Source organism: Peromyscus leucopus, chromosome 19, assembly GCF_004664715.2.
Source record: "Peromyscus leucopus breed LL Stock chromosome 19, UCI_PerLeu_2.1, whole genome shotgun sequence".
NCBI classification, from domain to species: domain Eukaryota; kingdom Metazoa; phylum Chordata; class Mammalia; order Rodentia; family Cricetidae; genus Peromyscus; species Peromyscus leucopus.
Genome location: NC_051079.1, coordinates 78635645 through 78777132, shown reverse-complemented (window position 1 = coordinate 78777132; position 141488 = coordinate 78635645). Strand labels below are relative to the sequence as shown.

General features: G+C 50.5%; 3 protein-coding genes across 7 annotated transcripts; 1 reads left to right on the top strand and 2 right to left on the bottom strand.

The window, feature by feature from the left end:
- Positions 1 to 7636: 7636 nt before the first annotated feature.
- Positions 7637 to 12522, bottom strand: LOC119086238 (40S ribosomal protein S2-like). Its single transcript, XM_037196949.1, has 3 exons — positions 12327 to 12522; positions 8134 to 8150; positions 7637 to 8103 (listed from the first exon to the last, which is right to left on the bottom strand). The coding sequence occupies exons 1-3, from the start codon at positions 12484 to 12486 to the stop codon at positions 7759 to 7761; spliced, it is 522 nt and encodes a 173-aa protein (XP_037052844.1). The 5' UTR covers positions 12487 to 12522; the 3' UTR covers positions 7637 to 7758.
- A 13030-nt stretch (positions 12523 to 25552) lies between these two features.
- Positions 25553 to 104747, top strand: Slc12a7 (solute carrier family 12 member 7). 5 transcript variants are annotated; one of them, XM_028873653.1, is made up of 25 exons: positions 25553 to 25826; positions 73502 to 73596; positions 74011 to 74133; positions 77397 to 77543; positions 78795 to 78849; positions 79501 to 79631; positions 81221 to 81462; positions 82589 to 82800; positions 83525 to 83692; positions 83994 to 84092; positions 84743 to 84800; positions 85509 to 85683; positions 86427 to 86545; positions 86942 to 87040; positions 87625 to 87744; positions 88494 to 88598; positions 89013 to 89181; positions 93086 to 93281; positions 93695 to 93864; positions 93971 to 94102; positions 95931 to 96038; positions 98310 to 98488; positions 99120 to 99134; positions 101906 to 102039; positions 102975 to 104747. In XM_028873653.1, the coding sequence occupies exons 1-25, from the start codon at positions 25619 to 25621 to the stop codon at positions 103064 to 103066; spliced, it is 3351 nt and encodes a 1116-aa protein (XP_028729486.1). In that variant the 5' UTR covers positions 25553 to 25618; the 3' UTR covers positions 103067 to 104747. The 5 variants fall into 5 exon arrangements, with proteins under 5 accessions (XP_028729486.1, XP_028729487.1, XP_037053146.1 ...); XM_037197251.1 differs by lacking the exon at positions 25553 to 25826 and adding an exon at positions 34330 to 34408; XM_028873655.2 differs by lacking the exon at positions 25553 to 25826 and adding an exon at positions 53445 to 53643.
- Positions 104748 to 107055: 2308 nt separating this feature from the next.
- Nkd2 (NKD inhibitor of WNT signaling pathway 2) lies at positions 107056 to 135615 on the bottom strand. Its single transcript, XM_028873657.2, has 10 exons — positions 135391 to 135615; positions 135228 to 135263; positions 134870 to 134973; positions 113672 to 113732; positions 112476 to 112603; positions 111831 to 111926; positions 111037 to 111184; positions 110373 to 110457; positions 109784 to 109911; positions 107056 to 108557 (listed from the first exon to the last, which is right to left on the bottom strand). The coding sequence occupies exons 1-10, from the start codon at positions 135413 to 135415 to the stop codon at positions 107980 to 107982; spliced, it is 1389 nt and encodes a 462-aa protein (XP_028729490.1). The 5' UTR covers positions 135416 to 135615; the 3' UTR covers positions 107056 to 107979.
- Positions 135616 to 141488: the final 5873 nt, after the last annotated feature.

The following is a 141488-nucleotide window of genomic DNA, read 5'->3' as shown; positions in this document are numbered from 1 at the left end:
AGAGCCTTCATCCAGTAACTGATGGAAACAGATGCAGAGATCCACAGCCAGTCACCAGGCTGAGCTCCAGGAGTCCAGTTGAAGAGAGGGAAGAGGGATTCTATGAACAAGGGGCATCAAGATTATCATGGGGAAACCTACAGAGACAATCAAACCAAGCTAGTAGGAACTCATGAACTTTAGAACACCAGCCCTGGAGCCTCCATAGGACTGGACGAGGTCCCCTGCATACATGAGACAGTTGTGTAGCCTGATCTGTTTAAGCGGCCCCCTGGCAGTAGGATCAGGATCCATCCCTGGTGCATGAGCTGGGTTTTTTGTTTGTTTGTTTGTTTGTTTGTTTGTTTTGTTTTGTTTTTGTTTTGAGCCCATTAGCTATGGTATTACCTTGCACAGCCTTGATGCAGAGGGAGGGGCTTGGACCTGCCAAAACTGAATGTACCAGGCTCTGCTGACTTCCCATGGAAGGCCTTACCTTTTTGGAAGAGGGAATGGAGGATGGGTTGCAGGGGGATGCTGGAGGGGCGGGAGGAGGGAAGAGAGGGGATCTGTCATCAGTATATAAAATGAATTTTAAATTTTCTTAGTTAATTTATTAAATAAAAAAGAAAAGAACCAGAAAGAGAATAGGAAATACATATAGCAATACCAGAGGCAGAGAACTTGGAATCTGAGTTCTCACAAGGCAGGATGGTATGGAAAGAACACCATGGAAAGAAGGGGGCCTAGAAGACGTCCCTGCACTACCTATACTCCCTAGAAACCTTGAAAGCATAAGAAAGGGCTTCTTGCTGATCACCAGCAGTGAGCTCTGGGGAATCTCAATTCTGGGTACCATCTCCCATGTGTCAGTGTAGTCTGCTCCTGGCCTCTGGACATAGAGAAGTCCCACTAGATGACTAAATGATTAGATAGAAGGATGAGGGATGGATGGATGGATGGATGGATGGATGATGGATGGATGGATGTGTGGGTAGATGGATGAATGGTAGATAGATGGAAGATGATGGTTGGATGGTAGTGGGTAAATAATGTAATAAATAGATGGTGTATGAATGGTAGATAAGTGGATTTGGACTGTCTGAATGGTGGTTATATAGATGGTAAATGGATAGACATGATGGGTAGATGGTTTGTGGAACTACAGATGGTGGTGAGTGGATAGATGATAGATGGATGAGTGGGTGAATGGTGGCCACTCAGGGTCATTCAGGCATGAGGAGTCTGCAATACTAAAACACCGCAGAGCATATGCACTTAACAGAATTCAAGGAAGCTGGTGGCAGGTCTTGGCACAAGCAGGTTTGTGAAATCATCACTCAGTTGCTGGAAGTGTAGCATTCTCTTACTGATTCTAACTGCACATACACAGAAACATTCGTCTTTAAAAACAACTCCCTTTCGACATGTAAAACAACAAAGTTCAATTTTAGACATTTGAATAAAAGCAACAAGAGGGGTGTATAGAATCTTCAGATATTTTAGAAATAGAAGAAACAATCACATGTACTGAGTATCTTCACTTCCTTGTATTTCACATCTGATGCAGGGCTTGAGGATGCCAGTGTAAACCCTCATGGAATTCCAGCCAGGCATGCAGGTTCTCAGAGCCAGAGTACCTGGAAGTGTACGACCAGGGCCTGGCTGGTAGGAGTCACCAACACAAGTGCCAGGCCCTTCTCCTGAGTCCTGAATGAGGGGGAAGCCCTTGAGAACTGTGGTGTAGACTCTTTTGCCGCACACAGGACACTACACAAACATCTTCAGAGAAGACCAGGGTCATCTTGCCTGTCTTTCCACCTATCCTGTGTCCTGGAAAGTCCCAGGACTGCACACAAAGAGAGAAATAGTAGGGGAGGTACCCTAGCTAGAAATGCGAGTGTGGATGTTATCAGGGTTCTGACAGGCAAGTGTGATGCACTTGAGCCCACCTTAGGAGTAATGCAGGCCTCTATAAGTGACACAGTGGTCCTGTGAACCCGTGTGTGATTTAGGGGCCCTGTGGGAAGATCAGGAGATGAAATATCACCAAAATCCAACCTTATATGCAAGTTGAAGAACATGATCCACAAATACAAACTCTTGTCAAGCTCTGTGGGAGCACAGCCTATGAACAAGGCATCACCCCAGCCCACATAGCTATGCCCAACCTCAGGCACCTCAGAAACACAGGGTTGTTAGTTGTGTGGCCTTTGAATATAGCACTGGGTCCCAGAAAGTCCTGGAAGGCTAGTGAATCCTTTCTGGAACTGTCTCTGTCCTTAAACTCCGGTGAGTGGTTCTAGAGAGAGGGGAAAGTCAAGGGGCTAAGCATTGTGGCCCAAGCCATCAGCCCATGAGACACGTTAGCCCAAGAAGAACATCAAGTGGTCTTCTAGCTTGAGTGTTTTTAGTCTAAGACTCTTTAGGCACCAGAGGTAGGAGGGTTGGAGCAAAGAAATGATGAAGGGGTGTACATGCAATGGCCAGATCTCAAACCACTTGAAGCAAAGTGGGCACTTAAGGCTCAGGTCACTTCCGCAGGTCAAGGGGTGGGAATTTGTCTTCCACAAGGTTTGCTTGCCCCAGGGGACAATGTACCAATGTGTACATAGGAGGATCTGAGAAACAGGTTTCTCCAGGCCCCACTCACTCCTCCACATTGTGAGTTTGATTGACGAGAGACATTTCTCCTAGACTCCAGGGGCTCCAGCTCAGAACGCTGTCAGGAAGGCCACTCTTGAAAGACAGATAATGAAAAGCAGGAGTTGGCTTTCAGCATCTTCATCTGATCTCATTCCCCTACCTTCCCCGAAAAAATGAGGCCCTGGTCTCTGGGGCCATTATAGTTTTCTAAATTTCTTGTTTGAGTTTCCAAACTTTCTAGTACCCCATTGTAATTGTCTTACAATCCCCAGGCCTGTAATGACTCCCCTGATTAGGTCCTCCTGCTACCATGAGGGGCTGCAGCTATAAGGGACCCCACCATTTCTTTTACATTTGGAATAATTACCAGAGAAATTGCATCTATGTTGGAGGATTATGAGTTGAGTGTAATTGGGGTAAAGGTGATGGATCTAGAATCTGGAAATCTCCAAATGAAGGGTGAGAGCAGTTGGGACTATTCCAAGGTAGGTCACGGTAGCTAAAGCTGCCTCAGCAGGAGGATAGATGAACTTGCCAGTGAGAGTGAAATGGGTAAAAGGCAAATGCTTCTTCTTTTACATCCTTTTATGTGGGCTGCCACCAGAAGGCAGACTTAGAATGCCTTCTAGTCTCAAGTGATCCAATCAAGAAACTCCTCCACAGGTATGCCTGGGTTTTAATTGATGTGGTCAAGTTGACAACCAAGATGAACCATCATAGGGAGGAAAGGGTTTATTTGGCTATAGGTTACAATATCTCATCAGGGGAAGCCAAGGCAGGGACTTGGGGGCAGGAATTGAAGCAGAGGTCATTGCGGAACACTACTTACTGGCTTTTTCTTCATGGCCTGCTAAGTCTGCTTTCTTATATAGCCCATGGGTAGCACTACCCACAACGAAATGGGCTCTTCCATATCAACCATTAATCAAGAAAACGCTCTACAGACTTGCTTGTAGGCCAATCTGATGGAGGCATTTTTCAATTAAAATTGCTTCTTCCTAAATAACTTAGTTTGTGTCAAGTTGGTTATGTGTGTGTGTGTGTGTCTTAGTTAGGGTTTCTATTGCTATGAAGAGACACCATGGCCATGGAAACTCTTATAGAGGAAAACATTTAAATGAGGTAGCTTACAGTTTTAGAGGTTTAGTCTATTATATTATCATGTTGGGACATGTTGGCATGCACACAGACATGGTGCTGGAGAAGGAGCTAAGAGTTCTACATCTTGATCTGCAGGCAACAGGAAGTGAACTGAGCATAGCTTGAGCAAAGGAGACCTCAAAGCTCAAACCCACAGTGACACACTTCCTCCAACAAGACCACACCTACTCCAACAAAGCCACACCTCCCAATAGTACCCCTCCCTGTGAGCTTATGGGGGCCAATTACATTCAAAGTACCACAATTACCATATATATTATATATCATATTACACACACACACACACACACACACACACACACACACACACGCACACACACATCAGGATAGTGAATTGTAGTCAGTTGAATGAATAGATGGGCTGCATCCAGAAACCTAAGGATTTTTTGGAATGCTTTATAGAGGTCCCAGATGTAGTCAGGAGGCCTTTCTTTCCAAATGACTATGTTGGCATAAAGATGAGGTAGGCACATTTATAGTCTATGAATATTGACTCTGTTCCCTTGGGACAGTCCCAGAGCTCCAGCGAGATCTATTAGCTTTATAAGCTAAGCACTTGAGTTCCTAGATATCAGTCCTGATGAGTACATCCAAGCCAGAATTTTCGAATAACTGGGATATCAGATCCCTTCTTTCACAAAGGAACTTCTGTCTGGATAGGCTCAAGCTGGGGTGTTTTAATGGTTGATCTGAGTGGTTAAGATGAGCTGCATGGCTATCCATGAGGAGTTCCTCACAAGAGTGGACAGGCTCCTCCTTCTCCTCTGGGAGATAGGTGGCTGGGTTTAGTTTTTGTCAAGCCTTAAATTTCAGGTTCCTCCCACATCAAGAATTGATATTTAAGGAATCTGTTGAAGGTTTCCCTTGGACATTACAATAGCCCTATATCATAAAGCTTATAGACCATGAAGGGGTACACAAGGATACATTTGGGAGTTTCAGGAGTCAGGATTCTAATAGCAGCAACTATTCATAAGCATCCAGGCCAGACCTTTGCCATCTGATCTAATTCCTTACTTAGGTATCTTACAGGCTGAGAAGAGAGCCCTATGAGCTGGGTAATCATCCTCAAAGCTACAACTCATCTCCCAGTCGCATGCACAAGAAACTTCGACTCAGTAGGCAATCCTAGGGCAGAGTCCTTGGTTAATGATGCCTTAAATTCTAAAAAGCCTCCTAGAACTCAGGAATCCATTCAAGTCTGGTTAGTCCCTGAGACTAGGTTTCCTTGAGGGCCTGGTATAGAGGTTTAGCTATTTCTGAATAACCAGGGACCCAAATTCTAGAATATCCTGTCATATTTAGAAATGCTCTCACCAGTTTAATGGTTGGCTGTTTTGAATGGACGATTAAGATGCAGATTCCAAGGCTCTGATTTGGTTGAACAAAACAAGCCCCTACCCCCAAACAAAAGCAAATCCAAATTAAGTCACATTGGTTTTACACAGCTGGGCCTTTCCTTGAAACAGTCCCTGTCAGCCAAGACATTAAGAATGGATTTTGTTCCTCAGGAAATGAGTTCTTCAGTCAGCTTGCATAGAAAGAGGTTATCTGTACATTGGATGAGGGTGGTCTCTGTACTAAAGTATTCCTTCAAGTCTTGGGAAAATGCTAAGCCAAATAAATGAGGGCTGTCTGGGAACCCCTGTGGGAGGACAATACAAGGGGCTTGTCCTGCTTTCTGAGTGGCTTCCTTACAAGCAATTAAAGTGACTGGCTGGATGGGGCAACATACAAAAGAAAGCATCCTTAATATGTAGCAGTGAATAATGGATCACAGGAAAGGGACTATGGGTGAGGAGAGCACAAGAGTTAGGGACTACTGTGTGGAATGGACTCACAACCTCATGGATCAGATGGAGAATGTGGAGTAGCATCCATTTGTTGGGTCCTTTCTTAACAAGGATGAGAGTATGATATGGGTTAGAACTTTTTAGGAATCCTTGTTTCTTTAGTCTTCCTGTTACGGGAATCAATATCACTTTGCCTTCAGACTTGAGATGTTGTTTTTGATAGAGGAAATAGATAAGGCCCTTAAGATGTATGCCCACAGGAATGGCCATTTTAATCCCTCCTATTATATTCCCATCTGTCCATACTGAAATCTTGACATTGCTCTCTAATAGAGGAAAACAATAATGCTGCCCCAGAGGGAGAAACAGTTTAACCTTGAGTTTAAACAAGAGGTATCTTTCCAGTAGAAAAGACGGGGTATGAGTGACAATCAAAAAGGAATGGTGGAAATGGAGGTCCATCTCCGGGGCTAACCCAGTACATCCTGAATAGTTGTCGACTTTCGAGATTGGAGAGTAGGGGAGGAGGACAAGGAAAAGAATCTCCCTCTAGAGTCTCATAAATCTAAGTTCACAATCATCCACACTCAAACTTATCCAGGGCTCCTCTAGATTGATGGGCATAATGGAGCCAGCCCATTTCATTTTCCTTTAGAGGTGTGATAAGCACAAAGGTTCAGACAAAGTCCTGTGGCTAATCAAAGAAAACTATGCTTAACAAAACTCAATCTCATCCAAGGTAAAACTCATGACGTCTCCCTAGAGCCAGCTATCAGTGATTAACTCTAAGATATCTCTGATCCCTGTCCCAAGAGATAGTTGCCAGCTGGAGATTTTGGCCAGAACTATCTAAAAAAATCTTTTGCTCTCCCATACAGGCATTGAACCTACAGACTAAGGGGAAATCCTTCCCTGTCAGAAAGAAAGAAGATATTAAATTCCCAGCCTAGGACAACCACATGCCTAGATTGTGGTGAAGGGTCTCTTCCATCCCAGGATGGGGGAAGGGTATTGGGACGTCAGTGGTCACACACTTTGATCCTTTCTCTATTTGGCTTGGTTTGTAGTGACCTTGATGAATCAGTGGTCCTCAGAAGAAATCCTGAAACAAGGTTCCCAAAATAGTACAAATGTATTCTTGCTTAAATGATGTTCCCCCTTCTGGCTTTGAAAAACCCAAGCTCAAGTTTAAGAAAAACCTTGAGGACCAAATACTTCTCAGGAGCAGAATATATTACTAAAGTACAAATGCTCAGATATGGCATCCTTCAAGTTGTCACTCTCCAGCTTGGAGCACTTTATTTATGGCAGAACAAGAAGCAGCACAAATTCCTATCATCGAATGAGAGGAAAGGGAAGGAAGAGGTCATCCATCTCAGAATAAATGGAAAGCTCAATTCTCTACTCTGTAAAGAAGAGAACTGATTCCAGCGAGCTGTCCTCCGACCTCAACACTTGAGCTGTGGCACATGCCCATGCTCATGCCTACACACACACACACACACACACACACACACACACACACACACACACTAAATAAATAAATAATTTAAACTTCACTTTTTATTACATATATTCTCTCCTCCCGCCTTGTGCACCCTGGGGATTGCTCTGTGGTGCAGGCTGGGATATCTGGCATCCACTTGTAGTTAAGGTGCATGGCGTGGTTACCACATCTGTGACTTGGCTTCAATCTCCCACCAGACCTCCGTCCTACTCCTTTCTAGTTGACTTAAGTGAGTCTTCCAATCTTGGACACAAGATGGCAGCATGGCTACACTCTTGTTTCCTAAGAGCTGCCTGGACCTGAGCAAATCAGACAGGCTGTTAGAACTAAGGAAGAGTCGAAAAGAAAGTGAGCAGATTGATTCCCCCTCCCATTAGGTCATAGATCAGAGGTAAGTTAGAAACGTTTGCAGTTGGAACTGGAAGACCCTTTAGAGAAATGCTTGACAAATGTGCTTGCAGACTGCCCAAGTTACTATTTTTTTTTTTAAAAAAAAATTTTTTTTAACAGATTTAATTCACTTTATTTTTCTTGTATAAAAACCCTTATGTGGTGGCCACAGCTGGAGCCTGGGTCCTCTGAACAGATACTCTGGTGTGGGTTTTCACAAGATGGTCAGTGAATTCCTGATAAGGAGATTTGGTGAACACGTCTCTTTCCAGAGGTCAGGGGTCAGGTAGCTGTAGCTCTTGGAGATGGCATCAAAGGTGGCCTTGGCTTGAACCTGGTCCACTGGCCAGCCCAAGTCTGATTCTGCACTGGCATGATCTTTAGAACCTCATCCTTTAGGGATGCGCCCAGGAAAAAGTGAATGATCTCGGATTCCTTAATGGGAAGGGAGAAAAGGTAGATCTCCTCCAGGGACTTGATCTTCATGTCCTTAACCAGGCGGCCCAGCTTGGTGATGGGGATCCACTCCTTGTCTTCAGCTTTACCTCCACGAGCCCCGCTGAGGCCACCACAGCCTCCTAATCCTGGGCCCCTGGGTCCTCCAGGCCCTCCCGCTGCACTGGCGGCGGCGGCGGCAGCGGCGGCGGCGGCGGCAGCTGCCATTTGGTGTTTTCCTGGAGAAGAAGTAGGAGGAGGAGGAGAAGAAGAAGCTTTTTAAATTTTTTTTTTTTTTTTTTTTTTTTTTGGTTTTTCGAGACAGGGTTTCTCTGTGTAGCTTTTCGCCTTTCCTGGAACTCACTTGGTAACCCAGGCTGGCCTCGAACTCACAGAGATCCATCTGGCTCTGCCTCCCGAGTGCTGGGATTAAAGGCGTGCGCCACCACCGCCCGGCCAAATTTTTTTAAAGATGTATTATTACTACTTTTTAAAATTGTGTCTGTGTGTGTGTCTGCGTGTTTGTGTATCTGTGTGTGTCTGTGTGGTAATTTGTTTTTCTGAAAATACCTTTTTCCTTTGAGGAGACTAAACATTTTTCAGACCTTGCAACCAAGCTGATAATAGGCCTTGAGATAATTTAATATTGTGCATCTATCTGCTGTCCTACTGTGTACTCAGTCAGTTTAAACTTAACATGTCTTCAGGAAAACAATGTAACCAACTTTACTACGCCTTAGATTGCCCATGTAATCAGCTTTTACAATCAAAACTGAATGCATAACTTTACTCTTTTTTTTTCCACCACCAGTTTAAATTTATTAAAGTATTAGCATCAATAAAGGAGTTACAACATAAACATGGCCTTGAAATCTTAGAACCTATTCTTTAAATGACTAGATAGCACTTGTCAGATTTTATGTCACTTTGAGAAAAATTCCTGACACCTGCCATAGCTTTACTCCTAAATAATGTACTCTTCCATGCATGGACTCAGAATGTGAATGCGCGCACGCGCACATGCGCATGTGCGTGTGCGTGCGTGCGTGCGTGCGTGCGTGCGTGCGTGTGTGTTGGTGGTGGTGGTGGTGGTGGTGGTGGTGGTGGTCATTTGCTAAAAGCAGCCAACAGGTTGAAATCAACCTTAAAGGCAACAAATATCACATAAGTGTTGAAAACAACGTGTGGATATAGGTTATAACATCTGTGTGAGGTTTTGAGTGCTATTCTGGGTCAGTAAAGAAATTTCTCTTGTAAAACTCTGTTACAGATTTCTATTTTTTTTTTAAGTGCTCCTCATTCATTTCCCACATCAGGTTTCTGTGACGTTCAATAAATATAGATAAAAGGCATATTTTAGGGTCAAACACGGACAAAAGACAGACTAGGGACAGACAGACCACAGACAACACAGACTGTGAACAGACAGAAGATACAGGGAGGAAAGTGGAGAATTCAAATCTGGGCTCGATCTTGGTCTAAACTACCCCAGAGGAAGTCTCTGTTCTCTTTCCTTGGTGTAATATCAACACAGATGCTCATGTGCCGGAGGTGTTATGCCTTCCTGGAGCTGGCATTACAGGCAGTTGAAAGATGCCTGAGGTGAGTCCTGGGAATCAAACTCCGATCTTCTGCAGGAGCAGTAAATGGCCTAAAACCCTGAGCCATCATTCCAGCCCCCACCTTTATTATTTAATCATAGTTTCTGATTCTTCTGGTAGAGCCTGAGGGCCTCCTTTCCTCTAAGTTACCACTACCCACAGGAGAGGCATCAACATCCTGGGTCTCCTAAGGCACTGGACTGAGGAGACTCGTCACTCTGTGCACACGTCACTCTGTGCACATCACTCTGTGCACACATCGCTCTGTGCACACGTCACTCTGTGTACACAGGTCACCTCTGTGTACACATCACTTCTGTAGCATCTGGTAAAAAACACAGATCTTGAGCTTTGTCATGAACATATTAGATAAATTAGATAAATTTAGATTGAGGCCTATTTTAAAATGTAACTAATACTCCCCAAAAATGTTAAAGTAATCCAAGTATTGTGTTAGTATCTGTCATTCCAGCAATTGGGAGCCTTAGGCTCATAAATTCCAGTCAACATCAGCTACCTAATAAAACCCTTTTTGTTATTGCAACAACAACAACAAAACAAAACACTAACTGGGTACAGTATCACAAACATGGGATTCTACCACTAGGAAGGTGGAGGTGGAAGTCTCAAGAGTTCAAGGCCAGGCTCCACCATGCAACAAATTCAAGAAGAAGCTGGCCTACAAGATAGGATTTTTTTTTTCTTTTTTGGTTTTTCGAGACAGGGTTTCTCTGTGTAGCTTTGCGCCTTTCCTGGATCTCGCTCTGTAGACCAGGCTGGCCTCGAACTCACAAAGATCCACCTGGCTCTGCTTCCCGAGTGCTGGGATTAAAGGCGTGCGCGGCCACCACCGCCCGGCAAGATAGGATTTTTAAAAAGCCAAAAAAGATGAAGCTTGGGGAGATGGCACAGGCCCTTAAAGCGAGTACTCCCAGGACGCAGAAGCAGGTGGATGTCTGTGAGTTCAGGGCCTCATGATCTACATAGCTAGTTCCAAGCAAGCTAGGCCTACATAGTAAGACTATGTCTGGAAAACAACCAAACAAACAAGCAAAAAACCAATGAACATGCAGGCAAACACACACACACACACACACACACACACACACACACACACACACCAAAAAACAACCCACCCTCAACCAACACAAACTACCCAACCAATTAAAGAAAACAAACACTGCACAAAATCCACAAACGTTAGCCCAAGTCCAGCTTGAACTACATAGTGAATACCAGGCCAGCCTGCCCGTTGGCCCCGATGATGCCCTGTGTAAAGGTTCTGGTCAAAGGGGCACTCCTTAGCAATGTCTACTCTTTCTGCTTATCAGAAGGCACCTACTGTCCTGGAAGCTTGCCTAGCCTATTACTGGGTTTGATGGAATGTCTAGCTTTTGTGTCAGCTTCTAGACAGGAAGAATTAAAATGGTTTGGAAAACTTCAAGTAGTTCTAAACAGAGCAAACGCGTAATGAATCTACATTTACTCTGTCTTAGTTTCTCTCCCTGTGATAACTACTGAGAAAGCAACTGAGTTACAAAAATTGTTTATTCTGGCTCAAGGATACAGTCCCTCATGGTGGGCAAGTCAAAATGCCATCTGGTCACATCCGGTTCACAGTCAGGAAGCAGAGAGGCACTCAGCACACTTTCCCCATCTTACACGTTCTCTTGCCCACAAAGCTGAGTCTTGCCATGTCAATTAACATAATGAAGATAACCCCTTGCAGATAGTCTCAGAAGCTAACATTATTTACAGAAGCCTTCAAAGGTGTGCCTAGAGGTTCATCTCCTGGATGATTCTAGATTCTCTCAAATCAGCAGGATTCAAACCACAACTACCATTAACAGCATCTGAAGTTCAAAAATTACCAATGCTTGAATTCCCTTTAGACAAATTAAACTAGAACTTGTGAATGGGACAAGCATAATTTCTTTTCATAAATTTCTTGATTCCAAGGTATAGCCATATTTTCTATTATCCATCAGATTTTTCTGTGTCTCACTCACCAAAAGGAGGCTCTTGCCTATGTGGTGACTTGAGCTTTTAATCCAAGCACTAGGGAGGCAGAGGCAGGCAGACCTCTGTGAGACCTGCCTGGTCTTCATAGCAAGTTCCAGGCCAGTCAGGAGCACACAGTGATATCCTGTCTCCACAGCTTCCTGGACAAGGGATGGAGAAGAGAACGAGAAAAAGCCATGCCTTCTGAGTTAGGCGCAGAGGCCAGCAAGCAGCCACATGGCAGACAAGCAGCCCCATAAGGGAAGGATGAGAGAGAGCAAGTAAGCCCGGAATACCAGTGAGTGAAAGAAAGCATGCCCAGCCTCTTTCCAGTATCTGAAGAGAAGAGGTTAAAAACAAGAAAAGGAGCCAGGCATGGTGGCACCCGCCTTTAATCCCAGCACTTAAGAAGAAGAGGCAGGCAGAGCTCTGCGAGTTCAAGGCCAGCCTGGTCTACACAGTGAGTGCCAGGAATACTGAGAGACCCTGTCTCAAAAAACAAAACAACAATAAAAATGAAAAGTTAACTTTAGGTCCCTAAACGAAGAAGGAAGCTTCAGGCTGCCCCCCTGCTGCTGGCATCCTCAGGCCAGTGGAACTCTGGGCAGAGCCTGGCAGAAATGAGAGAGCGGGCGGCCCTGTTGCCGTACAGTAAAGGGGGGGGGGTCTGGGGAGCGCGCGTGGAGGCCGGGAGGCCTGTTTACCAGAACCTCTAACCTTGAGTCACCCAGGAGCCAGGTCAGAGGACAGCAACAACTTAGGCCAACCACAAGGGAGTATGCAGGAAAGTAACAACTTGGCAGGCAGTCTGACCTCCAGCAGTGTTCCTCCTCTCTGAGGGGCTCCTTCCTGTTGGTGAGAGCCTGAGCAGCCGCCTTCGGCCATAGGGACAGTGCTTACTTGCTGGTGAACAGCCCGTGTTCCTGGCCCGAGAGAACACTGTTCCAGCTCTGACCCTCCTTGGCTTGGGCATGCATGGTTCATAGAGCTGAGCAGGGAATGAGGAAGAGTAGAGTCTTGTGACTTTGGGATGAACATGCTAACTCGGGAAACCGCTAGCCGCACCACAGGACTGGACCAGCAGAGGGCGCCAGCACAGAGCAAATTCACACAAAGTGTGTGCTAAGGATCAGTTTGTACAACTGGGGATGGGGAGGGAGGTGTAGGGGGAGTGACTGGGGGGGACGACTGAGGATTGGGGAGATTGGTGCTGCCTTAGCACGGGAATGGAGACAGGACTGCCCCACACTCATCAGACTGAGTACCCCTGTACATCAGAGGAACAATCTAATTTACATGGAGAAACACTCTCAGGGAGGGGTGGAGCCCAAGTTGGGATCCCCAGACTAACCAGATCCCTGGACCTGACACCTGCATACTAGTCCGTGGAAACCCTGCTGAGCAATGTCACCCCAGCCAACTCAAGTCCCCCAAGATCGTCCTCACAGATCATGAGGACTCTACGCTTGGGACTCCCAGGTCTCTCCTGTAGTTGGTTGTTTTGACTCTTATTCTTTTGGCTCTTTGGATCTTTGGGGGCCTGTTGCCTAGGTCCCAAGTAAACCATACAGAGGCTTATTATTACTTATGAATGGCTGGCCTTAGCTTGGCTTGTTTCTTGCCAGCTTTTCTTAACTTTAAATTATCCCATCTATCTTTTGCCTGCTGTGGGATGTTCTGTATGTCCTGTGGGAGCCCTTCTTGGGTTCTTTGTGGCGTTACCCAGCAGGTCCACATAGAGGATGATTAGGACCATGGGCCTGAGTGCAGGTGTCTGAGATGGTCTGCACTTGGCTGTGCTGGGGGATGGTCTGTATGTCAAGTTGCTCTGATTGGTCAATAAATAAAACCTGATTGGTCGTGGCTAGGCAGGATGTATAGGCGGGACTAACAGAGAGGAGAAATAAAAGAACAGGAAGGCAAGAGACACTGCAGCCGCCGCCATGACCAGCAGCATGTGAAGATGCCGGTAAGCCACCAGCCACGTGGCAAGGTATAGATTTATGGAAATAGACTAATTTAAGCTATAAGCACAGTTAGCAAGAAGCCTGCCACGGCCATACAGTTTGTAAGCAATATAAGTCTCTGTGTTTACTTGGTTGGGTCTGAGCGGCTGTGGGACTGGTGGGTGACAAAGATTTGTCCTGACTGTGGGCAAGGCGGAAAACTCTAGCAACATTTGCCTCTGGGCTTTTTTCCTTTTCTTACTTCTGTATAACTTACTTTCACTCTTACTCCATGACTGGCTGGGTGGCTGGGTGGCTGTGAGGCTGGGTGGCTGGGTGGCTGGGTGGCTGTGTGGCTGGGTGGCTGGCCCCTAGCATCCTCCTCTCCTTGTTCTCTTGCTCACTCTTCTTTTCCTCCCAGAGTTCTCCTATTTATTCTCTCTGCCTACCAACCCCACCTATCCTTTCTCCTGCCTTGCTTTTGGCCATTCATCTCTTTATCAGACCAAGCAGGTGTTTTAGACAGGGAAAGTAACACAGCTTTACAGAGTTAACAAATGCAACAAAGAATGGAACACAGCTTTGCATCATTAAACAAATGTTCCCCAGAGTAAACAAATGTAACACATCTTAAAGTAATATCCTACATCACTCTCCTGCTGCTCTGGCTGCCCCATGTTCCCACCTCACCACTCCAGTCAGTGCTGCTCCGGTCACAGGGCCTTTTCATTCACTCACCTAGGAAACTCTGGCCTAGGTTTGGAAATCCGGGGAACTGGTAGACCATCGTGAAGATGCCTCGTGGATTTTCCCCAAGCATCCTTGAATTGATTGGCATGCCATGGTTAGCTTCAAGTGTCAACTTGACACACCTGGAAAGAATGAACCCCAGCTGAGCAATGGCTTCCATGGGATTAGCCTGTGGGCATGTCTGTGGGGCCGTTTTCTTAATTGCTAACTGATGTAGGTAGGAGAGCCCAATCCACTCGGGGCAGTGCCACCCACGGGTCCTCAGCTATAGAAGGAAGGCAGCCGAGCGAGCCAGAGGGAACAAGCCACTAAGCAGCATTTCTTGGTGGTCTCTTCAGATCTCGTCTTCAGGTTCCTGACTTGAGTGCCTGCTTTGTCCCCCCTCAGTGATGGACTGTAATGTGTAAACCAAATAAACCCTTTCCATCCCCAAGTTGGTTTGATCAATGTTTATCACAGCAACAGAGAAATAAACCAAGGCAGGTATAACGACCCTGGGTGTGATGCTAGCCACGGAGGTCAGCCTGTGAATCATATCTCAGATTCCTGAGATAGCGTCCTAGCTTGGCTTGATGGCTGAATATCTACCTGATATCCTGATTCCTACACTCAGGGCCCAGGGACAGGAGAAAAAAGGAGATGACACTTACCTGGGTGGGCCATCTCTTCCCTGTCCCAGGCCATCACAGACACAATAGACCATGGGAGGAATGTCAAGGCAGAAAGGGTACCGTACCTCAGTTCAGGCCTGACTTCCTGTTCTAAGTCACGGGTCCTGAGAACTAAGTCCTGGATGCCGGTGAGCACCCTTTACACATGCCCAGACCCATTCTGGGATGCTGAAACTTCTGTCCTTGCCACACTGTGCTTTGTCCATGCCTGCCCTCCCGAGGACCCCTGGTCTTGACGAGACCCTGCCTCACTGTATCAAGTCTCAGCTTTTCACATGCCCTCCTTCCATTCTGTAGTCTCCATTCTGCCAAAACCAATGCCATGAGGGGAGAGTCTTACACATATCAAGTGGGTAAATAACTTACACAAGGTACAGCCTCAGCCCTCTTGAACTATAACTTCCATATGCTGACCTCCACAGGAATATTTCCCAGTAGATTTCACCTCAATGATGCTTTCTTCTTCTTCTTCTTCTTCTTCTTCTTCTTCTTCTTCTTCTTCTTCTTCTTCTTCTCTCTTCCTTCTTCCTCTTCCTCTTCCTCTTCCTCTTCCTCTTCCTCTTCTTCCTCCTCCTCCTCCTCTTCTTCCTCCTCCTCCTCCTCTTCCTCCTCCTCTTCCTCCTCCTCTTCCTCCTCTTCCTCCTCCTCATCTTTTCAAGACAGGGCTTCTCTGTGTAGCTTTGGAGCCTATCCTGGAACCCACTCTATAGACCAGGCTGGCCTTGAACTCACAGAGATCCACCTGTCGCTGCCTCTCAAGTGCTGGGACTAAAGGCGTGCACCACCAATGCCCTGCTGTTCATTTCTTCTTAATCAGCTGATTTTGCAGGCCCAGCTAAGCAACATCCATTGTCCCAGCAAAGGTTTCACATCGGTGGTAATGGTGCCTTATTAATTGAAGCTGATTCTCTAGCCCCAGTTGATCAGAAACCAGAGATTTTCAATTCAACTCTATTATACAAACTGCCTTGATAGAGTCTCTGAGGGACTTTCAAGTGTTCCTCTGAAACTTTAGAAGCCAGGCCTCCATTGTCTGCGTTTCTTTCAATACCCTAACCTCCTAGCTCCCACAGAACAACCCACATCAAGCTCTGAACGCTCAGTGGCTTTTCTAGCTCAAAGTTCCACACACTTTCACACTCCTTCCACAAACATGGTCAAGTCTGTGAGCGCACCCTCTGGGACCAGTTTCTGGCTTTGTTTGCTTTTCAGTGCTCTGAAAAAAAAAATACCACGACTAAAATCAACTTGAGAAAGAAAGGTTTATTTCGCTTACACATCCCATCGCAGGAATTCAGTGTGGGAACTTGGAGTCGGTAGCTGAAGCGGAAGCCATGGAGGAATGCTGCTTACTGGGTCCTCCCACAGCAATCATTAATCAAGAAAATGCCTCCAAAGTCTTGCCCATAGGCCAATCTGATGAAGGCAGTTTCTCAATCGAGATCCCCTCTTACCAGATGACCTAAGCTTGTGTCAAGTTTACGAACTACTATTCAGCATATCAACCAAAAGCCACAAGCTCTGATCCATTGTATGCTCTCAAGCCTTGGAGGGAGACCTCAAGGAGGCACAGAGCCACAGACACCTCAGGGTCCTTGCTCCAGAAGGTTGAGACATCTGAGAAACTAGATTTTGTCAAGGAAGGAGGGACCTAAGAAACACAAGAGACCCATCCGATTGTTGTGCCAAGACAGACAGTCAAGTGGTCCAAGTTTCTGTTTACATATTCAACGTGGGGCAGGCCTCCTTCAGGGAGACCATGGCCAAGGGCTGACCAGGTGACCTAAGAGTTGTGCAGCCAGAGAGTGTTGTGTGATATTTTGTTTGCATTCTGGTAAATAAGGTTTGCTTGGAGTCAGAGGGTGGAGCTAGCCACTAGTTAACCATAGAGGTTTGGAGGACTGTAGAGCGGGGGACAGGAAGTGGTAAGGTGGGCCTCAAACAGGATCTCGGCCTTTTGGTTAGAGGAAACAGAAGAGGTGGGAAGTCACTGGTGGCTGCTCCCTTGCTTCTCTGATCTTTCGGGTTTTTACCCCAATATCAGACTCCTGGTTTTTATTGATAAGACTAATTAGATTTATCAAGAGAGGTAGGATGGATCTCTCTTGAGAACTTCTGGGCATCACAGCATTGGGATTCTCCAAGACTGATACTGAGTTCTCAAACACCTGTAATGTCCCTACTGACTGCCAAGTCCTAGTCACCACTGCTCAGAAAGCCCAGGCAAGGACCTGGCCACTTCCACTGCCTGCACAGGGTTGCCCACAAGTGGACCCCATCCTGAGCAGACCTTGCCTGGTCCCACAGGGAGCATTCCTATGAGTGATTCACCCCACTATCACCAAGTCCCTTTCCCAGTTACTGGGAAGATGCCACTCACATCACATAAGTGCTGAGCGAGGGCAGAGAGAAGCTGCTGAGACACTCCAGAGCACCTCATGGGAATTAAAGTGTTCATAGTCAGGACTGTGATACATCAAGAAAACATTTGGGATGTTTTGACTGACCCTGGGCCAGGCAGAGCTTCATCCAGGGGCCCCATCACTTTCGAAGGTCATAGCTCCAGCCAGTCTCAACATGGAGTCTCAAGAATTAATAATACATAACACATACACACATACAAATATACATACATATATACAGGAGAGAATACTAAGAGAAAAACTACCTCCCAGGCTCCTGTGGAGCCCAGACACCCACTGAGGTCTCTGTTTGAACAGAGCCTGTCTCTGCTCCAGCCCCCAGGAAAGTTCAGGAGCCCCTTGCCCACGCACTGTGGCCCCTGTGGCTGGAAAGCATCTCCCAGAAGCAGTAGGGAAGGGAAAGGGTCGTTCTCTGGCCATCCTCCAGCAGCTGAGCCCAACTCCGGCACCTTCTGTGAACTGGCACTGTCCACGTCGCCCACCAAACTCCAGCCTCGCACTTCCGCCCGCCAGAGTGGCCCTCCTTTGGTGTCCTGCTCTCTATCATCTGAAAGCTAAGCTCGCCAGCATAGACCCTCATAGATAGGGTGGTTGTAGGCAGGAGACGGTAGAGTAAGTCTGTCCTCTCCTTCTCCGGTCTGCTACAGACTCTGTCTGCCCTGTCTCAAGGGTGTGTCTACACGGGCTGAGAAAAGAGGAGACAGCTAGGGGTCAGTAGATGTGCAGCTGGCAGCTTGGGCTGAGCCTGTGGCTAGGTCCTGTGATGTTTCCTGAGGACATCGCCAGTACTACAGGATACTTGACTCTGGGTCCACCAGTTCCTAACAATATCACAAACCTCTGACAACAGGTGAGCGGTGACCACATCGCACCGGGGCAGGGCCTGAGTAGATGCTTTGTCTTTACCATATCGAGACTGGTAGGTCTTGCCAACAGGGCACAGAACAGGTTAGGGAAACTTTGGAGTGCCTGGCCGGAAGGACAGGAGACAGCCAGGTAAATGTGGGTGTGTGTTGGCAGCTGGAGTCACAAAGGACATCTGTTGTCTTCCCAGATCTAGCGTGTTACCTAAAGGGATGGACCCTGTCAAACTACCAGGAGAGACCAGGTTCCCTGCAGCCATGTGTGACACCCAGCAATATACCCATGCCCAGGGTATTTGGCTTACAACACATGGCGAAGCCTGTACCAGGGGAGTGTGGGGGTAAATGCAGACTGGGGAAAGTGAGTCCCAAGCAGAATCATAGGGAGGCCAGTCCTCCGAGACAGGAAGAGCAACAACTTCCAGTGCCATCAGGGGTGTCTTGTTCAAAGCAAGCTTACCAGTGCCCTGAGGAGCAGGGCAGGCACTGCTGTCCCTCACCACATCCAGGCTGGGCTACTCTGACTCTGCGACCTTATGTCCCTAGCAAGAGGCAATCCCTCATGCATGCTGCCCAGCCTGGGTCTACACTGGGCAAGACCAGTCCTCCTCAGAGAGGACACGGGTAGTAGGTATGGCAGGGGCCTTCAGTTGTGACTTAGAGGACCATGTTTGTGGCCCAAGGCAGGCCTGGTGATTGGGCCTTCCCTGGGATGGGCCAAGATGCATGTCTGGCTGTGTCCTCACCTCCTCAGCCACAGTCATTGCACCCCCTGACGGCCAAGTATCAGATACAACCAAGATACTAGCTGACTCCTTCCAGTGTCTCGGGAATTAATGCGTCCCATTTAGACCTCATTTCTAAGAGCAGCTTAGAGTTACAGAATTTAGTGGAGAGAACAGGGCAGGTCCCACATGTCTGCCTCCCCCTTTTCCCCTATTGTTCCTGTGAACTCAAGTTCACAGAAAAGAGCCACACCTTTGATAAGCATTCAAAAAGCTGATTGGCTGGCTAAAGTTTCTGTGATTTTGGAGATTTGGAATGTTGTGGGTCTGGAGTCAAATTATCCTGGACTATCTTTAATCCCCTTAATAATTAGCTACTCATTGACCACCTCTGTGTCAGACATATTATCCTTATGACTGTTTAGATAAAGTCTTGCAATGTATTAATTTAGCAGACCACTAGCTTTCACCAACCTAAAAGCTAAGACTGTCATCAGGATAGCAACTGAAACTTCTGGCAGAGATTTCCCCACTTGGCTATTAGCAGTTGATCTATTGTTCCTATGAATGTATTTGGAAAATGCCTTGATTTATGACCTTATTTGTAACTAAACAAACAAACAAACAAACAAAAAAACAAAAAAAAACCTCATAAAACATTTTCTCATTGGTGCATGGTTTTTGGGGCAATCCTGGATCTGTGTTCTGGGGCCATGGTTGCTCATATTTGACTCAAGCATTAATTCTGCTTCCCTTTGAGACAAGAGCTCTGTTTTACACTCTACCTTCTTGCAATGCAGAGCCACATGGACATACCAGTATCAGCCCAGCCATCTGGCTTTGACTTACTCTGTAATCTCTCCCATACACATGGAGCAGGGAGTAGTGACCATGAGGTGAACAGGGAGGGCTCCTCTGCACTCCCGGGGTCTGACAAGGCGCCCTCAACCAGCACAGACTTGGAGCAAGGAAATGAGGTTCAAGACTTCTGGAGGGATGTCTCAGTGTGGGCACCTCCCACAAGCCTTGGAGGCTACAGATCTTAGAGAGACAATACTGTCTCCAGGAGAGGAGGCCAAAATAGAAGGAAACCCCTTTGGAGCACAGGCAAGAGTGAACAGTACCATTTTAAGTGGAATTTCCTTTTCTGCACAGGCCTCAGGCCGGTCCACAACAAATCTCTCTTTCCTTTCTCCTCTGCTCAGGAAGGGCCACTTGTTTTTCTGGGAATTCAGGGTTGGCAGCAGGGTGTCCTCCTAAAACCCTTAACTGGCTGGATCTGGTTACTGTGGGAACGGAGCCTTGGGGAAAGGCTGACCTCCTGCTGGGTGAGAACATCCAGGAATTGTTATAATGGGTGGCAGGTTCCAAAACTGAAAAGGATCTGTGAATATTTACACATAAATCCTCTGCTGACTGGGATATGGTCCACCTTAATACCTAGGGTGCAGGGTGGGGGTGGGTCGATGAACAAGGGAGTTGGAAGGACCTTCCCGTCTGCCCTGTATCAGTGTAAAGCTCTAAAACGAGGAACCCAGAAGAAACGGCTCCTGCCCTCACCAGCCCACAAAGGCAAGAGCTCCAGCTAACCAGACAGGCTCCCCTGGGACCCTGGCTCACACCAGACCTGCAGCCTCTGGCTCCCAGCTCTGGCTGATTATGCCTCGTGGAGAAGAACATGCCTGGCTCCAGGCCCTGGTATGTGGTAGACTAGGTTATGGCACCCTTCTAGCTGCTTCTGCCTGGAGAGGAATGAGCACCCCCCCCCCCTTGGTTAATCCTGGGGTCCTGGGTGGAAGGAAATGCTGCAGGACCTGGGACAGTTGACAGCATCTCCCAGGCTGCTCCCTGGTCAGGTGGATGGTGATGAGGGTCCCTGACCAGGCATGGTCCTTCTGTCCTGGATGACCTGGGGCAAGCAGCTTCAGATTATCTGTGACTGGCATCTAGGGTCTCCTTGTTCGGGGTCAGGCTTCTTATCAGCACTTGCTTGTGTGCGGACATGACACAAATCTCCATTCAGGACAGTGAATGGGGAGCTAAAGATGGAAAAGGATCATCTAAGCTTCCAGACTCCACTGTCCTCATCTGAACAGAGCTTCCAACCTTTGTCACCCACTGGAGCTGCAGCCAAACACACAGACCCCTCCCAAATGGGCACCGACGAGACTGACTTCCAAGAAGCACATGGGGTCCGGGGAAACCAACATTTCAACCCACAGGCCACGTCTGTGGTCTATGCAGTGGCACCTGTTCTCATTATCTCACTCCACGCCGGAAGGCCCATCCCATGAAGTCCCTGAGACACACACAGCCCCAGAGCCCACAAGGACCTGTACTGTGTGGTGGGCAGGGCACTTGTCATCCATTGAGAGGTGTCTGGTCACAGCCCCATCCTCCCACCCACACTCTCTGTCTCTGTATCTTTGTTTCTCTGCCGTCTCTCTCTGTGTCTGACCCTCCTGCCCTCTGCTCACTCAGGCTTCCCTGGAAACCCACTCCTGGCAGGAGGAGACACACCCTGGGACACTCCCCACCTCCAGAGATCGGACTACATGTGCTAGCTGAGTGAGGTCAGAGGAGCCCGGTTCTGATTCTGGTGATCTTAGGAGTACCTTCCCAGGCCGGTGTTGCAGCCCTGCTCTGCCAAGGTCTCTCTGACACAGTTGTTAAAATAAGTTCATTCTGTACCTGCCCCTCTGGGATGGTGTCTGGAACAGCCTAGTTCAAGATTCTTCATAACCCTCTCCAAAATGAGGACTTGCAGGCCTCTCTCCCTCCAGGCACTGCCACCGAGGATGCCATCTTCCCTCATGGACCCAGAGACCCTTGATGCCTTTTCAAAAAGTGCCTGAAGTCTCTGTCAGCTCTCATAGTGCCCTGGGCTCTGATTGGACCTGCCTCAGTGTCCCTTCTGGAGGCCTTGGTTCAGGCCTCAGTGGTGGTATGAGCAGTAGCGGGACCACTACCCAATATGGTAGGTAACATGCTCTAGGGGCGCCTGAGGACATGCAGATGGGAACAGGCTGGGTTTCCGTGGTCAGGGCCTGTGACTGACTGGGGGATGGAGATGCCTCCTGCCTGTGCCGTCCCATGACAGAAGTGCTCCAGCTCTGCTATTCACCTTCATGGGTCACTGTCACGACCTCTGCCTAGGAGACATACAAGGTCCATCCAAGACCCATGTGTTGGAAGGCCTCGAGGGTCCCAACCTGACTAAAAGGGTACCATCCCATGACCAGGGAAGTGTCTTCCAGATCAAGGCTCAAAATGCTCTGTGCAGTGGGAGGGCACTCCTGCAGAAAAGACACATAGTAGGGACAGAGTGTGGACATGAGGGCACCTGGAGAGCATGGGGCCAAGGGTATGACCTATGGGACTCTGAGAAAAGTATGGCACCTGCAGAGTTAAGTCAGATCTCAAGTAACAGTCAAAAATTGCAGAGGCTATAAATAGTTTGCTAGCCATCAAGATTGGGATTACAATTATAGACCAGGGAGGGACATGTGGCCCTGAGGCCATGTCTGTGTTGGGAGGACAATGTATTATCACCAATGTTTCCTTTGTTTACTGAGACAGCAGAGACAGCTTGGTACGAGCTGGATGTGGTAGTGCATGCTTGTCCTCCCAGTACCTGAGGACTGCCAAGGGTCCGAGGCTATCCTGAGTTATAAACTACATTGTAGACCAGCCTGGGCTATAGCATGAGACCACACTTGCAATTCAGATGAAAAAAGGGAACAAGCTAAAAAAGCAATAACTATAGAAGTCCAGTGATGACTCAGAGAAGAAGCTGGAGAAGCTCTCCTGTTTCCTCAGCACTGATGTGCTCCATCCTGGGCCCTGCCTCCCACGAGATGTAGTGTCCTCCACCTGTCTCCTGTGGCCTGAGCCTCCTCCTCACTCAGTGTCACCTAGCTTTTTGAATTCCATCCTCACCCCGTCCCCATTTACTGCTCAAAACTGGGGTCTTATGTGAAGCAAGCGCCATCTCCCTGTTTGTCACTGTACAAAGTCACCAAACTTGGATGGTTTTTCTCTTGTGCAGACACACAGCAGTGAGCAGATCAACTGGACTTCCCATGGGTCAGTCCTGCTGGCCCAGCCTGCATGAGTTCAAGGCCCATGGGGACATTCCCAGTACCCTGGACTCTGGCTGCAGAACCCTCCCCAGGGGAAACCCCTTAGCTGCTTGTGAACAGTTTGGCTAACACTTCAGGGTGGCTAAAGATTCCTGGGATACTTGCAAGCAAAGGGACAAGGTGAATAGAAGCTGTGTCCAGAAAGGATAGATCTGAGCGTTTTTAAAAATTTAACAGTGAAAGGGTAAGCTCTTGTGAGGGGCTTCCTGGGGAGCTCTCAACCTCCTGGGCTCCAAAAGAAAAGAGGACCCCCTCCCCCACCATATCCATCGAGGGCCTTCTCTGAGCCAGAAGGGTGTGTCTAGGGCACAAGCCACTCTGGCCCAGCCAATGCCTGTCTTGGGCAGATCACAGCATGAGTCTCACCTAAGTCCACAGTAAAGAAGCTCCATGAGCAGCGATGGTGAGGGTTGCCCTAAAATTTCTTTAAAAATCCAAAATAAAAGCAAAGGGATAAAAAGAAAACAGTAGAGGTTTAAGGGGATGGAAGGAGAAAGTTATCATTATTTATGACCTAAAAAACAATCCTTGCAAAATGCTGTGACTGAAGTAGATGAGCATTTAAATAATACAATTTAGAATTACATGAAGTGGCAGGTTATAAAAGAAATACACAAAGTTAGCAGTGTTGTCCCATGCCCCCCCCCCATCCCTGCCCCCCCCCCTCATCAGAGTATGACTAAGTTTGATGGAAAATGCAGGACCTGGGTGAGAGATTTGACAACGTAAAGACATATGTGTTCAGCAAGTTTATAAATGCATTTCAGCATAAATGGATTTGGATTTTGAATCACCATGGAAACACACCTCTGGGTGTGTCTGTCAAGGTGTTTCCAGAGAGGTTTAAGTGTAGAAGGAAGCATCTACTTTTTGTTTTGTTTTGTTTTGAGACAGGATCTCGCTGTGAATCCTTGGTTGGCCTGGAACTCACTATGTAAACCAGGCTGGCCTTGAACTCCACCTGCCTGGGTTTCACAAGTGCTGGGGTGAAAAGCATATGCCATCACACCTGGTAGCAAGACTCATCTTGAATATGGGTGGTACCACCATCCCACGGGCTGAGATTCCCCACTACATAAAGCAGTGGAAGTCAGCCAAGCACCAGCATTCATTTCTCTGGAGTGGTCAACATGACCAGCTGCCTCATGTTTCCATCATCAGGACTTACCCACCGTGACGGACTGTGTCCCTTCTTAAACCATGAACCAAAATAAGCCTCCCCTTTCTTAAATGCTTTGTCAGACATTAAATGAGCCAAGTAACTAATACAGGGAAACTTTAAAATATGACCCAGAAGTTCATCTTGGGGAAAAGGGCCAAGAATGGCCTTAGAAATATTGAAAGAGATTGACTGGAGGAGAGGCAAGACTCCACGGAGCACCTCTTGCTGCAGGGACAGGGTCCTGAGAGGCTGTATGTGTAGGTGCGAGAACTCCCATCTGGTTGGTTTTCCCCTCTTGCTGCCAGGCAAACGGAGGTGGGTGGTGAAACTGACTTCCTAAGAAAGAGACCCAAGTCTTCAAAAGAGAAACTCTATCTTCCTCCTGAGCTGAATACACCCTGGAGGGGCTTCACACGTAACTAATGGTACTGTACGCAACATGCAGGTTACGCTACAGGCAGAGGCAGCTAACTGACTTTCTCCTGTCGGAGGGACAGATGTGATAGCAGGACCAAGAGAGCCATCGTGGGGCACGATGTCTGCTCCCTTTACTCAAATTTTGCTCTCTCTACTCCACTCTGCAAGATATGCTTCAGAGGGGCAGGGGCTTCTGCCTCCTGTCACTTCCAGAGCCTGGCATCAGAAGGTACTAATAAACGTTTGAGTGAACAAATATGAAAACCATGATACAGGTAGTGAAGAACCATGAGCACAGTGGTGGGCGTCCCCACTTCCAGTGCCCACTGGCTCCAGGCCTCCTGAGCGGCGCGCTTCTCAGGTGGGTTGGGGGTGTGGGGTAGGAGTCTCCTAGTCACTTAGCACAACCCGAAGCTACACTGAAGTGACCGGCCTGGAAACAGTCTCTTGAGCAGGCAGCGGCTGCTCAAGATCGGTCCTGCCATCGTCAGGCAGACCATCAGATGCCCTTCCCAGGCCAACTGCCCAACACCTTTCTGCCCAAGCATCGCCTATCTATCTCGGTCCAGGGCAGGTCCTTCTCACAGGTCCCAGTTCTCCCCTGGCTCAGCTCTCACCCAAGTACCCACTGCCCTTCCCAGCCCTCTCATGTCTATCCCTGCCCTCTTCTAGTTCTTTTCCCCCTCCTCCCCAGCCCCCTTCCTCATCCTTGCTCCTTCATCTCCTGCCTCGGTCCCGTCCGGGCCCTGCCCCTACTCCAACTTTCTACCCCTCATGCCCACCCCAGCCCTCTCTTACCCCCTCCCAGACCCACGCACTTCTATCCTGACACCCCGGCCCCGACCTCGCCTTGTCCCGCCCCTCCCCGCCCCTGCCTGGTCGCCCTCCTGCCCCGCCCACACCTCGTGCCCCGCCCCTGCCACGCCCCGCTCCCCGAGACCCACGGTCCGCACCGGCAGGCTTCGCATCCAGCAGTCATCGCGGCGCCCGGCGTTCCGACGCCAGCATGTCCCAGCGCTTCGTGGTGACCCCAGCACAGAGCGGGATGGGGGACGCGGGGCCCAGGGCAGAGGGCGGCGGCAGCCAGAGCCTGTGCTTGGACCCCGACCCCGACCCCGATCCCGACCCGGATCCCAGCCTGGTGGCCGCGCTGAAAGCGCAAGAAGTAGACGCGCTGCCCATTCTGCGCTACTGTCGAGAGCCCAGCCGCTATGGTAGGTGCAGCTAAGCCTTCCTCCTAGAGGGTCACTGCTGCCTCTGTGTGGGAACAGCGAGTGACAGACTCCCCGCCTGCTGCCCAGGTGTCAGGAGGTGGCCATTGCCTGCTGGCTGTAGGAATGGCTGCAGGTCACCAAGTGTTAGAGCGCCGGCTCTGGAATCAGCTGGTGTCCTTTGTCCCACACTTTAGTCCTGCTAATCCCTGGCCCTGCCTGATGTCCTGTGGACCTTGTAGGTGGTAACGTTCTGTAAGAGCCAGTGGGATATTGGTGGTTGTTGGAGGATAGCTTTCTGGGGTTGCCTTCTGATCACGGTGGCCCCCCGCACTTAGAACCACTGAGAAAAGGAGCTGTCTCCTCTGTCTCTGGTGAGGGATTCGAAGGTGCAGACGAGGCAACCAGCCTTCAGTGAGAGCCGTGAGTGTAACTTCACAGCTGTGGCAGCCAGCCTTGGCTTTCTGTTCTTTATAACGACTTGTGGCCTCTGCCTGAATGTGGGGATCCTGGAACAGTGCAATTTATGGTTGGCCACACACCTTCTAAGCCAGGTTTTCTGGGGAGCATGCAACAGGAGCAGGCTCTCACACTGAACTCTCCAGATTGTTCTAGAGCTCTACTTTGGGTCACAGAGTGAAGATGAAACCAGATCTGGCATATGGGTTGGTCTTTGCCCCACACCCCTGGAAGACACATGGCACTTGCCAGGCATTCACTGAGAGACCTCTGCCTTCTGAGTACCTGTCTGCCTTCCTAGGTAGGGTCTCCAAAGCTGGACTGGTACTGGTCTAAACAGCCTGTCCAGTGCTCAGATGCCCTGCCCTGGTCAGCTGGGGAGACACCATCATGGGTACCCATGACAGGTGTGTTCATGTTGCACATATGCAGTCTTTTAGAGATCTGGGTGAGGGTATGCTGGAACACTGTGACAAAGAGGAACTTAGAACTGTCACTTTTCTGGTGAGTTAATTTTTGTAACAAAATTTGAGGAGTTGCTTCCCCATGTGAACTTGGGCATTGCATAGCTTTGGTGTTAGTGCGTGCATGCGTGCATGGTGTGTGTGTGTGTGTATGTGTGTGTGTGTAAGTATGTGTACACATGCATGCTACAGATAGCCATTCCCGAGAATGGGCATGCTGAACTATGTCTCCACCTGTCTCTGTTCTGAGCTCTGGATCAGGATTTGTTTCATGCTTTAGCAGATGGGGTTGCCAGGATGCTTGTCCTGCTGGGTAGTGGTTGACTTTCCTTAATCTTGGCAGGGCAGCAAGGTTGCATGTGGCTGTCGGCCTACTTGCCAAGGGACACGTTTCTTTTTGGAACCCAAGAAGCAAATAGATGATCTGTTAGGTCACCAAATACAGTGACAGAGCAATTATGGTGTCTGCAGACCCTGCTTATAGGGTGCCTGCTTGACCATGAGGGCTAGCCAGAGGGTGTGGGTGGGAGAAAGCAGGACAGCCCCAGGTACTGGGGTCCTTTTGGGTTGCTGAGGCAAGGAGCCCCGCCATACTCATAGAAAGTATGCTCCACCCTTTTAGGCAGAAAATCTGCTGCTGGATGGTGTGACAAGGCTGGGGGGTCTATGCCTGCCCTTGACCTGGGCTTTCTGGCTCCCTCATGCTCCCGAGGAACTCAGGCCTCTAGGACTTAGTCTCACTTTTGGGGTAGGAGATTGATGCCCAAGAATATTGAACACCTACAACACCTTGAGCCAAGAGCTTGGGTCAGGCCAACACTGCTCAAAGTCCTTCGTGCTGAACTATAAGTCCCATCAGAGGCCCTTGGAGACAGGATGCCAGGGACAAGTGTGGGTGGAGACTTCCCCATGCCCCCTCCACCATTTCCCGAAGTCCTGGATGTAGCAGGTGAGGCAGGATTAGATGGACCCCACCAGGAGACCTCCCAACCCTGAAATCTCCACCCTCCTCTCCTCTCTTGTAGATGGGTCTTTGACTTCAGTCTAGAATGCCCTGAGGGTCTGATGTCCAGGGGTCAGACCCCACTGGAGGCTGGAGGTGGGGTTGGGCCAGTCCTGTCACCTCCATGTGGGTTCTAGGGCTTTGGGACTCAGTGCTGTCCTGGGGCCCCAGCGGTGCTGTCCCCCTGTCTGGCTGACTGAATCTGTCCGTGGACAGCTGGCTCCAGTTGTGTAGGATTTCGTGTGACAGTTCCAGACAACGGTCAATCCAGTGGTTTCGTGTCGTGCATCTACGTGGGAACAGAAGACCTATTATTTGGTGTTTCATTAACACAGTGTAAACTAAGTTTGAAAAACAAACACAGATTTTATTGGTCCGACTCGGCACAGTGCCAGGAGCCAAGCCCTGGGTGGGGTGTTGTCCTGAGTCAACCTTTGGTTACAGATGTGTGGCAGGTGATGGGAATAAACTTTCTAAGTCCCCAGAGACATCAGGTCTCCTGGCTTGCAGCCTCTTTCAGGACCAGCTCCCAAAGCTTTCCACTTTCCATATTTACCATGATACATGGATGCTGGTCCAGTTGATCCTTTGCCTCTGACATCTGACCAGCACCCTTCACATGAGTATTTTGGTCTCATCTCATTGGGTGGAGTGTGGCATGGTCTCCCTTTGCTGTGTGTTGGGATATGAGTGTGATGTTGTATCTCTTATCTGCAGAGCTTTCCAGCCTCTGTCCCATAAGACACAGGTCTCAACACTGAGCTTTCGAACTGTGTTCTGTTTGCTTTGGTGCAGATGGCACCCATAGAAGGGCAGAAGTGAGCCTGTCACTTGCTAGGTGTGACTGCCTGCTCCCCGATGGTTACTGCATCTTCTGTGAACACAGGGGCGGAAGGAAGGGCACGTGGACCAAGGGGAATGACTCAGCACAAAAGGCCCACAGGGAAGACCTGGCCCCATGGCGAGGGTCCAGAGAGAGGTCCCTTTCTGCCCTCCAGTTGAAGGGGTTCTGGTTGAGAATCCCCATGACAACGACTTGGTGAAATAGTCCCAAGGTGTTCTCAGAACCGTTTCCTAACACAAGATGGACAGTCACCCAGAGTGCCCCCAAGACAGGGACAATGAAAGGAGAAGGAGAAGTCTCCAGAGGGCAAGAAGAACCATAGCACCAGGCTTCCCAAGGAGGGCTCTCTGTCTCCCCTTCCCCCTCTGCTGCCTGGCACTTGAGCTCCAGACTCCTGTGGTTTCACCCCTGTCCAGGACAAAGGCCAGCGTTGAGCCCCTGATTGGAGGTTGGCATCTTGCTTCCCGTCACTGTTGTGGCTGGTAGGTCCACATGTCTGCCAGACCTTGATAATTACACTTTGAGGGGTGGAGGTACAAGGCTTGGCCACAGAGATCGAGTGAAGCGACCTGCAGCTATTCCTGCCCCCTGGAGACCCGGATCCAAGAGAACATCCCACTTTCCATGACAACAGCCTCTCCAGTCAGGTCCAGGCTGAAGTATCCTGATGTGTACAATATCCACATGTGTGTGGCTGTGAGTCTGTGTGTCCCTGTGTGTCCCCCTTGTTACCTGCAATGTTTCCATGCTTTGTGTCTTTCTGCTGTCTTTGGGTCTCTGTGTACCTTCATGTTTTCTTTGTATGACTCTATGAGTCTTACGGTGTCCTATGGTGTATATGTCTGTTGTCTCTGTGTGTCTCTCTCTGTATTACCTGTGTGTTTCCATGTCGTCTCTGTGTGTACATCTCTATGTACCTCTGCACTGTCTTTTTGTTGTCTTTAATGTCTCCATGTGAGTTGGTGTGGCCGTGGTATGCCTGTCTCCATGTTACCTGTGTGTCCCTGTGTCTCTGTGTTCACCACATGGGTCTCTATGGACTCAGCTCTGTGGTTTGTTGCTTAGCATATTTTCTGTGGCCTCCGCGGCAGTTTCTGTGAGAACACTTCTGAGTTAGGCCTGCACGGAGGAGTGCCAGCCAGCTCCGTGATGTATTCACACACTGGGCAGTGTCTCTCACTGCAGGTCCTGCTGATGGAGAGTCTTGGTAAATTTTATCCCAAGCCATACCTGGGTTCCCTGGACAGAAATACTGTCAGGCTGCCTCTCCTCAGGCTGCTGAGGCTGGAGAGCTGATCCCGAGTTATGGCTAGACTCTGGTGCTTGAAAACCTGCTGCCCGCTGGGCAGGCTGTTTGCTTTTTGCTTAAATATTTCATGGGGTGTGGCCCTCCTGGTAATCGGTAAGATGCCTCTAGCTCTCGGTGAGCAGTGCCAGCTCAAGTTCTGTCACTTCGCTGTGAAAGAAGTCTTGCGTTGGTGATGGTTAGCTTGGCTTCACAAGAAAATGCTCCGTGCACGTCCTGTTCTCTTCTCTGCTACATAATATTTAACTTGGCTTCTTTTTCCCACGGGGTAGGCTAGACTTTGAGACATCACATCTCTTTATGAAAAGAAATTTTCTTTAAATAAAGCAACAACATCCAAAAGAGACTCACAACTAGGTCAGGAAGAGAGGGAGGTGGAGGCCTCAGGACGGCTTGGCCCTGGGCTGGGCTCCTTGGTTCTCTTGCAAACCCCGGCAGCAAAGCAGGGGACCTTGACCCCAGGGCAGTCGAGATGACAACGGCCCTGGTGTCTCCTGCTCAGCGGAGAAACAAATGAAAACATCCATGTCTGGGTGACACCCACCCTCCCCAACCTACTAGAGAAACAAACTCACAGCAACATTTGTGTTCAGGTGGACTGACAGCCTTCCCCGGCCTGATGGAGAAATAACACATGAGTGTATCTGTGTCTGGGGTAACCCAGCCTGAGTCAAAGCCGCCCTGGTTGCAGAAGTTGGTGCTGTCACATGCAGATAGGGGTCTGCAGGGATCCAGGTGTGTGTGTGTGTGTATGATGCCAGTTGCTGTATCGATGTATAAGTAGAAGACAGTTCCTAAACCACAGGGTGAGGGCACAGCTGCAGGGCCAGAGGAATCTGTTAATGTGAATGGGAGGGACACTGGCAAATTATCTACCTGGTAATGGGTTAATTCCCAGAATAGAAGGTCCTTCTGTAACTCGGCCACTAACACACACAAATAAACCAATTTAAAAAATGGACAAAGGGGCTGGGGATGTAGCTCAGTGACAAGGTGCTTGCCTAGAAAAGGCCCTGGGTTCGATCCTTCACACCTCATGACGAGCAAAAGGACTAGGCAGTTGGAAAACAAATACATACACCACATGTATACAGGTGCTTTTGGAAGCCAGAGAGGGTGTCAGATCCCCTGAGGCTGGAGTTACAGACACTTGTGAACTGCCTGATGTGGGTGCAAGCAGTAAGTGCTCTTAACCACTGAGCCATCTTCCCAGCCCTAAAATATATATTTTATCACACACACACACACACACACACACACACACACACACACACGAACCAGGAAAGAAGATACAAACAGGAAGTAGAGGCCCGGGAAAACTACATCCTCTCTGCTCTCCCTTCCTGGAGGTAAGAGCATTCTCAGGGAGATAGGAGGAATATCAGTCTGATTAAATCAATTTACACCAAGGCAGTTGTTCTCAGAGGAGTCCTTTATCATCTAAATTACTCACAGCAAGACATTCTTTAAACAGTTATTTTTGTCTAGGGATCTTCCTGCTGCAAATTACATCCTATTACCTGTAACTGTGGTCCTGTAGGGGCCAAGGGTGGAGTTGGGGGTATGCATATGTCATGTACATCATGTACACACACACACACACACACACACACACACACACACACACACACCTTTGTGCACAGGCAGGAAAGCTATCTTTGCTGTATTGGAAGCCCTATACAGTGTATCAGAAGTTATTTTCTGCTCAGAAATCCTTTTATTTGCTTTGTGTTTTCCATCTAATTTTAAAGGCAGATCATTATACTTAGTACACCCTCCCATACCTGTAATATCTGCACTCAGGAGGCCGAGGCAGAAGGATTTTCAAGAATTTGTAGTCAACTTAGGCGGCATAGTGTGTTCCAAGATGGCCTAGGCCACAGAATGAGACCCTGTCTAATATAAACAATAAAGACAAAACAACAACAAAAACTAATTATAAGCCCAACCAGATAGAATTTACGAAAGCAAGTGGCTGGGCATAGTGGTACATGCCTGCAATCTCATTACCAAGGGGCAGAGACAGAAGGATGGTAAGTTCCAGCCTGGCTTGGAGTGAATCTGTCTCAAACCACAACAAAAAGAAGGAAAACAACACAGTTGATACCCACTATCCTTTGTGACCCACAGTGAGGCTAAGCCTTGGTTTCTCCCGTCCTTCTGAACTGCCATGACTCAGCATTCTCTGCACAGAATTCTCTGGTACAGGTGAAACCAGCTTTCCATGGTGTGAGTCTCGAAGTGAAGGGGCAAACTCCATGTCCCCAGCAGGCTGTCAGGTGGCCTGTGGCCCTGTGGCCAGCACAGCACATTGCCTGGGAAGGGGCCTGGTGCTGTAAAGTGGTGAGCCTGGGGTTCCAGCCTCATCATGGGAGGTGACAGAGTTGAGAGCAAGCTTGTCTCCAAGGGTATTCCTAACCAGTCACACCTCCGTGCTCTGTATTGCGTAGTCGGTGTTAAGTGATTGAACAAACTGGTCTGCCATAGTGATGTGATGAAATTAGGATAAAGGGCTGTGACCAGGACATTGCATGCTGGCTGTTTGGTCCTTGGTTGCTTTGCATACATGGCTATCTCCTCTGTGCTTGGAAGTCACACCTGGAGGCCTGTGAATCTGCAAGCAAGGACCAGATGATGAACGTACACTCAGTAAACCATACAGCGCTGCTGTGTCTGCTCCTTCCGACAGATAGTGCCCAGCTTTAGCATCTCATTTTCATTCAGGTGTGTAGGCCTCTGTACCGTGAGAACAGAGGGTGCCTCTTTTTCCACTCAGAGCTTGTGCTAATCAAGAATGATGGATGAGGAAGGCTTGGCTACTCAGAATTTTGTCTATGGGATGCCAGCAGAGAGGCTTTCCTCATTGAAGTCTCTTCTGTGTCAGGGGCCCCAGTGGTGGGCTGAGGTAGACTCAGGCACTCTCTACTCACTAGTGGATGCTGGGTGTTTCTAGGTGCCTTTCTAGAAACTCGACTTTTAAGTTCTTCCTGGCTCTGAGCTTCAGCTTAAGACCATGTTAGGTGAGCCTGCACAAGGAAGTATACAGGTCCTTCTTGCCTTGGGGAGAGGTGGAGCAGGTGAAGGAGCACCTGAGGAAGGTGTGCAGACTGTGTGAGGCCAGGAACTGGGCTGGGCCTAGGTGCCCCTTGGGTCATTCTGAGCTGGGATTTTGCTAGTGCTAAGACTCTACTGTAGTGCTGGGTTTGCTGGGTAGACTGAGGAAAGTCTATGACAGGCGTCCAAGGGTGTATGCATGGGTGTCTGAGGCTGCCACACCGCCTGGAGCTCAGGGGCCAACAAAGAGCCCTGGGTGGGGCAACAAGACTAACAGTGTTGGGGGGGACACCTTAGAAAATTGGTGTAAGTTCTTAAATAACACATCCTGCTGTGGATCGATGCGTAGGTTAAAGCCTTTGCCTCCAAGGAAATGTCCAGAAGAGAGCCTTTAAGGAGGAAATCGGAGCTAAAGGAGGCTGTAAGGAGGCCCTGGTCTGATAGAACTGTGACCTTACCAGAAGAGAGATCCCAGGGGCTTCCAGAGGGAATAAGTGAGGATATAGAGTTTTAGGGCCATCAGCAAACCAAAGAGAAAGGCCTCAGGGACACCAGCCCTTCTCAGCCTCTCAGAGCCTGCAGACTCATGGCTCTTGTACCTGTGTCCCCCATTTAGCTCCCTATCATCAGCCTTCCCATTGTGGTCCACTAGGAGGTCACCGTAAGCCCACATGGCCAGCACCCTGACTGTCCCTCTCAGGCCAGGTGTTTGTCATTGCTTACCAGGGAGTCCCCTGAAGCCATCTCTGCCAGACTCTGCTGCACCCCCTCTGCTGGCCACCTGCGCCCTCCCTGGGGCCCTACACTCCTCTGATGCCTCCATCTCGTTGCTTGGCAACTACAGCTTTCTTGTCCCTCTGGACTAGATAGCCCAGGGCTGGGACAGCCCATGTTCCTGGGCAAACCAATGCCCCTGGTACTGCAGGGCCTTCATCTCCCTGTTTACAGAGCAGTGCTCCCTAAAGGGAATCGGGAAAGCAGTGTAAAGTGAACAGCAAGTACCAGCGGCTCGAAGTTAAAGCACTGTCTGCCGTCTCCTGCAGTTCACCTGGGTCCGTCCTTCAGGCCTGGGAGTTAGTGGGCACCAGGACTCAGACACTACTGGTGTGCCGACAGCCTGGCACCCTAGAGACTTGATGTCCTCCTTTACCTGGGATAGGCTAGCTAAGGGTTGGACCTGCACTGGTGTGGGCAGGAATTACGGATCCTGTAGGCTTGGGTCTCCTCCAGCTTCGAGCACAAGAGAGACCTATGTCTTCCCAGGAACAGTCCCCTACCACACTGACTTACAGACAGACACGCCCAAGACATGTTCTTTGTACCTCCCACTACTTGTGCATGCAGCCTGGACTGTGAGACACTGATCCTCAGCCAGCTGCCACTAAACATAGCATTTCACAAGGGACTCCTGAGAACAGGATGGGCTCCTGTGGGAGACTCTTAACAGATGCAGAGGTAATGTGGATCCATGGTCAACATGGGCTGGAGTATTCTGGGCAATAGCAGGGCTCAACTGGTATAGTCTCAGTTCCATGCCTCCCATGGGCTGTGTTTTGGGGATGCTCTAGATGCAGGGGTACAGGCAGGATGCATGCTGAGCATTCTAGCATATTCTAGTATCTGTGACCACAGAGGTCTTCTTGGGCAAGTAGGCTCCCCAACAGGCCTAACTTACAATGACTCATTTTCTGAGACACCCGGGTCCTCCATGGAAGGATACAGGGTGTAGAAGTGGAGTATAACCACCCAGTGGGTCAAGCAAGACTCCCGTGGGCAGGAAATACAACTGAGTCAACTTCTGACAGCTAGCACTGAGGTCACTCTGACCCTTTCCTTATGGGCACATGTTCCCAGAGACCCTTGGTCAGCCAGTTGTCGAGGGGACCTGTGTGGCACTGTTACTGCATTGTGGTTCCAGCCTCAGAGGAAACAAATCTTACGAGGCTTCCCAAGGCCGAGGTGGTAAATGCTGTCTTCCTAGTCCTGGTCTCTGCCAGCTATGCCTTTTTGAGGACATACTTAGCCACATGGCATTGACTGAGAGTGTTCCATGCCGCTTGGGAACTGCCTTTCCATTCAGGCATGGTGTGGCCACTGTGTCAATAGCCAGTGTCCCTCCTAGGGAAGCCCTGCCAGGCACCAGCAAAGGCTAAGGGATGCCGTCCCCAGAGGTGGGAGTAGCCTGGTTATAGGACCAGAGGGGCTCCCACAGGGGACCTGGGGCTGCTCCAGGTCTCCTCATGTTTGGAGAGACCCTGAGCCAGGCTGCAGCTCTAGTGGTCAGAACTACGAGAGGGTCACCTCTATGTGAAGCCATCCAATTGTGCTTGTAGAAGACCTGGTGTTATCAGGGTAAAGTTCCAGGCTGCCGACTGCTCAAATGCCAAGTCCCAGGGATGCTGAACATTAGTAGGAAGGAGTCTTATTTAAGGAAGGGCAGCAGTCCTGAGAAGGCAGTGGCTTCCTCAAGGCTCAGTCTTGGGCAACTCAGAGCCACAAAGGGCTTTTGCAGGGAGGGAAAGAGTTCCAGGGAGAGAGTGGGTGGGGAGACTGCTGCTGCTGAGCGGTTGTCAAGGTGTGTCTGATTCTGCTCAGGAATGCACACTGGACTTGGACCTCCTGGGGACAGATTGGCCTCTGTCTTTTTAGACCGATCCCTTCAAGAACTGAATATTGAATGGGAGGGGGCTTACTGAGTTCATGAGAGGTCCTGGAATCTGAATCTAAAGAAAGCCAACGTGCTGCAAAAGATTGGGGATATAAAGGGTAAAGGAGGCATGGCAGCCTTGTAGAAAGTTGCCAGGGACAACTGCCCAGAGAGTTGCCTGTCTTGCAGCAGGGTGCCCATGTTGTGGGAAGGTCTGAGATATGTTTCTGGGGTGTGCCTGCTCTGGGGAATGTGCGTACTGCTGTCCTTGCCTTGAAGGGCCATCATGGCACCCCCATTTTTTATCGATTCTGTCGCTGTATCCTCCACACTCTCCCATGTACGGCTGCTCTGCATGCCTAGCTCAGGCTGAAAAACACATCCTGTCTCCACAGAGACTGAGTATCTAAGCCCTGGCCCACTGAGGTAGTGCCCTTATTCTCTGGGACTTCTCGGAGGCCCTGTATGAAGCATTCCCAGGAGAGATGAGCATGGTAACCTAGCAGGAGTGGACAGCAGTGTGGGATGGAGAGGCCTTCGGAGACTGGACCTAAGCCAGAAATTCAGTGACCAGAACTGAGCAGCTAAGGGAGTACTCAATGGCCAGGACATTTGCTCAGAGGGGGGTAGAGGTGGGTACCCAGGTGGGTCACTCTTTCCATTGGTCCATCAAAGCCTCTCTCTCGATTCACCTTCAACCATGCAGTCCTAATTAGCCCCCTCTTAGACCTTACCTCAGGGATGTCACCAATATTTGCAAATCCAGATTTCCTGAAGGAGGTGAGGGTAGCCCTCAGTGGAACCTTGGGTAGGTGAAATGTTCCCTTCATGACCCTGCCTGAATTCTATATTCAGAGGTGACATCCTGCACTTTGCTCATGTTTGGTAAGAGCTTAACTTGAAAGCTTAGCCGTGGCTTTAAACTCAGTTCAGGTAAAGGTTTTGCAGGACGGCTGCTCTGAAGCACCCTGATTTCCTGATGGTGACATCAGGTAACCGTCATGAAACAGGAGCAGAGAGCTGCAGAAGCACTTGGAATTGGGCCAGTAAACCAGAGGGGACAACAGCTGGGTGCCCAGCAGAGATACAGATGTGATATGGACAGGAGTCCTGGCCTTGCCCTAGCAGAGGGGACCTTAGTCAGTGTCTGTGTCAGCCCCCCATCCGTATGCCGTCCCTAACCCCTAAAGCTGCAGTCTTAAGAGGTGGGACCTGGGGAGGTCAACAGAGAGTAGGCTGTTGGACCTTCCCAGGACGGGTGACATGCTTTGACATGGCCTCTGTGAGCCAGGAGGCTGGCCATCAGCACACCTTCCAGGGCTGCAAGAAATGTCTGCCCTTCATGAGTTAGACAGTCTAGGGTGTCTTGTAGCATAAAGAGGCTAAGGCAGATGACTATGCTCTTCTCTCAAAGTTTACTTGAAGACTATGGTGATTATTCTTGGTTGTCAATTTGACTACACCTGGAGTTAACTAAAACCCGAAGCAGCTGAGTACACCTGTGAGGGATTTTTTTTCTTTTTCTTTTTTTTGGTTTTTCGAGACAGGGTTTCTCTGTGTAGCTTTGCGCTTTCTGGACTCACTTGTAGTCCAGCTGCTTGAACTCACAGAGATCCACCTGGCTCTGCTTCCCGAGTGCTGGGATTAAAGGCGTGCGCCACCACCGCCCGGCCGGGATTTTTTTCTTAATTAAATCATTTGAATCGGGAAGACCCACCCTAAATCCAGATATTTTGAGGTGGGAAAATCCATCTTAAATCTGGACCACACTGGTGGCAGCCTATATCAGGACATGGAAGAAGGAAATGCTCCCTCTTTGCCTGTTTGCTCTCACTCTTGAAAGTTCATTCCTTCACTGGAATAGAGCCTACTTCTTTGGATCCCAGCATATATTGAAGACAATCTGAGATATCCAGCCTTGTGGACTTAACCACTACTGGATTCTAGGATTTTTCTGTTGGTAGACAGCCATTGTTGGACTAGCTGGACCACTGCCTATAAGCTACTCTAGTAAATCCATAAATAAACATTAGATGATAGGTAGATAGATAGATAGATAGATAGATAGATAGATAGATAGGGAACCATGACTAATACAGAGGCAAAGCATGTTTATGAGTTCAGTTCAGTATGCAGCTTCACTATATGCAGGCTGATTGGGTAGCTGGATGTTCCCCTTTCTTATTGGAGCAGGGGATGTTGTGGTGGAGGAGCTAATGCCAGTGAAGCCTCTGGTGGGCAACTCCTGGTTGTGGACGTGGAGTTCACTTGGCTGGAAAGGGGCTTTTTGGCCAGCAGGTTTGCCATATGTCCATGTATCTTGTGCATAGGGATCTCCAGTGGATTTAAACCCAGCTCAGATAAATGTTTTGCTGGACGGCTGCTTCAGAAGCACCCAGATTTCCTGATGGTGACATCAGGTAACTGTCATGAAACAGGAGCACAGAGCTGCAAAAGCACTCAGGATCTGGCCAGTAACCCAGAGGGGACACAGCTGGGTGTCCCATTCCATCAGGATGGTCCTGCAGCCTCTAGTCTTCAGGGAAACAGCCACCGGTCTGCTAGTGGAACTCCTCCCCTAGCCACTGGGATAGGAGGGGCTGCTGAGGAAGGAGGTCACTGGGTAGGGGCAACAGGTGCTCTGAGGAGGGTAGACATTGGGCAAGGACAGCTGTGGGCCATGGAAGTGTGTCTGAAGCTCAGAGTGGCCCGAGCCCCAGGGAGCTTCCTCCATTTGTTTGCTTTGCAAATCCTAAAAAGGAGTCCCTCCCTGAGGATCTAGCTCTCCTGGTTTTCCCTGGAGCTCCTGCAGGGTCTCCTTGCATCTGGGGAAGCCAGAGCCCCTCCTCCACCTTCCACCAGCCCTAACCAAGCAGAAGAGGAAATAAAGCCCAGTCCTTTCCTCCAGTGTCAGGCTCCAGGGGGTCAATCTGCTCCTCCTACAGCTCAGAAGCTGCTGCCCAGGTGCTGAGGCAGGAAGTGGGAGGGGGAATCTTCCAGGTAGGGTTCCATGAGTCATAGGCACAAGCATGTGCCGTGGTTTCTGGGAGATACCGGAGGGTTCTGGGTTACCATCTCAATGGAATAGCAGGAAAGTCACTCATAGGTCAACTAAACAAGAGCAGTTTTAGGATTTGTCTCACATAGCCTAGGCTGGCTTTTTAAACTCATTAGGCTAGCCTTGGACTTCTGATCCTCTTATATCCACCTCGAAAGGGTGTGCACCACCACACCCAGGGTCAGTGTGAGTTCTGACCCACATCTAGAAATAAAGCCAAGGCAGTAACATCCATGCCTGTGTGAGAGCTTACACTCTCTTGCTTAGGGGGAAATACAGAAAGGGTCTCTGCAGCCCTGCTGGTGCTGACGTGCTTTGTGCCTGACCCCAAACCCAGGCGAGACAATGGCAGAGCCTAGCCCGGCCTCTGACAACAGCAGGTGTGGTTAATCACTAGTTCTAGTAGTGGGCGATGTAGAGCCTGGAGAGCTAGGCTCCACGGTGCTCCTGAATGTAATCTCGGCCAGAGTCTTTTATTTCCTTCCTGTTTAATCATGTCCAGAAATTATATCCAGCAGAGTGGAGCGGCAGCCTCCTTCCTGAAACAGTGGGTGGCTCCTGAGATTTCTTGGGTTTATTTGTGTGACTAAAGCCCTGCCTAGAGCTGCCAGTCATATTCTGGGCAGAATTTGGCTGATGCCAGCCAGGCAACTGGCCCATGTTTTCCCATCCCCCTAGGGATCCCATGGGGAGGATGGAAAGAGCAAAAAGGTGACCTTGTATCAGGGGAGCACTGAAAGTATTTCTGGCCCCCTTGAGACTGAGTCCCAGCAGATTTCTCGTGGTCCCCTGTGCCCTGGGTCTGTGACGCTCCATAAGACTCTCTGCCCTAGAAAGAGGGGGAGACATGCCACCAGCTCATCCTGGGCTTCGCTCAGAATGTGAGGTAGCTTCCTGCACTCAGGCCAGCCTACAGGGATGGATAAGGAGCCAGCCTCAGTGGCAGTTGTGACTAGGAGAGACACTTTGGGGGAAGACACAAAACCATGCTCCAGGAACAGCAAACTCTGGGTGCCAGGTGTTACCATGACTTTGCAAGGGTACTGCCTTCACTGAAAAGTGCTGTGTGTGGCCATCAGATCTGGCACCTCAGGATCCTGCCCAAGCCCTGCCAGAGTGACAGGAGTGTGCGGGCTGTGGGGAGAGTAAAAGCAGAGCTAGAGCAGGTATTGGGGGTCAGCCAGGGTGACTCTGGGGCTCCTTGTGTGTCTGTGGAAGCCGGCGTGCGGGTGTGCCCAGTCTCGGACAGGCCCGAGGGGGGAGGCAGGCGGTGCTGTCCGTGCAGCCGATTCTGCTACCGTGGGAAGAGCGTAGGCTGCTCTGGGTAGATTTCAGTCAGGGTGTCTGCGCCCCCTTTCCAGAGATATTTTATGAGGCTTCATTATAAGACATTTAAATAAGGGTCAGTGTATAGTTCTGCAGGGGCTGTAGAACCTGGTTTCAGTAGGACTTGGACTCCTCAGGGCCACAGCTCAGCCTGTTTCCCCAAGGACTCTAGTTACAGAAGATGTCCACCTCCAGCTCTTCCTGATAGTGCTTCAGGAGCAGGTGGGCACTAAAAGCAGCACATGTGCACACACATGATGGCACAAACAGTGTGCACACTTCACAGGCACTAGCCAATGGTCATACAAATGTGCTGCACCTCACTGGAGTTCTCTTAGCCTGTCAGTTTCTTGATGATAGATGAAGTTCTTAAATTTTTTTTTTAAAAAAAATAGTTTTAAGAACTAATGTTCTTTGAAAAAATGATCTGGATGTAGTGAGTGTGGTTGTGTTGTGACTGGAGTTGTGCGAGTCAGAGCCTGGGTCACTCTAGCCTCAGTCACCTGTCCTCAATGGGCCAATTAAATAAACAAGTAATAGTGAGAAGCAGAAAAAGTTTTATTCAGTAAGGCTACATTTGGAAGAGGAACAAAGAGAAGCAGTGATTTGTGGTGATATATTTTGTACCCCAATAAAGCTTTCCTGGGGATCGGAGGACAAAGCCAGCCACTATATTAAACATAGAGGTCAGACAGTGAGTGGTAGCACACGCCTTTCATCCTAGCATTCGGGAAGCAGAGATCCATTTTGATCTCTGTGAGTTCAAGGCCACACTGGGAGCAGAGCCAGGCGTGGTGGCACACACCTTTAATCCCAGCACTAGAAAGGAAGGAAGATGGCAGGGCACAGAAAGGTATATAAGGTGTGAGTAAACAGGAAGTCTCTCTCTTGAGGCTGAGGATTTTGTAGAGGTAAAAACGTGGTTGGCTTGTTCTGTTTCTCTGGTCTTTCAGCTTTCACCCCAATTCCTGGTTCTGGGTTTTTTATTAATAAGACCTTTCAAGATTTGTGTTACAGTGATTCTCCTGACCTAGTCTCCATGAGGAATTGATGTGAAGTTTAGGTTTAAATAGAAGATAAGATCTGTATGCACAACTAAGCAATCCTGCTCCTGGAGGTGTTCCACCCATCACCATTGTCTCAGCTCCACACTGTCCTGCAAGGTGGAGCTGTCAGAACTGTTCCTGGAGATAAGCTCTCCCTCTGGGTAGCACTAGGCTCATTCAGCCCTTTCCTTTTTCCAACATGAGATTCCTGAGAAGAATTCCAGTTTCTTGGGGGTCCATAGTTTCAATAGTTGGATAGCCACAGGGCGGGCCAGAAACGTCTCAGATATCTCCATTTCTGCCAGGATGGTAAATGTTGTTACTGGATTCACCTCCACTTCTCACCACTCAAAAGTCAATATTCAAGAAATGTGAGCTGGAAGGGAAATCAGATTTATTTGAGGTCTGGCCCCTAGAAAACAGGGAGCCCATCACTCTCAATGCTCTGTCTGAGGGTACTTGGGGATTTTATAGAGTGGGAAGGAAGGATACAGGATACAGTCTGGAAGGCTGTGTGCTGAATATGGTCTTTGTCATCTCCCATGGGTTCTTCCTGTATCTCTCTTCAGAATCTTCAGATCTTTCCCTATGAGGACCCAGGCATGGAATTATTGCCACTCCACCCACAGCATCACCCCAACTCAACTCAGCATTTACAAAGATGCAGTTTCTTTCCCATCAAGACCAGTTCCTCTGGGATCAGGTCACATTCCCTATGATTCCCATGCTATAGAACCAACCTGCTGTGGTTGGGTAGCATAGGGAAGTGAGAGCTGGTGTGTGCAGTAGCAAGGCACCTGGGCTGGATTTCCACATGGCTTTCTAGACACACAGTTTAACACACACACACACACACACACACACACACACACACACACACACACACGCACGCACACACCCATTGTCTTTATAATCATCGCTAGCTCCACAAGGAGGGAAATCCCCGACTCCCACCCTGGGGAAAAGATAGTGTTGGATTTCAGCTGTGACTCCTTTAAGACATCAGGTCTTTGGAATGTGTTGCATAAATCCTCAAGGCTTTAACAATTTTCTTGTGGTCTTTCTGTGGCTGACTTTCTGCTCATTCCTCTGTGAACAGAGGTCATATTCTCTTTTGTTCCCATGCTAATGGAGGTGAGAAGCCACAGTGGAGGGTAGCACAGGGAGTGAGAGTCTTCCCTTGTCTTAATCTGGTTTTGTTCTGTCCAGTGTTTTTATCAGTTACCAAGTCAGTGTTGACCAAGCCTAGTGTTTTGAAATCTCTAACTTCTCCCGGCAAATTATCCATTATTCTCTTGGGTCTGCAGCCCCTGCAGTGTATACCAGGGTATGTTTCTTTTGCCTCCTTTGGGATTGGACAAACAGTATTTATTGTTGCTTCAATACTAGGCATTGAACCTAGGCATATGCCAGGGAATTGTTCTATGACCGAACTATATTCTTCCCTCAGAAGAGCACTTTTTGTAAGTAGGAATCACATGCGTAGAATATGGCCATAGGTTTTTTTGAAACAGCTGCCGGTGACTTGCTCAGAGAGCTTGTAATTAAGGCCATTTGCACCTGAGACCTCTGTGCTCCTACGAATTACAGCCCTACCCCGCAGGCATGTCTGTTTTTGGACTCTGTTGCACACAGCCCTGCTGCCATGTCAAGGCAGTAGATTAGATTTACCTTCATGGCCCCCATATCACTCGTCTGTGTTTCTGAACTTTCTCAGGACCAGGCCTTCTGCCTGGATGCACCCATTGATTTTATGGGTTTGGAGATGTCTTGATTCTGCCTTCATCTTCAAGGAGACATTTGCTGAGGGGTAATTTAGGTAGGGATGTCTCCTGGGTCCACCCTTCCTTTGGCCACCAAAAATAAGAATTCTGCCATGGCCAGAGATGAGGTTAAAAATATTTTTGCTTTTGTTCTTTTTAAAATGAAGTTCACTTAACTGATACCTAAAAACACAAAGTTAACGTTTGACATAGTATGGTTTTTTTTGTTTGGTTTGGTTTGGTTTTTTGTTTTTTGGTGTGTGTGTGTGTGTGTGTGTGTGTGTGTGTGTGTGTGTGGAGAGAGAGAGAGAGAGAGAGAGAGAGAGAGAGAGAGAGAGAGAGAGAGAGAAGAGATTTGTAAATCAGGGTGAACATATTTGTATCTCTCTCCTCAAACATGCACCACCCCTATGGTAAAACATTCACAATCCTAGCTGCATGTACCAGTTAATTGAACTAACTAACCTCTATTTGGTTACTGTGATCTCTCTCTCCACTTCCTCCTCTCCTTTCTCTTCCTCCTCTCCTCCTCTCCCCTCCCCTCCTCTCCCCTCCTCTCCCTATGTTAGGGCTAGGTATTGAACTCAGAGCCTCAAACATCTATGCAAGTGCTCTGCACACCTCAACCCTAGCCCTGCCTCTAGAGATATTTTTTTCTGGTGTCTGGATTCATCCATATCCTGCTATTAAACATTTTTGGACTGTGCAGTTTGTCTAGTAGAAAGGATATAGCTGTGCCTTCGGGGAGGCTGACCTGGTATACTGAGTTTAGAGTTGTGAGGGCCATGTGATGCTCATGTACTTCAATAGCAATCAAAGCTCATTTTCAAAATGTATTTTTAACTCATGCCCCGAGGAAATAGAAATTAATGACTTGCACTATTTACACAAAGAAGTTCACTCTTGATGGCAGACAGTATGTTTGTCTGACTCGTCTGTCATGGGACATAAGCCAAATATTTAAAGTCTGAATAAGATGATGAAGCCAAGAGAGTTATCTACGTCAGAAACTGCTAGGCAAACATATTTCTCCTTTTCTCGTCTTTTAATGAAATAGAGGACAGGGATTGGGGCAAAGAGGTAGATTTTAGTTTAGTCTTTAAAGCAAAATTTGAACTTTAAACCATGAGAAGATGAGAAAACAGTCAGTTTGGCAAGTGTCTACTGCCCTAGCAATGTGCATGTAGGTCCCCCTGGCACACAGAAATGCTCAGAGTTTGAGTATTCCCCAGCCTGTGGGGGACGGAGGGTCCACCCACAGTGCCTCAGTCTTCAGCTGCCCTGTGGCCTTGCTGAGTGGCTGCCCCTCAGGGCGCAGAACCTGGCTGGACAGTTTTACTCAGTCCTTCTTCTGGGATCCAACAGTGGATCCTCTGGGTTTTGAGGGGCTGGTAGTATTTCCTAGCAGGGCTGCACTGCAAGATGTCTGAGCCCCAGGGTGAAAGGGTTAGTGTCCATGGCCCCTCCAGGGGGCTGAGGCTCTGCAGTAGTTTCTGCCCTGCTTGCTGAGGTGTTTTTCTGTGCAGCATCAACACAACCCAAGCGTCTGTAAGACTGTCCATCTTCACCTGCCTGCAACCAAAGAACGACCTTTGGCACAGGCCTGCATTAGCTTATCAGTGCTGGGTTAATAATAGGACAGAGATCATGCTGGGAGGTAGCCTGCTTATCTCTGGGCAGTGATATCTGGTTAACTTAAAGGATTGTGAAGTATTTTTGTCTGGGCAGTGCTGCCCGGGTTACAAAATATGCTTGGTTTAGGCAGGGCAGGAAGTCCTCCCCTAGCCCTACCAGACAGACCCTGCCATGCCGCGTCGTTTTTCCCCAGATAGATTGTATGTGAATATGTGGTTCTCTACAAAAGGTGTGGGACCCTTTAACCACTTTTATTCTACTTAGATATATAGACAGGAACTGTTCCACTCATTAGGGGGAACTCATTACACAGGAGAAAATTACTCACAATAGCTAAGAGGTGGAAAGAACTCTAGTGCCCATCAGGTAAGCAAGGCACGGGTCCATCACACGGTGGGATGTCCCTGGATCTGAAAAGGAAGGACATTCTGACATACCATAGATGAGCCTCGAGGACATTGTGCTCAGTGATTCAAGCCAGTCACAGAAGGACAAATGTATGACTCCAATCACACTATGTCTCTAGAGCCGCTGTACTCATAATAGACCGGAAGAATGGAGGGGTCAGGGGCTGGGGAGCTGGTGCTTCCTGGGGACAGAGTTGCAGTTGGGGAAGAGGAGAAGGTGCTGGAGATGGGTCATGGTGATGCTGTCTAGCTGTGGGAAGCATTTCAGGGCACAGAACTGTGTCCTGTGGTTATGAGGTTAATGTTTATGCTTTTTACTTTTTTTTTTTTCAATTAAACAGAATAAAATCTTTTAAAAAGGAAAAACAAAGCTGTGTGTGGAGGTACATGCCTGTAATACCTGCACTTGGGAGTCAGAAGCAGGGGGTTGAAGTAAGTTCGGAGGCTAGCCTGGTCTACGTGGTGAGTGCCAGGCCAGTGAGGACTGTGCATCAAGGCTCTGTTTCAAAATAAGCAAGCAAACAAACACCCCCTCAGAAAACCAAGCCCCCCACCCCAAACCAGGAAAAAGGAATAAAGTAACTAGATTAAATTTTTTTCTTTTTTATTCATTAGTATACGTGAGTGGTGTGGGGCAGGGATATGCCATGGCATGTATGTGGAGGTCAGAGGCAACTCTGTGGACTTTATTCTCCTACCTTTACTTGGGTCTCGAGGATCAAACTCAGGTAATCAGGCTTGAGTGGTAAGTGCCTTTACCCGCCAAGCCATCTTGCCAGCTCAGAGTAGGTGTTTTTAACAGTCACCCACAAGGTGCCAGCAACAGCTAGAGGGACAGTGGCCTGTGGCCAGCTGTTTTCATGTGACATCCCTATGGCCACAGCTACCCTGCAAGGAGGAATTTTCAACTTGGATGGATGTCAGCCAGGATTCTGACACCGAGTGGGTTTGTAAGTCTCACCTCCAAAGTCTCCTTGGCCTTGAACAGTCCACAAGGGGAGGGGTCTGGCTTGGTTAGACAGTCAGCATGTCCTGGTCATCAGTCAGCTGGAAGGAGAATGAGCAAGTTGATGCATGTCAGAAACACCGAGTCTAGAGCATGCTGGGGTAGAGGGGAGAAGAGCACCATAGGGGGGGAAGAGCTGGCCCTATCTCTGTAGCCTGAGACGGAGATAACTTATCCTACTGTGTGTACAACCACAGGTATGATGCCATGCGGGAGCTGTGACTTAGGAGTGGGCTGCTGGGCTGAGGAGGGTGGTATGAGACTCAACCTGTCATTTGGGAGCCACACTTACCTTCTAGGCATTCCACCACTCACAAGTCATTGGATGCCAGAATGCTCAGAATATGCATCTAACTGCTTTTTCCCAGAAGAACCTCCTCAGTTCCTGAGGGCAGCCTGGGCATGTGTCCCATGGGGCCTGGACAGGGCACCGATGGGTAGAGGCTTTCTGGCCCTTCCATTCACTCCAGGTTCCTAGAACTTGTTTCCTTATCTGACCCTGACACCCTTCTGATGGATGTGTGACCTTGAGCAAGTGACTTGACTACCCTGAGACCCACAGAATAGGCATTATATTATTACTGTGCCTACAGATGTTTGTTCTCTCTTCCAGGGTTATTTGGGGCTATGTACAAAAAGGGCTTAGGCTGTGTATTAGTCAGGGTTCAAGGAACAGAACTTACAGATTTTATATATATATATATATGTGTGTGTGTGTGTGTGTGTATCAGAATATACAATATACAGAATATATATGTATCAGAATATACAATACACAGAATATATATATGTATCAGAATATACAATACACAGAATATATATATATATATGATTTGTTTTTGTTTTTTTGAGACAGTGTTTCTCTATGTAACATCCCTAGCTATCCTGAAATTCACTCTGTAAACCAGGCTGGCCTTGAACTCACAGAGATCTGCCTGCCTCTGCCTCCCAAGTGCTAGAATTAAAGGCGTACACCACCATTGCTTGCCATATATGGGATTTGTTAAGAGTGGCTTATAGGTTGTAGTCCAGCTAGTCCAACAATAGCTGTCTACCAATGGAAGGTCCAAGTATCCAGTAGTTGTTCAGTCCATGAGGCTGGATGTTTTAGATGGTCTTCAGTATACACCAGAATCTTGAAGAAGTAAGCTCTAATGCCAGTGAACAAACTTGGCCAGCAAGAGCAAGCAGGCGAAAAGAACAAGCTTCATTCTTCTACATCCTTATATAGGCTGTCATAGCAGAATGTATGGCCCACATTAAAGGTGTATCTTCCCACCTCAAAAGATCTAGATTAAAAGTGAGTCTTCTCACTTCAAATAATTTAGTTAAAAAAGTCCCTCCTCACTGGTGTACCCAGCGCTTGGGTTTTAGTTAATTCCTGATATAGTCAAGTGGACAACCAAGAATAGCCACCACAGGCTAAGAAGTTGCCTCAGTATACAAAGTGCTGGCTTCGCTTGCATGAGGACCTGAGTCCAGATCCCCACGTGTGTGTAAAAGCCGGGCATGGGGTACATGCACCTGTAAACCCAGAGATGGGGGTGGCTGGAGATAGTTGGATCTCTGGGGCAGCCAGTGTAGTTCAAACAACAAGCATCAGAGTCAGTGAGAGATCTTGTCTCAAAAAATAAGGTAGAGAGCAATAAAGAAAGAAACCTGAAGTCATTCTCTGGCCTCTATTATACACACTTATAGACAAATGAACCTGTACACACGTGCATATCACAAACACACACACACACACACACACACACACACACACACACACACACACACGGGAGTTAAAGGGCCTCAAATATGTCTGGAGTAAAGTAATGTTAGGCTATTGAATTTAGGCCTCTTCCCTACCCGTATGGCTGTAGAGGTTTTGAGCTACTGGGGAGATAGGACTGTGGTTCTTCCTGGCCGTGGTGCAGATGGCCACCATGGGGCCAGATCCACTGGGTGGGACAGACCACTGTCTGGGAATTCTGCTTGTAGAAATCCAGGCCTTGGAGGCAGGCACCTTTTTCATGGACTGGGGACCAGTTGAGTTCTTCTGTACTATGTCGGCTTTGTGATTTAACAAACGTTTGCTGGCTTGCCCTGTTCTGTTGACAGAAAGATGTGTCAGAAATAACCCAGGTCTCTCATTGCCAAGTAACTGTGGAAGTTGCAGTTTATCAGGCAGTTCACCTGGGCATGGTGTAGGGCACTGGGTTAGGTGTTTCTGGAATCGGTTACAACATAAAGCAACTGTTTGAGGTTAGATACTAGGAGAATAATTCTGTGCTTTCCGAGGCTGGATAAACGTCCTTTCTCTTACCGAGGGCAGTCCAAGTGTAGTGAAACCCACTTCTGCAGTCTGAATTGAATTTTGTGCACACAACCCCTGTTCCCACCAGATCAGGTCAAAATGTGGCCATCCCCGGCACTGGAGGTGTCCTCAGGTTTGGGGTTTCCACTTCAAACCACAGGTGGACAAAATTGCAAGCACCTGCTTTGACGCTCAGCAAGGTTGTGAGGGCACCTGTAGTATGTGAGGCAGTGGCTCCAACTTTCAGGACTGTGTGGGTACCCTGGGAGAACTATGTTCAATATTGCCATGTTTTGGGCTGTTGTTTACATGCCCCTAGTCTTCTGGTGTCTGTTGAGGTAGTATTTCTGGAGCATTGCCTTTCCTGGCCCCTGATAGACAGTGTACCGAAGTGGCTACACATTACATATGCCTCTGACAGCCTGGGGACTGGGTTTGCTACAGCAGGGTAGAATTATCACTTGGTGCAGTCTCTTACATGTCTCTCCAGGGACTGCCCAGGCATGCCGTCCTCTGTGGAGCAGCTGCTCAGTCTTGGCCTTTTTTATATTGCTCCATAGCCACCTGTATAATATCCATATGTATAGTATCCACATGTGTACAGTGGCTGTCATGTGCACTGGGCTCCCTTCTCCACCCAGGCTATGGTGAAACAAAAATGTAAAGATTTTTATGGAGAATATTTTTTCCAGTTTACCCTGGGTGAAGAGCACATTTGAAGGTCACAAAAGGATACCGATGGCAAATCTGTACCGATTGGCAGCTGCTGGTTTTATGGCAAGCTAGGTTTCCTTGTCAGCTTCTGGGGGCCACATATGGGTCTCCTGCCCAGCCAGGCTCCCATAGCTTGAGGGTATATGAGCAGTGAACTGGATTTGCCAGTCCCTATAGCTGAGCAGAAAGACCCTGAGCTGATAACAGTCATGGGTGGGCAGTGCAGTCTGAGAATGCGACCAGACAGTGACATTGAATGGTCTTTTGGTAACACTCCGTGTATGCCTTTGGTCTAAGTGGACTGGATTTTGGATGAAGAGAGAACTGAAGACAGATGGACCTTACCAGAGCCCAAGACTGGATGCTCCTGTCTCTAGCTCACCTCTCACAGAACAGTGCTAGGTGGTCCGTTCCTGACCATTGCAGGAATAATGTGCCTTGGGGAAGCCCTATAAAAAATTGGGTATAGCCTTGGTCTTCCTTGAAGACAGCCTCCCAAGGAAGGGTTCAGCCTGGGCTGACTTTCAGGTGTCAGAGCCCAAGGTTGTGGGTGACAAAGCCTAGTGGCTACAGGAAGTTCCTTTCTGCCTGTGATTATGTGCACCAAAGCCCTGGACCTTTTATAAGACAAGCAGTCACAGTAGATGTTGCTGGTGTGCCGTGTGAAGCTAACAGCTTGGGGGTGGGTGATACAATGTCACTGGGGGTTGGGGACAGCAGCAGCTCCACTGCACTGTACCACTGAGCTCTGTACCACCCAGCAATATCTGGGTATCAGGGCTTCAGTGTGGCCTCGCTGGTCCCTGTGAGGAGGGCAGACTCATCTCTGAGGTTAGGTTGGGGAAGAACGTGGCAGGGGAGCCAGGTCTTTGCATCTTATTTCTTGATTTTGTCCTTTAAAAGCACTTCAGAGGGACTGGGGTGATGGCCTGGTTGCAAGTGTTTTACTGAAATCTGAATACTCCTTCATACTTGTGTGGTGATATATTGTGTACCCTAATAAACTTGACTGAGGATCAGAGAACAGAACAAGCCGCTAGAATAGACATAGAAGTCAGGCAGTGGTGAAACACACTTAATCCTATCACTCGGGAGGCAGAGATCTGTCTGGATCTCTGTGAGTTCAAGGCCACACTGGGAACAGAATCAGGCGTGGTGGCACACACACCTTTAATCCCAGGAAGTAATATGGAAGGGCAGAGAAAGAAAGGTACATAAGGCATGAGGAAACAGGAACTCACTCTCTTTAGGCTGAGGATTTCGTAGAGGTAAGAATTAGTGGCTGGCTGTTCTGCTTCTCTGATCTTTCAGTTTTCACCCTGATATCTGACTCTGGGTTTTTGTTTTTTATTAAAAGACCATCTAAGATTCGAACAACATACTTGTAATCCCAGCACTGTAGGGAGGTGGAGGGTGGAGACAGGTGGTTCCCTGGAAGCTTAATGGCCAGTTAGATTAGGCTGTGTGTCAAAGTTCCAAACCAATGACAGACCCTCTCGGACAAAAGGTGGAAGGTGCCTAAGGGTCCACAGTGGAGGTTGGCACATGCACTGTATGTGTATATACCTACAGCACGAGCATGCAAACACACACACACACACACACACACACACACAGAGAGAGAGAGAGAGAGAGAGAGAGAGAGAGAGAGAACATTGGAGCCTATGATGCACATCTTTTGTAGATGTAGAAATTTTACAATGTGGTTTTTATTTAACAACACATTCTCGGAGTTTTCCAGTCTTTAACCTCTGCACGTATGGTCTCATGTCAAGAAAAAAATGTATTTTCACGGGTAGAGTATTTACCCATCAGACTTTTGCGTCCTGTCTGAAACAGTTATAAAGCACAGCTACATTGCCTTTTTATAACCTTTGAAATCAGCAGAACACCCCTCACATCTCCAGTAAGGTCTGGTAGCTGACCACTGGTTCCATGTGAGCCACTTTCTTTCAAGTTAAAATACTTGGTGCTTGCCGGGTAGCGGTAGCGCACGCCTTTAGTCCCAGCACTCAGGAGGCAGAGGCAGGTGGATCTCTTTGAGTTCGAGGCTAGACTGGTCTGCAGAGCGAGATCCAGAGGAGAGCTAGGGCTGTTACACAGAGAAACCCTGTCTCGAAAAAACAAACAAACAAAACAACAAAAACCTGGTGCTGCATTGGCCCTGGGTCTCTGCACACTGGGTTGATGGACATCTCCTATCTCTACCTAGTGGGAATTAAAACATCCTCATAGGCTACTCTGCCCCATTCATGGGCTCCTCCTCCTGTGAGTCGGCCAGCTCAGTGGATGCCCCCTCGCCCCTTTACCTCCCAGCATACACGGGTGGGTGCCTCCACACCCCTCCTTAGTTTCCTGGGCGCAGTGCTCAGTGTTGTCTGAGTTCCTCAGCTTGTGGGTGCAGTCATGGACCTTGCCGTGTGATCAGTCAGCCACAGGAAACGGGCCTGAGTGACAGACAGGTTTGAAAAATGAACTATACCTGGGCACGTCTGCACATGTGTGTAATCCCAGTACTTGAGAGGTAGACAACCAGAAATTCAAAGTCATCTTTGGCAATATATTGAAATTTGAGGCCAATCGGGGCCATGAGACCCTCTCTTAAGAAACAATAGAGGGGGAGGGCAGGGAGAGAGGGGCTAAGTGTCAAGTGGTCGCCTGTCTGGAGAGGGTCACTTGTGGGGAGCTGGGGTTAAGAGGGTTCCAGGAGGGCTCCTGGGGCTGGCAGAGTTCTGTCCTGACACACTGTCATGGGTGTCCTTGTACCTGGGCCGGCTTCCTCCAAAAGGGTTCTAATCCTTCCAGGTGACCCTTTGTGTTCACTTTGGGCATGAACCTAGTAATGACACTGTTCAGAGAGGGCATCACTTTTAATTTTCAGTGCTGAACTCCCTGAAACCTTCTTTAGGTGATTGAGGGCTCACCCTCAGGGGGGCTGTTCTTAACTGAGTGGATACTTCTGTCCCCTCCCAGCAATGCCTCTCCATCTTTCAACACCTCCCCACCCCGAAAGGATGTTCTGAGGAGAAGGTCACTGTTTCCACTTAAGGTCCCACTCATCTAGGGAAACAGGTGATGGCTGCTCTCATTTACTATGGATAGCTCCTGGAGGGAGGTGGGGTGACAGGTGTGGCCTGAGCAAGCTGCACCCCTCCCCCAGGGGAGCTGGAGTTAACTGTATAAGGGGCCATCCCGAGTGGCCAGGTTTCCTTCAGGCTCCTGACCGGAAGCGCCTTCCTGGGAGAGGGTAGAAGCAGGCCATGCTGGGCACAGTTGGGCTTTCACAGAAATGGCTTTTTTTTTTCTTTCCTGAGTTGGTTTCCAAATGTTTTGTTCTCATGGGTAGTATATGCAGAGACCTGTAGCTCCTGCATCCCAGTGTGGTCACCGGCCTGGCAGCTGCCTTCCAGACCTTGTGCCTGGTTGACCTGGGCCGGGCCAGTCCTGGCTGGTACTGTTCCACGTGGGAGCAGCTCTAGCTGTACCACCGGTGTTTCTGTTTGACCATCGAAAACTGTTCTGGGCGATTCGTTGCACCTGGGAGCTGTGGCTTTTTGTGGGATGTGCTGGGTATGATACCAGGATCTCTGAAATGGTAGGGAACCCTATCCTACTGAGCTACACCCCAAGCCTGCCCTAACATTTAAGTTCAGTTCTCCCCTGATGAGTATTTGATTGCTAACAGTTTTCACGAGTCTTTCATTGAAAACGTACAAAGTCCCAAAAGGAAGAAGTGTGACTTCCCCCATGTTGGTATTCTGGAACTCCTTGCTCAAAGTTTCCTGTTACTACCCTGGGAATTTACAGTATTTCCTTGGAGCCAAACTCAAGGAAGGAAGCGTCATCCTCCAAGGTTGGGCTGCAAGGGTTCCCCAGGTTGGGTCGTGGGACACTCCTGCCAGCAGGTACAAAGAGGCTGGGCATGGGCAGGGCAAGCCTTGTCCCAGAGGCCTGTGACGGTCTTGGGTGGAATTAACCTCAGGATACACAAAGCCCCAAAGGACAGCTCCCCCTGGCTAGCCATGGATCATTCATTCCCTGGGCTAGGTTAGCAGCCTGACCTGGTCAGGGCCCGATCCCGCATCACCAGCACTGGTAGGGATGCTGAGCTGCAGATAGGCTGAAAGGGGCCGTGATCTGTGGGGCAGTGGGAAAAGAGCCCCCACGGGCGTTTGGAGTGAGAATGGGAGAACTGAAACTGAGGAAGTGGTGAGTGACCCGCTCTTGGAGGGCTGGGAGGGGCAGGGAGCCTGTGTTGTGAGCAGGGGTGTGTGGGGGCGGGGACGCGGTTCTGCGGGGCGGGACTGGAGTCTCCCGGTGCTGAGGGCGGTCTGCTTCCGTGGACAGTTCATTCGGCGGTGGCCTCTAGGGACTGTGTTTGTGGGTGCGGAATCCTTGAGGGTGCAGCGTTCTGGAATGGTAAGCCAGGGGCTATGGCCTACAGTGGGCGGAGTTGCAGGAGGGCGGGGCCTTGAGTGGGCGTGGTCATTTGGGAAGCCGCCGGGCCCCGCCCCGGGCAAACTTTTCCTGGGCCGTGGGGGCGGGCAGGTGAGATCACGTGGTGGCCGGGGCGTGCCCGGCCGACCCCGCCCCTACGCCGGAGTCCGGCGGCAGCTAACGAGCTGTGGCGTGCGGCTGCAGCGGACCGCGGAGCCTAGCGGAGCCATGCCCACGAACTTTACCGTAGTGCCGGTGGAGGCGCGCGCCGACGGCGCCGGGGACGAGGCTGCTGAGCGAACGGAGGAACCGGGGTCCCCCGAGAGCGCGGATCCCGCCTGCCCGACGTCGGGTGAGCTTGGCGGCACCTGCCGCGGGACAAAGGCAGAAGCTGGGCCCTCCCGCCGACGCTGGGCCGCTCTGGCTCGTGGGTGGCAGCGGCCCACGGCGTGTAGCGGGGCGATGGGAAGGGGTCAGGAGGGCCAGCCGGTGCCTGCCTCGCTCAGAGGAGGGACCCGGGACCCGGAGAGGATTCTTGGGCTGGTGGTTTGTTGGTGCTGTTCGTTCCGTCCCTAGAATTCACTACCCTGCTCCTCCCTCGGGCTTCAGGGGGAGCATAAGTCCCTCTGTGGGCCTGGCTCCGTCAGCCCTGGGGGCGCGGTCTCGACCTCTCTGCATGGCCTGTCTAGAGCACCGAGGCTTGAGCACCGGAAACGACTTGGTCTGGCAACTCTGACGGGACTAGGGTGGAGTTGCGGAGCTGCTGGAGGTACCTATAGGGAAGGGAAAGCCCAGGTGCCCAGGTGGCACCTGGGAGAGCTCGAGGTACAGACCCCTGGGTGGGTGGTCTCCCTGGCATAGGGTTTCCTCTGGGCCTGTTTTGCTTTGCTCCAGGCTGGCCCAGGGCGGTCGTCTAATAAATCCGACTAGGATCCCAGATCTGCCTCCTCTGACCTTGGACCAGCCAAACTTCCTTGGGATCGCAGAGGAAGGACAGAGGCCCGTGTAAGCCTGGGGAGGGGGCTGCGCTAGAGAGCGCGGGCTTCTCTTTGCTGCTCTTTGTTCCCAGGATCCGGAGCTCTCTGGCACTTTCACTTTGCTCAGGGTGAGGATGGGCCTGGGAATCTCTCTCCATCCTAGCGCCAAGAACCCAGCTTCCCCTCTGCTGATGGCAAGTCACCTTGAACTGGCTGCTTCCTCTCTGTTTGGACTCTTCTCTAGACCTAGATGCTAACAGGCCCTTTACTTGGGCTGTTGAGGTGACAGCTCCCTGCACAGACTCATAGATGCACATGCCCCACACGTCTCCCATTGGAGACTCAGGCTCCAGGCGCTGGATCTGGGAGGAAGAGGGTGCAGTTCTCAAGAGACGACTCTTTGATATGACCTCAGAGCTTTTGCTGCCCAGTATTTAGGTAGGAAAAGCTGTGCTTCCTCTGGTCACACTTTTAGGAGTCTGCAGACACAGGCTAGGCGTGCTGGCCAGGAAGTGACTTAGTTCAGGTCAGCCACCTGCCCATCTATCTCACTCAGTGACCTTTTCCATGGGGTGCTGGACTGTCGAGGCTTTCTCTGCATAGACAAAGCATGTTATATTTCAGGGCTAAACACATACAATCTAGAAGCCCAGACTCAGTGTCCCGCAGTCAGGGAAGTGTGGGAGGAAGGTTCAAGCATCACCGTGGTTCTCAGAGTAGAGCCCCAAGAGCTCTTCTGGTGCCCAGTGGCCTGAGGCAGACAATTCTGCACATCTGCTGACATGCAGTATGATTAGTGTCTCAGCCAGAGGTAATTTTCCTTCTGATTTTTTTTTTGGGTTCCCTCTGCTATCAGGGCTCCCAAGTGGTGCCTGAAGTCAGGGCTGAGGATTCAACTTCTGGGAAGGCAAGTAACTGTTAGGATTCTTACTGCCTGCACATGTTTAGGCTAACAGGAGGACAAGCAGGCACTTTTAATTTATTAACTGTTTTAAGACATGGTCTTATGTAGCCTTAAAATCAATTTGTAGCTGAAGATGACCTTGAACTCCTGATCCTGGTGTCTCTACCAGCTGCTTGTATTACAGCGGTGTGTTGCCACACCCACTGTTTTTTTTAAACATGTTGCTGATTGGTTTTGAACCAGGGCCTGGTACGTGCTAGGCAAACATTCTACCAACTGAGCCACATCCCCAGCCCTGTGTATGTGTTAATGATCCTTTTATGGTCCGAGTTGAACTTGAGTAACTTGGCTGGGCTCATGTAGAGCTTGCAGTCTGGTTCTCTAAGCACTTCCTATTTCTATAAAGATGTTTTTAGAAACTTCAGCCACTGTAACATGACAGGGTGAATGTGCTGGATTCTCAAGTCTGCTGGGTTTTGTCCTGTTTCTAACAGGAGCTTCAGAGCCCAGCCAACAGTAGGAAAGGGACCTCACACTTGGTTGTTGGTGGGTAAGTCCTGTACAGGCAGGAAGAAGGTTTCCCAAAGGTCTGTTGTGTGGATCTCCACCGTGTGTGTGGGCAACAGGCCAGGGCCAACTGGGCAGATCACAGGAGTCACTACAGCCTTGACCTGCCTGCCTCCCATGCGGATCCCCTGACAGTCCTTGGAAGTATTGTTTTCTGGACATGTGTATTGCGTGTTGCTTGTGGTGACGTGAGTTTGGGGGACCTCATCAGGTGTGCCTACACAGATCCAAGCTGCGGTGGAACTGGGGTCTTGTAGGCCATCCAGGCTCACACAGCCCATGTCTTTGGGACCAGGATGAGGGTCTGGCAAGGCCAGGTCTGTCTGGTCTGCCTAGGAACCTCTTCAGCCTGTAACTGTGTGACAGCAGTGAGCCAGCTGCCCTCTTGGGCCTCTTGCAGCTTCTCCCAGGGAAGCAGATAGTGTGAGGGGAGGAAGGGGACCTTTGCCTGGCCCATACTGTAGGCCGTCTTGACCTCCCCTGCTGCTGTGTGACCTAGGTCGGGCCTGGGCTGGCACTTCATGGCAGAAATGAAGTTGGCACTCTCTTCTAGATAGTGTGCGTCTACTTATAAAGTCCTTGGCCCCATGTGAGGAACCTGCCTCCCAACCCATATAAAGTGAAAAGTGATGGGGCAAGTGTGGAAAATGTGACGCCCACATTTTGCTTCCCTAGTTTTCCTCCTGGTTTCCACTCACAAATGGCCCTGCACTTAAGCATGTGTTCTGGAATCACTCGGGATTGTGCCCTGAGGACAGGGATCATGCCCCTTAGCTTTTCTGAAGGACAGAAGTAGTTGGACCTGGATTATATTTATTGTGAGATTCCTCTGGAAGTAGAAAGGGTGAATGTGAATTCTTGGTGTTACGATGGAATATTTTCAGTGTGTAGGAGCAGAGAGGACGCTGCTTAGGACCAGGACTCTTCCTATCTGACCTCTGAGTGGAGCATCATTAGATCTCAAGACTCCATGGGAAACCATGTCAGGGAAGGTGAAAGGCTCCTGGTGAGGTGTCCCAGGCCTAGGAAAGGAGTTTCCATCATGGACTCTTGCTGGAGTCATTGCAGGGTAATCACTACCTGGTAGCCCTCCCACTCCAGGTCAAAGCTGACGTCTGTCTACGCTTCCGCCCAGCCTGGTTGCAGGTCCCCTTTCAGATTCCATCCACGTGATTTCAGCTCTGTAGCTGACTCATTGGAGTTACCTGGGGACTTCTTACTTCTCTCTGTAGAGGTGACCCTGTCCACTGATAGACTGACTGAGGCAGCCTGAGTCACCTTTGTCCTGTGTGTGGTTTGCCTGTAGGCTGGAAAGTGGATAGTGTTGTGTGTGTCTCTCAGGACTGCTGCTGATGGTCATGGGGTTCACAATATGAGGATTCAGAGGACAATACAGTTAGGAAATGGACTGAGCCTGAGACTTCAGGCCCTGCCCTGCTAGGCTAGGACAGGAACTAACAGTCTCATCCTGAGATTTTCAGGAAAGGATGTATCATACTGATGCTGGAGATCCAAGCAGGGGCTGGTGAGCATGGACTCCAGCACCGTCTTGTCAGGAGTCCTTGAAGGTGGGACTGAGCATGTGAGCATGGACCCTAACACCATCTTTCTGGGAGTTCTTAAAGGTGTGAGGTTGACCATAGAACCATAGAGGCTATATATATAGCATGGAGGTCCCTAGGACGACTGTGGCTTATAATAAATTTCAGTTTTACTCAATTATTGAAAAAAAAATAGCCAAATGAATGAAAACACATGAACTATGAACCAAAGGCTGAGGGGCCCCCAGCTGGATCAGGCCCTCTGAATGGGTGAGACAGTTGATTGGCTTGATGATTTTGGGAGGCAACTAGGCAGTGTGACCAAGTCCTGTGCTCATTGCATGAGTTGGCTGTTTGAAACCTGGAGCTTATGCAGGGACATTTGGCTTAGTCTGGAAGGAAGGGACTGGACCTCCCTGGACTGAGTCTACCAGGTTGATGGCGGTCCTTGGGGGAGGACTTGTCCTGGAGGAGGTGGGAATGGAGGGTAGGCTGGGGGTAAGGGGAGGGGGTGGGAGGGGGGAGAATAGGGGAACCCATGGCTGATATGTAGAACTGAATGGTATTGTAAAATTATATATATATATATATATATATATATTATATATATATATATATATATATATATATATATATAAAATAAATAAAAAAAAGGTGTGAGGTTGAGGGTCTTTCACAGAGATTGCAACATGTGAGGTGTGTGGACTCAGAGCAGGAGGGGAAGCATGAATTTTGTGTACCTTTTCAAACCAAAGATGGTGCTGGAGTTATTGTTCAGTGGTAGGATGCTTGCCTTGGGGCCTGGGTTTGATCTCCAATATTGTAAGACAAAGCTGTACAAAACAGCTAGAGGAAACAAAGGATCTTACTGAGCAGCTGACTGCTGGGAACCCAGATGGTTGTGGGCTGTGTCCTACCTCCTCCCAACTGTATCCTTGCAGCAGGCCCTTCCCTTAGGGATCAGTGGTACAGGTGTCAGCACCCTGCTATCTTGCCTAGCCCACGTTCATGTGTATGAGAATGCATATATGCACTGTGTGCGCACATGAGGGTAGAGGGTCTGGTTCCTTCCTAATAAAAGGTCACACGATATTGGGCATTGTCCTTTTCTATGGTCAGACTGCTACTAAGTGTTTGGGTATCACTTTTCCTGGTGTGACCTTCAAGAGTGGTGAGGCACCTGTATGTTCTAAGTCTGACTTTCCCCAGCCATTAGTATTATTGTTACTATTATATTTTTTTTTTTTTTAATGTGAGGACCTCCTGGACCTGGAAATGCTGGAAATGTGTCCTTATCTAGAATGTTGTCCAGGCTTCTTGACCACTCTGCTGAGTGAATGTCTGAACTGCTCCAAGGGGTTGAAGAGACAGCTCCTGTGACGAAGGGCCCTCTAATGGCCCAACATAATGCCATGCCCCTTAAGGCCAAGCAGACTTGAGCTGCCTGGGAACTGGACATTGCAGTCACATTGATCTAGAAAAGTCATCTACTGCCCGGCGGTGGTGGCGCACGCCTTTAATCCCAGCACTCGGAAGGCAGAGGCAGGAGGATCTCTGTGAGTTCAAGGGCAGCCTGACATCCAAAGCGAGTTCCAGGAAAGGTGCAAAGCTACACAGAAAAACCCTGTCTCAAAAAAACAAAAACAAAAAAACAAAAAAAAGAAAAGAAAAGAAAAGTCATCTACTACCTTCTTGGGCCTGGTGCATCTGTGTCCAGATGGATCCCCTGCCTCATCCTGGTACAATAGGAGCCTAATATGTTACGTGATACAATATGTGATGGAGAGTGAGCTCTGGGTGTCAAGGAGATACATGCAGGATGCTGAGGATGCTGATGTGTTACCTGTAGGAGCAGTGGGAGAGTGGGCATGCATTCCTTGGGACATGGGGGGCAGTGAGGACCCTTGGTAGGGTGTCCGAGGGATGGCTGTGAACCACTCACCAGTGATGGCAGTGACAAGCAAGCAGTTGGCTTCCAGAAATGCAGCCTTCTGTAGCCTTAGAGGACGTGTGAAGGGCCGAGGCTGAGGATAAGCTTAGCTTTTGATGGTGAGTCAGGGTAGCCACGGGGTGCTGAGGTGGCTGGGGGAATTCCTTAGGAAAGACGGCCTTGAGCTTGGCAAGTAGAGCCCTGTGTGCAAGTGTGTGCATGCCATAGAGCCTGAGGCAACTCCAGCAGAGCAGGGTCCCCATGAACTGCAGTGTGAAGAGGCCAGCAGTGGGTAGCATTACTGAGTGGCTGCTGAGCTGTGTGTCCTTTGCATACCAATTCACCTGTTAGTGCTGGGTGTGGTCCTGTGGAGTTATCTGCTATTTCTAGCACATCACACATGTTGTATATGTAATCTACGAGCCGCTTTGGGTGTTAGACTCTGGCTGAGGAGCAGCAGACGAAGGCAACCACATGTACAGATGCAGCATCACCTTCTGAGCCTGGAGTGAGCACCCATTTTACCTTTTGTTCCGTACACAGCTATGGAGAACACTTGTTAGGAACCATGTTACTCTCCTGTGAGTGGTGTTCGTGGATTTCAGGGTGGTTTTCCTTTAGTTAGTTAGGAATCTGGCTTGATGGGACCTTTCTTCACCCCAGCAAACATCTCAGACCTTAGTAGGAGTTTTGGCCACATCCAAAAGACCATATGGGAACTGTCACACTCTGCCTGCCTGGGTGGTGGTGGTGAAGGAGTGAAGATGCCCTTGCCAGGGCCTCTGCCCACTAGATGTAGGGCCACCACCTTAGCAGACTGCTAGCTCTGACCTGGGAGTGTCACGGCAGGCCTATGCTCCGGTGTTGAGGGGTAGTGACATTGGGCCAGGGCCACTGTCTGCTGGTGCTTCAGACAATGGCTCCCTCTTATTAGCTGTACAGTTGGGAGCAATGTGGGGTCAGGGCCCCAGCAGAGCCGCAGGGAGTGCAGCTGGCCGGACTGCCTGCTGCTCCTCTTGCTCTCCAGACGTTACGCCCTGCCTTTGCAGGCAGAGGGCAAAGTTTGGTGTTCACTGTTAAGTATTAACCACTGTTCCCAAGCTCCCGTGGTCGGGCCCTGGCCAAGTGGCTGGGTGGAGTCCTCTGTCATTCAGAGCGACTGCTGCACTGGAGTAGCTATTGGAGTGTGAGTCCCGTTGGGCTGGGCCTTCAGAGGGAAGACTTCTTTACCCAGAGGCAAGGGAGACCTGTTGGGCTGAGCTGCTCTGTACTGCTCTACACTTAGCAGAGATGGCTTGGGAGTTGCCATCTCTGGTCCTGTGGCAGCCTGATGTCTTAGATGTGTGTCCTCTTAGGGTGACCCACTTCTGAAGATGGCACCTGACTCCTGAGCATCTCTTTGTGCTTCCATTTTCCTCACCAGGACCTGGTCTCTTACAAAGATGGCTGTGGCCTCTGATCTTTTGGCCCGTTCTTCTGTGGGTCTCTGGCGCCAGCAGGCTGGGCCTGGCTTTCAGGGAGGTCACAGGGGAGGGCTGAGTGCTCTGGAGGTCAGAGGAGAGAGTGCCAAGTGGCTCTTGTGTTTCCCTTTTCATTTAATGGAGGGACTTGACCACAGCCCAGACCAGCTTGTAACTGAAGCTGCCCCTGGGAGGGTCTAACTGGTGTCCTGTGGGGGTGCCGATGCAGGCACAGGCCCTGGCCTCTGCTTTGTCCTTGGCCTCTTGCACCTGGATGTTTGGGGAACAGCAGGCCCCTTTCCAGCTCTGATGCTGCTCTGGTTTCTGGGGAAGGGAGCTGGGTGACATGTTGGAGAGTGAGGTCACCAGAAGCTGCCTTCCTGTAGGGCACGTCTTTTAGATTGCAAGTCCCAGACCTACATATTGTCTACGCAGCTTCTAGGGCTGTGGTTCCATAGACACCTAATGTCCCAGGGTCTGTCCCCTCAGTGGTAATGGACTGGGGCTCTGACTTTTTATGGCTTTGTGTGGGGTGTATATTGCCATGCAGATGAGCAGTAGGGATGTTTGTGTGCATATGTGTGCATGTGTATATGCATATTATGCATAATAAGTGCAGTGTACATATGATTGTCATGGTATATGCAATGAATGGATGACTACACATGTATGTATGTTAGTGTACATGAGTACATGTGTGTATGCATATGCATGTGTATGTGTGTACACTATGCAGTTATATATTGTGTGTACTGTGTTAGAAATAGTATAATTATAGTGTGTCAGGTTCTGACTTATTGTCTGCATTGGCTAAATCTCTGCAGAGAGCCTTTTGGATGGTAGGCTGTAAAGCGCCTCTGCTTCCCTGGGTTTTAGGCTGGTTTGAATTTCAGATTTAAAGCCTATTGGAGGAGATGCCTACCTAGGCTTCCTGCTAAGGACCTTGTAAGTGGACATAAGGAATGGCAATGACCTTGTGGGCCTGTTTTGGGGCTGGTCCTACCTATTCCAGGGTAGGTGGAGGAACAGGCTTGCAGCATCATTTGGGAAGCCTTTGCTCACTTGCTTCCTGGTCCCATGGATCTTTCTAGTGTTCCTCTGAGAATCTTTGCTCTTCTCAACTATGTGAGACATGTGGTACTGCTGAGTTGGGGTCAGCAGGAGAGTGGACAGCTGGCTGTGCGTGTGGGTGCTAACCACGGTTTCAGGGCTTTCAGCCACCCAGGCCTTGGGCTTGCTCATGCATTTGGTTTGCTAGCTTCTGCTCAAACCTGGACCTGTTTCCATGGAGCCTTTTGGAAAGAAGTGGGGCTACCTGCCACGCCGGTGCAGGTGCTCTGAGAGGCTAGGATGCCGCTCACTGTGTGGGTGTTATCGAGGCAAATATGCCTCCACCTGCTCACCAGAGTCCCTTCTGCAGCTCAGCATCAACGCAACATCAGCCTTGAAGTGAAGGGCGTTGCTTTGCAGGAAGAAAGTTCGGCCGGGCCTGAGCGCCGAGGAAGCACTCTAAGCCACTAACTTCAGAAGTCCCCACACGTGGTGACTCCATCTCCTCTGAATCTGGGTGACAGAGAGGCCAAGTGGGGCCTGAAAGTGTTGAGAGGGACTTGGGACAGGTGGGGAAGGGCAGGGCCTGTTCCCTGAAGGACTCTTTACAGCTCTCTACTGGACCTCATTGTCCTGGAAACCTGAGATGGGAGGCAGGGGTTGGAGGAATGTGCATGGAAAATGCCACCAGAAGTAAGTGGCCCTCTTGGGCTGGAGTTGTGGGTGGTTCTTGTTTCTCAATATTTCCTTTGTTTTCTTTTCAGAATGTGTTGTTCATTCAGCCAGCAATTTGCTGTTAAAAGTGGGAAGGCTTTCGGCTGGGGCCAGTCCGTCAGACCGTGGCTCGCTCTCATCAACTGTGCTCTGTAGCCTGTCCCACTGGCCTGGATATTCCAGCTTGCTGGATTTTTAGGATGCAAGAAGGTTCAGGAAATCTGGAGGGCAATCAAGAGCCAGTGGTCATTCTTTGACTTTCAGGGCCCTGGAACCCTGGAGCCATTCTAGCGCATAATCATTTCACAGCAGAGTCACCAGGGAGGGTTTATGGCGGTGTTCCTGGGTTGGGCCAGGCTGTCCTTAGGAGGCCAAAAGACACCTTGAGGTTACCCAAGGTGGGGCTCCGTTTTCTTGTGGTGCTTAGTAGCTAGCCCTCAGCTAAGCGGTTTGCCCACCTCCACCCCCAGGCCTCTGCACAGACTGGGTTCCTCTTGACCCATGCCCCATCTCCAGTGTTGCTAGGCTGGGTAGACTTTCCGCCTACACTTGATGGCAGGAGAGGGAGGAGGCTGCTGGACTCTGCAGCGGCTCTATTGGCCAGCCTGCTCAGCTGACCAGGGGATATGGCTCAGAGTCTCAGAGGTTGCTTTCTACACTTCCCTTGAGCCATTGAGGAATTGGTGGTGACACCTTGGAACCCTGCCCCAGGGAGAATGGGGTGGGAGGAGGGCAGTGTGTTGGCTACAGTCAGTGGAAGAGGCCATGTCTGGGTCATGCTGTTAAGGTCTGGCTGCCTGGGAATGGGTCTGGGGCTTGCCAGGTTGTGCCGGGCTTCTACTAAGATACCATTCTGCAGGGAGCAGGCTGGGAGTGGGGATTCATCTTGCTGTCCCAGAGCAGATCGTGGGCTGGGGGCCAATAGTGACTCTGGCCCTGCTTGTCTGTGCCTATGAACTTGGCTGAGTTCCACAAATACCTGATGTTTGTCTGGTAGAGAGGTTGTCTCCTCCCATGCCCAGGACTCTGGCCCCCTCTGGCCTGTGCACACACCTCTCTAACATAGTCAGATTTTCTGAAGGGACGGGCTTCCTGAAGCCTGTAGCCCCTCCTTCAGTGGGACCTGACTTGAGACCTGCTGCAGCAGCAGGGCACTGTGCATCTCGTTACCTGATTGCTGAAAGGGCTGTGTGTGTGTGCCTTAGAGGAACCCATTAAGACACATTTGAGAAGCTGGACCTGAGGCTGCCTCTGAGGACAAGGGTCTTAATGGGGAAGTGTTTGAGGGGTTTCTAAGCAGGAGATGGCTAGGTGTAGGTCTTTGTTAAAAATCAGCAAATTTGCATTTCATAGGTGAGTCACATCCAAACACAACCTTCGGTGGCTTTTCCGGGCGGTGTTCTTGCAACTATCTCCAGTCATGTTCATGCACTTTAAAATGCATCAGGCCTCTGCTGGACATCTATAAAGCAGGGACAGTCTCTAGCTGGTGGGCATGTGTGAGCAGCCGTCCCTAGGCAAACATAGCATCCCCATATAAGGTGACAAGGTGGGAAACCAAGGTGAAGCCTTTTCTCCAAGTTGAAACATCCTTGTAGCCTTCATGGTAGAGGTCAGAGTTGGCCAGAGTTTTGTGCCGCTTACATGTCTTCCTGAAGCATTTGATGTGCTTATAAGAAAACTCCGTGATCTCTGTGGGCCCAGAGCTGTGACTAGATGGTATTGGTTATCATTGGAGGCCTAACCCTGAGGAGTGGCTTTTCCTCTGTGAAGAACTGCAGCCTCTGAGGATAGGTGGGCTTGTGGGCAGTGTCCACAGAACTGCCAGACCTTGTGTGGTGAGGAGAGGAGTGAGTGACAGTGGCCAAGCCCCTTCATGTCAGGGACAGGATGCCTAGAAACCCTGACCATCCAGGTCAGCAACAGGGTGTATATCAGATGGGTCCTGTAAGTCCTGGGCGTTCCAAGGTTGTCTGAGATGGCTGAGCAGGAGCTGGGACTCCCTGGGTGCCAGACAGAATTGTGAGTCTGTGGTGGAACTAGTTACCACAAAAGAGCCCTGATTTGGAGGGTGTCTGTCCACTGATGCCTAGGGTTCTGTGGAGTTTCCGTGTTTTCCATTGATATTTTACTTACATGTATGTATGTGTACCACATGAGTGCCTGGTGCCCATGGAAGCCAGAAGAGGGCATTGAATGTTCTGGAACCGGTGTTACAGATGGTTGTAAGTCACCTTGTGGGTGCTGGGAATTGAACCCTGGTCCTCTGGAAGAGCAGTTTTTAGTGTCTTGATCCTGTCCCAGGAATCCTCAGGATATCTAGTTGTCCATAGCTGTGATAGTTTCTCACACTTATTCATTTCTGATAACCTGACTGAGAGTAAAGTCAAGCATCCTGGAGAGATCCCTCTGGGGATCATGTCACATTACGCCCCTGGGTCTGTGTCTAGGGAGGAGGGTTCAGGAGATGAGTGCCTGTCTTCTGGTATCACATTAGGTCATTCATCACTGTGGTTGTCTTGATCCCTGGGTCCAGATGTCTGAGGCCCCCCTCTATACTATCTCCACTCTAGGAATTTCCCTTAGAGAGTTGGCTGCCCCCGTCTCTTCAGTGAGTCACCCAGTTAGTCTCTTAGCCATGGCTGGCTCCCCCTCCCCCTCCCTCAGCTGGTATTCTGTCCTCTGGTTCCTGTTCAGGCCAGCTGCCCTGAAGGGTCCTTTTCTGCAGAGGCATCAGCTGGCAGGTCGTAGGTATACACAGGAGACAGGCTTTGGCTGATAAATGGGACATCGAGGGATTCTAGAGTCACTGGCTCCTGGAGCTGCCCGCGACCCTTACATGCATCATAAAGGCCACAGGATACAGATGTCAGAAAGTAGCAAGACCCGGTACCTCTTCCTAGGAGTCTGGCTGGCTTCCCTTGGTTTTGAGGTTCTTTGTTGTTTCTGCAATGGACTCTAAACTAGTTTCATATGTAATGTTGCCAGTGGCAGGCACCAGTCACCTGGAAAGTGTGACAGAAGTGCATGCCTTCGTGAGGACCTCCATGGTTGGTGGCACCCTCGACTGTTGTCCTTTTTTTTTTTTAAATTGTTCCTGCCTTTTAAGCTGCAGGCTGTCCAAATCAGCAACTGCAACTCCACCGCTACCAGCAGCAGTTCGTCTGCAAGAGCCGCAGCCTGAGGAAATTCTGTTCTCTCAGGCACTGACTCTTTCGAAGCTATGAAGGGAACTTAACTAAATCTCTGTCCCTCTAAAGAACTCAAGATTCAAAGGTTAAGGTGGAATTCTGCTCCTCAGAGAGGATGAATAGCAAGTAGCTCACCTCCCCTCCTTGCTCGCGCCTCCAAAAAGCCCTCCTGTTTCTCCTCATCCCTACTTATAAACCCTTCTCCACCTGGCTCCTCCCTGCCACTTCCTGTCAGCTGGTTGCTCATTCAGCCTCCTGACTGCAGGTGAATTTTATTTAATCAGACACATCTTTGAGTCGTTAAACAAATGTTCCAGAGCATAAACAAAAATAACACACCTTAAAATAATATTCTACAACACTCTAAAGGAAGATGTCCTCAGTACCTTAGGCCCTCTTTTCTGTGTCCTGGGTGCTGTGGGTCTGTGAGCTCACAGGCTCTGGGGGCTTGCAGCAGATGTCTTCACCTTCCTGTTGTTTCTGTGAGCAAGGTTTGCAGGAGGAGAGGCGTGCACCCGGAGCTCACTTGTTCTCTTTTGGATTTTATGGCTGAAGATCCTGGTTTTAAGATCTTGGTTGTCATGTTCCTTTTTGTTTGTTGGTTGGCTTTGTTGTTTGTGTTTGTTCTTGTTTTGTGAGATAGGGTCTCTATGTAATTCGGCTGCCATTCTCTCTCCTCGTTCTGCATGTAGAGGGAGTGCACGGCTTTGTAATTCTCTAAATTCCCTCAGCTATGGAGGGTCTGGGCTCAGCTTGCCCTGACTCTCCGGGAGCCCTTTCTGGTTGTTCTGTCATGGAGTAAGTGGTAGGCCATTGCTACCTGGGTGTGGAATGGACAGGCATTTAAAAGTGTTTCTGTAAGTGAGGGAACCTGATCACTCTAATCCATAAGTGTGGAGGTTCATCAGAAATGAGTTTGTCTTCCTATTGTGGAAGAAAGGCTGGCTTTGTTGGAGAGTTAGCCTTGTGGTCTTGTGACCTGGCCACATCTTATCCACAGGTGGAGAGCGTCTGTCTGCCTGGCATCTCCCAGCTGGTGGTGAGGCCTGTGTTTACATGCTTGGCTGGCAGCGGCTACCTGAGCTAGTGTCCATTCCTCATCATGCCAAGTCTCTGCCTCCGTGGCAGCTGCGTACCCAGCTGTCCTGTGCCTAAGATGCTTCTAGTTGTTATGAACGTAGTCTGACCGAGAGAGAGATGCCACCTCAGGTCAGCCTTGGCGCTCAGCAGTTTTCAGCTCTAGTACGACTCAGAGCCCTTCAGTACAGCTGAAGGCCTGGCAGATCGTGGCTGGTGATATGAGCATAGGATGGCGATAGTGAGGGGCTTGTCCTGTGTGTGCGCAGAGGGGTTAGCTAGGCTGGGAAGGCCTGGTGACTCCTGAGGGGTGTGTGTGTGTGTGTGTGTGTGTGTGTGTGTGTGTGTGTGTGTTTCTGTGTTGTGCACTCATACATTACTTTGATAAGTGATAAAATGAAAAGTCGAGGTACAGAAGCCACACAGTGTGAGCCACCGTAGTGTGAGCCAGGTTGAGGCTGTGTGTCCTGTCCACCCCATTCTCCCCAGCCTTTGTTATGTCCTTACATTTTTCCAGCTTTAGCAGTAGCAACCTTGACCATCCTGCACGGTCATCCCATTGAGCAGGTTGTTTAAATGTCATCTAGTCTTCAGCTTCACAAGTTTCTTGCCACCTCATGAGTGCAGGGAACTAGTGCCACCCCTCCCGGGAATGTTGTTCAGGCTATGGGAGTGATGTCTCCTTAGGTGAGTGATTGTTGCTGTATGCGTGTATCTGGGCCAAGGGTTAGATAAGTTTTTTGAGAACACCAGCCATGGCTGCTCAGAATGACATCAGCTGCACTTTGTGAAAGACCCAGGCAGGTGACTCCTAGACTCAGGCTATGGGTGCAGGCTGGAGGAATGGCTTCTGAATAGCTCTTGCCCTCTATGTCCTTCCATATCGTCCCCCCTCTCCCCAGAGATTGGCAACTTGAGCTGAGCTCAAGGTGAGCAGCAGAGACTTTGTTCAAGGTCATGAGCTTGAGTTGGCTCCATCTGAGCATCTAAGGTAGAATCTGAAACCCGTCTCCTAACCCTCTGGAGGGCTGCTGGGTTTGAGTCACACGCTGGTCCTCTGCGTCCTCAGAGCTGGTGACACCAGAGTGTGCTGCTGCTGCATTTGCATTCGCTACTTTTTGTTTGTTTCAAAAGAGGTTCTTACTGTGTAGCCCTGGCTGGCCTGCAGCTTGCAGTGTAGACTAGGCTGGCCTGTAACTCACAGAGCTTTTATCTGCCTCTGCCTCCTAAATGTTGGGATTAAGGCTACCACATCTGGCTTCTTTAACCCTGGTATTATTAACATTTCCAGACTTAGAAAATTGTAAGAATACAAAGAAATCTCTCTTATGCCTGGCCTCCCTGCATGTAACATTATCCCAAGTTGAAATACTCTTTCTCTTCTGTGTCTGTCTCTCACACACATATTTGTTCCTAAACTGAACTGTCTGAGAGTATGCAGAGGCTGTGAGGCTCTTTTGGGGGTATACTCTCCCCGAAAATCACATTTTCTTTCAGAATCTCTATAGCAGTTACCAGGTGAGAGAATTAACATTCTTATGACAAACATCACATTTGAGTTTTACCAGGTCATAGCCTTGTAATATCACCACAGAAAGCTAGCCTGCCTCATTCTAGAATTTTCCTGTCTTTCCTCTGTCTTCTAGGCAGCAGGAACATCAGGCTTGTGTCTGTGGGACCTACAGTCTGGATAGTGGCATGGTAGGAATACCCCACTGATGCGTAGGGTCAGGAGTGCTATTGTCCATCGGTCCTTTACTATGATGTGACAGCTGTGACCCTTTGACCCAGCTGGGCCTGACCCACTAGGCTGTGTGCCCCCATTGCCTCCCAGCCACAGGCTCCAAAGGCAGTTTCTTCTAGACTGACCATTGGTCTGCACACTGTGGTGTGTTGCAGCCGGTCTCCATGGCTGCCCGTGTGTGTCTGTGCTCCAGTCAGTTGGTGCTTAGATGGCCTTAGACGTGGTCACAGGAGACTGTCCAGATGGTGCCTCTTGACGTTTCACTGACATTTCCTGGCTATGTTTAGTCTCGGCATCCATCCCCCTGCCTTCACCCTGCAGTTGATTGCTCTCCTGAGAGCTCTCCTGAGATGGTCTAAGTGGAGAATGAGCTAGAGTGCCCTGCTTCGTGGCCTGTCCGCTGACAGAGCTCTAGGATACTGCACACGTGTACGCATCTGGTAACATGGACACACACTCTGAAAAGCCCAGAGTTTCACTCATACTCAGTTGTGTCTTACCTCAGTGCTCATCTGCCTCCCCCCATCGGGGAAACTGGTCTCCACTGTCCATAGTGCGTGGGTGTCTGCTAAGTTTATATCACACTTATCAGAAGACATGGGGTGCTGTTCTAGAATGATTTGCCCATACTCTGTGAAGAAGGAACTTAAGGATGAGGATTCTGTGTAGGGTTATAGTGTTTTGGGGTGGTTAGCATAATATTTATGTGAGTTCAAAGTTAGGTTTCCTCTTTGCTTTGGAGTGACTGTGCACACAGAGAGCAGGTATTCTCATCCAGAAGTGTAACAGAGCTGAGTGGGGAATTATGGAACTTGCCAGAAGGAAGGCAGGGCTTGACAGAGTATGCCTAGGTTGTGGAACCATCTCTTGTCCTCATAGCTGGAACCCTTTTAGTCTGGAAAGAGGTGAGGACAGGTCAGCCCAGGAACAGAAGGACCATATTTGCAGTGAGCCTGCCTGCCATCTGGGTGGATGCTGGCAGTTCACTTCCTGGAGGGCCTCATCTTTGTGCTTCATTAGTGAGTGTGTGTGTCTGTCTCTGTTTGACTACTCAGACAACTACATGGTGGTCAGGGTACAGGGAGGAAAGACAGACTTGTAGTGTCCCCCACCCCACCACCTGGCCTTTCTTAGAGCTTACCATCTATGGCGTCCAGCACCCAAAAGCCCAGTGTGGCCAAGTGGCTTGGGGAGAGGTTTGGAGTACTTCCTTGGCCCTGCATGTCCTTCCTTCCTGGAACATCAGTGGGTTCTAAGCTGTCAGTGGGAAAGTCATATGCTTTTTTGGGTGGCTGTAGCTGCTAGATGGCAGAAGATACCTCAGCCTGAGCATCATTTTCCCTGTTGAAGGGACCCTGCACTGACTGGGGAGGAGCCACTCTGGGGAAGGGGATATACACTGATTGAAATATGCCTGTCTCTGAGAATGACATCATGGGAGCTGTGGTTAGGGACCCTGTGCCCAGTGCCTTGACTGGTGTTATGCGTTTCTATGGGAAGGGGGCCCATGTGGGAACAGAGTGACCTAGGGGGAAGTTCCACCGTCCCTCCATTGTGCAGTCCTGTGCAGAGCAGTCCTGCAGGAGACCCGGTTCTCCTGGGCTTTCCAGCATCTCTTGCTACAAGTCCAGTGTTAGGAACTCCCTCAGACTGCTCACCATTTCAGTGAGATCAGTACCTACCGTATATTTCCAGTTCTGTTCCTAGGGTGTATGGCCTGGCTTTGTACCCTCTTTCTGTATGGCAACCCATACAGAGAAGTGTCTTAGTAGGAAGCTGTGGGACAGAGCTTTGGGAGTCATTCTGAAGATTTGAGCTACACCGTTCTGCTCTCTGCTGGCCAGGGTCTCTTACACCTGATGAGTTGCTGCCTTGCCATGATCCACCTCCCCTGTGTCCTTTGTATCTGCTACATGTAAGATTTGAAGCTGGTGAGATGAGGAGAGCCCACGGTGGGGACAGCTGAGAGTACAGGCTTTTGCCTCCGGGTGGAAGGGGACTGATTTGCATGATGCTGGCCTGGTATCTCTGGTGGCAGGTGTGGGTTTGATGGGTACCCAGGGAGGTTGTGCCTTGACTTACAAGCTTTCACCTGAGTGAAAGGCTCTGCATGGTTATGCAAGGGTGAGCATGAGCATGTATGCATAGGTGGATCTGCAGACCTCACTCTACCCCCAGCTTCCTGGTCATCTAGTAAAGGACCAGCCATGTTTTCAGTCAGTCCATGGTATGGCATACAATCCTGTCCCCTCCTACTTCATCTGAGGTCCTGATGTGAGTGGGACTTGAAGGGTGTGAAGTCCCCACTAGGGAGAATAGACAGTGTGTACAGAACACACTGGGTATGCAGGACTGATCTCTAGGTGGGGCTGTGCCTTCTTTACACCCCTCTGTGTTCTCAGCTGTCTGCACTGCCCCATGAATTCTCTGCAGAGACTGTCATCACAGTTCTGTTCCTGCCTTACTGCAGTTCCTTCGTGATCTCTGGGGGAGGCTCAGGGCCATGAATTAGGACAGCTGGGGACACCAGGGGAACTTGTAGCACCTGGGTGAGTACTGATGAGGGAATCTCTGATTGGAACAAAGCCACTTCTGGGCTGTGGGCCCTAACAAAGGTTTCTCCCTCTGCTTTGGTTTTGTGTATATAATCAAATGCCACATTTTCGGGGGCCTAGTTAAATTCAGGGCAGGGCACTTTGTGTTCCTTTGTTCCCTGGGCCCTGATGACCTTGATAATTGGAGTTTGTGACTAGGGCCTGGGTCAGGTGTATCCTGAGACAGAAAGGGCCTAGTGAGCTTCGGGGAACTGCGTCAGACTCTTCTGTTCAGGTGCCACCCAGATTGGTGGTAAGCCATGGACTGAACTAGCTAATAGGGTAGGAGGTGTGTGGGGGCGTGTCCGGAAGGCCAGCATAATCCATTAGGATTTGAGGAATTTGAAATTCAAAGCTCCTGTCTAAACAAAACAAAACAAACCTTGGTGTGTGTGTCCTCCCTCAAAGAGGGCTTTAGTCCTTAATGGGGCCAATCTGTTCATGAAGTTCTTGGCTTTTAAGGTAGTTGTCCACAGAGGTATCACACACATAGTTTGTGGAACCTGAAAGTGAACATAATGTAACTTGCTGCTCTTCAACTGGAGGTTGTGCAGAGTTCTTTTTACCTAGTTCCTCCTTCCAAGTTGCCACCTTGGAAAAGTCCGAGTAAAGAATCATTGCCCTGTTCCCAGTCATCTCAACACCACGACCTCAGGGAGAGGTCGCCCACCAGAGGTTGCCTTCCAGTTCCTTCCTCCTTTAAGGATGCTCCCTTTCTGCAGACTTCTGGCTGCAGTACTTTGGGATCTCTGCCTGTCCCTCAGTGGATGCCCTATAGTACTATGTCCTCTGTGACTGAACAGATGTCTACATCCTTGGGCATCTGGAACATGAGATATCCAGGCCATGTGTCCAAGGCCTTTGGTACTCTGTTCAGGAAGCAAAGCCCCCTAGATGTGTTCTCTTCTCATCTCAGGGCCATAAGATTAAACTGGTTACTGGGCCTGCCTGTCAGGGGCCTTGAATTGATTCTGGACATGTAGAGGAAGCAGAACTGAGGACCTGCCTGATGAGGGTAGTTGTGGAAGGGCCTCCAAAGGCTAGGTACCAAGCTACAAACATCATTGTAGGGTGCTAGTGTAGGCCACACTGTGGGACCCAACCTGTTGGCATCACCCTGTCCCATCTCTCTCTCCCTGTTTGCCAAGGTTGTTCATGATTTTTTTCTGTCCCCATCTTACCTTTTCCCTTCCACTTGTTCCTACTCCCCTAGACCCCTGAGGCTGCTTGTGGCAGCTGTGACTTCCCATATCATTACCGCAAGATGTTTGAAGCCAGTTGAGCCATTGTCCCTGGACCATGATAAGGTGCTGTGGCTTCAGAGAAGTGCCACCCATCTTCTCCCATGACGCCCTCCTCCCATGAGGATCCACCTTCCCTGTTTGGTCCAGCTTGGCCTAGGTTTGTAAGTGACTACATACTGGGTACCCAAGCTGATCAGCCTTGTTCTGAGCTCCTGGAGGTATCAGTAAGGCCATATCCCAGGCCATATCCCAGCAGTCCCATCTCATGTGTGGAAACTGAGGCAGAGAGGACTAGTATAGGAACCTGGCAGCATGAGACATGCTCCGTGTGCCAAAGGCTATGGAGTCCCTTGGAGGCACATCTCTGAGGACCTTCACATGGAAGGAATTAGAAAACAGAGTCCTATAACTACTGACTTGGCCACTCCCTGGCTCATGGCCTTTATGGCATGGGACTGGCAGTGCTGAAGTGTTGGGGCTGGGAACCTGTGATTCAGGACAGGTGTCCTTCCCAGAATCATGTTGAGCTATTCAGGTGGCCCCTGGGAGTGGATAGGGTAGGCAACTTGAGAGTCAGAAGTCAGAAGCAAAGGAAGATGTACCCAGGTGTTGGCATCCTGCCACCTGAGGACCCAGGAAGGCTCGTTTGTGGGTGGTCTGAGAAGGCTGGCTGTGTGGCCATGCTTGCCTCTTGGGCTGAGAATCCCAGCTATCTTGTGGCCAGGGATCCTGACCAGCCACTGTTCTGTGCAGTTTGGGTGATACCTCTCCTATTCCACACATAGTGGCACATAGGGAACAATTGACCCTGGAAGCCTGTGTTCAGCCCTGGGCTTTCAGGTCTCACAACAGAAAGTGCAAGGAAACCTTTCGGTTTCCTTCTGAAACGGTGGGGTGCGCAGGCAGGGCCAGCAGGTGCTCCTCAGCAAAGGTCTGACCAGCCCGCCCTACTAATGGGGATCGACTTCCAGCCCTCATGAGTAGGCAGTAGGACAAATGGACTGATGCTTGATTTTACACTGAATTGCCTGTTGGGACACAGAGACACTTGGAGGACATGGATGCGTGGGCAGAAAGAAAGCTTGGATGAACGTGTTTAGCCAAGCCACAGGTGGGGACTGATGGCCGTGGGAACAGGTGCCTGATGCCTGCCTCCCAGAGCTGCATGCTCGGCTTCTGCCACTTCTTCCTGAGACTGACCTGACTGTCTTCCACAGGAGATGGAAACCCCAGGGAGAACAGCCCATTCATCAATAATGTGGAGGTGGAAAGAGAGAGCTACTTTGAGGGGAAGAACATGGCACTTTTTGAGGTAATTTTATTTTAGTTTCTACACGAAGAAGTGACTTTCATGTGGAACAGTAAAGGAACAGTCGTCTCCTGAATCCTAGGCACGGGCACCCTTGGCCCTGCTGGAGGTGCAGGATGCTTCTGCCTGAGATCCACTCAGCCAATTATCTATCCCTGATAATCGAGCTGCAACTTGGGCAGGTGCATTTCCTATAGTTCCTGAAGCCTTGGGGAGTCTCTCGGAGCCCCTGACTTCTGATTCCAGACCTGCTGGGCAGGTGTCTTGGGGTGCACAGATCTGGGGGCTTCATATATCTGACTGTGGCTCTTGGGCCCCACATAGCCCTGGAACAGAGGTACCTGCTAGGCCAGTGACCTGCTGCCCTGTGATGTTGATGAACCCGTTTCCTACCTATCTGATGCTTTGTACCCATAGGAAGAGATGGACAGCAACCCCATGGTGTCGTCACTGCTGAACAAGCTGGCCAACTATACCAACCTGAGCCAGGGTGTGGTGGAGCATGAGGAAGATGAGGACAGCCGGAGGCGGGAGGTCAAGGTACCCGTGCTGCCCTCTATGTGGATAGCAGTCTTGGAACTTTCTAGTCGGAGAACACCCTTGCTGGGCTTTCATATCACACCTACTTTTTTCCATCTTGAGGCTTGGCCATTCTTCATTTTTCTAGTACTGTGTCTCAAAGGATACTGTGCTTCTGGGTGACCCTCAAACTTGGATGAGGAAGAAACAAGGTCCTAGAGGTGCTCTGCAGGCTGCCCTGCCCACTCTGAGCAGGCGTCTGTGGGGCCACATAGCTCCAGAGAGTAGAGGAGAGGCACTGAGCCCTGCCTGAGATCTGATGGAGCACTGACCTTCTGTTTCGTTTTATTTATTATTTGGTTGTGGTGTGTTTGTTGAGACAGTCTCACTCTGTAACCCAGCCTGGCCTGGAACTCACTATGCTGTCCAAAGTTGGCTTTGGACTCACAATAGTCCTCCTATTGAGAGTACAAGTGTGTGCTACTGTGTCTGGCCTAAACCTTCACTAAAGACTTTGGTTTTTATTCTCCTTTTGTTCCACTTCCCAAAGACCCCTGCTTTCTCTGGAGGGAAGAGTCCAGTGCTAGTGAACACAGATGAAGGTGTTCATTCGTGTGACACCTGCCAAGGGGGTTACAGCCACCTCATCTGCCCTTCCCCCGTGTCCACCTGTTTGTTTCATCAGTTGCTTCCTAGGTGCTTCCCGTGAGCCAGTGCCCAGCCTAACTGGGGCTCCAAGGATCAAGCCCCAGAGCGGCCTTAGCTACCTCCTTTCCCTCCTGGTGTGGGCACAGCAGAGTTAGTTCTGTGTTGTAAGTCTTCACAGTGTTCAGTGCTTTTGAGACTATTCGTATTTGGGGCCTCGTGATTTTGGGGACAGGGCTGAGGTTAACAAGGGCATGGGCTGTCTTCCTGCCAGTGGAGCAGTGGCTTCCTCAGAAGCTCTCTGGTCCATGCCTCCTCCTGCCCCTCCCAGATGCTCTGGGCATCCTTAGCTGATGCTGCTGAAGTGGCAAAGTCACAGCTTCCCAGATGTGCTGAGTTCAGGGCTGCAGTGGTAGGTCTGCCACTCAGATGCATTATTGGGGCTTCACTTGTACTCCCATGACTGCCTCATGGCCTACAGGCTCAACCCCAGGCCTTCCCTGTCCGTCTGTCCATCTCTTTTGTCTGCTGGAATTTGTGTCTAAGGAGAACTTGGCCTACGCCAGGGAATAGACACTGGTCTGAATGCATCTTAGAACTGACCCTCAGCCTCAACTCTGCTCTACCAAGGCACTGCTCTAGTTGATCCCACGGTTTAGTTCTTCTTACCCAAGAGTGGGGCCCAGCAGGCTTGGCTGTCCCATCCCCCCCCCCCCCCCACACACACACACAGGGCATCCAGGTTTGGGGAGATTGTACTCAGTATGCCTTAGTATATTTTACCCCAACCCAACATACGACAGTTCTCTGCTCAGTGTTTCCCTTGGGGGCAGGGCTTCTGGGCTGGATTTCACTTGATGAAGTATTAGGTCCACAGCAGAGGTGCTTATCTTGGTTGGAAGTGAACAGCTGCCCTACTTAGGGATCTATTGAGTTGACAGGACAGGAGGAGTGGAGCCTGACCCTGGTGTCTCCTTTGATGTCACAGAAGCTTGTCCCCAGAGACAGGCATCACTTTCCTTTGAACTGTCTTCTGGACTATGAACGGGTTCCCTTCATCTGAACAAAGCTAAGAGTTCAGAGTAGGTCAGAGTAGGAGGATCTGGGACCCCCAGGCACTAGGATATTGGGGAGACAGCTAGCTCCGGAGCCTGTGTCTCAGTGGGATCTGAAGCTAAGCGCGTGATCTGGCAGCTGCTTGTGCACCTTCAGGCTACCCGCAATGGCCTGCCCACACAGATTGTTTCCTGCCATGCTTCTATTGGCTGTTGCTAATGTCCACTCACACTGTGGTCTTTACTTCTTTAATTTAATTAAACTGAAAAAAAATCCAAAAGACAGGTTAGAGAAAGCGCTCAACAGGTAAGGGCGATTGCTTCTCTTCCAGAAGATCTGTGTTGGGCAACTCACAACCATCTATAACTGGATATCCAAGGGATCTAATGCCCTCTTCTGCCCTCCATGGATACTTGCACTCATGTGCATATACCAACACATATATACATTCACATAACATAATTAAAGGTAAAAATAATTCTTAAAAAGTTCCAAAAGCATTTCTCCATCTGCCAGCTTGCAGAATTCAAACCCACAAAGACTTCTGCCCCCTAGAATGCATTGTCCAGACTTCAAAGGCAGGGAGGACATAAGGTCAAGACTTAGGTCTTCTTCTTGTTACATCCCTCCCTTCAGTGTGAACCTTGCTGCCCACTGGCCTTGGGCTCAGGGCTAAAGTCTCCAGGTTTTCAAACCCAGAGCTTTCCACACATTCTCTGTCTTCCTGCGAGACCTCTGGTCTCCAGTTAGTGTAACTCAGGCTGCCCTGGGTGGCTCTCTCAGAGGGAGGGCCCTGTGCAGGCCTGAGCTGCCATACTGTCCTTTCAGGTGATGGTGGTCAGTTTGTTCTCCTTGGAGTCAGCTTTCTGGCAAGGTATAACCATTCAGTACCACTCTTCAGCTGCTGGGCTCTCCTTGCCTGGTCTCAGGCTGTGTGACATCCCATCAAACTTCTGTGTGAGCACTGCTCTGTGGCAGCCTTGTGATCATCATGCATAGGGAATGTGCTCAGTCCGATCCTCCATGTTCATTCTGTGTTCACCTAAACTGAGATGCGCCTCCTTTGTGTTGGAGTCTGGCTTCTCAGCCATTGTGTCCCCAAATCTCTAGTCTGTTCCCTGTCATACTACACTGAAACTCTTGAACTTTACAAGCAGCCTCACCTGTGTCTAGCCCCTCCCTGGCCTCTTCTCTTTCATGCCTCAAGCTTCCAGGCACCAAGGCTCAGGCCCCTAGCTTGCCTCACAGATACAGCAGGGATCTTATCTTGCTGTTCCAAACTTCCTACTCTGATTCTTCTCCCCAGTGGGAAAGCAGAGCCAGGAGGCTTGTCCCTGTGCTCTGCTGAGTATGGTTTTCCTCACCTCCATCTCAATGCCCTAGACGACTGGGGTCCTCTATAGAACCGTGGAACCTCATCTTGTTTGGGACATGGGTTTTTGTCAGACATCTTTGCTATCCTTGTAGCTTCACTGTGTGGCCACTGTGTTCCTCCCTGGTTCCTCTGCTCCTGTGACCTGCTAACAGAAACACGGGGTAGGGCTCCAGGCTGGGTTACTGGGACACATCTTTCTCTGTTCCAGGCCCCACGCATGGGCACCTTCATTGGAGTCTACCTGCCCTGCCTGCAGAACATCTTGGGTGTTATCCTTTTCCTGCGCCTGACCTGGATTGTGGGGGCAGCTGGCGTTCTGGAGTCCTTCCTCATCGTGTCCATGTGCTGTACCTGTGTGAGTGTCCTCAGCTAGACCTGGGGCAGTGTCTGAGGAGCTGGTCCTGGGGCCCTGAGAGACTCCTATTGGGAAATCCAGATCTGTGCTCTAGGTTCCTCTCTAGGAACTACTGAGGACTTGGGAAGGATGGGCTGGCTCGTCTACCTTGGCAAAGGCCAGGTTCCCACTAGTCTGAGGACCTTATTTAGCTGTATCTCTATAGGGTTAGCATTTCTATATCTGGGGACACCAGGGGCCGAAGGCTGAGTCGGGGCAGGTGTCTCTTACTAGGCTTACAAGACTAAACCCTGGAAGGATCATGGGCATTTTCAGGGCCCCTGTTGTGGAGAAAGGGACACAGGTCTGTAACTTGTTCAAACCCAGGCCTGAGAGCAGTGGGATAAACTCAGAACTGACTCATCCCTGCCTCTAGCATGTCTCCTTACTTTAGTGACATTTTTTGTCGTGCCTGGTTTACCTTTTGTTGCTCACAGCCTGTTTACCTTTCTCTGGTGAGAAGCTTAAATTTGTTTTAGTTACCCAAGTGTCCCCTGAAAGGACGAATCTTTTCTGGAGGAAATTCAGATGATATGGTTGAATGGGACCCCTCTAACTCCTGCCACAGGCCGCCTGACCACTTGTTCCCTGACAGCTCATGCCTGTTCACCTGTCCCCTGACTAGTCAGTCTGTGTTGTCACTCCAGGCCACCAGCTCATGCTTCCCTACTCACTTCATGTGTCTGCCCTGTCATGGCCACCCAAGGGCACTTGCCTATACTTCCTGACTGGTCATTCCATGTGGCCACTCCAGGTCTGTCCTCTGGTCGCTCTGTGTGGGCACTTCCAGCTACTCAGTTCATTCATCACCCAAATGCCACTCTTTGTATAAACTTTCTTGAGCAGAGAGTGTTTCCTGGAGATAAGGTGGGTACAAGATGAGGTCCTCTATACCATGTTAGATGCACATCTAGATAAAGTATCCACCTTGTGCCTCATGGGTTAGTAGAGACATAATTGGGACTCCTTAGGAGTCAGGCACCTAGGTGAGGTTCAGCTTTCAGGGCTGTGTTGGGCAGGGTCTGAAGCATGTGTTTTCTTTGACTTTTGGAAGTGGATTTGTGGGTTGGGTAGGAAAGGACTAAAACTAAGACACCTGTCTTTACTGGTCATTTAACACCTCCTTTGAGGTCAAAAGCCTACAACCTCAGGCTCAGCATGTTGGAGAATCTTAGGGTACATGTTTCCTGAAAGAACTATCTTTCCTTGCAGACAATGCTGACTGCCATCTCCATGAGTGCCATCGCTACCAACGGTGTGGTCCCAGGTGAGGGTGCCGGTGCCTGTGGCTCTTGAGTTGGTTTATTGATGTTTTCACAGTACAGAGCTACATGTGTATGGTTGCCGTTCCTGCCCCAGGCTCATGGTGACAGTGACATTAATTGTTTGCTTCAGGATGGCACTGGGGTATTGTGCTGCCCATAGAGAGAAGAGAGTGGCCCTCTCCCTAGAGGTCCTGCTGTAGACACACCCTCTGCCTGTCCTCTGTTGTGAGGACAGAAACCACATCCTAGAGATGGACACAAAGCTCTATGAAGTGCAGGTTCTTCTGAAACTATGCACTCTTATAGCTGCGGTGACACTCCCAAGCACTCCTGCTTTGTCCTCAGCATGAAAGAGTTGGCAGATCTGTGTCAGTGTCTCTCCTGTAACCGTCTGAAGGCACAGCAGGTTTTTCTGAAGACAGATGAGGTGCTGTAGCTGCCTGTATCAGACAGTTCTCATCACATCACAGCTGCACTGTGCCCATGGGCAGCGTAGACATGAACTCATTGCCCAAGGCTTCCTAGTGGTTCTGTTTTGAAGGCAGACTAAAGCTGCTTGTCCCTTCATGGGAACACCTCTTTTTGCATGAATGCTCAGTGTTCATAGTGAATGGCACTTCCTAACCCATGTTTTCCTTGGGCTATCTTTACAGCGGGAGGCTCATACTACATGATCTCTCGTTCACTGGGACCTGAGTTTGGAGGGGCTGTTGGCCTCTGCTTCTACCTGGGCACGACGTTTGCAGGTGCCATGTACATCCTGGGCACCATCGAGATCTTCCTGGTGAGTTTATCTATGGAAGTCTTCCTTACGCAGACACTTTGCCTGTGAGCCCATTTGTACTCTCCCCTCTGACTGTCCTCTGCCCTGCTGCTCTGGACATCTGGGCTCTCAAAGCTGTTACCTCATAGTCTGCTGTCTTAGGAGGCATGGGCTTGTATAACTCCTTGAGCAAGATTCTAGCTCTTGAAAGCAAAGCAGGCCTGTTCAGCACTGGTCCTTACAGCCTGGCACTCGACTCCCTTTGCAGAAGGACTTCCTTCCCTGCATTAAAGTTGGGCTTGTGCTTAGTGTCGGTGGGCTTTGTAGAGTAAGTGTCTGTCTGTGGTCATCTCCCCACACTCCCAGTACACCCCCCCCCCCTACAGTATGGTCAGCCTTGGAGACTGTATATCCTCTGTGAGCCTTGAAGATGAAGGTCCCAGGTTGGAATAAGGCAGTGGCTGAACCTTGACCTATCTCACAGAACCCTGGGGAATTTACTCTCTGTACTAATTCTTTTCCAGTTGCTATGATGAAATAACTATTACAAAAGCAACTTAAGGAAGGGTTTATCTTGGCTTTCAGTTTGAGGGTACTGTTCATCATGACCAGGAAATGACCAGGGGCAGATAGATCTCAAAGCAGCTGGTCACACTGTTTCAGCAGTCAGGAAGAAGACAAGAGATGAATCCTGGTGTTCAGATAGCCCTTTCCTTTTCATGCAGTTCAAAAATCCCAACCCAGGGAATGGTGCTACCCACTTTTAGGATGGGTCTTTCCACCTTTAATGAATTTAAGATAATATCTCACTGGTATGGACAGAAGCTAATCTAATATGGACTGCAGGTGTCCCCAGAGGTTTTTCTCCTAAGTGATCCTAGATCCTATCAATTGATAATAAATATTAACCTTTACTATAACCATCTCCATGGAGTTGGCTCTTTTTTCTTTGGTACTTGGGTATCCCAGAGCCTGCAGGAAAGACTTCCCATGCTAAGAAAGGCTTCCTGAGGGCAAATGTATATTCTAGTTTGGGGAGTCTGGGCTGAGACCTAGGATTCCATGTCCCCTATGCGTCTTGTGCTGCAGACTAAGTGGGAGGCTCTGGATTTTCATGCCCATTCCTAGGGTCTGGTTGGTCTCTAAGGTAGAGAGGCTTGAAGGACACACTAGCTGCTTGGTGGTTCTCTGGAGTGTGCTCAGCAGTCAGCTGGCATTAGTAAAAACAGAGGAGCTGCCCTGGGTTCTGCTGAGGCTGCTGGCAGGATCCCTGGTCCCTTACCACAAAGGTTCTCCGATGCCTGTGAGTACCCTGACCAAGGCAGGCTGGCCACTAAGATAGCACACAAAAGTTAGCTGGCAGCTTTCCTCTCTGAAGGTGCCAGTCTCCTGTTCTGCTGGTTACAGTCTTGCTCTGGGAGTCTGAGGGAACTGGACAGGGAAGGGCTGCAGGCCTGGCAGCCCTGGGTCCACCTTGAACACAAGTGCTGCCAGTGGCCTCCGTCCCGACAGGCTTTCTTCGCCAGTGTCAGGGAAGAAGCCAGTGTGAGGTCTAGACTGGGCAAGTTCCTGGGCAGGACCTTCTTCGCTGACCTGCCTTATTCCCACAGACCTACATCTCCCCAAGTGCAGCCATCTTCCAGGCAGAGACAACAGATGGGGAGGCGGCAGCACTACTGAACAACATGCGTGTGTATGGCAGCGGCGCGCTGGCGCTCATGGCAGTGGTGGTCTTTGTTGGTGTCAAATATGTCAACAAGCTGGCACTGGTCTTCTTAGCCTGTGTCGTCCTTTCCATCCTGGCCATCTACGCTGGTGTCATCAAGACAGCTTTCGCCCCACCTGACATCCCGTGAGTCCCAGGCCATGGAGGGGGCCTTGATCTAGTGCTGAGATCATCTTGTGGAGCTCTTCCGGGGGCTGGGCCTGGGCCTTCTGGATCTCTCTCCTTTCAGACCCTTGGTTCTTCTCTAGGGAAGAACATGGAGGTGCCCTTGATGGTCACTCATTCTGGGCTTCAGTGTGGTCTTGAGGAACTTTGGAGTATGGGGTGGTCACAGTGCCCATGCAGCTGGTTCTGTGTACATCTCTGAGGACAGGAGGCCGGTGAAGGTTGTCCATACTTTAGGGTGACCAATGGCTCTATGGACAATGCGTTAGTTATTTTTTGGTTGCTGTGATAAAGTAACAACCCATGGAAGAAAGAGTTTATTTTGGTCTACGGCTCTAGAGGGACAAGGGTCATCCTGGCAGGGAGACATGGCAGCAAGATAGGAAGCTGAGAGATCACATCTTCAACCTCAAACATGAAGCAGAGAATCAAACTGTGAACTCTTAGTGTGTCCCCAATAACAACTTCCTATAGCAAGGCCACGTGTCCCGAACCTTCCCAAACAGTGCCACCAACTGGGGACCAAGTGTTAAGTGTCTGAGCCTGTGAGAGACGTTCTCATTCAAATCACCACAGTCAGATAGCCCAGCTTTTCCAATGTGGCGCATCCTTATTCCATGAGACCTGGCTTCCTCATCTTTATGGGAACCCCTCAAATGGGCTGGCTTTTATTCTCCTGTGGAATTGAGGAAGTTAACCAAGTGGTCAGGGTCATAGCAAGTGAGTGAGCATGGACCAAGGGGTGGTCTGGGCATGCTGGGACTGACCATGGTCCTTGACCATGGCAATATGGGAGCCCAAAGGGATGAAACCCTCAGAGCTATGGCTTTGCCATCTTTGTGGAGGATATGGCCACCTTCTTGCAGAATGGATTGTCCCAGGTAGGAGGAGGCCAGCCCTCACCAGTTGAGGGCTTGTATGTGAGATCAGTCTCCAAGCTGTTGGAATCTGACTTGATGCTGGCTCCTGACATATGGCCCTGCAGTAACAGGGATCTGGGACATTAGAGCTACTTGGGAGACATTGAGCCTCCCACTGAGTTGGCTGAGAAGTGTTGAAGCCAAACTCTGTCCTCTCCCTGCTCCAGGGTCTGTCTTCTTGGGAACCGCACATTGGCAAAGCGCAGCTTTGAGGCCTGTGCCAAAATGCAGGTTGTCAGCAATGGCACAGTGACCACTGCACTCTGGCGCCTCTTCTGCAATGGCTCCAGCTTGAGTGCCACCTGTGATGAGTACTTTGTACAGAACAACGTCACTGAGATCCAGGGCATCCCTGGTGTGGCCAGTGGTGTCTTCCTGGGTAAGTGCTGGTGAGGAAGGCTATGGCTACTGCCCTGGGTTGTTTGAGGCTACTCTTGGGGCCCTGGTTCCTCTTGCTTAGCCAGGTCATTGGGGTCCTGCCCAGCCAAACCCTAGACTGGAATGACCTTCTTAGCTGCTGCAAATCAGCTGGGTAAAGCCAGGCATTCAGTCTTCGTTTGTTTGAGACAAACACTCACCGTACAGCCCAGCCTGGCCTGGAAATTGCTCTGTGGCCCTGATTGGCCTAGCACCCCGACGACAGGGATAGATTGGCCCCGTCCTTGTCATCACCTTCACATACTGGGATAACAAATGCGGGCGACTTCACCTTAGTGAGAAGGAACCGGTCGAAGGGAACCTGGACACTCGGTCTAGTAGTCCACCCTATGTGAGATTGGGGTTCTGTGTGCTCCCCAGTGGTGTGGTGTGATGTCAGCAGGCAGCTGAGGGCTGTGTTCTGCTGGAGTCTCTGAGGTAAGCTCTCAGGAGGCAGCAGGAGCGTGTGGAAGGAAGGCCACAGTCAGTGCAAGGCTGCACTGGGCCAGGCTGGAAGGAGTGGAGAGTGAAGGCCGAGGTCTGGGGAGAGCGGCTGCACCTGGTCCCCACAACCCGAGTGTCCTCGATTGAAATTAGAGCCATGAGGAACAGGAACACCTGCAGTTGGGAGTGGTGGTGCTGGGCAGTCCCAACAGGTCTGCTAGTCCAGCCCGTTCTTACTGCAGATAACCTGTGGAGCACATATTCGGACAAGGGGGCATTTGTGGAAAAGAAGGGTGTGTCCTCAGTGCCTGTGTCTGAGGAGAGCCGGCCTGGCGGGTTGCCGTACGTCCTCACAGACATCATGACCTACTTCACCATGCTAGTTGGCATCTACTTCCCCTCCGTGACAGGTGAGGCTCTCTGCCTCCCCGCCTCCCCTCCTCTCTGCCTCTGTCTGCTTCCCTGTGTATCCCCCACGACTGTCTTTCTTTGACTCTGTCTTTATGTCTCTCTGTTACTGTCTCTGTGTCAGTCTGTTTTCTGGTCTCTGTGTATATGTCTCTCTGTCTCTGTCTGTGTGTCCTCACAGAACGTCTTCCCAGCAGGCAGTGGTGGGTGGTATTGGCCTGTCCTTTCTGACCTACAGATGACTCTTTCTGTGGGCAGCATCCTCTGAGTTTCCTGTCACTGATACTCCTGTCTGTTCTGCAGGGATCATGGCAGGATCCAACCGCTCTGGGGACCTCAAAGACGCCCAAAAGTCCATCCCAACGGGGACCATTCTGGCCATCGTGACCACGTCATTCATTTGTATCCTTAAAGGGGCCCTTCACTCACATCCCATTGTACCCATCTGTGGTGCCCTTTCCAGATTTAGGTCCTGACCACAGCCTGCCCTGCTTGTAGCTGTGAAGCCTGTGTGATGTGTTATATTAAACATGGCACCTGGACCCTGTTCCCTTGTGATTGTACTTGACACATGTCCCTTTAAAAACCCAAGTGAGACAAGAGGGTTATAGTTCAGTGGTAGAGTGCTTGTCTAGCATGCACAAGGCCCTGGCTTCAAATGTCCAGTTATAGCAAAGGAAAAAGAAATACGCCATTGGATTGGTCTGTTACTTTAGTGCTACACAGCCTTGGTTGGGTGTAGTGTGGTATGTGGCATAAACACTGACCACAGTTGCTTTTGTGAAGCTGACATTCCAGGATCCCTGTGTCCTCCCAGCAGGGTGGTTGGGTCACCAGCCAAGCAGTTTTTGAGTACCCTGTGGCTACATTCTCTTAGCTAGACATATGTGAGGACAGTACCCAGAGGACTGTGGGACAGGGTATGGGGATATCTTACCACTAGGCGATCCTGGGTACAGGGTTGGTTCAGGCCCGTGGGATGGGACCCACTGGCCAGCACGCATCTACCTGGAGCTTGCCCTAGGACTGTCCACTCCTTGACTTCAGCTCAGATCTTTCCTGCATAGTGCTGTTTGGGGCCTGCATCGAAGGTGTGGTCTTGCGAGATAAGTATGTTGGCTTTTTTTAACTGCATGAACTGACTGTAATTGATATTGTCTTTCCTGAGAGAGACTTCAGCTTTGAGATTAAATTATCCCTGGGCTTCACAGTTGTATATGAGCTAAAAGCTCTTATCCAGTCACACTACCTTTTGCCTGACTAAAGCACGGATGTGTTACTCCTTGAGCCTGGCGCCTAAAGACTGTTCAGAGAAAAGCTGAGGCCTGACGAAGCTGGAGATGGGGAGTAGACACAGGTGTGAAAAGGGGAGAGATGGGACCTAGAGACCCCAGCACTGCTGCTGAGTCAGGGGAATGACCTTGTGGACCCTTCCTTCTTAGGGTACAAGTGTGTCAGAATCTCAGGGTTTCGGTGGGGGAGGTCTCAAAACTGTATGGTGGATAAATATAGTACCACCAGATCTATATATGACCTCTACAGAAATGGCAGTGACTAGCACCACCTTGGTATAAGCCAGGGCTTCCTGTTCCTGAGAGGATTCCAAGAGAATAATTTCACACCACCAAAGCCCCTTCCGAGGGAAACTGCCAGGCTGGTTGGGTCCTCCTAGAGGGTTGGGTCTCTGTTATGGGTTCTTTACCTTCCTTCTTCCTGAGCCCAGAGGTTCACACTCAGATAGAGGACAGAGATTTTTTTTTTCTGTCTTCAGATCACTTTTTGGAAGCTCTACTGACCACCTTCCCTGCTCATCTATAGGTTTGGGGAGGCCCTGCAAGGGAACCTGGTCATTGGCATGCTGGCCTGGCCATCCCCCTGGGTCATCGTCATTGGCTCCTTCTTCTCCACCTGTGGTGCTGGCCTGCAGAGCCTGACTGGGGCACCCCGCCTGCTGCAGGCCATCGCCCGTGACGGCATCATTCCCTTCCTGCAGGTAAGCTGTCCACTCAAGCTGCAGCAGAGGCTGCGGACTGCCCTGAGAAGAGGCCTTGGAAGGTCAAGTTTGGGTGTGTAGGGTCCACAAGAGTCAGTCCTACAGGGGTGGACCTGTAGAACGAAGATAGAGGACATTTGTCCTGCCTTTGGACTCTATACTGGTTCTCTCTTGTACTAGCTGCTGGGCTGAGGGCACAGTCCCAGGGCATAGGCTGCCTACTGCTATAAAGCCTTTTTCCAGTGGGCCATATTGTCCATGTGACCAGGCTGTGCCAAGGATGGTCCCACTGATCTTGACCAGGGACTTGGTATCCCTGGACCTGGCTTCTGTCACTGGGACTAAAGTTCCTGGAGTGAACCTAGAGGTGTAGGATGTCACGAGAGCCCTGGAATTACGGCATCGAAGAGTCACAGCCCAGTGGCTTAAACCAAAAGAAGTTGTTTTCTAAACATTCTGGAGACGGGAGGGCCAGTGAGGCTACTGACCACACAAAAGTGATCTGAAGATAGAAAGAATATAAACAAACAAACATGGAAGTCCAGGTGTAGTAAAGCTGTCCCCTGAGCCTGTCTGTATCTAGTTTTCTTGGGGCCTGGCTTCATACAGCATGGTGACATGTGACTAAAGCTAGGTTGCTTGTAAGTCTTGAAGACTTCAGAGGACACTACCTCATGGGCGTTCCACTCACCCGTGGTTAGGTGTGCCTTGCCCCAGCCCACTGATCTCTCTCCGTACTGCAGGTATTTGGCCATGGAAAGGCCAACGGGGAGCCCACATGGGCTCTGCTGCTCACGGCCCTCATCTGTGAGACGGGTATCCTCATTGCCTCGCTGGACGCCGTGGCCCCCATCCTGTCCATGTGAGTAGCCTTCAAGGACATCAGGGTGGGGGGTGTGAGGATTTGGCTACTGTTTCTTCCTATTTGAACACAGGGTAAGGGATAAACATACAGGGCAGGCACAGAAGGCCAGGTAGTTGTGCTGTGGGCACACAGCTCTTGGGCCAACCGAGGCCAGTGTGGTTTTACAGATAGCTGCTATGGTATGGGCAATGGCTACTTTTGTGGTATATGGCCAGGGACAATGGGGATGTGACTTGTTCCTCGGCTGCTGTGTGGAGGCCCATAGAGGAGGCACCATGGTGTGGACAGGGAGCGTCTTCCTAGAAGGTGGTGAGCAGTGTGTAGTGGGGCAGTGGCAGAATATTATAGTGCTACTCTGGGTGGGCAGCAGCCTTACTGGACCTTCTGCTCCAGGTTCTTCCTCATGTGCTACATGTTCGTGAATCTGGCCTGTGCTGTGCAGACCCTGCTGCGCACACCCAACTGGCGTCCGCGTTTCAAGTTCTACCACTGGTAAGGCCTTCTATGTGGTTGCCCTGAGGGACCCACAAGCCTGAACACATGTAATGTGGCCTGGGCACATGCAATTTGTTCTGGAGGCTCCCTGTTGCTGGGCTTAAAACTGTTTTTGTGGCAGGAGCCCCAGTGAATTCCATGAGGTCCTGGTCCTGTCCTGGCCTCTGAGCTTTAAGGAAGGTCTGACTTGTACTTGCACTCCTGGGTCCACATGTAAATCTCGTGTCATCCTGGTCAAGTGGAAATGTAAATATCCTAGGGCTGCAAGTCTTCTTTAAGGTCCCATTCCAGCACAGTGCTGGGGGCTGGATGGAGCCCATTCTGTGTTCTGCATTGGCTGCGGTGTCTTGTGTATCTCAGGAGGTAAACAGGCACCTGCTCTCCTCAAGTTGCCACTTTGCTGCGCCACAGCCGAGTCCCTGGAAGGCATTTCATATTTCAGGGATGACTGAGTGACAGGGTCAGGGGCTGATGCGCTGTTAAAGGAAGATTTTCATCATGGGGCAAGTGCTGTTTGTGAGGCAGCCTTCCAGGCGCCAGTTGGGGCTGTGTGGGCCTGGTCTGAGCTCCATGTCTACTAGGACCCTCTCCTTCCTTGGGATGAGTCTCTGCCTTGCCCTGATGTTCATCTGCTCCTGGTACTACGCCCTCTTCGCCATGCTCATCGCCGGCTGCATCTACAAGTACATTGAATACCGCGGGTGAGTGGCACCCCTCAGATGGCTGTGACTTCACCACACTCCTCATGCTTACACAGAACCAGGGCAGTTACTTGACCTGGGCCCTGCCTAGGGTATGAATCTGGGTGCTGTTTGATGAGGTCTCATGGTGGTTAGACACCCTATGAGGTCTGGGGTGTACTGTGTCATCCCCCAGCCCCAGCCAGGCTGACTTGCTCAGGTATATGCTGATTTCCTGCCCAGGAGCTATTGTGTAAATAGCTGGGCAGGTTTTTTGTTTTGCTTTGTTTTCTGTTTTTAATTTCAGGTGTGTTCTAATTTATCAATGGATACATCTATGGCTGCATGTTCAGCCTGTTTAAGGAATTTTGTACTCTGTCAGCAACAGCACTGATATGGGAAGCCCATTGTAAAATAACATGTACACGCATGCACACACCCCAGACAAGGGTGGCATGTTTCAGGAGCTACATTACATTTCAGAGTTCCATCCCCACAAAGTTACCTTTGTCCTTCCCTGACTGTCCTGTCCCCGCCCTGGGCCTGGAGACCAGTCTAGTTCAGGGTTTCCAAGTCATGGTCTTACCCTCATTCTTCCCTCTCCCTGGTGGTCAGTCCCACAAAGCAGGATGTCCTGTTGCTTGTACCTTTCCATTTTACACAGTAGTTCCTGCTTGTCTCAGGTTTACATAAACTCTGTGAATGCCTCAGCCAGGGAACATTCTTAGAGTGCTGCTGGGACAAGGTGGCCTTCCTCTGTACCCACACAGGGCTGAGAAGGAGTGGGGTGACGGCATCAGGGGCCTGTCACTGAATGCTGCCCGCTATGCCCTACTGCGCGTGGAACATGGGCCCCCACATACCAAGAACTGGAGGTGAGTACGTCCTACAGCCACAGCGCCAAGACGGCAGGATAGAGCAAAGACCCTGTCCTGCTCACCGGTTAGTGCTGTCTCAGGAGCTTTTGCTTTTGGCCCCCTGGGGAGGGATCTGACAGGGAATCACTGCCTAAGAATGGGAGAATAGCCAGAGATGGGACCTGAACATGCAATGGATCGGAGGTATACTGCTGTAAAGAATTTCCTCTGCCCTAGGGCCCAACAGAGCTGGGACACCTGAAGCTTCAGATGCAGGGCCTGCCCCGTCCCTCCTGCTCACCCTGTCTTCTCACCTGTCTTTCCCACCCCACCTGTTCTTCCTGTGCTATCTGTCTGCTTCCCTTTCCCATCTCTGTCCCATCTGGCTGTATGTCGCCATCATAACGCCTGCCCCTGCCCATCCTACCACAGGCCCCAGGTGTTGGTGATGCTGAACCTGGATGCTGAGCAGTGTGTGAAGCACCCCCGTCTGCTGTCCTTCACCTCGCAGCTGAAGGCTGGCAAGGGCCTGACCATCGTGGGCTCTGTGCTGGAGGGCACCTACTTAGACAAGCATGTGGAAGCCCAGAGGGCTGAAGAGGTGGGCAGTGGAGTGGCGAGTGAATGAGGTCAGGGTTCCACCCCCCTAGGAAGGGCTGACCTGTGTCCTGCATCTTGAGGAGCACAATTTGTACATGTTTCCATCAAGGTGGCTGTGAGTCTGGAATGGTCAGAAGTTAGACTTGAAGTGAGGTGTGTTCTCCTGAGACAGAGAGGAGAGTGACAGCGGCACTCAGCATGCTGTAGGACTCAGGCCCCTTGCCTAGGCTTGGCACTCTGTTCCTGGTGCCCGGCACAGCTCCCCATGCACCCAGCTCCTTCTAGTGTGTAGAGATGGTGGGTAATGAGGCAGTGTGCTGCCGGATGTCCTGATGCTGTGAGTGGGGGGTGAGTAACCAGAACCCGCTCCTACAGCACACTGGTGCCATCTCTGATGCCTGCTGCCCACAGTTTGTCGGCCACGTAACTCCTGGGTTCCTACACACACTTTTTTAGCTCTCTACTTTCAGACTCGCGACAAGAAATCTTATGCCTAATCTTCAGTCCCCTCATGTCTACCTCCAGCCTCTGCTGTCCCCACAAGGCCAGGGTCTTGTCAACTCCACCTTCCCTTTGCTGTGACACCATCTTCTGTCATCTGTCTAGAACCCTTTCTGATTGTCCACCTCCAGTGTGTCCAGTTTCCCAAATTGTCAGAAACAATTTTTGCTCCCCTCTCCATTAGTGGACCTTACCCAGGGCTCTATTATGGCTGCCAAGTCTAGATGTCGCCCTCTTCTCTGGAGGGGGTGATCAGCCAGCTTTTTCTCCTATGGCCATCCATGTCTGGTCTCTCTTGTGCATCTGTGTTTCCTGCTGTCTGTGTGTCTGGAAGCTGCAGCCTAACTTCTGAGTCCAGACCATGCCAAGTGGTAAGACTGCTTAGAGGAATGACTGTGGGCCTGGGTGGGAATGGCTGTTGGTGAACCTGGTCTGGAGTGACAATCCTGTGGCCTTTGCAATGATGGCACCGCTTGCTGGGGCAGCTCAGGCCACTCTGAGATTGAGCAAGTTCAAGGAGGACAGGAAAACCATGGATCCTTCTTTTGCCCCTCCACAGAGACCAGCAATTGTCCATCAGCATGTGGCTCCTTGGTTCTAAACGTTGGCTGCTGTTGACTGTAAACCCATGAATTGAAGCATCCTAGCTATTGTCCTTAAGGATGGACGGTGTTTTGTCTTGTCTGCTGGTATCTGACCTGCAGCTGGTCTGAGAGGCATTCTCTTACTGGGGAAGGAAGTAGCTGTCTTGGAGGTGCTCTTGCTGTTATCCTGTGATAATTCTTGGGCACAAAGACTCCATGTCTGCTTTAAGCACTGCCATGCACATGTCCTTTCCAGGTGGCTCCTCCCACACTTTGGAGGAGATCCCTGGAGCTAAGACCACCCCTTGGGCAGCTTATAAGGGTGTGTGTGCATGGACTCCTGTTACCTGGGCTCACTGGCAGTGGCTGCTGAGGATCCTCTGACCCCACTTTCAGTCTCCATTCTAATAAGACATGAGAAGCACCATTAGCTTTCTCACTGATGTCTAACAGTCTGATTCTTTTATTTCTGTAGTGCTGGGGTGAGGGTGGGGAACCCAGGCCTCATACGTGCTAGACAAGTGCTCAGCCACTGAGCCACACCTAAACCCTGGTTGGATGATTTTAGTCTCTAAGTACTTTTAGGCAGGTTATGAGGAGAGGCTTTAGCTTTGGGATTAGTCATTTCTATTGATCAGCAAAAGCAAGAAGGAGCTGCCCAAGGGTCCGTCTGTCCTTCATGCCAGTGTCTGGGACTTGTCTCACTTTTCTGATGGAGCTCTGTCCTCCAGACTGTTGATGCTAGTATAAAAATAAGGACAGTTTGGGAAAGCCTTTTTAAATGATCAAAGCTTGTATAAGAATTGTTACCTCATGTTTCCTTAACTTATGGGATTAATATTACTTTCCCTTCCACTGCACCAATTGCATGAGAAGGGTTGAGGGTTTGAGTCACCCCATCCTTCCCTAACTGAGGTCCCATCTTCCTCCCCTGTGAGGTTTCTCTGCCCACAGTCACCTTGGCAGATGTGCTGACTTGTCTGTTTACAGTGCCGACCAGGGCCCGGTGCCTGCCTGGTCAGGGCAAGTTTCTCCAGCAGTAAGGCAAGAAGACCCAGCTCCAGCTCCTTGAGTCTGTAGCATAGGGAAAGCAGTGTGCAGCCAGTGTCAGGGATCACAAAGCCAGGGCAGTGGTGTTTTGGTGCCCTGTGCAGTAGGTATGTCCTTCTGTTCAGTACTCTACAGCCTTCTCTGCTGTGACCTTTAGCCAGCTCCAGCCTGAAGGACAACAGAGAGCCCTGCCACATACCATCATGTTGAGTCAGCCTCTCTAGTGCTCTCCTGTGAAAGCCCATCGTGGGCACTGTCTTTTCCTTCCTGCCTGGGAGCAGCTGTGTCCCTGTGGCCACGCCTCCTGTCTGGGCTACAGGCTCCCACTCACTGGCATGTTCCCCTTTTAGGACAGCATGTTTAGATTGTTCCTGAATTACACAGAATTCTATAAGTAGAACATGTCTGTGTGAGCCTGGTCTACCCTGGGTGGTTGATGGGTGGTGGGGGTGAACAGGAAGTAAGGGAGGAGGGAAAAGAGCATGCTGGGGACCCATGTGTATTATCAACAGCCTTAGTTGTGGAGCTGTAGGGCAAGGTCACTGGTGGGGCTGACATAGGCAGCTGAAATCAGGCAAAGGAAGGAGAAAAGTATGTCCTGTGGCCAGTGGAGCAAACCCGGACTGGGTGAAGTCTAAAACTGAGGTGTGGGCAGGGTGGGCTCCAATGTATTTCCTGCCTCTTCTAGCCCTGGGACTCCAGGCACCTTTCAGCCTCAGCCTCCATCTCCACACTGCCTTCTTCTGTCTCAGGTCTCTCTGCCTATCTTTTTAGGGATACTTGTTATTGGATTTAGGATCCCATGGAATAGTCAGGGTTACTCTGCAAGGACACTTTCCAAGTAAGGTCACATTCCCATCTTGGCTATAGCATGGTCATGATGAGCCTCTTTGGGAGCACCCTCTTTGGGAGCACCACTCAACCCTCACAGTCCCAGTTCCCCAAGCACATCTACCTTCCATGCAAACCACATTCATCTAATTACAGGGTCTCCAATGTCTTGACTCTCACAGCATCAATATTAAGTCTGAATTTCATCAGGGACCACATGAAGAGGGACTCCTCTCTATGCTTACATAAAGTGTGAAAAGCATGTGCCTACCAGTGATGTGGCCTTCCTAGTCTAATGGACAGTGCGTAGGCATGAGGCTCACCGTCCACATAAGTGTGAAGTCTAGTAGGGCTGTTCCTCTAGGTACTATCTGACACGCTGCACCCAAGGACACCTAGTAGCTTGGCCACGGTAGAAGAACAACAGCATCCCTAGTGATTAGTGAACGGTGTGCCCTGAGTCACAGTGTCCAACCTTTCCATTGACCCCCAGCTGCTCTGGGGAGGGAGGAGCTGTACTGGTGGATGCCTGACATAGTGATGGGATGACAGAGTAGACAAAAGTGGAGAATGACATTGTAGCTTGTCTGATCATTCTTGCTGGAGCTCTCGGTTTGCTCAGTCTGTTAAAGTCGACCCATTACCATGAAGCATTTAAACATTTGATGATCATTGTCTGATATGACCCCCACTCAGAGATCACTTTAAGGCACTATCTGGTGTACCCTGGTGGTGACCCTCATTGACACCTACACACAGCTGTGCCTCATGTGCCAGGTTTACTCTCACATATATGTGCAAACACACGTGTCCAGCAACTCCACCACGTCTCTATCCCTAGATGCCAGGCTGTGGCATCACTGCAGCAGGGACTGACATGATGCCCCGATGTGTGTCTTGATATCACATTCTGACACCCCCCCCCCCAAACTTCCACAGAACATCCGGTCTCTGATGAGTGCGGAGAAGACCAAAGGCTTCTGCCAACTGGTGGTGTCCTCCAACCTGCGAGATGGTGCATCCCACCTGATCCAGTCAGCTGGCCTTGGCGGCATGAAACACAACACTGTCCTCATGGCCTGGCCAGAGGCTTGGAAGCAAGCAGATAACCCTTTCTCCTGGAAGAACTTTGTGGGTGGGTGTGGCAACCATCCCCATCCCCCCCCCCCCCCCCCAGGTTCCATGATAGCCCCAGGCATGTTACTGTCATACCCAAGTCTGGCCAGAGAGTATATACTTGGGGCCTTTGAATGTGCTTGCTAAGTTGTTAGTCACTGGGAAAGCAAATGGCTACTTTACAGTCTTTAATACTTTCTCCCCTAATGCCCAAGCTCAGTCTCCATCTGGGGGTTTTCCTAGAGTGTGACACACAACCTTCTGGAGATGATGGAGTAGCTGCTGGTGACATGAAAGTCGTTCCTTGGTGCCCTCCTGGGTAGATGACTTCATGGGACCCTGCCTCCTTAGCCTGTGACAGTCTCCCCACTATCTGGAGGGAAGCTGGCTCCACCACCCCGAGATCTCACCCATGTGTGTTTCTCTCCACAGACACTGTCCGTGACACTACAGCAGCTCATCAGGCATTGTTGGTGGCCAAAAACATCGACTTGTTCCCGCAGAACCAGGAGCGCTTCAGTGACGGGAACATTGATGTGTGGTGGATCGTGCATGACGGGGGCATGCTCATGCTGCTGCCCTTCCTGCTGCGCCAGCACAAGGTGTCTGCCGCAGGGACACGGGCATCGGCTAGGCTACAGGCACACCACTATGTGAAGGGTGTGGCCTCGCTTGAGTTCCTGCAGAAATGTCCCCTCCCTTCCCCAGGTGTGGCGAAAGTGCCGGATGCGTATCTTCACTGTAGCCCAGGTGGATGATAACAGCATCCAGATGAAGAAGGACCTGCAGATGTTCCTGTACCACCTCAGGATCAGTGCTGAGGTGGAGGTGGTGGAGATGGTGCGTATGCTCCTGCATGCTCCTCTGGGTTACTGTGTAGCCTCACCGTGTCCATCCCCTGTGTCTGAGCATGTCTCAGTTGACAGCAGCTCTGATGAAGAAGGCCTGTGGGATGTAGTCCCTAGGGGTGAGGCCTGCCCACAGGTCTGGAGTCCTTGGCTCTGTTTTTGTCTGTTTCATAGTTCCACAGCTAGAAATGACTTCCATCTGTGGGTAAATAGGTCACGAGTATGGGGCTAGCAGGTAGAATAAAGAGACTGAGTTACAGCAGAAACAGCAGACTAAGGAGTGAAGTTGATTCTGAGAGATGCCTACTCCAGCTGTGCCTGAGGACCCAAGATTGTCCCCATGACTAGGCAGCCCCATGTGGATGAACTGTGTGTCCTTCACTCCTTCTTGCCTTCTGCTTCCTCTGAATGCCATGTTCTCGCTTGTGTGGTCTGTATGGCTTACTCCTTGATCATTTGATCATTGATGACACCCATGTTGGCCCTGCAGTCTGTGCATGGCTATGCAGCTCGGTTCTTAAAGTAGAATTGGGAGGGTGTCACATTCGGTAGAAATAGTCCCAGAGAGGCCTTTCTCTTCTACAGCCACACAGAGGGGTTACGTTTGGTGAAGGATGTTCCAGAAGGGCCCATTCCCTTTCCATGTCCACGGAGAGTGCCACATTAGACCCTCTCCCCTCCCATGGTCACAGAGAAGTCCAGCTCTGGGGCTGCAGAGCTTCAAACTGCTTGTCTCTGGCTGGGTCTCTTTAATCATGGATGAGGCCGGCATCTTCCTGCATTATTGACGACCGATTGCATTTTCTTGTCAGCTCCCAGGGAGCCTTGTGGTACAGGGCTGTATTTTCTTCCCTCTATAAGAGCTTTGTGTAAGTCAGAGAGCAGGTTGGGTATCACTGGGTTTTGTGCTCTGAGTGTGCTGTTCAGAAATGCCTATCCACATTTGGACATTTCGCAGCCATTCGGAGTTGCAGACTTGCTCTCTGTGGCTTCTGCTTGCAGCCTCCTCTGTAGATGGCACTCTAGGTCTGGCCGCACCTAGAAGTCATAGAAATAGCATTATTGGCAGTCAGAAACCATCTTTGACTTAGTAACAGGCAGCCGCCCAGAGCTGGGCATGGAGACCAGCAGCCAGGCACTGGCCTGGACCTGTATGTATGATGTACATGTATGAGGCTGTCCAACCCCTCAGTTTCAGCCCTGCCCCAGGAGGTTGGTTCCTGCATTCCTGAGTTTCCACTCACATACAGAGGTCTCTGTCCCTACCCTTGGGAACACGGTCAGCTGACAAGGGCTTGGGTGTTTAACAGGCAGAGCTATTCTGAGTGCCCGTGGTCAAGATCCTCAAGTCACTAGTTGCTGTCCCTTGGTTTGGTATGTCTTCCCTATGGATTTAGTAATCCTGTGAGGGGTGAGCTTGTCAGAGACAGGAAATGACATCAGTTATTTGGGAGCATGTGTCCCTTGAGACCACAGCTCCTGCAGACAAGCCAAGAATACTTTGTCCAGCACCTCAACAGCTGTGTGCCTGGTCAGTGTGAGATGCAGCAGCATCACTGCCTGTGTGGTGATGTTGCAGAGTCCCCAACAGGAATGTAGGTAGGCTGTAACTTCTCCACTGCACCCACACGTTTCCATCCGTATCACACATTCTTCCCAGGCTGCTCTGGCATAGAGACGCGCCAGGGACAGAATTCTCGGCCTAGGGTGCATGGGCACTGCTTGCTTAGGTCCGCTTGACAAAGGGGGTCAGGTAGGTGGTTGGCAGTGACACCATGTTTTGTATACATTGTTTACTTTTGTGGCTTGATACTTTTTAGGTTGAAAATGACATTTCTGCATTCACCTACGAGAAGACGCTAATGATGGAGCAGAGGTCACAGATGCTGAAACAGATGCAGTTGTCAAAGAATGAGCGGGAGAGAGAGGTAAGTGCACTGGAGAGAAGAAGGTAGGTAGGGTCAGCGCCGTCCGGCCCCAGATGTGGGACCGGTGCTGATGGGGCAGAGGGCAACCCAGCAACGCACGGCTCTGGATTGACAGCATTCCTGTGGCGTTTGGCGTTGACTGTTCAAGAAGAGCAAGCATGGCTGCCTGTACCCGTCGGTACAGTGTGACTCGAGGGCTAGCATCTCTGTGGTCACGTCATTCCTAGGAAAGGTTCAGGTGGTGGATAACAGGACATCACCTCGTTTGAGGTTGTGCCCTCAGGGGTTTGGCTGTACAAACTACAGATTCTTAGATGTGGTTTTGCAGTGGCAGATTGGGTGGAGGGAATGATTCTCTGTGGGTGCAGTGATAACGTGTGGTCACAGGGGCACAAGAACCCTCTGCCGCCCACCACTTTGTGACCTCACTGTCCATGAGAATTGGCCATGGTTAGCAGATGGGTCATGTGACTAAGCTAGAATCAGAGCAGTGACCACCCCAGGTTCTTAGTAGAGTTGGTGGAGCAGGAGACAGAACTCGGGCCCATACAGAATGACTTCCACGTCTGTGGACAGAGATTATAGCGTGGATACCTGCTGGCTGGCTCCAACACTGTCTGGGAAGATTCAGTGGCTTTGTTTCTGTCACCATCCCTGTGGGCTGTAGGGTATCCCAATGGCAACTCGTCTGTTCTGGCTTCAGCCAGGACAAAGAATACTGGATTAAGTGGTATCCTTACCCTAGAGAATTACTTAACTCAGATAAAGGAGGGTTTGGGGTAGGAGGGATGGCATTCAAGAGTCTGACTTCAGCAGGGATGTGCCTCCATGTGGGACAGAGGCCACTAGTTTGTTTGGAGCAGCTCAGCAGTGGGAACCTTCAGTTGCACTGATAATATGGTGGGTAACCGTGGAAGCTGTGAAGAAGTTAAGGCCATGTTGCGGGTGAGGGCACTGAAGGACCATGAAGGCCAGACATCTGAGCTGATCCATGCTGCCATCTCAGTCAAGGCTGAGCCTTACTTTGTGGGTCTCCGTCCTGGAGGCCCCTGATGACCCCTGCTGTACAGCAAGGACTGAATGGCTCAGCATGAGTAGCATTCCCTGGTGGATCTTGACCCACCCTGGCTGGGGTTCTGCAGGTGAGCAGGCAGTGGGTTCTTACCCACACTGGCTAAGGCTATGAGAGTCAGGTGGCAGTTCCTCACTCAGCAGACTCACTTGTCTGGACCCCACAGAGAGTATGCCCGCCCTGATGTACCCTCATCAGCCAGTGGCTCACTCACATTGTCAATATGAAAATGTTAAGTGGCCACCTCTTGCTGCCCTTGAGATACTGATTTGTCCTGTGGACATTTATGAGTCCTGGTTATGAGGGCTCCCGTGTGGGGATCTCTATATCTCCAGTTGCATGTTGCCCCACTTAGCCTCCATGTGGGTGGATGTGCTTACTGGACCAAGGCCTCCTTGAGTCTTTTGTCCCCACTGGAGTCCTAGAAGTTCCCTCTCTGAGCTTTTGCTGTGACTCTGTGAGACAGATACCGTGTCCTCTTTTGTCCCTGGCTGTTGACAGCCCGGATTGAGAGAATTGGTGATGACTCTCATAGCCCAGGCAAAAGGAAGAACTGTTCAGACCTTTGCCCCTTGGCCTAGGGTTGCAGGTTGGTCTTAAAGAAATCTTTAAATATTCACCCGACTCCCTTGGTGCCTAAGGCACTGGATGGGGCTGTATAGGTAGGCACTCCCCTCGTTCATCCTCCCAGGACTACCAGGCACCATTCATTTATGACCCTCCAAAGCCTCTGTGAGTCTGGCAGGCCCTGCTTCCCTGGCAGCCAGAGGGGTTGAGGCAAGACCCTCTCTAAGATAGAAACTGCCATAGAGGTATACGATGGTGTGTATGCTGGTAAGGGCTGATGATTGAGAGGTCAAGGGCTACACCAAGTAAGGCGTCTATGGCACCAGTGTAGCTCATCAGAGTCCTGGATCCTTTTTTCTGCTTTTAAGGCAGGAAAGTTAGGTAGGAGGAGGTGGTGGAGGGAACCAAAAGTCCATCTGGTGGTACAAGAGATAGGGAGACCCCTGTGGGGTGAGGATAGTGCCAGGGCCCTCTGGAGCTGCTGTCCAGTGGTTGAGGGTCCTAGCCTGGTGCACATGAACACATGAATCCTCTTGGTCCATTCTAAACCTGCTGCCTCCCTGGTCAGGTTCTCTCCAGGGTGGCTTTCAAGAGCCACTGTCTGTTCTGAACTTCTGCTGTCCCCTCACCAGGCCCAGCTGATTCACGACAGGAACACAGCATCCCACACCACAGCAGCTGCTAGAACCCAAGCCCCTCCCACACCTGACAAAGTGCAGATGACGTGGACAAAAGAGAAACTCATTGCCGAGAAACACAGGAACAAGGACACCAGTGCATCAGGGTTCAAAGACCTCTTCAGCCTAAAGCCGTGAGTGTCTCTGTGGGCTGGGCCAGTGCACAGTGAGGACAGACTCCTATTCCTGCCCTCTAAAGAATTTTGGAAGGCACATCGCTAGCCCACAGGCCTGCAGAGAACTGGGACCAGCCCAAGGCTGTGCTCTCAGTGCCAGTGAGCCAGGTCACGAGGGGTTGGGGTGTGAGCCTTACTCTCCTGCTGCTAAAGACTTTCCACAGCTGGGAGAGAGCAGCTTATTCCCCTTGGAAAGGTGGAGCTTCAGAGCCCCAATAGTCTAGGCTGCTGCCATGGACCTCTGGGGCCCCCATCATTTTGCCTGACTTGAGAACCTCAAGACTGAGGTCCTTGTGGCTATCACAGAGTTACGGGGATGCCGTCATGACAGGTTTGGTTAAGTCCTACTGACATACCCCCCAAGCCTGAAGGAGGGCCAAAGCCCCCTTTAACTGGGTCTTCTTGGTGGGATGATACTAAAGCTCCAGGTTCCTAGGGAGGGAGGGCTTTGGGTCCCGCGGAATGAGAATCCATTGGAGGACCAAGGCCAGCCATTTTACCAGCTTAGCATGGCCCCCAGTACTTGACTTGGCTCGACTGTGGAGCCCTCTGCTGGAGTAACCTGCTCTTTGTGTTCTCTTCCATGTAGAGAGTGGGGAAACCTGTAAGTGCACCTTTGTTTTTAGCCTCTTAGACCGAGTTGCTTGCATGCCTGCGTGTGTACAGCCCTGTGTGTATGTAGAGCATCCTGTTGACCCACTGCCTCCCCTCAGAGTGGCTCAGGACACACACCCAGACGCCATTCCCTAAGTGACACCAAAGATAGTGTCAGAGGGCTGGTTCTGAGCTGCTCTGAAAGGGGGCAGGTGTGTGCTTCCTGCAGCAATGTGCAAATTCACCCACATCCCTCCGGATCGACTCCGTCAACGTAAACTTGCTTTCAGCTCACCATCCATCCAGGAGGCTTCCATTCTTTGCTCTCCACTGAGAAGGGGATGTGGATCAATTCTGTGTGATCAGACTACCTATGTGTGAGCTCTTGGACTGGACATCAGGGCCAGAAGTCAGGCAGGGATCCAAAGTCTGAGGGTCCATGTGCCAAACCCATGGCTGGGAACATTCTAGGAAGACAGGCTGAGGTTGCCTGGAGATGTTGCTCTGGTCCTTTCTTCTGTGTTGTCCTTGTCCTGCCTCCCTCCGGTCATTCTGTGCTGTTGTCCCTGACAAGCAGGTAGTGCACAAGGTACTGGTAAGGAGCTCTTGGTTATATGACTGTACCTGAATTACTCAGATACTTGAGGAAGCCTTGAGAAGCTTGGCCAACTAGGGAAGCTGAGCCACCCAGGCTTCCTGCTCCCTGCAAATCTAAAGGCCTCCTATCCCCATAGTTTATTAAAACACATAACAGGGTTGGACCCCACACCTCTTGTACACGTGTACCTATATGTATATATAGATCCCTGGACACACATAGGGAATCTTGGTGTAGGGTACTTACTTATCTTTCAAGACCCTGGCTTGCCTTACTTAACCAAGGTCAGGAAGAAGCTCTAGTGATCAGGCCCATTTCCTGGTTAGTCCAGCAAGAGATGTGCTTCCTTTCACAATTTCCCCAGAGCATATGTGGCTGCGGATGTGTGTTGGTTAGAAAATGTTGGTAGAGTGCATGTGTGTACCAGTTAGAAAATGTGTACACAACTAGAACATGTGTGCACCAATTAAAGCTCATGCATGTGTTGTCAGTTAGATGAGCATGTGTGCTGGATTGAGTACATTGGTGTTTGTTTACTTGCCAATGTACCCACCTGCATGTGTGTTGGTGTGCACCTATTAGCATTTGTAGACATTTGAGTGCATGTATTTTCTATTTTGGATGGTCTTGGGCAGCTCTGCTGATAGCCAGCCAAGGACATGTGACTTTACCTCCTGCTGTCAAGACTGCTGTGTAGACTTATAGTCCCAGGTCTGGACATTGTCTAGAAAGTTCATTTGTACAAGACATTTTACTGATTAATTCTGCCATGTTACTGGGAGCAGAGGTAGGATTTGGTTAGCTTTCAGAACTTAAGGACCTTTCCTGGACCCTCTGGTGTCTCTCTAGTTCCAGCAGGACATGCCACATGGAATGGCTAACAGGCCAGACCCAGAACTGACACTCAGGTTCCATGTGGCTGCTGTATGCTCTCACACTAGGCTCTTGCATTGCATGCAGTTTGGGAACTGCTGTTGGACCGAACACACAGTAATTGTGCCCTTTCCATGCAGTGAATTCAGGGTTCTGGTAATGAAAGGCTTGGATGGTGCCACAGAGTCTGACCTATAATTTTATCAAATTAAACTGAAGAGAGAAGATAAAGGGCCCATGACTTTTTTTCCCCCTGGAGAACGGCAGTTACAAGCTGATATATTTGGCTTAGAGTTGAGTTGATCAGTGGGTGTGATCCTGGGGCATCTCAGGACCTCTCTCTGACCCTCAAGTGGCAGCTTCATCTGCCTGTCCCTGTATCTGAGGCACAGATGCCTCAATCAAGACTGTATGGGCCGATGAGCAGGCTGGCCACAGATTCTGCCCTATGTCCTGAGCTCAGGGATGTGTCAGATGTCCCAGTACAGATTCATGGGACAGGTAGTGCTCTGTGGCAAAGTTTCCCAAGGAAGTTCCCTGAACATTGGTTCTACATGCAGTTTATCTAGTTCTTTAGAGAGGGGATGCATGGTAGATGAGAAGGCTGGCCTCTGTCTTGCAGGTACCTGAGTACTTATCTGTGCTAGTGAGGAGTACAGAGCCCCAGATAGCAACAGAACACATGGTGTAGAGCTCAGTGATGTTCTGCTCACTCCAGAGGCTGCAAACAAGTATCTGAGCCACACAGTGCTAGAAGCTCTTATTTCTTAGTCACAGCTTGGAAGTGTCATCTGGATTGGCTAAGGGTAGGAAAGAGGGGTACCTGAGCCCAAACCCAGTTCTCTGCTGACTCCCAGTGGCAGCACAGAACTTGATAGTACCTGGGTGATGGTGTCATGACCTCCCCAGACCTGAGTACTGTGTACCCAGTTCAACAGATCTGCTACCTGGCAGCACCAGATGGTCAGGAGGATGCCAGGGATTCAGCAGTTGTTCCCATGTCTGCCCAGACAGCTGCTGCGCCCCACACCCCGTTTCTGCCTGGACTGATGGCTGCTTCGCAAGTGCAGCTTACTGAATGCATTGTAGTTTATCTGCATTACTTTATGGTCACTAGAAGCTTAGCAGTTTAGTGATGCCCTGTTCTAAAATATCTAGAGCCAAATGCTTTCTGCTGCTAAGTAAGTCACCTCACACCTGACCTCATGATTCGCTGAGCCCTTCCTAGCACACAGGAACCAAACAGGAGAGCTGGGCAGGCTGCAGGCCTCCAGCTCACTGTGCTGCCCCCTGTACCACCCTCCTCCCAGGGACCAGTCCAACGTCAGGAGGATGCATACTGCTGTGAAGCTCAATGGTGTTGTCCTCAACAAGTCCCAGGATGCACAACTGGTTCTGCTGAATATGCCAGGCCCTCCGAAAAATCGGCAGGGGGATGAGAACTGTATCCTTTGCAATGTTTCCTGCTGGTGGGGGTGAACAGTATTGCAGCTACGGCACTGTCAGACCTGGTTCGTCTTGTTCTCGGAACATCAATTCCTATGAGCTGGGGAGGGCATGTGGGGTGCCCCTAAGACAGGCAGTGATTTGAGGTACAATGAGGGGTCCACCTGGGCCCATCAGTGCCAGAGCATGCTTTTCTACCTGTTGTGTGTCCTGAATTGCCCTGGGGACCTAGAAGATAGGACAGAGGTAGGCAAGTGCCATGGAGTCTGGATACACTGGCTGGCGGGTCCTTCCTAGCATTTGGAGAAATGACATCGCATTTGAGCATAAAGTAGGACAGGAACCGGGCCCCTGAACGCCCAGCGAGTGCACTCCGACCCAAGCCTCCCTCCCACCAGCCGAGCTGTCGTTACAGCCTGGATGGGTGTCCTCCTCCCAGGATGCTCCCTGAGGCCACCTGAGCTTAGTCTCCCCAGCGGCACATAAGGAGGACAGATGTCCTGATTCTAAGTTTCACAGCTCAGTCTGCTGGCCACAACCTTGACAGTTTGTGCTTTGCTGGTGTCAGGGTATCTCTGGGGTCTTGTTGGACAGCCACTGGGGACCACATTGGCAAACGAGGGAGACGTTTCCTCAGGTTTCCTGGTCAGAGACCACCTAACCACCAGGCTTCCTGTGACCCAGTGCCTATTGGTTTCAAGTGGATAGGTTAGTAGCTGGAAGCCCCAGGAATCTCTGCCCTCTGGAGGTTGCAGTTTCCTTCCTGTTGTTTCCTAGCACCACCCCTCAGTTCCTCTGTCCTGGTGTCCCTAGCCCCTTGGGGTCTGCCCACCTGCCACTGGCCTTGGCTTCCCCGGGCTGACTACAGTATGAACTGGAGTCCTTTGTGCGGTCGGTCACTTGAGATTGGTATGGCCTTAACTGTCACCACAGACATGGAGTTTCTTGAGGTCTTAACTGAGGGGCTGAATAGGGTCCTCCTGGTCAGGGGTGGTGGCCGGGAAGTCATCACCATCTACTCCTAACACCTGTAGCCCGGACACACCTGGACGGGGTCAGGACTGTGTAGCAGCCGGCACCAAGCTTGGGCCCACCGGCATGCCAATGACTGATGGCCGCTGCCCTGGCACTGCCCTCCCAGATGCTGCAGTGATTTTGGTCACACATGGCTTCTCACAGACATAACACCCTAGGCTTCCTCCAAGCAGAAGATGCTCCAGGGGAGCGCTAGAGCTGACCTGACAGGAATGGCTCCTGGCGTCACTGTGGGCAGTGGTAGGTATACCCATGGACTCTGGGGTCAGCTCTTTCCAGCCAGGCAGGGCCTCACCTCCAGATCCTAGGATCTTTCCTGTGGACGACTGTCCCGTATTTTATGGCAGTTACATTTCATGTCTACCCTGTCCAGAACACATGAACAAGCACACAGTTCCTTGGGCTAGGATGCCAGTGGGCTGTTCCCCACTGGCGCCTGCCTTCCTTGCTCATTTGAGGAGCCTTGCTGTGCTTTCTGTACAGTAAGCAAGCTGGGCACTGTCCATGCTCCTCAGGCACGGCTCAGGGCACCACTGGGAAGTGAGATGGTGTTTACAGGGTAGGAGTAGGTCACCCTTTGGGTGGGTGGTGCCTGCCAGCTGTGTTCCCATCTGAGTTAATGCCCTAGGAGCGCCTGCAGAGAGAGAACTTTGGTTCTGCAGAGTCAGGGCTACCTGCAGCCAGTCTGCTTTTTCTTCTCATGGGAACCCAGACACTTTACTTCATAAGCACTGAGCTGGGGACCTCAAGCAGGTGACCACAGAGAGCCACAGAGTGAAAACCAAACAGCAGGCACACTGGGAGTTCTGCGCACAATCCACGACAACAGGAGCCTTCCAGAGTGTGAACCACGTGTGGCTCAGCATACCGCTTTGCACATATGACATGCCGTCCCGTCCCCCACCCTCCTGGGAGAAGAACAAGCCCCAGCCCAGCACCCTCAGCATCAGCAGCCATGGCCCTGGGTGTTTCTGGCTGAGTCTCTTGTCCCCTGCCATGGGGCCACAGACACCTCTGTACTTTTTAAGAACCTGACAGATGATTTGCACTTTACCCTTGTGCACTCTGCTCTGCAGGTCATGGTCTGTTCGAAGGCTGTGGGCAACAGCAGCGATCCGTTCCTCATGTTCTGTATGATGTATTTATTTATTTAATCCTCCCTGGGGAAGCTTGATAGAGATAGCTTCTGTGTGGATGCCCCATGCTGCCAGGCCCTGGGCCATCTCTGGCTTCCTCAAGAGAATCAATCCTGTCCGTATTCAGGAAGTTCCCGTTGGGGTAGAGGCCAAGTTTGCACCTGTACGGGTTCCTCAGACGCTGTTAGGCAGCCAGAGGTCAGCTTGCCAGGGTAACTGCTGCCCAGCGTGTATCCCCATCAGCATAGTGGTTTCCACTCCTGCTCTGACTCTGGTTCAAACTCCTGAGCAGAGCAGGTGGGGCACCTCTGCCAGCCATTAGGAATGCCCTAGGTGGTAGGCTTTTCCAGGTTCTGGGTCACTGCTCACAAGAGCCCCTGTCAAGAGTGTTGGCCTCCTTTCTCTTGCAAACTCTGTGTTCCTGGTAACTGTGGCCATTCAAATCAGTCTCGTGTTTTCCTTTTATAGGCTTTTGTCTTTGTATGAATTTGTTAGTAGAAGAGTAAAATTCTATGAAATATAATTGTTTGAAGAACCTCGTGTGTCTCACTTACCATAAAAACCAGTGACGGAGAAGATGCATTTACTCATTCCTTCCCAGAGCTTCTTGGAGAGGTCCACTGCAGGGCTGACTCAGGGTTAGGGTTGACCCTCCTGCATCGGATAAGTACTACAAAAATACTAAGGGGAACTCTCCTGCCAGCTTGTTAGGTTTGATAACTGCAAATTCAATGCTATCATTGTAGGAACTCAAGACAGAATTTATCTAAGGATGAAGGTCCCAGAATCATCACAATACACAAGTGGGGCTATCATCAGAAAATGGGGAATGGGTAAGAGTGATGAGTCATTGGGATACAGAACTGTGCAGCCATGGGAATGGCATTGGGGCTCCCAAAATTGTTAAGTACGTTATGTCTGTGACCCAGGACATACCCCATTAACCTGCTCCCTGGCATTCATCATGGCATTACCCATACCCAGATGTCCACGCAGTGGAACAGTTTGATCACAGACACATGTGGCAGCCTGCCCAAACCTGGGAGACCTGCTCAGAGCAGCTGACACTCAGCTCAGCCTGGGCTGTGCTGGTTCAGACGGTGAAGGCAATGGATGCCAAAGATGTGGCCTCTTTAGATAGTACTAAAGCCAGCTGAAGATGGCAGGGACCACCTTCTGCTCTCAGAACTTGCCTTGGTAGCAGGCAGGAGCAGAGGGGCTGTGAGCCCAGGTCTGAGCCCTGAAGAGACAGAGCTACCCGAAAGGTTTAGAGGAACAAGGGCCCTACATTTGCCTGAATTTGCAAGGAAAGGGAGGAAGAGACCTTCGTGTGTGAACAGAGCACATGGCCAGCTCAGGGCAGTGAAGTCCAGCTCACACTTGAAAGGGCATCTGAGTAGAACCCAGAATCAAAAGTCCATCCTGAAGGTGACAGGGTGCTTGCTGAGATGGGCATCTTGGGAACCTTTGTTCCCCTGATGGTTTTTATTTGGCAATGTACCAGGTTGTTCAGTTCTAAGAACACACAGCAGCCACAGCCTCCACTCACACCACCGAGGCCTTTTGTTTCCCTCACAATAGCCACCCTTTTCTGTTGCTAGGTACTACCAACTCCCACTGGCACCCAGCGCAGAGGAGGCTAAGCATCGCAGCTTCCGGCTGTCTTGCCTCTGTCTCCACTAGCAACATTGCGGTTTGACTTATAGGCGGTCGTGGAGGCCCTGAGTCAACCCAGGCTGAGTTTCTGCACCTCAGCAGACCCACTGTCCTCATGTGCGTGTGCAGACACTAGTGACCATGTCCACAGTGGCCAACTGTTGGAGAACACAAGCGACTGGGCGGGGGAGGGGGAGGCAGTCTCACTGTATAGTGCAGGTTGGTCTTGAACTATCGCTCTCGATGGAGCCTCCCACAAGCGCGCACCGCCACATCTAACTAGATCTGGTTTTTTTGTTTTTCATTTTGTTCACAAATGCTTTCCCATCTCTTTGAGCCTCATACATGCAGCACTGGCACCATGGATCCTGCTGCTAAGGCGTGGTCCCTCAGCTGGCTGGAGCGGTGCTGACTCCTCTACGTTCACATAGTAGCAGGTGCTCGGCGCCCTCCATGTGCTTGTCAGGACTTCCACCTGCCCTGAATTCCTAAAGGATGAAGCCAAAGCCCAGACCTGGCAGAATCTCCCCTCTTCCTAGGTACTCAGCTGAACCATGGACCAAGGTGTCTTTAGGGATATCCTATGTGATTTCTCTCAGCCTGAAAGGATCTCTTAATGCTGCATACTGAGAAACAAGCTAGGAGGCCAGGATGATTCCTACCCAATCCTGCTGCTGTGGTGTGGGCGGTGGAGCCGCAAATGTGTACCGTCTCTACATCCATGACATAGGGACTTCAGTCATATTGTAAGGAAAGTCATTTTTATATTCAGGAGCATGTATGTGATTTCTAGCTGTGAAGTGACCAGCAACAGCCTTCTGTGGGCTAATAATCTCCAGGTCTCCCTATGCATGTGGGACCAGCTCACAGGAGACATTACACTCAGATTTCAGGAATTACGTAGAATTTAGTGTTTAAAGAGAGATGATAAGGTGTTGCTTCTCTGTTGAATATGAATGTTTGCATAAGCCATGGCCATGTGGCTGATATGGTGCCCAGTGTTCCTGCCAGCATGAGGTAAATCCTGGGTTTAGAGTTCTGGTTTTTCTTAGACCTTAGTAAGAATTACTGTAGAGTTGTGTATATCGACCAACAGTAGCCAAGATGATTCTACAGCACTCACCCTTCACAACATGTACCTGTCATCTCCACTGGCAGCTACAAGGTATAGGTAGACTGACCACAGCTCTCAGAAAAGTCTGTTTTAATACAAGGTAAGGCATGCTACAGAATGTACAATTTCTTAAGCTAAGAAGCCATGATGCTACCTGCACAAACTCACAAGAGGTAAATTCCCCTTGCAGTATCCTGTTCTGGTGGAGCCAAAAGACCATGGCTTATTGAGGTTCCACACCCTTGCAGCCCTTGTAGAAGGGACACGTGTCACTTGGCTATGATACAAGAATGAGTGCAGCCTAGGTGAGGGCCTCCAGCATGGTACCTGATCCATCCCCTCCCAACCTGTCTGGGTCTTATCCACATCCACCTAAGATGCTGGAAGCTCTGGAGACCAAGCCTTGAGCTGCCCGCTGAACATCACCCTGCCCTTCTGCTCATTCACCCCCTCCACATTTGCTGATACTCTGACCTTTGTTTTGCTTTGTGTGACATCACGTGGGAAACAAAGGACATGGTATGCTGAAAAAGAACCACTTCCCAAGCCCAGCCGGCTGACTACAATGAATAAATCTCACAGAAAGCTTTACCATTTCCATTCACTCCTGGTCTTGTGCCACGAACAATTGGGGCACCCAAAGGTCAGTGACCACAACGATATGAAGAATGTCTAGGCACAGTCCCTTGAACATCCTAGGACCACACTGCAGAAACAGTAAGAGCAGATGTTTTTCTGCCCTCGTGCATGGGCTTTCTGGGTCACACAGGAGCACTTGTTACTAAGGATCATCAGCTGCATCAAATATCCTGGTATCCAAATGGCATGGAGAAGGAAGGCTTTGTCCATGAATATCCAGCCTGGTGCCATCTCCCTGGTGTCCACTTGACATCTGCAGCTGGGTGTTGGGCCTGGGAATGCTGTACTCTCTACTGGGTACATGCCAGCACCTGCTCTGTGTCCCCGAGGGCATGTGGGCAGAGTACTTATTTGGGTGCTAGGATGGGTGGAAGTGGTGGTGATGGTGGTGGTGGTGGTGCTCATGGTGGTGGTGGTGTTCATGCCTCTGGATCACAGGCACCATGTAGCCCTCGGGCCCTAGCATGGGAGGCAGGTCCCGTACCACTTCATGCTCCACCATGGTAGGCTGGCCATGTCCCTTGAGTGGTGAGTGGCCTTCTCTGCCCTTCTGCCGGTACCGCTTGTGACCATAGGGCTGTGGTGGGGGCTGTGGTGGGGACTGCGGAAGGTGCTGGCCGTCCTGAGCACCCTGGGGCAGTGGGACAGCCTGCAGGCAATAGTTGAACGTCTTCCCTGTTTTGCTGCTGCCTGGTGCCCCGAGAGGTTTTCCTGGACCCTTGGGAGACCTGAGGAACTGCTTCTCCTGCCCCTTGAGCCGGGGCTGCGCAGCCAGGGCCCGGACAGCAGGCTCATTCGTTGGTACGACATGGTCGGCCAGGACCTGGGACCTGCGGTGGTGTATGGCATGGGTGTCCGACTCCTGTGATCGGGACCTGCTTGGAATGTGTGTGGCCCTGCCGTGATGTTCTTGCCTGGCCTGCTCAGGTGGTGACCCTGGGGACAAGACAGAGTGGTGGCCCACAGTAAGGCTTGGGACACATGCCATCTCTGCACTATGGGCTCGAACAGAGGTGACCTGCAGGCTGGGTCACAGCTCAGATGGCCAAATGCCCCAAGCTGGGCAGGGAGAAGAGGTCACGGCTCAGTTCCAGATAGATCTTATATCCCGGAAGGGAGTCAGCCCTTCATTAAGGACCCTGGGTGCCACTGTGTCGCTCCTTAAAGGGGCTTGGCCACCCTGGCAACTCAGTGCTTGGCTCAGCTGGCCCTTCACCCCTGTGGTGGAGGTCCAATTAGTAGAGATTCTCTACCAGCATAGTCAGAGGCCTGTCCAGGACACGAGGGGGCATCAGAAAGTTATGTCATATTAAGGGACACTCCAGTGAAGGACCAGAATTAATTCATTAATATATCCCCTGTCCATCTCTCCACCACACACAGAGAAAGGGAAGGAGAGAGAGAGGGAGGGAGGGAGGGAGGGAGGGAGAGAGGGAATCAGACTTTCAAAATAACCTGGTAGCAGTGGCCTCAGTACGTGAGGCCAGTTGTGGTCAAACTTCCCACTAAACTCTTTGGATCCCCATCCATCTCTTCAGATGCCCCCATCATCAGAGGATCGAAGCTCTAGTATCTAGCACACAGGGCCAGCCCTTCCTGGGTGAAGGTCAACTTCAGCCCGGGATCTCTAGCTCAGGTTGTCTGGAACAGACTGGAGGGACTTATCAGAGACACTGTCACAAGGTTCAAATGGCCTGAGTGAACCCCCCAAGGGATGCTTGGTGGAAATGGGGTGCTAGGGGGGACTTGGCCTCCAGCTTTCAGAGTACCAGCCAGGCTGCAGTTCATGAATCTCTAAAAGAACATTCAGTAGAGCAGGACAGGTGTCTACAATGCTGGCTGTCCACCTCTTCTAGCTAACAGGCCAGCTCCCCCAGCTGGAAGGCTCCTGAACCTAAATGTTTTATATTTTTCCCTAAGCCAGAGCATGTCTCAAACACATACCTGGATGTTTAACCTCCTTGCTTTCCAGGCCCCTGCCAGTGGCAGGAGGGTAAGATGTGCATCCACATCTAGGCAAAGGATGATGGGATGTCTAAATGAGGTGTGGACACCTGGGGCCCAACACCATTGGAATTCCAGAGCCTCCTGCCTACCTGCACCTTTAGGGAGGAATCTACACCCAGAGGGTAGATACAAGGTGGGGGTCCCCCGGTACCTACCAGGACCAAACTTAGATGTGTAGTTCTCGATGCCAGCAAGGTCTAGGTAGTGGTTTCTGCGCTCTGTGTTCTCATCCACACAGTAGGGTACTCGCACAGAGCAGGTCTGGGAATCAGCATTGGGCTTCCTGTGTGTAGCAGAGAGGATAGGCCTGACCACGTACTCATGGCCAGAGCTTCAAACATCATATGACAGGGGTGCCTGCAGAGGTGGATGGTTGTCTAGGAGGCCTAAGTGGGGACCCGGACTAGTACCCACTGTCTAGAGAAGGCAGAAGGGAGGCAGTTGGGCGATGTTGTATGTTGTCCAGAGAAATAAGGTCCACAGCTCATTACGGCAGCCTACCAGGACCCAGGATCCCACCACAGGTCTCACGAGGCTGGAGTGGCCCTAAACATCGGGGTGTTCTCTGGTCACCTAACTGGGGCCACAGTGGCCCCTGCTCCCCTCTTTTGCATGGGCATGGTGCTCAGCCCCACTCAGGTACCACCACCCTTCACAGCACACAGGGCCTACCTATTTCAGCACTCGTCCTGACAAGGAATTAGGGAGGCCTGCAGGATGCAACCCCCTGGCCTCATACCTCACCTGCTGTAGGCAGACAGCTTTCGGTCAGCCGCTCGGGGGTCCTCTGTGAGCTCACTCTCTGTTCTGCCACGAGTGGACTCCCGTTCTGAAAGGAAGGTGTGACACTCTCGCATGCCTCACTGTGCAAGTCACTCATCCCCTGCTCACCTGCTTGTCCATGCTTCCACTCACGCATTCTGCCTGTCCTTCACCCACGCATTCTTCACATCTCATGAATCCATCCACCCACTCATTCTATGTTGTTGTCATTGGGTTGTTATTTTTCTGAGACAGAGTCATGCTATAACCGATGCTGGCCTTGAACTTCTAACCCTGTTGCACCCCTAGTGCTTGGATTGGAGGCCTACACCACAATGCCCTTTGTTAATGAATTACTTTTCTTGCTCATCCATCCACTCACTACGCAAAGTTTTGTCCCCTGCCAGGTACCGGGTCCTGTTTGGGACATTGTAGAAACAGAATCTTTGAAAGTGGTTAGGGGACATGAACAATGCTGATATCCAGGGGTCAATGGATAATAATAATGGTCAATGTAGGTAAGTGCTACAGAGAAGAGCAAGGATGAAACATAAATTAGGTGGCTGTGGAAGTGGCCTGTCTTAGGGGTTGTGCTCATGGAGATGGCACCATTTAAACAGGAAGGCTCCTGGCATAGACCCCTTACCTTGGCCAGGGGGAGGACATTCCTTCCTCTTGCTGGAGGGCTCAGGGCTGACAGTTAGCTTCACTCGGAGGGTCTTGCTGCTGCCCGAGGAGTGATTGACAGAGGCGTCAACAACCTCATAGATGGTGTGCATCAGACTGGACATGTCCTGGGACCAACATGACAGACATTTCTCCCTTCTTTTCCAAGCATGTATTCATCCCCTAGCCATAGCAGGCACTTTGGGTCCACTTACTCCCCATCAGAGACTGCCTTATCTTATGCCCAGAATTGCCCCAGGATGTCATGCATGGCTTGAAGGTAGCCCTGCTGTCTGTCCTTAAGCCACATCTTTACATTCAAACATTAGATCAATGAGCAGGTAAACTTTTCAGCATCATGTCACATGGCCCATGCAGATGCCCTCTCTGCCCTCCTGGACACACAACACAAGGGAGTAGGGGCACTCCAAGGACCCAGGCTGCTCTGTGAGGGACTCTTGTCCCAAGCTTGGCCTAGGGGACATCACAGCTATAGGGAAAGGCCACACTGGACTTGATGGGGAGACGTGTAGACTGATACTAGCTAGCTGAGGATGTGAAAGTGGGTCCCCACTCTGCCTCCCCTTCTATCTCAGGAAAGTTCTAGTCTCTTCCTTCTTTCCAGTAAAGGCTCGTTCTGTCTCTCCGTTTGAGGACCCAGACATCTGTCCATCTGTCTACTGAATCAGACTGGTTCCAGATCTCAAGAGGCCACACCCCTGACCTGAGCGAGCCCCCGTCCTATGGGTGGTCTGACACATGAGGGCATATTACCTCTCTGGTGACTCTCCCACAGTTGTCAAAGTCATACAGTGTGAAAGTCCACTCCTGGCGGTTGTCATCTGCAACTGAGACGTCACACTGCAGGGCCTGTAGGCGGTGTGCAGGGGACAAGGGAGAGTCAAGTGGGACTGGGAAGGCCCCGGCTGTAGTTCTTCCTCATCTGCAGCTGGGACGAGGAAGCTCAAGGGCAGTTGGCTGCAACCCTCAGTCCCTGTCCTTGCCCACCTCCCCTTACTCCCTCCTAATGATGTACTGACACCATGCCTCATGACTCAGTTTCCCCCTGTGGCATCTGTCCCTGTGCATGCAAATACTCAGGATCACTTTGAGTAAGAGGAATTAGAACCAAGTGTTCTTGCTGCTCCCCTGCCTGTGGGGTAGGAGACCCTGCTGTTCTTCCCTGTCCAGTAGTGCTGGATACCCATTCCATATGGAGACCCATCCGCCCAGCATGGCCAAGTTCACAGCCATACCATGCAACCCACCAGAGCAGCACACTGTAGTCCTGCTTTAAGATCTCAGGGAGGTTGAGGAACCCACAGGGCTGCCATGGTCATGGTCCCCATTTAGGGCCACCACTATTCATCCCGGGTCCTAGGGACCCACTCATGGAGGTGTGCAGGGAAAACGACTTACATCAATGTTCAAGTGCTTCTTGCTGGCTCTGAGTGGGCCCTCGTGGCCTGCTGCCTTCTCCCCATCGTCCACGCTGAAGAGCTGCCCCTGACCCTCATGGCCCTCAGACTTCTCAGGGGGCAGCACAACTGTGGGGACAAGAGGAGGTGAGGCAAGGCCCGTCCCATGTGAGCAGCATGAGGACAGGGGAAATGGGTTGACTGTCTCTGCTCTCCTCTGTGCTGCATGGGACTGAGCTAAGAGCTGCTCCCGTAGAATAGAGAGAGGCCTCACCTGGGTTAGCCTCAACCTGATGGCTCCCAATGAGCAATGTCTCCTCTAGGCTGACACTGTACAGAGGGGTTGGGAGAAGGGCCTTCAAGATCCTAACAGAGTGGTCTCCACTCCAGAGTCCTCCAGGGGAGTGAGTTCCTACATCACCAGGTTTTTCTCCACATTCTCATGGTCATTTTCTAACACCTTCAATCCAGAACCCACTGACAAAGACACATGGGCTATCTGATGGCCAAAGTCTTGTCTCCCCTGGCTCCCTGTATGGATGGATAAGGAGCCCTGTTCTGGATTCACCTATCCTCTGGGTCTCAAGCTGTGTCCTCAGGAAAGGGGCCCAGGGCCAGTGGTCAGGCATCTGTCCGGGTATGGGCTAAGAGGATACCCAGTGCTTGACTACCAGCAGGCAGCACTGGGAGCCCCTCTGGGCGTCAGCAGATGTCTGAAGGCCAGTCCTTTGCACCTACTAGTATCCTGTAAGAGCTTATGACATCTCTGGGTGGGGCTGACTCCACCAAAGATGCATGCATGTGAGACTCAGGTGAGGTTCAAGTCACAGGTGGCATGTTTAGGACGCCCCACCACTCCACACTGTTGCAATAAGTAGCCATGATGTTAGCTCAGAATTCAAGAGCACCAGTCCATGAAGCCTGGCCTCTCTGCTCAGTCCCAGAACTACAAACACAAAATGAACAAGTGTATGGGGACACTGTGGCTCAACATTTTGCTTCTTCCACTGACTGATCCAAGCTGCCTGCTTGGTACAGAATCACAGATGATTGAGGCTGCTGCTTACTCAAAAACGAACTGCTCTTCAGACTAGGACCCAACTGACCCTGACTCTTATATGCCAGTGTTGAGGGTTCTGTGGTGTGAGCCCTCAAGTCAGGGTGAAATCTGGGAATGTTTGCTAGAGCTGGACTCACCTTCTAGGGAGCCCTTGTCTTCCCAGAAAGGCCCCTCCTTAGGGTCCCCATTGGGCAGCTCCTGCAAAAGAACAGCCACATAGAACCATGAGGCTCTGCAGAGCATAGGAAGACAACAGATAGGAGCTCTATGAGGCTGAGATCTTGAATAGACACCAGCATCAGACCTTGAGAGGCCCCTCAATCTGTGGGCCCACATACACCACCCCTTCCAGCTTTATACAGCAGAATGTACAAGGACCATATGCTGGAGTCATTTCCAGAACTGGGCCTCACTGCCTACAAGCAAAGCCCACCGTCCAAAGTGAGACATGGGATCTCCTGCAGCTCAGCCCTAACACTGCCAACCCACAGGTATAAGAAGCCTTGAGACCAAGAACCCTGCCTGGCACTATTCCTGGCCTAGCTTGTAGTACTTTCCACTAAAGCTGCCCCCATGGTACCCATGGGATGAACTCAGGTTGGCATTCACTGGAGCTGCAGAGGGGCCGCTGTCTCCCCCACGGCTGGGCTGAGGAGCAGGGGTGGCTGCCGGGAAACACCCTCGGCCCACAGCTGATCTCAAGACCAGTTATGGGAAAATGGGAAGTTCTTCAAACACATCCAGGCGATGTTTAAGCCAAGAAACTCTGCACAACAAAAGCTCGCATGGTTCTTGTAAATAATCCACAGAAGCAAAGGCTACAAGACAGGAAATATAAAATGTGCCATGGAAGCCATCTGCAATCAAAGGGCCCTTCATGGCGGGGGGAACTCGCAGGCCCCAGCCCAGCACTCAGGGCCCCCAGGAGCATTTCCCGCCAGTTTCCTGGCATTTCTGTTTGATTCCAGGTGGCTTCAAAGCTTTGAGAGGCCTCAAGTAGATGGGAAGCTGAGCTAAGAGCCATACATCTGGCCAGCTGGCAATGTCCCTAGGGATAACATGGGTCAAAGGATGCCTTTGGTTTGTAACTGGAGGCAAGAGAAAGACAAAGTTCCTCAATTTTATATCTCATTCAGAAAACTGAGTATCCCAGGTACAGTTTGGCACATTCTTACCCTGTCAGTGACCACAGGAACCAAGAAATACCCCCCACCCCATTCCTCACTGTGGAGAATATGGGATGCCTGGCAGGCTTCCCAGCACCACCTTGTGGGGTCATGTCCATCTGCAGGATACAAGGATACAGGTCTTGATCAAATCCAGAGCATGAAACGGCAGCATATGTAAAAACCTGATGCCTTTGCAATAGAGTGGGGAAAGCATTCTGCTTGTAGCAGCAACCAAGACGATAACCATGAAAAGACTCAAGCCTGAATGGACAGGCTGACTGTTCTGCAGAATGCGTGGAAGAGGAATACCAGAAACACACAGGTTCAAGGGACAGAGACAGGAGTACAAGAGTATTCTGGGTCCTAGCTGTGCGAGGTTGGTGAGGACAAACCCAGTGTTGGTCTCCTGAAAGGAGAAGCCAGGATGGGTCCTTAGGACTACCCCAGAGTGCAGCAGAGGGAAGAGGGAGGAGCTCCTGTCTAGGTTTTCTTGGGCTGTGCACCAGTTGTGGGAAACACAGCATTTGAGGAGCCCTCATGGCAGGAGACCAAAATGGTCAAGGCTGAATGACTAGGGCCAGGAAACAGAGGAGACCCCTGCTCATATCTACACCTCATAAATACCCCCAAAGTCTTCCTCTTTCTGGACCTCCCAACTCATGGGAACCATTAGGGATAGGCTGCCTACATGGCTTGTTCTTAGGTTGTCATTTAAGGGATTACACTGGAGATCATATTGTTGAGAAAACACCATAATTATTAAAAGTCCTCTTTCTAGCTGCAGGTGGTAGCATGCACCCTTACTCCCAGCATTTGGGAGACAGAGAGGCAGGGGATCTCTGTGAGTTTGAGGCCAACCTGTCCTATTCAGCAAGTTTCAGGACAGCCAGGACTACATAGTGAGACCCTTTCTCAAAAAGGAGAAGGAGGAAGAAGTCGGAGTACTCATTAATTCACTGATCAAATAACCCACAGATTCAAGGCACAAAAGATGTGGTTTTACTGAAGTGCTAGGAGTTTGCCCTGGTCCTGTGAAACTCTTTTATGTCTACAGTGCACAGTGCCATGTCCTTCTGAGATGGAGGCCTGAGCCTAGAGTTGTCCCAGATGAACCTAAGATGAAATCTACTCATTTCTAAAAGCCCGATTTGGGACTTTTTTTTTTCCCTTTGAAATCAGAGTAACTTTTAAAGCATCAGTTCCAACTTCTGTGAGGTATAGAAGCTAGAATTACAGACATGGAGCTCACAGGCTCAGCTTCGTACTGGACAGATCCAGGGTGCTGTGGCTGACAGGTCCTACGTCTGATTACAAGTCCAGGGGTTGTAAATTGCTGCTGGCAAAACACAGTTATGCAGGGAAACGAACGCTGGCTGAGGCCAGGGAGCAGGTCGAAGACTCCAGTCACTGTCAGATGACAGGAGCCAGGGCAAGAGGAGCCGAGGTCAAGGTGGTCATCTCCCGAGTCACCTGCACCCACCTCCAGGAAGGGCCTGAAAAGTGGTACAGGTGAGAGCAGAGAGGATCCCCAAGATTCTCATAGTCCCTTCCCCCAGGGGACTCCAGGACTCGGTTGCTCCTCATTAGCTCTTGGCCAGAGATCTTGAATCCTTCATCAACTGGTAAGTCTCATCTCACTGAGAAATTGGTGGGTACAGAACCCCAGGATGGAGAGACAGCTGGAAGCCTAGAGCCTAGAGCTACCAGTTTCTGACCTGCTGTAAATGCATACCATGCTTTATCCTGTCTGTGAGGCGGGAACAGCCAGCATTCATGGATACCTTCCATTTATTTTAAAAATAATCTTGAGTAGCAGATTTTGGAGCTCTGAATGGGTTATAGACTTTAAAAGCACTAGTAGGTGGAGAAGCAAGGATATTTAATTCAGAAAAGGAACTGGGTTCTAGCTGTGCGAGGTTGGGCTAGTGGGGAGAGCATGCTTGGGATGCACTGCTCTAGGTACAAAGCCCAGCACTGCAAGAAAAGAAGGAAAATAAGATAAAGAAAAAAGATCCCACACAAACTCCAGGCTGGTCTCCTGGGACATTCCCAAAGATACAATAATAGGCCATGGCTGCTATAATTGGCCAAGGCCACACCGTGTGGGCAGGGCCACTGCAGCAGACTGTCAGCATACACCAAACCCTAGAACATGTAGGATTCGAAGCACTAGCCAAGGGGTGGCCGGAGAGGCCCTGGATCAAAGAAGAAAATGAATGTTTGTGGGGTAATTCTGGCCTCTGCCTGGTGTTTTAGTCAAATCTGTCCTGCTTACATAGAAGTGCCCTTTAATCTGAATGCTTTAGTTAAATAGAAGAGCCAAGAGCTTTAATTACATCATATAAAACCTGTGCAGGGACACTGGCCAGACATGGGGCCCCTCCCGGTGCAGCTAAGTCCCTATGACTTCGGCCCACACGCCAGGCTGTCAAAGGCGGACATTACCTACCCCTGTTGTGACAGAGTCTGGTGACCTTGGGCCCTAGCAGATTCTCCTGAGAGTCTCACATCCCCACTCACCCCAGTTCCTCTTCAGGAACCTGAGCCATACCCTCTGCCAGACCCTCCTTGCTTTGGCCTCTGAAGCCACCCTCTCTGGTCAGGCTTTACCTCCTCTTTACACTGGCAGTTACTAGACACCGATGTCTGGCCCTTTCCAAGTCACACTGGATGTCATGTCTAGGTTAATATGGATCCCAGCTGCCTGATGAGGCTCCAGCTTAGCATTCTGCATATCTCCTCAGTGCCTGACCCAGGGGCACCTCCCTCCAGGACTCACCCTACCCCAGGCCCTGCTTGCTGCCCTTAAAACATCACCAGCTCATTCCCCAGCCTCTGATGGATGCTCTCCTAGCCATTGGGGACCAGTGTCATGATTGTGGGGTCCATGTCACAGTGGGAACATGACCCATAAAAAAGGTGACCAGCATCAATGGTATTAAGTCTGGGATTAACTTGGGTTGACCTGAGGGGTTCCTTGCCCTGCTGCTACGTTCATGGATAGTCTACATCCTACAAACACCCATTTATTCACACATAAAATGAGGGGCCCACAGTTCACAGCCCTGCCCTGTTCCATTAACCCTTAGGGTATTGAGGTTGAGAGGTCCCAGGCAGGTTCAGGTCACAACCCACAAACATTCCCCATAATTGCCACTGGGTGGCAGCAGCAAGTAGGGAAGTTTCCCAACAAACCCAGAGTCCTAGTTTCCTAAGTCGGGGGCAGCTCAAGCTGTCCTGCTGTCAGCACAGAGTAGAATCAGAAACGGTGGCATCTTTGAAGGAGGGTCCCCCTCCTGAATCACACCACCTGTTAGAACCTGCAGGGCCTCGGCATCTTCCAAATGCGCATTCACCACAGGCAGCTCTGAGAGAGAGAGACAGAGGAAGCACAGGGCAGACGGGCCTCAGGATAACCATGTGCTGGCGGCTCACTGCCTGAAGCAGCCCCAGACTCAGGAACATGAGAACACCGTCTCCACCTGCGCCTCAAGCAAGGGTCAGGCAAGTGTAGATGTCCGTCACCAATCACCTGACTCCTCAGGGTAACTACTGGGCTGCTGGGGGTCCTAGAGGAGAAGTGGGGCCCACAACCAGGCCAGGGACAGACTGGCACCAAGAGGCAAAGTTCCTTTAAACCTGTCTCAAAGGTTCTAAAAACGGGGCTTCTCTCTTCTGAAAAGAAGACAGTATGGAGAAAGGGCACCTGCTAGAAGTCTGGGCTCCCAGGCCAACTGTGAAAGCCAGGAACGCTGGTGGGCACATGCAGGTCCTTGATGGAAGGGATGGGAATGGATTCCTTTTTAATGGGTTGTTGAGACAGGGCCTCTGTGGGCTGGGCGGTGTCTAACCCTGGCCTTCCTGTCTCCACTTCCAAGTGCGGGTGTCACCACGCCTGGCTTCTGAGAATTCTCTTTCTCTAGGGGGCAAATGTTTACTCCTGTCCAGAAACAATCTGGGTGTCTAGATCAAGAGGTAAGACCACATCTCCCTTCCTGAATCCAGGCCCAAGGACTTCCGCTGCAAGGAGAATCCAGGCTCAGGTAGAGCAGCAAGTCAGGCCTCTGGAGGAAGGCAGGCAGTGAGCGCTCCCAAAGAATCCTATTCTCTGTGACCTTCAACGAGCCCACATCTCCCCTTGGCTCACAGCCTTTCGGGTTGTGGAAGCACTGGCGCTACCCATCAGTTTTAAGGTCAAGGTTGTGTGTGCACCCTTGAACACAGACTAGGAGGAATAGCCAGATCTTGTCAGTCTCAGAGATGGGGTGGGGTTGTGGGGAGGGACACACAGAGAGACAGATATAGTCAGATAAAAAAAATACAGACAGAAACAGGCAAGGATGCGGAAACAAGTAGGGATTAGGTCTTTAGTGGTACTCCAGGGGAGGAGAAACAGAAGGTGAGGCCATAGCACGTGTACTGAGGCTACTGTCCAGAGCTGTGCCCAACAGGACAGCTGGCACCACAGGGCCCCTGGGAAGGGTGGGTTAGGGTTAGGGTTAGGGTGGTGGCCAAGTACTAGGGTGGGTCTTCATATGTCTGTTCACTCATTAGCTCCTGACCATCAGAAAAATTACCCACATTGAACTTTAGTTCCTGACAGACCCCTGTAGCCATTCTACCCCAGACACGGAACTCTCCAGAAACATAGGACAGAGGCCACCAGGATGATCTCTGGGAAAGCTTTGCAGTGTCAGTCCTAGCCACTCTGTAAGACCGGTGCTGGGGCTTGAGCCTAGGCTAAGAATCGCCTGCTGGTGGGAAGACCTAGGTGTAGGACCTAGGTGAGATTCACGCCATGTTTGTGGGGCCAGACAGGAGGTGAAGGAGAACATGAGAGCGGCCAGTGGTGCCTTCAGGTGTGGGCTGCAAGCACCCAAAGGCATGCAGGAGAGCCGAGGGAGCCAAGAGAACACCCGGGCCCCTGCCTGGAGGCTGCCGATGTGCTGCGTGTGGGATGAATGTGGGCATCCTCTCGGGCATCTCAAGTTCAGGGTGTCGCCCGTGGGTCAGACTACACCTGGAGAGCCACAAAGAGCTGGGATGCCCTGAAGGGGGCGACTGAAGCCAGGGCAGCCAGTGCTGGAGCCAGCAGGTCAAGAGGGAATGAAGGAAGAGGCTGCAGGGTGGAGCGAGCAGGGCCATAGCCTCTCCTGCCGGGGAAGGTACCAGAGGGGTAAGGACTAGTAAGAAGCAGGAAACAAGAGGCTAGGAGGAGACTGTGGGGAAAGCGGGTTGCAGATATGCTGTGGATATCATTCTATATAAATAAAACACTGATGGCCAGTGACCAGGCAGGAAGTAGGTTGCCAGGCAGGAAGTAGGTGGGACAAGGAGAGAGGAGAATTCTGGGAAGCGGAAGGCTGAGAGAGAGACACTGCACCCACCGCCAGGACAAGCAGCATGTAGAGACTCTGGTAAGCCACCAGCCACGTGGCAAGGTATAGATTTATAAAAATGGGTTAATTTAAGATAAAAGAACAGTTAGCAGGAAGCCTGCCACGGCCATACAGTTTGTATGCAATATAAGTCTCTGTGTTTACTTGGTTGGGTCTGAGCGGCTGTGGGACTGGCGGGTGACAAAGATTTGTCCTGACTGTGGGCAAGGCAGGAAAACTCTAGCTACAAATGGCGCCCAACGGCTCGAGTTTCCACCTTAAACCTGAGAATATTTAATAACCAATTCTAAACAGAGCCAAAACCAGGTTGCTGCTTCTTGTCTCATACGGGCAGCTAGACGCCGCAAAACACAGGTTTCAACACTGGCGGGTTCCTGGCGTGTGTGTTTGACCCGCAGTATGGCGGAAATGAGGCGTCTGCCAGCGGTACATTAAGCTGTGTAGTAGATTTAGTCTTTACTAGTATTAAAAGAAAAGGTTTCTGGGCTACACGCTGCTTTGATAAAAGCTTAGACCCACTATTTCTGAGACTTGATGACTCCCAGAGCTGGCGGAAAACGTACCACTGCCATGTTGGGAAGCTAAAGTGGGCAGAGCCAGCAGCCACAGCGCCGTTTCAGTTTTAGAATGGTACAGTTTAAAGCAATAGGCTAAGGTAATATAAAACATAAGCCACGTAAAGATGGCTACCACACAGAGAATCTGGATTATGTTCTCTTTGATATTCGTAACTAAAGAAAAACATTTGATTACAAAAGCTGTTGAGTTATGCCAAAATGTATATTTTAAAGGTACCTTGACTTCAAAATTTGGATATAAGGATATGTTACTTTGGAAAAGAGGTTCTGCTTTTGTTTCCACAGAAAGCCAGAGGCTGTGGATTTGTTCCAGATTAAGATACATCAGGTTTCACCAGCCAAGACCCCCTGATAGGTCTCCAATGACACCATGGCCCAGATGATCCAACATCCAGAGCGGTTTCAAGGCAACTGATTCACACAATACAGCCTCACGGACTACCCCATAGGCCTAAAATTTTCTTTGCGTCCCCATAAGATACAACGCCCCCCTCCAGCAGGAAGTAGTAAGAGATGCTACGCCCAAATTCCCAAATATACCAAGCTGGCTTTAGAGGTGGAATTGGCTCACTCCCCCTCTAAACCCAGACATATTGCTTTAAAAAAAAAATGGTTAACAGATTCTTGTGTCCCAAATCAGAAGAGCCCTCTGGTATGGGACAGAGAAAAACCAATATTTTTATTTAAAATAGGTTGATTATAAATATGATCTCTTTCTAAAAAAGAAAAGGGGATATGATATAGATATATAGGAAGATATGGAGATGATAAGATAAAAGGGTAGATTAATGAACCTACTTTTAAAGAACAACTTGTTTAAAATGTTTTACATTAGTATAGATTTTAGTTTATGTTTAAAATGTTTTACATTGGTATAAATTTTAGTTTATTGATACAAACTTGAAGTTAATTTTGTTATACTGTATATATATATATTTCTATTCTTGTTTGAGGTATTATGTTTATGTAACTCATTTAAAATTGTAATGGATAATTAAAAATAGATTAATAATTAGTATCTATGATAATCATATTTGTAGCCATGTTAGTTAAGTCTTCTAGGTATACATAGATATATTTCAGATAGATAGGTAATCTTCAAACACTTCATAGACCTAGAGAATATGGCATTTAAATAACTTAAAATTCTGTTGACGTGAGACACAATTGCTCCTGGCTGCACCAATTGATCCCGAGAGAATGTTGGGCTTCTAAGACATTTCCATTTGGAAGTTTGTCTTTTGGCACAAAATGGTCTACTGGGCAAAGAACTGCCCTTGCCTTGATGGCTGACAGTACAAATGCAATGCTTTCCTTTCTGGACAAGCGGGACACAAGGAAAGCGACCACTGTACTCTGCCAAGACAGGGTAAGATGGTCTCTCAGAATTCCTGCTTCTGAAAATGGTCTGTCAGATACTCTAGGCCTGTAGCCAATTTAAATGCACCAACAATGCTGAGAAACATTAGGTGACTGTCCAGGCTGCCAGCTGTCTTGGTCTACTCTTGCAAGATTCCCGAAAGTTGCTTGCATCCATCTACCATTTCTCAGGTACCATTATGTTCCTTCTCAGGTCTTTGATGTGGTTAAAAACTAGATGTAATTTCCTCAGTTATGATAAAAGATAAGTTAGATATAAAACCTTAAAATCACAAATATAAGATAGGACATCTTCTTTAATATTGTAACTGTAATTCTTGCTTGATAATTGTTTTGTTATATGTAATTTTACCATGTTAAAGTTAAAACCTTACTTTTTAAAAAAAGAAAAAAGGGGAAATGCTGTGGATATCATTCTATATAAATAAAACACTGATGGCCAGTGACCAGGCAGGAAGTAGGTTGCCAGGCAGGAAGTAGGTGGGACAAGGAGAGAGGAGAATTCTGGGAAGCGGAAGGCTGAGAGAGAGACACTGCACCCACCGCCAGGACAAGCAGCATGTAGAGACTCTGGTAAGCCACCAGCCACGTGGCAAGGTATAGATTTATAAAAATGGGTTAATTTAAGATAAAAGAACAGTTAGCAGGAAGCCTGCCACGGCCATACAGTTTATAAGTGATATAAGCGTCTGAGTGATTATTTTATAAGTGGATTGTGGGACTGCGGGGCTTGGGGAACCTGGAGAGAAGCCCTCCAGCAACACAGATACCCTTAGAGCAGGGAAGCAATGGACTCCGGGGTGATGATGGCTTTGAAAGCCCTCAGATGCAGGAACCTTGTTCCTCAAATAGGTTTCCAGGTGTGGCATCTAGTCCTAGGCTCTGAGGAACAGTGTTTTCTTAGGAAAAGGTGAGGAGGCCACTCTGCCTGCCGCCAGGGGCTGGAATTCCACTTCCAGGTGCCAGCCCGCTCGTCTGTCTGGAAACGCTTGGCCAGCTTTGAAGTCACGTCTCAGTTTCAGCAGCTAAACAGTTTCAGATGTGACAATCTAGTTTTATGGGCTTAATAATTCCGACACATGTGCAGAAGGGGCCCAGCAGTTCCTGTGGTGCCTGGCGGGTCCCCTGCAGGGGCCGAGGGCCATGAGGTCCTGAGTGCCTGAATCCAAAACAAGATGTTTAAGGACAGTGAATCCAAGCCACCACAGGATGGAAATACAGCAAGTGCATGTCGGCTCCTTGTTTCTTCTAAGACCTGCAGGGCATTTTTACTCTGCACATTTTTTTTTAATTGGGTGGAGGGGGGAGTTTGGACCTTTTTCATCAGGGATTTTATGATAACCCAAACCTGAAATTTATAAAAGATGGGTAACTGAGGGAGTAACAGGGTTTCCTAAAACACACACACTCATCCTTCACACCAGTATTTCGCCTTCCTCCACTTTCTGTCCAGTCCAGAAAATAAAAACATTTCCATCATCCTCTTCCTCTTGTTCCTACATAGCTTCCCATTGTTTCTGTCATTTGATAAATAATAGAAGATATTGCATGGACCACTTTCCCAACACCCACTCACCCCGAAATACACTGATCCCTGAAATGCTCCCCTAAAGGGCCCATATTTGCTGCAGGATTTGATCAGCCATGTGGGGAGCTGACAATCTACTGTCCACACTCACCAAGGAGGTGCAGGCCATGGCCAGTTCACAGAGAATTCTAGACAGGTGGGAGACGGCGAATGAGTCGCTGGATGAGTGCATTGCAGAGATACACCCAGGCCACTTGTGGAGAAACTCTTGCTACATGAGATGCTGCCAGGGAGGTCAGTAGCCTCCTTTCAACGTCTGGCTGCCAAGACTCTCTACCCCTCACTCAGAGAGAAGGATTTCGGTGACTTGTGTCATCCACATTAACCCACCCAAGTGGGGAGCACAGTACGACTAGCCCCATACCTCAGCAAAGAAAGGAGACTCCACATCCCCCCACAGGATTCCATCTCAAACCAAGGCACCCACAGAAACAGGGCCCACCTTGAAACAAAGTTCAGGACACACATGAAATCTACATAGGCATGTGTATATGAAACCTGTATATATTTATGTCTGTATCCACTGTGCATGCAAACACAACACACACACACACACACACACACACACACACACACACACACACACACACACACACATTTGCCCAGAGAATTAAGTAACATAAACCATGCTGACTACTTGTTTTCGCTCTTAGCACATTGAAACTGCTTTGGGTTTAACCCTTGGTGCTCCAGTTCAGTGCTCCTGGTCTACACACTGGTGTTTTTCATCAGTTATGCCAGATACCACAGTTGTCTTTCAAAGAAAATACTGATCAAGCATGGCCAACCTTCTCTGATGGTGACCACTCATAGGCCACAGAGGTTGCAAAATAACAGAATGGAACCCAAACTCAGGTCTCCCAGATCCCTCCGCCTCTGCTTAGATGAAGTGGACTCTACTCATTTTTAATGCAGACCCCACACAATTCCCTCTATCTAGACTCCTACTCAGGAAACCCACCGGACATCTTGGTTTCCTTTCACTCCTATTAAAGCTTTACATTTCCCATTTCAAAGGCAGATTAATTCCAAAGCTGGAAGAGAGCTTGACTGCACCCTAAGTTACTGTTTTTCTTTTACTCTAGAAGGGACTGTGTGATGTGGTGTTCTTACCAGAGATAAGCAGGCTAAAAACCGGCGCCAGGCCCCTGGGGAGCTCACAACTCAGAAAAAGCAATAAATGGTGTTCATTTTTGTTAAGTGCTCTCCACAGAGCTGTGTGGAAACAGACCCTCACTGGCTCTGCTGCCTGGCGGGGCTGTGGAGATCAAAGGGGGGCCTCACAGCTACCCTATCTGGCAGCAGCTGCTTGAAGGTCTTAAAGGGACAAAGGCCAAACCTAGATCCTCCAAACCCACCCTAAGGAAATTTAGTGGGTCCTATGACAAACTTGTGCTGTAGCCTCTTAATAAATAATCTGTTTCAGAAGTTGGCACCAGCTCCAGGCAGCTGAAGGCTGCGTAGCTGCAGCGAGAGCTGAAAGGAAGCCCAGGTTCATCCAGACACGGAAGAGTGGAAAGCCTGCACACGGCAGGGTCTCCTGGCATATGAATGAGGTCCAAGGGACTGGCCAAGGATATTCTGGCTTCCAAGTCTGGAGGTGGCCAGTGAGAGATGAGAGCTCTGGCTTGGTGACTCCAGCCAGCAAGGCTCTGGTCCCCTGCACCATGGGCAGAGAAATGGTACCCACTGTTCTCCTAACTGCTTCCCGAGGAGCCCCAACACACCAACACGTTCTTCCTGTTCTGTGCCAACCTCTGTCCTGTACTCTGTGCATCACAGACAAAAGGAGCCCTGAGACCAAGTCCGAAGATCCTTCTGGGCAGCTTATTCTCCCCACAGAGGAGCTGATACCCTCTCAGTCAGGATATGGATACGCAGAGCCAAGCCAGTGGCCAGCTCCAGCTGCCTTGCCATGCATGCCTGGAAGAGATGGGGTCCCTGGGTCACCATTTCAGTGGTCTTCCCACAGAGGTTATGTATGACACGTTTATCCCCTAAGGTCATTAGATACCATTGGTTCCTCATCCCAATCATGCCCAGCCACTAACTCCACCAGCTACTGCTCAAAACACAGCCAGGGGACCGAGGATAAAGTGCCAATTGGCTGTTTTCTCAGAGTCAACACCAGCTGTGTTTTCAAGAAAACCCAAATCATTTGAAACAAGTCTGAAGTAAGATAGGGCCATGCCACGTCCCTGCTCCACAGCCATGGAGTGGGTCTCAGAAGCCCCATGGGTCCAGCGGGGATGGGGGTCATTGCTCCCCTAGGGCTTCCTGTACCCTGCAAGCTGTAATGCCTGCCACAGACAGTAAGTAGCCTCCTAGAGCCTCAGAAAGGTTGGTACACACGTCTTTATTTACTGTAGCTCCTAGGAGGTAGGTGTAGTTAGTTCTCTGTATATACTTCCTCCTGGAATTTGCACTGTTTACTCCCACCTTGGGGGCCTTTGCACTGGCAGGGCCCCTGTGATGTCTGGACAGCCACCCTTTGTCAAGGCCATCATCTCTCCTCTGATGTCCACACCAGGGCAGTCCCCTAACCTTCTCCTGCACCCTCCGAACCATCCAGGAGTCCTTGTTCGGCTCCTCCGTCAGCCTAGGAATAGCTGAGTTATTGAGCATGGAGGCAACCTTGGAACAGAACAGCAGCTCTGGGTGGGAGTCAGGAGTCAGGAGTCTCACACAGGTTAGGGTCCAGGCTCCAGAACTCAATACAACATGACTCAGTGAACTGCCAGACTCTGCTGCACCTTAGCTGCCTCCTTTCAAAAGAGGTCTTGGGGCAGGAATTGGGTGGCCATAAGTAATTCCACAGGATAAGCTCAAGCATGTGGGGTCTGTATCCAGCCGAGTCCCCTCCTCCCTCCTTATTCCTAAGACCTCCTTCCTTTGGCCTTTCATCTTCTCTTCAGATGCACCCTGATAGGGCTTTTCTCATCCTGCTTGGAATACCTTATGCTTTTACCTCAAATACTTTCTTACCATATTCCTTACCTCCACACAGATTGGGCTGCTAGATGGCGGCCACTGCGGCTAGTATTCTGTTGATGAGGTGTTCTAGTACCTTCCTTCCAGGCCTCGTGGTGAGCCATGTCTTCCCCTATGGCCTGGCCCCACTGTTTTAGACCCTGCAGTCCACTAGAGAGCTCCCCTCGGGTTCACCAAACCTTTCCACCGCTTACTGTACCAGTGATCCTTGTGGCCTTCTGGGACAACTCTGAAGCATGCAGAGCAACACACACACACACACACACACACACACACACACACACACACACACACTTTCCAAGGACAGTGTGGTTCCCTCTCCCCCACCAGTCTTTCTCAAAATACAGATTAGAAGTGGCTCTCCGCAGCCCCAGGAACATAGGCTCCAGGACTCCCAGCAAAGCTGAGGCTGGCCTAGAGTTGACAGAAGCAGAAGGCAGCACCAGCCTAGCCTAGGCTTTCCCCTGTAGGAGTCTGATGGCTACCCTTGCCAGGCAAGGGGCTGATGCCAACCAGAGGGAGCAGCCAGCTGGAGCCCCGGGGACACCTACACAGGGAATAAGGACAGGCCAAGTCCAGGGATACCCTACTCATCTAGGAGACCCATGGGCTTGACATCCTGAACTGGGTGAGTTATATAGGGCCAGAGCCAGGGTTGCATGGAGCACAGAGACCCAGTTCCAGTGTAGTTAAGGAGCCCTCAGCTGCGGGAAAGGAGGAGTAAGTGAGCAGGATATGAGACCAACAGTTTTGGGTGAGCAGCCAGGACTTCCCTATCAAGAGCATTAACAGGCCAGGAAGGCTAACAAAACCTGTGAGGGCCCACTGAACGGGGTGAGTAGAAGGGAGTGGGGGGGGTCTGACTGGGCCACCTGTACTCTGTCTCTCCAGGAGAACACTGGAGGGCTTTGTGCCAGGTCCCTGGGGCAGGAAGGGACGGGTACCTATTTTGCCAGGTTGGCTGTTTCTTGCGGTTTCCGAGCAGGTTCTTCCTCAGAGCCAGAATGAGGTCAGGCTTTCACTTCAAGGAGATACAAATAACTCATTTCCCTTCAGTGTACGCACCAACTCTGGACCTCCACATCACAGGTATAAAAGATGCTAGGAGGGCCCTGCCGGCTCCCTCCCCCAACAAGAGCTAGCAGCACCTACAATTCTGGGGACAAACAGCAGGAAGGGCTGTGCTTCCCAGCACACAGAACATCCTTCACAGAGCTCTAGACACCGATCCATCAGGATGCCCGATGGTATGTTAAAATAACCTCTGTTTGAATTTCTGTATTAAAATATTACATGCTCTTTAGCTTCTCTGATTTCAGGGCTCAGAGCTAGCTACGGCTAACTGAGAAGATTCTGCAGAACAAAAGTAAAACAAATCCTTCCTTCTGGCTGCAGGGCTTCCTTGCCGTCAGTACATTCCAGCTGTGCGTGGCAAACAGGATCGAACAGACCCAATTTGTTCAATGTTGGCATGAAGGGCTGCCAGCCGGATGCTGCCAAATCTCCCATCAATGTGAAAGCTGATTACAGCGCACACCAGCCCAGCAGGAGGTGCATCCTGCTGTGAGGCAGGCTGGGGGCCAGTGAGGGCTTTTGATCGCTAACAGGCTTATCTGTAAGATCCTCCCTCTGACCCATGCTGGATGTTCACAGTGGGCAGAGGGCATTTGTGTTTTGACAGCCCAAGGATAACCAAGCAAAGAACTGGGAAGGGGGCGGGGCTGTGTGGATAACCTTCCCATATGCCACCTCAAGTGTGAGAAGCCTACCTTAAGGCACAGGCTCCAATGACCCTGCAGCCACCCCAGAGCCCTGTGTTTCTCCCGAAGCTATGGCCACCTGGGCCCCACCAGGCTCTGCCTGTCAGCATGTCTACCCACTACTTGACAGATCAAGCACATGAACAGCGTCCCAGTGGGCACAGACAATTCTGTGCAGCATGAAGGCATATCCTATCCTCTCATACCAGGGGCATTTCAGTTTCTCACATGACCCAGGTCAGATTTTGGGGACCTGTCCCACATGCTTGCTCTCTGCTCCCTTCTAGGGATCCTTCTGCCAGTGGGTAGAGTTAACCACGAGACTCACAAGACACAACTGGTTTTCTCAGAAGTGCTTGGGTGGGGTGATAGTGGGAGCTTGGGTTCAGACCCTCCCTCTGGTAAGAAGAAAAGCCCACCAGGAGGCTGTAAAGGAGAGGGACACAGCAGGGACACACTCACCGGACCCTTGCAGGCACAAGTGCACTGACCTGCTGCCCTGTTTGTCAGGGTCTCGGGTCTTACCTGGTCACTGTTTCAGAGCAGAGCTCCTGTGTAGATGAGCTGAATGGCATGAGGGCATGTACCATTCAGTGTTGTCCACATTAAGAGCAGCCCATAAGAGGACCCATAACAGCTCAGTGAACAGATAAGATCTCCATCTAATGCCAAACTCACTCCCAGTAGTATAGTGTATATCCAGGGGTTATATACACAAGCTTTCCCCATGAACACCTCTTTCCCGTGACCCACAGAGCCACACAGATCAATAGGACCTCTCTACCCACCAGTCAGGAACAGCAGTCTTCATGAGCTGCTGTGGGTCAGCTTCCCCATAATCCCCTGGGGTGGCACAAGCCTGTCCTCATAGCCCAGAGACTCTCTGACATAGGCAACATTCGGGGACCTCCTCTCACCTGTAGGAAGGACAGGTCTATGTCCACAGGTTTCAGCTTTCCTAAGCACAAGGCTTTCTAGTCACATATGGGAGGCCCTACTGTGGGTTAGACTCCCTGGGCCTAGCCAGGATGAAGCACAGGGAATAGCCTCTGCCAAACTCCTACATCCCATAATAGACCCTCACATCTGTCCCTCATCTCTCCTGATACGACTATGAGAAGTATGTGGACTCAAGGCCACAGCAAACAAGCTCCAGAGACATTGGACTAGGCCACAAGATAGGGCCACATGGCTAAGCCACAGCATTGTGGATAAGGCTAGTTTCCTACCTCTTGACCAACCACAGGGAGGAGAAGAGTCATGTTTCAGTTGGCCATGGCATGGGGCTCCTGATGTTAGCTCTGACCAGGATTTCAACAACCTCTGTGCAGATGACCTGTGGGCACCCCTTGACCTCACTACTGAGGCTCGGGACTGAAACATGGCCCTGTCCTCCACTTCTTACTTACCAAGAAACAGAGACCACAAACCCCTGCCTCCAGACTACAGAGCAAGCGAAAAGGGATACAGAGCAAGTAGGGCTGTCCCCAATGCTGGGGAGGGCCTGGGTCTGGATATGTTGCCTGTATTATCCAGCTCTTGACAAGCTATAGCCCTTGGGAAGTTGTCCAGCCTGTTCCTCCACATGAAGCTGGACTACAATCCCAGGACAGACTGCTCATGAGGCCTGGCCATTCCCCTGTGTATGACTGGAGCTATGGTTCCTAGCCATGCCACTCCTGCTGTCTTGCCCCAAGCTCACCTCGGACCCCTCACTCCTCACCAGGGCTCCAGGTTGAACAGGACTTCTGGTCAACAGTGGTAATCACAGGTTGACTCTCATTGACTGTCTCAAAAGACACGGTGGATGGCTCCTGAGGAATCATTACCAAGGTTGACCTCTGGCCTCCACACACACACACACACACACACACACACACACCACACACACGTAAATCACAAAACTTTCATGGATAAATTCTTTAGCCACAAGTAAAACTAGGAAGTAACATGAGTTCTGGAGAGGTGGCAGCATTTGCCAAATGGCCAGTCTGCCGGCAAGGGCAGGGTAAAGCCACTTCTCCACTTTTATTAATACTTCTAGGAAGCCAACATTTTAGCTCCTTCAGCAGCAAAACTAGCAGCTGTGATCTGAAGCTGCTCTAGAAGCCTAGACATGAGAAGCTACCCAGGTATAAGCCTCAGTCCCAGCTATCTATGAAACACCCCAAGTCCAGGTGGCAGCCTGGGCAAAACGTCCCACATCTTGGAGCCTTGGCCGAGGCACTTAACATGGTGCTCTTCAGATGCAGAGGTGGGCACATCCACATCTGCACATATCTACTCCCTCTGTGCCCAGCAGGGGGCACTTCCTGCTCTTCCTGGGATCCTCTCAAAGAACTTGAATCCCAGGGAACCATGCCTCCAATGACCAGTGCACACAGAGAGGCTGTGCCAGCCAACCGTATTCCCTGTTGTAGACATCAGGAATCTGCCCCTCCAGCCTCTGTGGCCACAACCCTAACTGTGGCCTCATATGGTCGGTGTCCCAAGGCTCCTGTCATAAGACAGCAGAGTGCTAGCCAATGAGCAAAAGCAGAGCCCAAGTACACACGGTCTCTCAGTGGCAGAGGACATCGCAGCAGCCCCGGGGCCTCCCACAAGTACCAGACTGGGTCAGACATTGACTGCATGGCATCTGGCTAGTTCCAGAGGCCTTAACCCCTGAGATGACACCAATATAGGGATAGCCCAGTGGCCTGTGCCTCCATTCCCTTCTCTAATTAGCACCATCCATATCGTGGGAAGTAAACTTCAGCCATGTGCCTGAAAACATTACCAGCTCTTTCAGGTTGGGTCCTCAGGCCAGTTTTGTCTCCTCTCTCCTAGAGGAATCTCCTGCAAATCAGCCAGGTGGTTCCTGAGGCCTCTGCTAGCTCACTTAATCCCCTTGGGTAAGAACCACTCAGTTTATCACAGATTATGTGGGGGTCAGTGAGACACCTGCAGTTTCAGAAGCAGAGAAGGGACAGTGATTCAATGCTACCTGACTACTTGATCTTGGGGATCCTCAGTGCTCCTTGAGGTTGCTGGTCCCCCAGGCTTGTCCTTGATGTCCCTGCATCACAGTGAGCCACGGGGCCACTATGTACTTCTGTGCCAACTTCCCAAGAGTCAGACTTGGGTCCCAAAAGCCAGACACGGAGCTCACAGAGAGAACGAGGAACAACGATGACGTACCGTGATGGATTTGACACCCAGGCTACCCCTCTTCTACCCCATGCCTTCAGGGCCTCCCTTCCAGCTGTTCTGAGGGCAGTCCCGGGGAAATACTGTTCTTCTTGGGGGCTCCAAGGCTCAGCAGTGAGGAGAAGCATGATGTCCCCATCACCTCCCTGGAGCTCCATATCTCCCCTGCAGACATCTTATGGCCCATGTGCCATGTTTCTGGGTCGACCAGGGATAGGGAGGTTTTTAGGCTGTGACAAAAACATGAGGAGTTTCTCAAAGGCTAACATCTCCCCTTCCCTAACAGAAGCATGTAATTTTTCAGGTGAGGTGGCTCCTGGCCCAGGTCAGGGGACTGCCTGACTACCTCTGCCGCAGCAGAGCTAAGAGGCTGAGGCTCTTCAGCCAGCTCCGGAGAATTCTAGCCACTCGGAAGGAACCAAAGCATGGCTGGGCAAGCTTTCCAGTTCTGAGGAACCTGCAGACAAGGTGATAATGCGGGAGGGCGTTGGTTTGTTTTTGTTTTGCTGGAAGCCAAGGTCTGCACAGTGAATTCAGCCCCCGAAGAAACCATAGGATCCCACACTGGTCACTCCCATATCTTCTAAGGTTGTCTCCTTCTGAAAGGTATGACATGTCAGCACACAGAGAGCAGCCAAGTAGATATGGGTGGCGCTAGTGAGTGGCACTGTGAAGTTCAAGTTTGTCCAAGACAGTCGCACACAGCCCTCAACAGGCCATGCACCCATGCCCTCCCCTCTGGCAAATGTAGACAGCTGTGGAATGTCCACAGACAGCTGTGGACATGGTTCTAGGTGGCCCTCCTCAACTTACGGACTCAGATCCCTCAGAGTCCAAACTCCACCACTAGAGTGAGCCAGAATGCTCCTTCCTCAGGCTAAATGGAAATCTGTGTTTAATTCACAACAGAAAACAGTGACTCTCATCTTCTGAGCAATTTCCTGCCAGTTTCAGGGGGAGCCGGAGAAATTAAAGATAGTCTGGTGGAACAAGTACACACATAAGGAAATTATCTGGTGTGGAGCCCCATGGATGACCACTCAGCCGCTTTGAGAAAAGCCACCACCAGCTGCCACCTGAACTACAGCCCCGGCCGGTAGTACTCTCTCAAAGCCTGTGACCACAGTAGTTCCGATGTCACATACTTCTTTCTTAACCATGACTTGGCTGTCGTTAACTAACCCATGCCCCTCTCTTTAGACCCCACCCCACAGGCAAGGGGCCACACAGGTGCTGCCACACAACAGAGCTTCTGGAAATAGCAAGGATGGCCACTCGAGGCAGGAAGTGGCATCCAGGACACTTAGATGCACACAGATGCACAGACCTATACAGCTTAGTAACATGGTCAAAAGCAAAAGAGCAGATGAGAACCCAGAAGATGTCACAAGCCACTGGGAATTGAGGGTACGGAATGTTGTGCAGTATGATCAGGGCTGGCCTCTTCAGGGCACAGCTCCTGGGACATTAAGTTGGGCAGAACTCTGGACACTGTGAAAAGGATTTGAGAAAGGACACACCCAGCTCTGACTGTCCCTACTGAGCTTTCCAGACAGAAGATACAGTATGAGGATAGAGTCCCTCCCAGACCTGGGCAAGAGCTGCCAGGCACAAGGACAGCAAAGTGGCTTCAAGAATTCCTGAGCCTAGTGATGCCTAGGCTAGGATCTCAATTCAAGGTGCTACCTGGCCAGGAGCCACAGCTAGAAAAGGACAACCCAGAACATACAGTGTTGCTGAGCACAGCTACTTAAGCTCAGTCAGTCCCACAGACTGCTCTTTCCACCTTAGAAAGGCCTTATCATGAAAGAAGGACAAAGCTAAGAGGAAACAATGCAAGGCAGAACCCACCCAACAACAACAGCAAGATCCGAAGTGTGGTATTCATGGTCCTAAGATCACAGCTTCACTTTAGTAATTCCAGAACTACACAGGAAGCACCTGCACTCTCCAGAAGAGATGCTCTGGCCCTCCAACTCTCCTGACACACACTTCTTTGTCGGCTAAATTGTGCCCCATTCTGAACACTATTGCTCTCAAGTGGGGATTCCAAGGGTCGAGCCCAGACTTGCTGCTAGGGAGAAAGCCCCCAGGCTTGACAGCTAAGGAGTATGGCCAGCCTAAATGCTTTCCCATGACATGAACAAGAGTCCCAGGGTCCCAGAACCAGCTCCAGTTTTACATCTCTGGCTAACCATACATCTGAGAACCAAGCAGTTCAGAGGCATCAGCTGGCCACCAAGAATTCCTCAGCAAATATAAGTGGCAGCAAGATGGATTTGGGCAGCACCTTGGCTGCCTGGCCTGGTCTCCTCTCTCAGAAATGGACAGCACATGCCCATTTGAATCTCCACAATGTACCCACAATGCCTCAGCACACCCACGTTTACAGCGACGACAGATCCTCCCAGGAAGCACAAATACAAACTCTGGTACATATTAATTTGAGCCTATGCAGGCCCAAGGCTCAGGTCAAGGCCACACAAAGTATTCACAAGCACCCAGAAGTTTGTATGCACCAGCCAGAAGGTCCTTCCAGGAAGAACACTGACTTCACAGAGCTCAGGGCCAGTGAGGAGCCTGTAGAGCGGAGCCAGCAATGGAGAGCAAGTTGTAGGTCAGCAAGCGTAATGTAGTTGTCCTCTCATAACCCGCTCTCCCTAACATCAATAACCTAAGGTTCACTTCCTCTTGCTAGCCCCACTACACCTCACCCCAGGGGCCCTGGCCCTGGGCAGTTCTCTGCCCCTACACATGGCACTTTGATAATCTACTGTCAGAACACTTGTGGTTTGGGGAGCCCAGTTTTCCCACTGCCCATCTGACCTGTGACCCTCTCTGCAGGCCTGTGGTCCTTCTCTCTAAAAGATGTGAGGCAAGGGTAACATCTTGACAACTTCACTGTGCAAGCAACCGGCCCTATAGCATCCATAGGGAGGTCCCCCAACTCCTTAAGCCTGGAATACTCCTCAGGCCTGGGATACTGATATCATGGCCCCGGTTGATCCCCATCTCTGCCGCATAGTCCCTTCACAGCTCTTCCTGCCTGAGAGGTGAGCCATCAGTCCACCCCTAATTTAGGGCTTGGGGATTCCAGTTCCTCCACACAAGCCCCCTCTGGAATACTATGCCAGATGCTGGGAAGGGATGGGCTATCCTGGCCAGTCATCTGAGCCATGCCTTCTGCATCTCCCAGTGATAAAGAGGCACAACTCGGGGCATATTCCCCAGTTCTGCGAGGCTCGCGGTTGTGCGACCCCGCCCACTATCCAGTCGCTTACCTGCTTGTCCCGTGCGCGATGTTCCACGCCACCGCCTGCCCGCCGGTCGGTCTCTTCCGCGCCTTTGCGGCCGCTCGCATACGCAGACACCACGAAGCTGTCCCCTGCGGCCCGCCCACAGACGCGTGGGAAACACGGTACCCACGGAGAAGGAAGAAGACCGTGAGCCCCGCGGGGTACGCTTCTGCCAAGTCCGCCTCGAGGCGCCCACCCGGTCCCCAGAGCCCCGGGGCCACGCGCTCCGGAAGACCCATGGAGTGTCCCACCCGAGGGCGCGAGGCAAGGCGCGCCCCACGCTCCGGAGCTCTGCGCATCCGGCTCGGGGGCCGCCTCGCGCCCTGGCCGCGCTGGGACTCACCTTCGGGGCTCTCTCTCCGCTTGCAAGCTGCTGCGGCTTTGGCGCGGCGGGAGGACACGGGGAAGAGGAAAGGGACAGTGAGTGGCGGAGCTCACCTCCTCCCCCCCCCAACTCCCGTCCCCCTCCCCCGCTTCCCTCCTCCCACCCCCGGCCCGCACCTCACCGTGCTTGGACTGAAATTTTCCCATGTCGCCGCCGGGCCTGGACCTCCCGCCGCGCTCTCAGGTGCACGTCCGAGGTTCAGAGCCCGGGGCGGGTGGATAGCGCGCCGAGAGCGGCTGGTGAAGCCTGGATCCCGGACGGGGCCGTCGGACGAGGCTTGGCCCGGCAGCGGGAGACAGCGGCGCGGGCAGCAGCCGGGATCCCTCTGAGAGCGCGCGCCCGCGACAGGGCTTTAACAGCAGTTCTCGCAGCGCCCCCCGCGGCCGCGGCCCATAGCGCACTGGACCCCTTTGCACTGGGACTTTATTTACTAGGTGGTCGGGAACCAAAGCGACTGCGTCCTGCCGTCCTGCCGTGCTCCACACAGCCACGGAGACTGACACAGGGCACCTATGAGTATACACAGGGCCTACAGTGGACTCCGGGTTTCTGGCCCTGTGAGGTGTCTTGTGGGAGACAACTTCCACCCCTCCCAAACATTGGTCTTGGGATCCCAAATTAAAGAGGTCGGTGAGTGTTAGAGTCCTCCTTTGGAAGGGAGAACCCTGGGGTCACCTAGGTCTTAGAGACTCTTCTTGATTACTTTGGCTGGGAGAGGGGATAGGCACAAGCTCGTGGGGGTCAGGGGGCGGAGACAGAAGGTACCTGGAAGAGAGGGAGAGCAGGTAGGACCAAACTGTCCTGGCCTGCTGGGATAGACCCTTCTCCCTTCCTTCCAGAACGTCTGCCTAGCTCTGGCCTCTTTGAGTCCCACACTGATGAAGGACCAGCACTGCCCATCAGCTTGGACAGGCTCTGCACCCTTCTCTTTGACTTTGGTCCTTGCTGGTCGTCGTCGGTCCATCTGGCTCTAACCAGCCCCTCCCTCCTGGCCAGCCTCTGAAACCCATCTCTGTATCCCCTCTTGCAGTTTCTGCCTTGGAGGGCATCAGTCACTCTGTTCTCTGACCTTCTCATCTTCAGGGAGATCTCTTTCTCCCTTCCTCCTTGAGCCCGGGCTGGTTCTGGTGATACTTCTCTGCTTGGCTCCCTACTTGGCCCACAGAGCCCGGTCTTCTTAACACACGTCTCTGGAAATGGCTGCAAGAACAAATGCATCATTTTCTCTGTGAGCCGTGCCTGGTACACAGTCTCCATTCTTTCCCAGCTCCCTTAAGATGTGGTTCACATACGCTACAACTCTCCCACTCAGATTCACTACTGTTCATAGGTATGTCAGCACAGTCAGCTCTAGGACTTCCAACTCCTAGAAAGACTCCTTACCTTTAGCACCTGCTTCTCCCATCCCAGGAAACCATGAACCCTCTTCCCCCCCTTTCTCTATATATTCCCCTATTCTGGAATTTCCTACATATTGACTCATTTGATGTGTAGTCTTTTATGTCCTGCCTCCCCCCATCCCCCGGCCTTCACCTCCTCTACAGGGTCTGTAGTCCAGGCTAGCCTTGAACTCACTGTATAGCTAAGGATAACCTTGAACTTCTGAAGTCCTTTGGAGTTGTTGATACTGAGGATTCTTGACTACAAAAAAAAACAGTGCAAATTTTGCTTACCCTAAACAGGGCCATGTCACAACCACAGACATGACAGAGATGGAATGGACCCCTTACCCACCAGGTCACTTACCTAACCTCATCCCTCCTTTATCTGAGATTCTACCTACAACAGCAACTGAGGAAGGAGAAAGGAAGTTCCGGGAAAGGGCTCATTGACCAGTGTCCACAGCTGTGGTTGGGGGAGGGTTGGCAAACACAGCCACCACCATCACTGAAGAAACAAAAGGAAGGTCCCAACAAGAACAGGCTTCACTGTGCTCCACTGTCTCTCCACATCCAGGCTCACCTTTGGGCAAACCAGGTGAGGTGGACTTGGTCATAGCATCTGCTTCATCCTGTTCAGGTGTAGGGAGTGTAGCTTCCCAGGTGATGGAGACAGAGTTGGATGGAAATTTCTAGGAAATGGCTATTGTTCTGCCCTCCCCACTCCTAGAGCCACTGCTCAGCAATGTGGGCACATGATTGGCCTGGGGAGACAGGACCCAGCGTAAAATTGGGCAACAGCAGTCTCTGATTAGGCTTCGTGGAGAGGCTAGGACTTGAGGCCCAGGAGGCAGTATGGGGTGGGAGTGTATTTCCACTCACGATCCTGTGTCCAGGTCTATCTCTGTCCCTTGAAGTCATCCCCCAACCCCCATGCTGCTGTGGGCTCTCAGCTTTGAACCAAGGGCATTGACATCAAGGAAGAACACAAAGACAGTTTGTGGCTTCCCAGGGAGACATAGAGAAATATCTTTTTGTCTCAGACAGACTAAAGACAGTTCCATCCAAGTGCAGCTTGGTGAACCAATTAGTTTATCAGGGTTTTTCACAGGAGCATAGGGGAGGCACATGCAGATGAACCAAGAAGCCCTACCCCTGGCAACTGTTTGCTTCTTACATAATATCAGAGAGGGGAGGAGCTTAGGGAGGTCTCCATGAAGCTTTCCTGAACCTCATGACCTTCCCCCTCCCTCCATGATGGAAAATTAATATAATGTAAGGCTCCAGAGCAGGTGGTCACAGCTTCTCTACTTCAAGACAGCAATGCTATTTCCAATCTGGAGGGCAATGCTATACTATAAATCCACATGTACGAAAGCCTGTCCTCATCCAAGGGACAAAGCAGAACCCAATTAGACTATACTGGGGCCTGGTCTCAAAGCCTGTGGAGCTGACACCCTCCTTACATGCAGCCAGCCTGACATGTCCTCTCTGGACCTGTCTCTGGTTCGGCCTCTGCCCCTGGACGCAAGCTTCTTCTTAGCCTGTTCCCACCTCCCATTTCTCACTGTCATCTTTTGGAACAACCCGAGCTTGGGTCCCTCTGAAGCAGCAGTTTCTCTGGTCAAATGCATTTGTTCACCTGGATGTCCAATGTGGAAATATTGAACACAATTGGGCTGGCTATATGAGGACTCATCTCTGCCCAGTATCCAAGATCCTGTGTCCTTGGTCTATCATCTTGGGTCCTGCATCCCACACCTAGTATCCTGCCTTACTCAGGCCTGAGGCTCTGGGAAGAATTAATCAGTTGATAAAAATCAACTCTCAGAACTTTCAAAGAGCAAGGTTGTGCTGTAGCCACACCTGTCTCATTAAGTTGTGGGCTTGAAGCTTTTCAAAGCACTTTGTCATTATCTGTCAGAGGTAGGTAGGGCAGTGCCCTTATCTCTAAGATGAAGAGACGCTGCCTGGCGTCCATCCCTACATCCAAGCTCCAACTACGTACGCCTGCCCATGCTGGCGTCCCATGGCATGCCCATGCCACCTCCAACAGAAGACCCCAGATCTCCAGTGGCAGTGTGCACTCTGCTCTTCAAGGCTGGGCCCCAGTGAGGCATGGCTAGGGAGGGCCCTCCACGAAGCACCCTCCCCTTTCCCACTTCTGCCTGTGGTGGTGATCTCCAGTTGAGTCTGGCTCAGGCAGGGGAAGGGGGCAATTGCCTTCATGAATTCTTCAGAAAGGAGCTCAATGTATGTGTTCTTCACTGGGTTAGCACACATCACCTCTTAGCTGTGGCACCTGAATGGGCTCTTCTTCCATGGTGCTCCACCGTGCAGAGAGGCAGGCTTGTCCTGTTTCTGTGGTTGTCTCTGTTATGGTTGCTGTTAATCATCACTCTCCCCTCTTCAGAAGCGAAAGGAGGTCTGTGGGGTGGTGCACTTTGACCAGCTGTAGGCGGAAGCGGGGAGGGGGTAGAGCAGAGGGCCCTGGATAGAAGGTGACTCTGGGGCCCCAGAACTGAGCACTGCTGATCCTGCCCTGTTTGAAGCCTCTCAGCACATGGGCAGACTGCTTGAACTGTAGACCAGGGCACATACAAACCAGCCTCCTTGTGAGCCCGCTTTAGGACAGACACAAAACAGTAGGTGACACAGTCAGGTAGAATATGCAAATCTGTCTCTTCAACCTCTCCCACCAGGTATCACACACATGCAGAGACCGAGAGCGTTCCCTTCACACAGTGTGGTCATCAGATTGTGGCTGGAGCACTGCTTCTTCTTATGCCCAGAACTCTCTCAGTCCCCAGCCTGGCCCCATGCTTTCTACAGGTCTCTCCTCTGAAGCACAGAGCTCTGCTACAGTGGAGGTTGTTCGTGAAATATTAGCTGCCAGCTCTCCACAGACATCTGTTCCCTTTGCACCAACACACTTTAGTATTTTACAGCTCCTTCTAAGGCCTGGACAGAAAAGCCAACACAGATTTACAAAACACGTGTCTTCTATTTCAAGCTGGGTCCTCATGTCTATCACCACATAAGCGCTTACCCTGAGCACAAAGGAGTTATAATGTCATTGTTGGTGTGTCAGCTGCTAAAAAGCTAAAGGGAAGTGAATTTGAGGTAATGAGCCTTACCTCAGCACATCTGGAGGTTTCTACACGCAGAGGTTTGTAAAGGGTTTACTCATCACCCTGACTGAGAGTCACCCCCAATAAGTGAAATGTGTGACTCTGCTACTCAAAGAGACTGAATTGGTCCTGCTTTGTGGATGGGAAGGTAACATAGTTTCAATATCAATGTTTGTGCAAACCTTTCACGTAAATTTGTATTTACAAATCCAAGAGGGGAAAGTCTACCATATCTACCAAGTGGTTTTCTGAGCATGTCTTCAAGCATAATTTTGGTGTGTTCCTGGTTTTAGTCACAGTTAAAAGCAAGCTTTGTAAGTTGTAAAACAGGGGCAATGGATGTATAAGAGAGCAATAGAGAGCATGGAGGTTGAACCATCTCATGCCCAAGTGCAAACATGCGTTGGCTAGTACATATTTAAAAGCCACCACTCTTGGGCAGAGACTTCGTTAAGGAAAGATGTATGGCAGTGAAATGTGTGAGCAGCCACCTTCCTGGAGCCCCATGCACTCACTTCTGAAAGTCTGCCCCATCTAGTGGTACAAAAGGTTGCCAGGTGTCTAAGAAGTGTATTTGAGAGTCAGTAGATAATAGAATGTTATCTGCTGACCACTTGCACCCCCGCCACGCGTCTGTAATATCACTCTCATCCATAGAGTGTCTGGATTGCTTGCTCTTTGTGGCCCCATCAGCTCTTAGATGGAGAAAACTCCAATCTGAAAGTAACATGGATCTATGGGTAAGCTGCTGTTGATATTCCCGGGATATGGTCCAGGCCTCATGTCCCAGGTACCAGACAGAGCTGACCATGGGATGGGGATGGTCTGGCAGTTTCTCAGTTGGCCTGCCAGAGTAGGCCTCAGCAAAATCGGGAAATGGCATCATACCAGTGCTGTGTGACTTCTCCCAGGCGTGTAACAACAAATGTCGATTGACCCCAGATAGATAACAGACCAAAGAAAAGAAATGATCTCACCCAAGTCTAGCTTGGTGAGTTTGGGGTTATTTATAGGACTATGGATGACTCAAAGGCAGCTACATCACCGGAAAGCCCACCACAGTATGAATGAGAACTCACGAAACCTGTAGCATTGGAGCACCATGCATGAGTTGCCCGCAGCTCGGTGGTCGGAGAGCACTTGTTAGGCCTGCATTGGAGCACATTGCATGAGTTGCCTGCAGCTCGGTGGTCGGAGAGCACTTGTTAGGCCTGCATTGGAGCACATTGCATGAGTTGCCTGCAGCTCGGTGGTCGGAGAGCAATTGTTAGGCCTGTGTAGTCATGGGGAAGGGGGCTTATGAATTTTGTTTCAAGAACTTTCTGAGACTTGTAAGTTATGTTTATTTCCTAAGCCTGAACAGAATGACTCTGTAGGGCTCCATGTCCACAGCCCATTTCATCATTGCTGGACCAACTCCTCTAGTGTCCCTGAAATGAGAGTCCCAGACTCAGAGAGCCCAGGAAGTGGGATATGAAGCACAGTGTCTTCATAGTAAGGATGGTATGGAGTCAAGGAACAAACATAAACCCCTTCACATTCTTGCCCACGAAGTGGTTTCTTCTTTGAAGGGCCTTTTAACATCTTTTCCTCCCCAGTCTCCTCACTGCATTTCACACAGAGAATGGTTGTGCACAGGCACCCAACGGTATCTATGGTGGCAGTTTGTGGGACAGAAATTTCAGGCTGGCTGGGAGTGTATCCAGGGG

What these genes read in the sequence shown, in the direction of transcription:
- LOC119086238 (XM_037196949.1), bottom strand. Translation starts at nt 12,486, where the DNA reads ATGCCCAAGCCAAGGAGGGTCAGAGCTGGAACAGTGTTCTCTCGGGCC.
- Slc12a7 (XM_028873653.1), top strand. Translation starts at nt 25,619, where the DNA reads ATGTCCCAGCGCTTCGTGGTGACCCCAGCACAGAGCGGGATGGGGGAC. An exon ending in GCACCATCGAGATCTTCCTG is followed by an intron (nt 79,632 to 81,220) that starts GTGAGTTTATCT and finishes TTATTCCCACAG; the next exon opens with ACCTACATCTCCCCAAGTGC. An exon ending in CTCCTGGAAGAACTTTGTGG is followed by an intron (nt 93,282 to 93,694) that starts GTGGGTGTGGCA and finishes TTCTCTCCACAG; the next exon opens with ACACTGTCCGTGACACTACA.
- Nkd2 (XM_028873657.2), bottom strand. Translation starts at nt 135,415, where the DNA reads ATGGGAAAATTTCAGTCCAAGCACG. An exon ending in AAAATTTCAGTCCAAGCACG is followed by an intron (nt 135,264 to 135,390) that starts GTGAGGTGCGGG and finishes GCCGCGCCAAAG; the next exon opens with CCGCAGCAGCTTGCAAGCGG. An exon ending in AGAAGCACTTGAACATTGAT is followed by an intron (nt 111,927 to 112,475) that starts GTAAGTCGTTTT and finishes CACCGCCTACAG; the next exon opens with GCCCTGCAGTGTGACGTCTC.